Source organism: Trachypithecus francoisi, unplaced genomic scaffold (assembly GCF_009764315.1).
Source record: "Trachypithecus francoisi isolate TF-2019V2 unplaced genomic scaffold, Tfra_2.0 Lachesis_group1, whole genome shotgun sequence".
Lineage (NCBI taxonomy): Eukaryota > Metazoa > Chordata > Mammalia > Primates > Cercopithecidae > Trachypithecus > Trachypithecus francoisi.
In genome coordinates this window covers 179,855,695-179,977,590 of record NW_022681454.1, presented here as the reverse complement: position 1 = coordinate 179,977,590, position 121,896 = coordinate 179,855,695, and the positions used below count along the sequence as shown (strand labels likewise).

The 121,896-nt window shown below is 44.1% G+C and overlaps 2 protein-coding genes and 1 long non-coding RNA gene across 11 annotated transcripts; all 3 read right to left on the bottom strand.

The window, feature by feature from the left end:
• Nucleotides 1-623: 623 nt before the first annotated feature.
• On the bottom strand, nt 624-70,804 carry FAM149A (family with sequence similarity 149 member A). Of its 6 annotated transcripts, none has more exons than XM_033215923.1 (14): nt 33,551-33,767; nt 28,507-28,617; nt 28,094-28,226; nt 25,214-25,356; nt 23,816-23,941; nt 22,948-23,118; nt 21,693-21,883; nt 20,149-20,303; nt 13,068-13,171; nt 12,384-12,593; nt 10,452-10,572; nt 8,823-8,951; nt 8,657-8,738; nt 624-3,642 (listed from the first exon to the last, which is right to left on the bottom strand). In XM_033215923.1, the coding sequence occupies exons 4-14, from the start codon at nt 25,297-25,299 to the stop codon at nt 3,569-3,571; spliced, it is 1,449 nt and encodes a 482-aa protein (XP_033071814.1). In that variant the 5' UTR covers nt 25,300-25,356; nt 28,094-28,226; nt 28,507-28,617; nt 33,551-33,767; the 3' UTR covers nt 624-3,568. The 6 variants fall into 6 exon arrangements, with proteins under 6 accessions (XP_033071814.1, XP_033071810.1, XP_033071811.1 ...); XM_033215919.1 differs by lacking the exon at nt 33,551-33,767 and adding an exon at nt 69,884-70,804 and having other exon boundaries at nt 2,897-3,642; XM_033215920.1 differs by lacking the exon at nt 33,551-33,767 and adding an exon at nt 69,884-70,804 and having other exon boundaries at nt 2,897-3,642; nt 8,657-8,735.
• On the bottom strand, nt 60,851-64,892 carry LOC117086224. The gene is made up of 2 exons (XR_004438249.1): nt 61,938-64,892; nt 60,851-61,618 (listed from the first exon to the last, which is right to left on the bottom strand). It is a non-coding gene; the product is annotated as an uncharacterized LOC117086224 (long non-coding RNA).
• A 20,829-nt stretch (nt 70,805-91,633) lies between the features above and the next one.
• On the bottom strand, nt 91,634-116,332 carry TLR3 (toll like receptor 3). 4 transcript variants are annotated; one of them, XM_033215917.1, is made up of 6 exons: nt 116,018-116,332; nt 108,475-108,696; nt 100,709-101,153; nt 98,391-98,582; nt 92,627-94,479; nt 91,634-92,086 (listed from the first exon to the last, which is right to left on the bottom strand). In XM_033215917.1, exons 3-6 carry the CDS (start codon nt 101,144-101,146, stop codon nt 91,858-91,860), a joined length of 2,712 nt encoding a protein of 903 aa, XP_033071808.1. In that variant the 5' UTR covers nt 101,147-101,153; nt 108,475-108,696; nt 116,018-116,332; the 3' UTR covers nt 91,634-91,857. The 4 variants fall into 4 exon arrangements, with proteins under 4 accessions (XP_033071808.1, XP_033071806.1, XP_033071809.1 ...); XM_033215915.1 differs by lacking the exon at nt 108,475-108,696; XM_033215918.1 differs by lacking the exon at nt 108,475-108,696 and having other exon boundaries at nt 101,018-101,153.
• Nucleotides 116,333-121,896: the final 5,564 nt, after the last annotated feature.

Genomic DNA, 121,896 nt, shown 5'->3' with positions numbered 1-121,896 from the left:
AAAGTGCTTAATAAATGTCTGATGAAATCAAATCCATGATGATTACCACATAGGAGCATAACCTTCTGAACAAACATTACAATGGCGTGTTCATAAATTATGTAAAGCCTTTGCAAATATATATGGACATATACTTCGAATTTACTGGGGAAAGTTTGCTATGTAGGTAGAAATAATAAATACCTCTGTATTAGAAAATGCAGAATAGAGAGGTATTTGCCAAATGATACAAAAATTGGGAATCTAAAAATACTTTTATAAATGTAACACATTTTTGAAAACTCTTTTAACACTTTTATATTTTATTAGAAATTAAGGAATCAAAAATCCTACACAATGATCTGTAGTTATAAGAAAACAATAAAAATATAATACCCAAATGATATATAATATAAAAATGTACTTCTGAATTGGTGTAGAAATTTCATCTAGCTCAGAATAATATCAATATGAATGCTTCCTTTTATATCAAATTCACAAAATCTAGCAGTTTTCTATGGTATTTTACATTTTCTTAGATTAAAATTTCTTCATTCTTCCTTTGGTTTTGGATATACACATTTTAATTGATGTAGTCACTAATCTGAATTTAAAAATCTATCTCAGATGTACTTCAATTTTTCTAATTTTTAACAGATTAATTCTAAGGTAAGACTCATTTATTAAAGTAGATTATAAAAACGCTGCCCTAATTTTTACCTAATTAGCTTAAAAAGCACCATCCTTGATGTAAGCATTATTTACTAACCTCTAAATCTAATGTAATGTATAAATAAAATACTAACTTTAATATAGGGGTAAAAATCAGTGCAATGAGAAGGTCATTTTTAAAATCAATGACAGGGCCAAGTATCTATGTAATCTCTAAAATGGTACTTTATCTTCCAATTTAAATGTTTAGAAGACTCAAGATCACTGGAACTGGTTCTATTTTTAAAAATATTTTGGTTTTTACCTATATACAAATAATAGATTCTTATTTACAAACCTCTGAAGCCAAACAAGATAAAGCTACCATAAAGTATATTCGGTGGTTTTCAAAGAAAAAACATTTTATCCTGGATACCCTACCTTAATGTTAGTCTAGACTGAATATCCAGTGTTTTCCCTATTACGAAGCTTGAGGTCATAGAAAAGAATGAGATTATGTTCTTTGCAGAGGCATGGCTGGAGCTGGAAGTCATCATCCTTAGCAAACTAATGCAGGAACAGAAAAACAAATGCCATCCGTTCTCACTTCTAAGTGGGAGCTAAATGATGAGAACACATGGACACAGAGGGGAACAGCACACACTGGGGCCTGTCAAAGGGTGGAGGGTGGAAGGAGGGAGAGAATCAGGAAAAGCAACTAATGGACACTAGGCTTAATACCTGGGTGATAAAGTAATCTGTACAACTAACTCCCATGACACAAGAAGTTTGCCTGTGTAACAACCTGCACATGTTCCCCTGGACTTAAAAAAAAAAAAAAAAAAAAGGAAGTTTGGACTGAATAGGGAAGGAGTTGGATGGTTCCTGGAAATGGACATAAAATATCCTGAGTGGTTCTGAAAGAACAAGTGGGTCATGCTTTGAGCAGTAATGATGCACCAGAGAGCACCTAACCAGCAGCCCTATAACATGGGCTCCAGGCTACTCACATATCTAACTATTCCTCAAGTGTGAGAGCTGCTGAATTAAAACTGGCATTTGCTCTTAAAAGTTTCTATTGCTAATGTTTAGGAATAATGTAGAAAATTCTCAAAAATGCTTTGGTTTGCTTTGTGCAGAAAACTAAGCATTAGCAATCTTCCCCGGATGCATGGAGCTGTGACCACGGAAAAGAGGCCTGGACCTGGTGCTCACTGTTGCTGCTGCTGCCTAATGTGTCTCATTGCTATAGAAATGGAGTCAGCTGGCCGGGCGCAGTGGCTCACGCCTGTAATCCCAGCACTTTGGGACGCCGAGGCAGGCAGATGACCTGAGATCAGGAGTTCGACACCAGCCTGGCTAACATGGTGAAACCCCGTCTCTACTAAAAATACAAAAAAATTATCTGCGTGTAGTGGCATGCACCTGTAATCCTAGCTATCCAGGAGGCTGAGGCAGGAGAATCGCTTGAGCCCAGGAGGCAGAGGTTGTAGTGTGCTGAGATCGTGCCACTGCACTCTAGCCTGGGTGACAGAGTGAGACTCCGTTTTGAAAAAAAAGAAAGCAAAAAAGAAATGGAGTCAGCAAGGTGAAGGAGAAATATTCAAACAGAGGCAAGGCTCTAGGGTCATTTTTGTTTTGTCACTCTGTGATAAAGGACAACATTAGTGTTAGTCTGAACACATCTTTTAAAATTCCAGACATCTACAAGTAGGCAGTGATCCCTTCCCCTTATAGCCAGAAATCATCTGAAAATAATTTATTATGCATTTATATGATACATATGTGCATATATAGTTTATAAATCTAAGTTTATAAATATGCTCATATATATAACCTTATAAAGTTACAGTTTGGATTAGTAATAATTAGACTGATAAAATGCAATTATCGGACAGAAAAGAAGAAATTAGCTGATTTGAGATCTGAGAATATAAAAATGAGTGTAAGGACCTGAATCATGATCAAGAGATACAGTGAGGAGAGGGACAAGAGAAAGATATGCCTGAGCCTCAGCTCCGCTAATTCCTCTTCCCATTCTCTGCTCCACTTTCTACAGTAATGTTAGATGGGGATACATGCTCTGAAGAAAAGCCAAGCAGAGCAGGAGGACAGAGCAAGAAGAGACGAGGGCTCCGGGAAGGCGTCTCTGCAGAGGTGGCGTCTGAGCAAAGGCCAGCTCCTGATGGCACGCGGAGGGTGCGAGACTCCCCTCCCACGGAGGAGCTTCGACTGTAAACAATAAAGATGACATCATCGGCCATAACTTTTAATTACGTTTATATTTACATTCAACCCTAAGATCAATAAATGTGGGGTACTTCACGTGGACTGTCTGAATTTGAAGATGGAAACTAGAAAAAGAAAATTAGCTTGGGAGATTTCACCACTGACATTTCTCAAAAAGGTTTATGGCTGAAGCACTTTTTAAAAATGTATGAGAAAGTCAGCATGACTAGAACAATCTGAGTCTTATTCAGATTGACATATTGTCTCAAATACTAATATCTACTAATGTCTAGGATTTTGACAGAATTACTAATGAGACTAGAAAATACGTCAGAGTACAAAGTTATAAATGGCATGTTCCTAGATAATATATTCTTATATGTAGTTAGTATGTGAGTACAAACACATGCTAATTATGTTTGTGTATCATTGATAAAATGACGGATTGTAAACATACATCAGGGTCTTCTGAGCAAAGCCTACAGAACCTTGGAGATGCTTTCAGCAAGGCAGCTTGGTGGATTTGACTTTTACTCTCTTTAAAATGTAAAGTGTTCAAAATTAAGTGATTTATTTGTTTGCATTTTTCTCAGTCTAGCATCTCACACTGTCAGACACACAGATAAATAGAATACTTGTTCCTCCAGTTTTCAAGCGATAAGTGGTGTGCTGAGACCATGAGTGCACCAATGGTTCCAGCGAGGTGGTTTCAAGATGTCATTTGGAATCTCTTCTTTAAAGTCAAAGTTGTCCTCTGAAAAGATTTAGGCATATACTGTGAACCTGGAAACAGCAAGCAAGAGTTAATTCTTATTAAAATGTTACAAAGGCAACTACTCAGAACGGCTGTTTTGTATATTCCATGCAAATACTTAAAAATATTTTATGAATACACTTTTGTATAAATTAGGAAATAGTCATATGCAAAAACTGCCAATTAGGGTCCTGAGAAAAATGAAGGGCACTCCCCCAAAACCAAGTCGAGGTGCAGGCCGTGCGTCCTCCCAAGCTGGTGGATTTGCAAGAAGCTTCTATGCAGAGGCGAGTCCTGGCCCAGGAGGCTGAGGGAGCTCTACTTCCTGGCAGCTCTACTGCTTCCCAGGGGCAGGTGCAACGCCAGGTACTTTAAGGGATCCTTCTCACTACCTGGGATACCCCTTTGGCTCCTTTTTTTTTTCTATCACAGAAATAATAAAAGTTGGTAAGTTAGTAGTTCCCAGTGCTTTTTGACCTGGATGCAAAGCTAGCAAGGAGGTTATGTGCCTGTTTGTCAGAGAAAAAGAAAATAAACCCTCAGAAAGACAGGAAGATCCCTCTTATGGACCCTCGATCACTTTTGCAGATATAGAAATGACCTTTGACCATCAATAATAGCTGTCTCAGAGTTTCTGATAAGACCGCCTCCTCTGAAGCAGTGCATCTGGGCCTGACCCTGGGAACCAGGCCATGTTGGATGCCATCATGAAGGCGGATGTGGGTTACATGGGGAAGGGTGTCAGAAAGGCTGGGAGGAAGGCAGGAGTGTGGGTGTGACTGAAGGAGAAGGAAGACAGGAGCATGGGCGTGACTGAAGGAAGGCAGCACCACACGCTGCATGGAACCAACATCCGGCCTGAGATCAGGTGCTACCAAGGCCTGGCTTTTGCGTGGGAATGTCTCCCGCACAGCTGTGCCACCAAGAAGGACCCCAGAAAGATGTCGTTCGTAGAATCACTGATCGAAATGATTCAGAAATTCTCTTATGAGGATCCTGCTTATGATAAGCTCCACGAAGACTTAGACAGAGTTAGAGGAAAATTGAAACAGTTTTGTTCATGACTCAAGATTCAGCCTGACCTCGAAATTAGTGCAGAAGCTTCTGGACTTTGATTTGGAAGACGACCGATGGATGAACAAAGACGCAACATCAAGGAACAAAGGTCCCTCTGTCCCTCCGTCCCTCCATCCCTCCGTCCCTCTGTCCCTCTGTCCAGTGTTTAAAATGTGACTGAAGGCCAGACAGTGCTGGGAGATCCGGTGTTCAGTGGGGAAGGTTCCACTTGGGCAGGTGAAAGGGCCTCCTTCCCCAGGAGGTTTTCTGCCCCTCGGTGCCCCAGGGGTCTCTGCACACAGCCTGCCTGTTAGGGGCCCTGCCCGCTCTGCAGGCTCGGAGGCTGCTCACTGCTGGTCCCGAGGGCATTGGCTTGGCCAGTCCTCTCCAGCAGCACAAGCCTGGCTGGCCCTGGACAGGGTCACCCTACCTGGACTTGGATGCACAGTCTTGTTTTATAAATGAGACAGGGTTGACCTTCAATAGGCTCATGGGCGATCAGGATGAGTCCTTGGATATGTTGAGGCTTGTTATGCACCAGGCACCGTGTTACCTGCTCCGTGTTTTATTTAATCTCTTCAGGAGTCCTTGAGTGAGGTGCTACTCCCATTTTACAGATACGGAAGCTGAGACCCGCAGGGAATGCCTGGTCTCACAGCACCCAGCAGCAGAGCTAGGACTTGCGTGCCAAGGCCTGTGTCTCTCACCACCACCAGGCATGGCCTCCTCCGGAATGCACAGGCCGGCACCTACAGCCCTGGGCATCTCTGCCCTCCCTTCCAGGCTGCACAGGCCGTGCTGAGCCGCATGGAGCTCCAGAGAGTCCCCTGTGGCCAGTTTGCCTGTGCACCTGGTGGAAAGGAAGAAAAGCCAGCCTGATCCTGAGGAGGCCTGCACATACCTTAGCACTCCCCAAATGGGGATGAGCTTTGCAGCCTTAAAAATGGTTAAGGAAGGGAAATATTTTGAACCAAAGAACTAAATGTTAGCTTGTCATTATAGATGCAAAACCTCTTGGAGCTGTGCATTTGGTTGGCTGTGTTCTCCCTTCTAATAGCTCTTTTGTCTTGGGTCAGTAGTTAAGAGGCAGTGAGGTGCAGATGACCGGTGTAGACTGTTCTCTGGGTCCTGCATGAGTTAAGCGGCCATATGTGACTACAGTGTTAATGTACCTCCCGTGGGTGCCCCCAGAGTCCCTCCATACCGGCTCTACCCCCACCTCCTCTTCCAAAAAGCAGTGAGTGATACTCCAAAGGTGCCACCATGAATCCACTCTGGTTTTTAATTCATTCCCAAATGTCCTAGCAGATCGTGGTGTGCTGCCTAAGCTGGTGGCCAGAGAGGTGACTCCCCGTGTGAGCAGCGTGGTGGGCTGACGTTGACAGAGTGCTTAGGAGGACAGAAACAGCTTTTCGTTTTTGAGGGACAAGACTTAGGCCTTTCTGCTCCCAAGCTCTAATCTGTGTGTGAGGCTGCGCACGCCTCACCTGCAGCCTCACCTGGGGCCTGGGGACATCTGCATGGGGCACGCGCCTCATCGTACCGTCATCACAGCTCACACCTTTGAGCCACGTTCTCTCTACGTGGTGAGATCAGGGGCCTTGGCTGTGTTTTCCTTGGTGGATTTCTGTGTTTTGTAAGTTGTCTATTTTGATAATGTATTATTTTTATAATTGTAGAAGAAATGAATAGCATATTTCAAAGCAAAAAGTTACTGATAAGAGAATACACTGACTTGGCATTTGGTCAATGATTAACAGTGAAGATTTAAAACAAATTCCGAACCCAATTCCCACTCCAAACCCCCACTATGTGTGCCCAAACTACCTACTGGACGTCTCCGCTTGGGGTGCTACAGTCAGCATCCCCAAAAGTGAACTCATCAGAACCTCTCCAGTTCCCTCTCTCAGCACCAGCCGCCGCTGGCCATCCACAGAATCGTCCGTCAGTCCTCACTCCCTCTCTCTCTTGCGATGGTCATCTCCTCCAGGAAGCCTCGGCACCCTCCAGCCACCTGACAGGGGAGTCAGGTGCTCCTGTTCACCCCCTCACAGCCTTTTCCAGCTTGCCTGCCAGGCTCAATGCTCCCTGAGGCACAGACAGAAACACCCCTGCTGTTTGAATCCCAGCCTTCGGCACAGACCTTGGCACAGAGTGAGTGCTTGATACCCCATCCATGATTGATAAGCTAACTCGGGCACCTACTTTCCCCCAAGCATCTACAATTGTGTTAAAAGCAACACCTGGGCCAGGCGCAGTAGCTCATGCCTGTAATCCCAGCACTTTGGGAGGCCGAGATGGTGGATCACCTGAGGTCAGGAGTTTGAGACCAGCCTGGCCAATATGGCGAAACCTCATCTTTACTAAAAATACAAAAATTAGCCAGGCATCGTGGCATGTGCCTGTAATCTCAGCTACTCAGGGAGGGCTGTGGCCGAAGAATCGCTTGAACCCACGAGGTGGAGGTTGCGGTGAGCTGAGATTGCACCACTGCACTCCAGCCTGAAGAATCGCTTGAACCCACGAGGTGGAGGTTGCGGTGAGCTGAGACTGCGCCACTGCACTCCAGCCTGGACATCACAGCGAGACTTCGTCTTCAAAAAAAAAAAGCAACACCTAACCATGTAGCGTGGCTGCTTCTTAGAGAAGGAGCTGTTGCCATGAGAATGACGGCTAATGCTGCTAAGGAACATACAATGTCCAGAAAAGCAACAAAAAGCACAGCAGCCCAGAGCTATTAGCACAGGAGCAAAATTTTAAAGAGCTGAGGAATCCCTGACATCACTATACTACAGGGCGACAGAAGGGCTGACGAGAACAGATGGATCTGTGTTACACAGTGCTTACTTTCTACAAAATTTATTTTATTATTATTATTATTATTATTATTTTTTGAGACAGAGTCTCGCTCTGTGGCCCAGGCTGGAGTGCAGTGGCCGGATCTCAGCTCACCACAAGCTCCGCCTCCCGGGTTCCCGCCATTCTCCTGCCTCAGCCTCCCGAGTAGCTGGGACCACAGGCGCCGCCACCTCGCCCGGCTCGTTTTTTGTATTTTTAGTAGAGATGGGGTTTCACTGTGTTAGCTGGGATGGTCTCGATCTCCTGACCTCGTGATCCGCCCATCTCGGCCTCCCAAAGTACGAAATTTATTTTTAGGATTATATGTTTAAAATTCTCTGTAAAACAATAAATTATCCCTGAAATTTCAGATCATTTATAATACAAATGGTTTATACTTCATAATTTTTGAGCAATATATGCCTGGTATCTAGCTAGGTCCTTTTCACAGATTTCCAATAATTATTTTATCTACCCAGCTTCTTATAAAAGAGGAAGACAAGGGCCAGAGAGGTTGGGACATGCCTAGGGTTGCACAGCTGGTGGCAGAGCAAGGGTGGAAATCCAATGTCAGACTCTAGAGCAGCACACCTCATGATGAGGCCATGCTACCACCTTGAACAAGCGTGGGTGACTGTTCTGGAAGTGGAACCATCACCAGCCCGTATTCAAACTAGAATATCCTGCGAACAACACACCAGGCTGAGAATTCGTATTTCTCTGTAAAACCTTATGTTATAAAGTAATTAGCAAATCTGTGTTAATTTTCTCAGGCATTTTTATCATCAGATTTTCAAAGAGAATCTAAGATTAGAGTTCCACTTAGAAACAGAGCATGAAAACTCTATAGCAAACAAGGGACTGACTTCTCCCAAGACAGCATTCTTTCTAGAGTGAGGCCCCCAGTTCATGGAGAGCTTCTGGACATTTCCCCCTTCTTGACCTGACAGCAGGTGAGGGCATGCGTGTCTGTGCAGGTGCGCTCTGCGACCGAGGTTTCCGAGGGCAGGCCACAGGCCACAGACACTTGCTATTCCCTCCTACACGAGCGGAATAGGCTTATCAAGGTAGATACTCTTCCATTTCACTTTCCGAAACCTGAAATCTCACATATTACATCACTTTATTTATAAATGGAGAAAGGCTGACCTGTCAAAATACTTTGACCTGTCCATGTGTGAGCAGCAAATTCCATGTGTGTCAGTGAACTTTTCCGAGGCGTATCTGACTGCTGGAGGAAAAATAAAATCAGGGACAAATTTCATTTTTTTCAAATGTTTTTCAAAATTAAAGTTACAGTAAGCAGAGAACCCACCCAGAACGTATGGGTTGTGCTGGGCCTTGACAGCTGTTCCAGGGTAGCGGTTCTTTCTCGAAGACGTGATCGTTCTATACCGTCAGGCACAGCACTCGACACACGGTTTTGTGGATGCCTTCCTCTGTACTAAATGAAGGATAATATGTTCTCGTTTAAAATAAATGCAATCCTTAAAAACATAAAAGAAGATCTTTACATGCTCAATCATTCACTCATTTATTTGGAAACTTTTAGTTAGACATTACTAAGGATCAGGTCTCCTAAGGATAAATACCTGATGAAATATATTTTAATTATGTAACTGCACTATTAAACCTGATGAAATGATAGTGTCATAATAAGGAAAGAGAGATACAAAACCTTAATAGAAATGTAATTCTGCATTTGTAAAGCAGCAGGCTTTTTAATGTGATGTTTGCCTTTTTTTTTTCCCTGAGACGGAGTCTCGCTCTGTCACCCAGGCTGGAGTGCAATGGCGTGATCTCGGCTCACTACAACCTCCGCTTCCCGGGTTCAAGTGATCCTCCTACCTCAGCCTCCTGAGTAGCTGGGATTACAGGCATGCGCCACCACGTCTGGGTAATTTTTTTGTATTTTTAGTAGAGATGAGGTTTCACTATGTTGGCCAGGCTGGTCTCGAACTCTTGCCCTCGTGATTCACCCACCTTGGCTTCCCAAAGTGCTGGGATTACAGGCGTGAGCCACTGCGTCCAGCCGCCTTTTGTAAAATTATGTTATTCTAAGGTTAAACATGAACACTTTGCAACTCTTGCCTTCTGGGAATGGGTTCCAGTGCTGGGCTCAAGGTGGCACAGGGCATACAGGAGGAAACCTCACCCCAGGGAGGGTTTTTCTCTCACTATGTCTTTATGTTCCTACAGCTGGGGTCCTTCTGTGTTGTATAAAATGAATAGAGACAAGTTACTTGTGTGAGAGTGGAGGGCGGGGTGGCTGTAAACCTGGGGGCTGCCTGGCTCTGCATACGGACAGCAGCACACTCCCCAGACCTGTGCGACTGCGTGGCCGAGGGCAGCTTCACTGCAGAAGGTCTCACCTTCCACTGCAATACACATGGCAGAGGTTAGCTGTAAAAATGAGACCTGATAAAAAGGACCAGGGTCATCATTGACTGAGCTCATAATTTCACATCAGGAATTATTTAACACCTCTGAGTTCATTTGGTCCTTCTAACAATTCTTTAGAGGTAAGAATCATTAATTCCCTTGTATAGAGAACACTAAGGCTCAGGGAGATTAAAGTGACTTGTACCAAGTCATAGAAGAGAGTTTCTGTGGCAGGATCCGCGCGGACCTGCCTGTCTCCTGACCAGATCTCATGCTCTCTTCCTTGCTCCACTATCCTGTCAGAGATTTCCTTGACACCTGGAATTTCTGATTTAGTTCAAGACATGCTTTTATTTCACAAAACAGTGAATTAAGCCTCTCGCTCCCTGTAAATTCTCACAAGCCATTCATTTACTTTCTGGAAACAGATTACGAAGGCATTTGAATACAGCCACTCAGATCTTATGTTACTAGTTTCACTTGGAAGTGCCAAAGTTGTTTTTGTTTGTTTTCCAATACAGAAACTAAATGGTCCACTGAAATACGATGAAACCTGTCTTACAGAAGCAAGGGGGCATCCAGGAACTGCCGTATGCTGCTCCCTGGTCTCCACGCCTATCGGGGGGAACCTGCTCCGTGATGTCTGAACCAGCGGCGAAACCATGTGGTCCACGCCAGTCGGCCTGCAACACAGCATCATGTCACTGAGCACCCAGGTACATGGGTAACTGGCAAGTGACAGGAAATCTGCCAAGAGCTGTGACTTCTGTGTGATGGGCACACCGGAGGTCTTTCATTTCTGCTATTTGTGGTATTATCCTGATGCTCCCCAGGGAACTTATAGCAATCTGAAAACTGGGGGAAAATGTTATCTCGATACAAGTGGAAGACAGAGGATGGAGGGGAGAAGACGCAGAGCTGGTGTGTGTGGGGGCCAGAGGGAAAGTGAGGCTGGCAGGTGAGAATTCTCGCAGGTGAGAATTCGGGCAGGTGAGAATTCTGGCAGGTGAGAATTCAGGCAGGTGAGAATTCTGGCAGGTGAGAAGCCAGAGGACACAGGCGAGGTAGCATCACCAAAGGGGGAGGGCACTGGTCCCTCTGAAGCCACGGCTTCCCTCATATGTGTAGAGCACAGCTATGCACACAGAAAAACAGGCTGTCCGTGGGACTACAATTCCACGTGTAGGGAGAGCAATTGGGAAGAATGGTCTAAAAGGGCTCCTCAGGGTGGCAATAATAAAAAGAAAGCTGAAAAATCACCCGCTCACAGGGAGGGAGGGGTCAGAACACAGAGGGATTTGCACATGGAGGCATCTGAATGTATCTCAGTAGGAAACATAAAGGGTTTCTATTTGATGAAAGTTTCTATTTGATGAAGGAGGAGAAGGTGTGACGGGGGCCCAGGTAGGCTGGGGCATGAGGAGAAAGCCTGCCATGTGCTGCTGACTGGCACTGTGTGCTGCTGACTGGCACCGTCTGCTGCTGACTGGCATGGGGGGAAGCGAGGCGGAGGAGGGAGAGGGATCTTGAAGGAATCAGCACAGCAGACGCAACACAGCTGGAAACATCAGTCCCAAACTGTGAAAGAAACAGTCACCAATTAAAAAGCTGAAAGGGGGTTTCCGACTGCATCTGGAAAAAGTCTGGGTGCCAGGTAAGTGTTGGCAGCCGCCCACTCCCGAGCCCAGCTCCTGATAACCGCTCCCCTGCAGGCCGGGGGTCCAGTGGGTGGTCTCTAAAGCCTGAGAGCACTGGTGGGTGTGTCCGGGTGGGCCTTTTACTGGCGGGGATGACCTCTGGCAAGCTTAGCCTGTTTCCTCGTCTCAGATTTGGGATAGTATGAGTCTCAGCCATAGAAAGGTTTATGGTGGGGAATAAATAAGATCATAAATATAATTCATTTACCTGGTGCTGATAACAAAGAAAGCGATCAATAAACATTAGCTGTTATTATCAATGTAAGTATTGGCCGACACTGGTAAGTTGGCTGGAGGGCAAGAGACAAACACCTTTCTAATGAGGCCATGACGGGATGTGCATCCCTGAGATGGAAAGCTTTACTGAAACTCCCACATAGAGAGAAATGCATCCTTAAAGATAATCCGATAGGGACACAGTCCTTTTATTTTTATAGCATTTTATATACATTATTTTATTTAAACCTCCCCTTAAAAAGTATTAATTATGTAATTGAAAGGCATTAGCTAATTACTCATTTCACAGGTGAGACCACTGAACGCCACCCAAGGTCACCCCACCATCAGAGGCTCATTTCGCCTGTGTGACAGGGACACTGCCTGACCTTGTGTGCTAGTATGCAGCTAAGCAGACCACTGGAGCAAGCAGAACGTTAAATACTCAATGAACTCATTAGAAAAGCATCTGTGTAAAACTGGATGGAGGATGATTTCTCCGGGATGATCCATGAACCCTAACTGACAAGCGTCTAGGTCCTGCATGGCCTTTAGTTTACTACGAGAGAAACGAGACTCACAGTTTTGTTGCCCGAAGAACTTCGTCACTATAGATGTTGGGGGTTTTTAGTCTCTGTGAATCTGAAGCAAGAGAAGGCAGCCTCCAGGGCACCGGTGTTTGCTTTGCAGAAGGTGGTAATCCATGAGTGTCTGAGGCCCGTCCCAGTCTGTGCCGTGCGGAGGAGAGAGCACCTGCCCCTCCACCCGAGGCTTTGTCCTCCTTCTCATTCCTGGGAAGGAAATCCTGTGAGCTACTCAGCTGCAAGTGCTGGGATAACAGGGAACGCACCTGTCTGTGCTTAGCTGAGCACTGACTGTCTAGAACAGTCTGGCACCTAGAACACACTCCTAAACACTGGTTGAATGAATGAAAAGACCCATCATTTCCATTTCTGTTTCAAAGAAGAATCATCCACAGGAAGAGAGCTAAGGTTTTCACTGTTAGTAATCAGTCAAGCCCACAAGATTCAGAATTTCAGGACTACATTCCCCTTCCCCATCTCTCCCAACCAAATACACGGTAGTAACTGTCGTGTGGTTGGTACTTAAGGGTCTGTTTCTGCATTTCCAGACGTGCTCAGGCACATCCGAAGCCTGGGATTCAGTGGGACCTTCGTGATCTCATGCCCCCTGCAATCTTCAGTGCTCCAGTGTTTGCAGCCCAGGGAAGAGGCTGGGTAAGTACTACTGATTCTGATACGTACTGCGTTCTGTCGGCAAAATAGGTAGGTCTCCGCTGAAGCGGTTTTGCTTGAATTGTCATGACGCCATTCATGTCACTACAAAAACTGTTGGAGAAGCGATGAATCTGAGAACAGTAAAAAAAAAAAAAAAAAATTACAAATGCCCAGTGCCGTTCCAATGACTGATGCTTGTCCAAAATCAGCAGGAAACACACAGCACACTCACCAGCTAACTGGAGGAAAAACTAATAAAGGGGAGATATTTTATAAAGATGTGGGCTGAGACATTAACAACGAACTGGTTAATTCCCCGATAGTAGGGACATTCAGTACACCTGGCCAAAAGTGGCCAGCTGTGAGGGAGAGGTTCCTGCACCCGGAGAGGGTAGCTGCACGGGGTAGAAATGCCACCAGCCCAGGGTGACCTCGCAGGGAGGCGGCAGGGAAGCAGAGCCGTGCTTCAGTCTCCCCCCATGCTCTGAGATCCCAGAGGTTGGAGGGCAAGGAGCCCTGGTGTGCTCAACGTGTGTCAGCCTCTGGTAACTCCAGGGTGAGGAAGGCAGAGAGAGAACCGGGAGCAGCACAGGCCGGGCATCACGGCTCCTCGCTAGCCTGCTTGCCCGGACCGCTCCTCTCCTCCCCTCCCCTCCATACTTGCCTGGGTGCTCTTCCCAGAAGCAGTGAGATGGCCTGGGCCCTCGAAAGCTTCCGTCTGAATCCCAGCTCTCACTGCTTCCTGATTTGTAATTCTTGAAAGCTTACTTTGTTCTTAGAGCTTTAATGGCCTCATCTTTACATTGGGGAAAAATCATACGTACTTCACAGAGGTATTGTGAGAATTAAATGAGATGACAGAAAGTGTGAGCTAAGGGCTAAGTAATTCTCAACTCCCTCTTCAGTCCTACAACACGACCAACTAGGATTTAACATCGATTTACCTAGATGACAGGTTGACAGGTGCAGCAAACCACCATGGCACATGTATACCCGTGCAACAAACCTGCACATTCTGTACATGGATCCCAGAACTTAAAGTAAAATTAAAATTTTTTTTTAAAGAATAATATTTAGATTCAGGAGAACAGGATTTCTGGGACTGGAATTCTGTTCTAGTTCATGAACAGATGTGGCAACCACAGTCATATGCAGAGGAATAACTTAAGAGCTTTCATAATTACCACTAGAACATCTTGAGTATTTCAAAACAGGCTCTATTTTTATTGTTAACTTTGCTGTCCATTTATTTTTTTAACACTTATCCAAACAGAGTAATTATAAAAACAAAACAGCTATTTTAAAAATGCCTCAGCTTCTAGAATTTCTGTATTTTCCAGGTCTGTTTATTTTGCCTAATATTAAAAGGTTCATCCACTGCTCTTTTTGTGATATTCATGCTGCCTATTTTTTTAAAAGTGGGAAATACTGTATTGAATTTGTCAGAGCAGTTTAAAGAGACCAAAAAAATACAATAAGCAGGTAGCAATTCCACAAGTTTCTTTAGAACAGAAAAGGCACAGAAGACTTCTTGTAAAGCGCTTGCACTAGAGAGTGAAGCAAGCCTCTGAAGTGCTCTGTTCTCCCCACTGCCCCCCGAAGCACGGATTCTGTTCAGGCCTGTGTCCTTTCAGTCTCACAAAGATCCATGGTTTAGGTGCTCCTGTGCCAGGTGCACAGTTTTGCTTTTGCTTTGAAGAGCCTCCCTTCCTTCCTCATCTTAACAAATCACACCTATCATTTAGGGTTTGGTTCATATCTTACCCTACTCTGTGAAAAGTATATTTTTCCTCTGACCCCCAGAGCACTTAGGATCCAAAACACATCTAATTATAAAATATACATAATTACAAAATATTACATCTAATTTTAAAATTACACAAAAATCTAATTACGAAAGATTATATATACTATTAATATATAATTAGCATCTGATTATAATAAAAGGTAACACTTATTGAACGCCCACTCTACACCACACACTATACAAAATGTTTTCTCTCCTTTAATTCTCACAGCTTCCTACCTCATAAATCAGGAAATTGAGGTTTTGAGAAACAGGGACTGATTTAAAATCATGGAGTATTAAATAAAGACGTCAAGCTCAGAACTAGTAGTCTATATATGCAAGCTTCACTCTATCAGCTAGACTGCCTCCCATGTGGGGAGGTGTGCACGTGTGTGTGTGGTGTGGTGGGGTGTGTGTGTGGTGTGTGGGAGAACGTGTGTTGTGTGTGAAGGTGTGTGTGTATGTGTGGGGTGTGTGGGTGTGTAGGGGGTGTGTGTGGGGGGGTGAACATGTGCGGTGTGTTGTGGGTTGTGTATGCATGTGGTGTATGTGTGTGGTGTGTGTATGGTGTGTATGTGTTATGTGTGCACCTGTGGGGTGTGCATGGTGTGTGTATTTGGTATGTGTTTGTATAGTGTGTGGTGTGTGTGTGGTGTATGGTGTGTGGTGTGTGTGGTGTGTGTGTGGGGTGTGTGGGGTGTGTGTGGTGTGACTGGTGTGTGTGGTGTATGTGTGTAGTGTGTGTGTATGTGGTGTTTGGTGTGTGGTGTGTGTGGTGTATGGTGCGTGGTGTGTTTGTGTGGGGTGTGTGTAGCGTGAGTGGTGTGTGTGGTGTATGTGTGTAGTGTGTGTGTATGTGGTGTTTGGTGTGTGGTGTGTGTGGTGTGTGGTGTGTGGTGGAATGTGTACAGTGTGTATGAGTGGTGTGTGGTGTGCATGGTTGTGTGTAGTGTGTATGTGGTGTGTTTGGTGTGTAGTGTGGTGTGTTTGTGTGGGGTGTGTGGGGGGATGTGTGCAGTGTGTGTGTGGTATCTGGTATGTCTAGTGTGTGTATGTGAGTGGTGTGTGTGGTGTGTATGTAGTATGTGTTTGGTGTGTGTGTGGTGTACGGTGTGTAGTGTGTTTGTGTGGGGTATGTGGGGGGGATGTATGCAGTGTGTATGAGGGGTGTGTGTGGTGTGTCTAGTGTATGTGTGGTGTGTCTAGTGTATATGAGTGGTGTGGTGTGTGTGTGGGTGTGGTGTGTCTATGTGGGTGTGGTGTATGTGTGTGGTGTGTGTGGTGTGTCTTGTGTGTGGTGTGGTGTGTGTGTGTGGTATATGTGGTGTGTCTAGTGTGTGTGTGAGTGGTGTGGTGTGTGTGTGGTGTGTGTGTGGTGTGTCTTGTGTGTGTGTGGTGTGGTGTGTGTGTGTGGTGTGTCTAGTGTGTGTGTGAGTGGTGTGGTGTGTGTGTGTTGTGTGTGTGTGGTGTGTCTAGGGTGTGTGTGTGAGTGGTGGGGGTGTGTGTGTGGTGTGTATGTGGTATGTGTTTGGTGTGTGTGTGGTGTATGGTGTGTGGTGTGTGAGTGGTGTGGTGTGTGTGTGTGGTGTGTCTAGTGTGTGAGTGGTGTGGTGTGTGTGGTGTGTCTAGTGTGTGGGTGTGGTGTGGTGTGTGTGTGGTATGTCTATGTGTGAGTGGTGTGTATGTGGTGTGTGGTGTGTAGTGTGTGAGTGGTGTGGTGTGTGGTGTGTCTAGTGTGTGTGTGTGAGTGGTGTGGTGTGTGTGTGTGGTGTGTGGTGTGTCTAGTGTGTGAGTGGTGTAGTGTGTGTGTGAGTGGCATGGTGTGTGTGGTGTGTCTAGTGTGAGTGTGTGTGAGTGGTGTGGTGTGTGTATGTGGTGTGTGGTGTGTCTAGTGTGTGAGTGGTGTAGGGTATGTGTGTGGGGTGTGTGGTGTGTGAGTGGCGTGGTGTGTGTGGTGTGTCTAGTGTGTGTGTGTGTGTGAGTGGTGTGGTGTGTGTGTGTGTGGTGTGTCTAGTGTGAGTGTGTGTGAGTGGTGTGGTGTGTGTATGTGGTGTGTGGTGTGTCTAGTGTGTGAGTGGTGTAGGTGTGTGTGTGGTGTGTGGTGTGTGAGTGGTGTGTGTGGTGTGTCTAGTGTGTGTGTGAGTGGTGTGGTGTGTGTATGTGGTGTGTCTAGTGTGTGTGTGTGAGTGGTGTGGTGTGTGTATGTGGTGTGTGGTGTGTGTGTGAGTGGCGTGGTCTGTGTAGTGTGTCTAGTGTGTGAGTGGTGTGGTGTGTGTGTGTGTGTGTCTAGTGTGTGGGTGTGGTGCGTGTGTGTGGTGTGTCTATGTGTGAGTGGTGTGTGTATGTGGTGTGTGGTGTGTAGTGTGTGAGTGGTGTGGTGTGTGTGTGGTGTGTCTAGTGTGTGTGTGTGAGTGGTGTGTGTGTGTGGTGTGTGGTGTGTCTAGTGTGTGAGTGGTGTAGTGTGTGTGTGAGTGGCGTGGTGTGTGTAGTGTGTCTAGTGTGTGTGTGTGTGTGAGTGGTGTGGTGTGTGTATGTGGTGTGTGGTGTGTCTAGTGTGTGAGTGGTGTAGGGTGTGTGTGGTGTGTGGTGTGTGAGTGGTGTGGTGTGTGTATGTCGTGTGTCTAGTTGTGTGTGTGTGTGAGTGGTGTGGTGTATGTGGTGTGTGGTGTGTGAGTGAGTGGCGTGGTGTGTGTGGTATGTGGTGTGTGAGTGGTGTGGTGTGTGTATGTGGTGTGTCTAGTGTGTGTGTGTGAGTGTTGTGGTGTATGTGGTGTGTGGTGTGAGTGGCGTGGTGTGTGTGGTGTGTCTAGTGTGTGTGTGTGTGTGGGTGTGGTGTATGTGGTGTGTGGTGTGTCTAGTGTGAGTGGTGTGGTGTGTGTGTGTGGTGTGTCTAGTGTGTGTGTGAGTGGTGTGGTGTGTGTATGTGGTGTGTGTTGTTTGGCATGGTTGGACTCCCTCCAGCTATACTACAGATTCTGTGTAGCTCAGGACTAGGAATCCTGCCGTATCCGTGTTCCCTGCTCCCCCACACAAGGCTGGCAGCAGAAACCACCTCCTTGGCAGCACCACAGGCCTCGCGTGAACAAGCGTGTCCTTTCCAGCCTCACCTGCGATCACATCTTTCAATAAAAATGCAATTCAAGAAAAATGTATTCAGTGCTCAGTATGTGCTGGCCCTTGTGGTAGGAGCTCTCAGGTATTTCTATGATTTTATCCTGGTGATAATCCCTTGGACAAGATAATAATCTCATTGTAAGCTAAGGACACTAAAGTTCAGCAAAGTTAAACAACACGTCCAGAAGACTCCTCACAGGCCTCTCGATTCTTAATCCCCGTTCTTGACACTACGCTGCGGTTCCCAGTTTCTTATCCCCTAAGCTCAGCCCAGTCACAGTCCCCAAACAGGCCCCATCTTTTATTGATCCACACCTTGGCTTGGCTGGAAATGGCCCACCCAGAGTTCTCTCCCACAAGGGCCTTGCTCATTCCTTCATGTTTCTGCTCAAATTTTACCCCCAGTGTAAAAGACCAATCCCCTCCTGTCATCAGAACAAATCACTCTTTGATTATTCTACAAGGTTTGTTTTTGCTTTTGTTTTTTTGTGCGACCCTCACAGAATGTATCGCCCCCGACCCTGTGTCACGGCTTTTACATCACTAGGATTCACCTCTGTCTCCTCAAAACGCCTCCACGACCACCAATGAACGCTGAGTAAGCCCAATGTACACTCGCCGATTCTTTCATCACTTTGGTGGAAAGAAGGGAGAACATTTGTAATTTTCAAACTAGCTGGAAATGTTAGGGGGAAAGCATTTTCTATGACCCAAAATACAGAAAACAGCTTCACATCTCAAAGCAGCGCCATGTGGTAATTCTGTTAAACTTCATGAAATAATCACGTTGCAAACAGACCTGAATATCATTGTTTTAAATAGAAACTGATTATTTTCCATCAGCCTTATTTCCATCTTGCTGGTGGCCTGTGGAAGAACAGCTTGAGACCACTCAGTGGTTGATCCTCCTCGTTCAGGGGCCTGAGCATTGGGAGTTGCGGAACAGGCTTCCCTGGCAGGCTGAGTGCTGCAGTCTGCAGTAGGGACTTGCTGAATAGGCGCAGGGGGCACCTGCACCTTCAGAGCAGTCTGCAGCCTCGCGCTGAGCAGCAGTGCACGCAGGGGCTGGGTGTGCAGCCTCGCGCTGAGCGGCAGTGCACGCAGGGGCTGGGTGTGCAGCCTCGCGCTGAGCGGCAGTGCACGCAGGGGCTGGGTGTGCAGCCTCAGGCTGGGCGGCAGTGCACGCAGGGGCTGGGTGTGCAGCCTCAGGCTGGGCGGCAGTGCACGCAGGGGCTGGGTCTTCAGCCTCAGGCTGGGCGGCAGTGCACGCAGGGGCTGGGTCTTCAGCCTCAGGCTGGGCGGCAGTGCACGCAGGGGCTGGGTCTGCAGGCTCAGGCTGGGTGGCAATGCTCAGCAGGCACTGGGGTAGTCCATTCCCCTGAAACTCCCCCTTGACCACAGCGGCATCAGCACCAGGCTGCTCTTCCCTCTCAATCTCTTCAGGGTCTCTGCAGAAGCAGAGGTCGGGCGTGGACTCCCATGGGTGTTCCTGGGGGATGGTGTCACACATCCCAGAACTCCCTGCGCCAGCAGCCACCCCTTCAGGCCCACTGAGCAAGCTCCCTTGTTGCACGGGATGGAGACTTAAACACAGCGCAGAGGAGAATCTGCGTTCCACAGAGCAATGGAAGGTGGGTTAGCACAAGACGCCTCTCTGAGAGGCCGGTGATCGCCCTGGGATCAGTAGCCAGCAGCAGACGTGTTTCCCGGAAGGCGGCCTGGATCTGGTGAGTGAAGGTTCCAGGAGAGAAACGGCCAGTGGCAGCACAGCCCACCGGCCACTGTTCCTGGAGCACGACAGGGACCTCAGCAGGGTTCAACAGCAACAATGGCATGAGCTGCCAGCAGCAGCTTCTCCCAGGTCCCTTCATATTTCTGACACAGATGCCACCACTATTCCTTTTGTGGATATACTGCTCCATCTGGAAGCCAAGAGTGGCGCCGCCTGCATGGGCTCCTACTGCAAGGAACTTGAGGACAGCCTCGTCCTTCATGGGCAGGACGTCAAGGGCTCCAGGCATCTGACACTGTGAAGGTTTCCCTTTAAGTCACCATGGAAAGCCTGCATGGACCCCTCTGCAGGCAGCATGGCAAGCAGCCCCAAGTATCTCAATACTACAGCTTGCTAGAACGGCACTCCTGACAAACTGAGGTGAGAGACGCACAGATTGAAGACGAGAGGGAGAAGGGTGTGAAAGCACCGACCTGGGGCGGGTTCAGACGAGAAGCCAGGGAGATGCTGGGAGCCTCGGAGTTTCCGGACGGGGGGCCACTGGCTCCATCAGCGTGAGTGTGTGGAATGAGGACATGTGGAAATCTCTTTCCAGCTACTTTCAATTTTTCTCTCTGTTTTTTCCCTTCTGAATCAAAAGAAGAATCAATATTATAAGAAACATCAGATTATCTAATACAAATACTTAAAATTCACTCTTAAAAGAGAATATTTGTTCTTGAGCTACCATGAGTCCAAGCTATGGCCACTACGCACATTACTACGGAGGGCAGTGACCCATATGGAGCAACTGACTGCTGTAACTGTGGTTGCAGTGGCATGAGAAGCGGATTATACAGCAGGCAATAAAGATTCTCAGCACATCACAAAGCCCAACTAATTCCTTAAATACTGGAAAAAGAACAGGATTTAGGTTAACATGATTATTGCCTTATTGTACAAATTGATTAATAAAACTGGTCATTAATGTCCATCACCGACATTTTTATGATTTGTTTTGTTCAATGTTATGTTTAGAGAATATTTTATATGTTGAAGTAAGATAACTAAAGGATTATTCATTTAGCTATATTTACATTTTACATTACAGATAATGTCCTGAAAAATTAAAAACAAGTTTCTCATTATTAGAAATTAGTTAGGTAAATTATTTTTACTATAACAAAAAACATGACTTCTAGCCTTGTTCTTGTGTATTTCTGTATGTTTTCCAGACTGCATATGCACTGTTATTTTTTGGGGGCAGATGGTTTCGCATTTTTGCCCAGGATGGAATGCAGTGGCGCGATCATAGCTTACTTTTAATATTGAGTTCCTGAGCTCAAGGGGTTCTCCCAGCTCAGCCTCCTGAGTAGCTGGGCCTACAGGCACTTGCCACCACGCCTGGCTTTTTATTTGTATTTTTTGAAGAGACAGGGTCTTGCTATGTTGCCCAAGCTGAGCTGGCCTTGAACCTCTGGGTTCAAGTAATTCTCCTGCCTTGGTCTCCCAAAGTTCTGAGTCACCATGTCTGCCCTGCATTCTTTTTTTTTTTTTGAGATGGAGTTTCATTCTCGTTGCCCAGGCTGGAGCGCAATGGCACAATCTCGGCTCACTGCAACCTCCAACTCCTAGGTTCAAGAAATTCTACTGCCTCAGTCTCCCGAGTAGCTGGGATTACAGGCACGTGCCACCATGCCCAGCTAATTTTTGTATTTTTAGTAGAAACAGGGTTTCATCATGTTGGCGAGGCTGGTCTTAAACTCCTGACCTGAGGTGATCTACCTGCCTCGGCCTCCCAAAGTGCTGAGATTACAGGCGTGAGCCACTACATCCAGCCAGCCCTGCATTATTTTTTATAACCCAAAAAACAATAGCGTCCTTTTTGAAGGGACTAAGGAGCACTAGTGAGTAAAGTCAGAACGCCCACTTTTCTTCTCACTGATCATGTTATAGGTATGGCTCCTGGGGAGCAGGAGCGCAGGGCTGAGGAACAGGGACTTTTTCTTTTCATTAAGCCAATTCTGCACGTAAGTACCTGTGAGTGTAGTTTCCCAGTGCTTTCTAATCAGCTCTTCCAAAAGTTCTACCATGTTTGTCCAGACGTGATCAAACACTTCTGCTGTCACGGCATCTTTGACACAGTCATGAGGGGAAACAGGAGGAAGTCCCAGTTTGCGCCTTTTCCTACCAGGCTGAGCTGGTTTTTGTTCAAGGCATTCATCATCACTAAGAATAAAAACCCACTCCAATTACTAAAATATCAAGGCTTAGAGTTAAAATAATTCTATCTACACACATTCATGTATATACATTTATACATATATTAATAAACATTCTTCGTTAAACAGCATTGTTCTTTTTCAACATATATATATCTTGTCAATTACACATGAATAAAACTGGGTGGGGGGAACAAAACAAGAAACCACGTCTTGGTTTCACTGATCTTTCTCTTTTTCTAGTCTCTTCATTTATTTCGGCTCGGAGCTTTGTTATTTCCTTCCTTCTACTAAGTTTGGGCTTACTTTGTTCTTTTTCTCATTCCTTCAAGTATAAAGTTAGGTGGTTTATTTCAGATATTTCTTTTTTCTCAATGTAGGCATTCATTGCCATAGACTTCCCTCTTAGAGCTGCTTCGACTGTATCCCGTAAGTTTGGTTTTAATATGTAGTGTTTCCATTTTAATTTGTCTCATTATGTTTTTGATTTCCCTTTTGATTTCTTCTTTGACCTACTGCCTGGTCGTTGAGGAGCAGGTTGTCTAGTTTACACATATTCGGGAGTTTTCTAGTTTCCTTCCTGTTACTGACTTTCAGTTTCGTACCACTGAGATCAGAGAAGATGCTTGATTTCAGTCTTCTTAAATTTGTTAAGACTGGTTTTATCAGTGTTACTTTTTTAATGTGCCAATTTTCAATCATGGGGCAAATTTTTATCATGTAATAGTTGTAGTTTTTGATTAAGAACAAAATACGAATTTAGTGCAGAGGCGGGGACTCCCCTTAGGCCCTTTTGGGCAGCCAGGGATGGGGAACCTGGAGCCCCCAGCACTAGGACTGCGAGGAGCCGTGTTTGCTTTTACGAGGGCGCTGAACACCCTCTTCACTGCTCCCGCACAGGCGCTGCCTGCTAGGAATCCAAAAGCTCTGGGAGTACATTACTCTCAAAAGAACAGAAATCTTCTGAGTGAGTAAAATATACACAAAACACTTAATGACCATACGATAACAATAATGTCAAATAAATTAATATTATTTTAAGAGGCCAATGTCAAATAAGATTCTATTTACTCCTCTTTTCTGTCAAAAGCGAAATACTCTTCAATCTTTCCATCCACATGGTAAACCTCTTCTTCCAGGGACAAACATGCCGTTAGGTCAGCAACCCCCGTGCCATCAGGGCCTGGCAGGGCAGAGGCTGAGAGTGCTGCTGGGACTATTTGAGAGCCAGAAATGCACAACCTATGGGGAAAAAACAGATTCTACATGGGAGTTTATAGGACACCAAGAACACAATGCTTAAATGATCACGGCGGATCTTTAAATTATCTTTAAAGTACAGAATCCCCCCCAAAACGATTGAATATTACATTGGACAAAACTCGTGTCCTTAAAAACACTTTAATACAGGCATCATTAAAAATTGTAAGGGCTTCTTAAAAGCCTAAATTATTCTATGAGTTTGTACCCTCTTTGGTTGCAGTGAAAGGACCGCATTGTGTCACGGCACACCAGATATGTGTGAATGGCATAGAGTCATCAAAATCCTCTAGTGAACAGAAATGACAGGACAGAGCTTCATTTCTCCTGCTGCCACTGTCTGGAGGCTTATAATCCATCCCAGTGAGGCAGTTTCCATCCTGCACCCAGTCCACCTTTCACAGCGTCTTTGGAACAAACGTGGAAGGTAACTACCACGTGTGTGCATGTGTGTTCCATATATACATATATTACACATCTCTCTATATACACATACATATGCCTACCATCAATTCAGAATCAAAAGCTTCTTATAAAAACTCTTCTCTGTACCTGCCCTTCATCGGAATCTAAATTTCCAAACTGGGTGGAGCCAAGGCTTGTAGATGAGATAAACATTAAAAAGTGTAACTAAAACACAGCTAACAATACTTCTTGAGAGTTACTCATCTGAACATACTCTCTGATGTTGCTGCTGCATCCGCAGGCACTGAGCGGGGGTCTGTGGACCGTGGAGGCAGCAGTGCTGCCCTGGAAATGCTGGACGCCTTCGTCAGTGGGCAGGGTCAGCTGTCTTCCTAATACTCTGCAAGGTCAAAGAGAAGCTACTAACATTTTTGATCAGACAAAGGGAAAACGTTTGGGGATTTTAAAAGTAGGAAACACTGATTTTGAAAGCATGTGTATGATATGATGAAGTGTGTATGGGTACATGGGAAGCATCACGCATCATAGAAGAAGCGTGACTTTGAGAGTTTAGAACAGACTGTTCTTCCACTGACTCAGTCTCAGGCAAGGTTCTCAGGCTAATTTCACCTGTTTGTCTTTCATTTGCAAAACAGGATAATAATGGTTACCTTGCAGGGCTCATGAATGGCTTAGAGATCATATATGACAGACTTAGGTGTCTAAGGCAACACTGGGCACACAGAAGCTCTCCATAGATACTAACTAATGCACAGTTAAACACAAACATAACAAGAATAAAAACATATAAATATGCACACTTGGCCTATGTACCTGGCAATCTTTTCTTTTCCCACCTTCCCTCCATTTCTATCAATAGCAGTGACAAGAGTAAGACTGAGCTCCCGAATTTTTGGTGAGTGACCATCCCCAGAAAAGTGAGTTTCCACAACTAGTATCTAGTGGACATATCATACTCTTTAGGGCAGGTGACTTATCAAGGATTGAAAAGAAAAAAAAAAAAAGACTCTAGTTTGGTCAAGAATTCTGCAAAACTTATCTCGTGAATGTAACCAGAAAATCCAGCCACATTTACATAAGCGTTCTAATTGATTCTCCCCAGACAGAATCTAGAGGAACTCAGGTAACTTTGATAAACTGTCCCCCAGTACGTTGGCTGAGTGACCGAAAGAAAAGCTTGCCTTCATACCCCATCCATATCCTCCATCTTTGATATAAAAAGTAACACACGCTCCTCCCTACATAAGGAATGGGTGAGATGGGAAGACCCATCTATCCAGCCATTCAGTAAATCATCACTGCCCACCCTCGCTGTGTTCTGTGATGGACAGACACGTGCTGCTCACACACAGTGAATGTGAAGGTAAGAGGTGGCCTCCACCGTTCTTGCATTCAGCGTATGTGTAATGCCCTTCTCAGGACCAGCCGAATTTGCTTCTCGCAAATTAAAAGGCGCTTGGGTACTGGAATGTCTCAGTATTTCCTCAGACACCGTAAGAGGACAATGATCTCTCAGTGAAGGACTGTGCTGTGTGTCCATATTCCGACTGGGCAGGTGCTTTCAGACCAAATGTATTGATCATATCGAGGCAGGCCAGGGGTGGGCGCTTCGAAAACCCACCCCAGAGAACTTCCACCAACCAGGTCCCACCTCAGATGGAGGGATCTTCTTGTCCACTCCCCACATTCGGCCAGCAGACTCTGGGTCTGAGGATTCACCTTCTCTTCAAATAACATTTCCTCCACCTCCCAGAGTAACCGCTGCACTGTCTGTGCACTGGCTTCATCAAATTCCTAAACAGAAATGCACATTTAGTTATGACCCTGAAAGTTACAGAAATGTGGGCTTCTGGATCAATGCTACTTATACATTTACTGTAACCCACCATGTAGGAGGGTACATTACATGGTAAAAAGAAGGTGGCTTTGCAGTCAGACACACCCATGCTCCAGCTGTTACCTTTCGGAGAAATGCCATCTCACGCTGAGCCTCAGATTCTTTTACTGTTAAATAGAGAAAACTTCTACCACAGGAGTGATGAGACTCGAGAATTTGCATAGATACAGGTATAGGTGGAGGTGTTCACACTGCCATAGACATCAGCGTCGACACACAGACACGCCCACATCTGTATGTCTGCACACACAGACACGCCCACATCTGTATGTCTGCACACACAGACACGCCCACATCTGTATGTCTGCAGACACACCCACATCCGTATGTCTGCACACACACACACGCCCACATCCGTATGTCTGCACACACAGACACGCCCACATCCGTATGTCTGCACACACACACATGCCCACATCCGTATGTCTGCACACACAGACACGCCCACATCTGTGTCTGCACACACAGACACATGCCCACATCCGTATGTCTGCACACACACACATGCAGCCACGTGTCCCTCACAGAGCTGTGCCTGACACACCTAAGCACACCTGCAAAATACAAGATTTTTTTTTTCTTCTGGTGATACCACAGAAAAGAAAATCACTTTTGTAGAAAAGGTCACTAACCTCCTTAAATGAATGAACTGGAAAAAAAATTTTTTAAATCCTTAGTTATCCTAAGAATATTAGGGTGAGACCCGAGTATTAATTTTTCCTCTGGCCTTAGGAGATTCTTACACTTGGCTGCAGTGAATCAGAGATGAGAAAACCTCTCAGCCTTCCTAGACGGTCTCATTGGGGAGGCAACTCTCCTGGACCTCTCAGAGCCAAGGCAGGATTCCCTGCCACATGGTTTTCTAGGAGCACCAGAATTTCCAGTTTCCAGGGCAAAGTGTGTATTTAGTCACACATACGTGTCCCCAGATGGTCAGTCCAGGTTGATTTTCATGGAATGCTATTTGTTATTTTCTGCATTAGCTCCTCTCTCAAATTGATAATAAACCAGATTCCCAGATTACAGGGGAGTTGAATTATTTCTTTTAAAATACAAAGGAAAGGAAAACTACTAATAATATTTATCTCCCAGGAGGAGACTGGGTGGCTGGGGCATGGGAGAGGGCTCACTTGCATTTCTCTAGCTTTTGCATTCCGTTGCTTTTGCAAATATTTCCCATCAAAAAGTAAATACATTTTTAAAAATTAAAATGAAAAGCAATTATAGGGTCTGGAGTATTTTTAATTCTATAAATGGAAGTTATACGGATTTCCCTGGTAATTCCATTAAATGTTATACTAGAAGAATCCTAGAACTTGGACAGAGTAAAGCAGTGGTGCTCAGCCTTCTACCAAGGAAGGCAGGCTTGGCGGCGGTGAGTGGGCGTAAGGCTGAGGAAGGAGGCAGCTGCCCCTAAGTAAGGGAGTTGCGTGCGTGAAAAGTCCTCCTAGCAGTGCTGAGCTGAGTCCCTTCCAGACTCCCTCCGCTGCCCGCTCCCCTGAGAATCTCGGCTGTACAGCTGCAGACTGAAGCGGATTCACGTGTGCGGTGGGAGTGGGGAACTGCTTTTAAAGAAAGCAAAGAGGCCGGGCGTGGTGGCTCACACCTGTAATCCCAACACCTTGGGAGTCCGAGGTGGGCGGATCACGAGGTCAGGAGTTCGAAACCAGCCTGGCCAACATGGTGAAACACTATCTCTACTAAAAATACAAAAATTAGCTGGGCATGGTGGTGCGCACCATAATCCCAGCTACAGGGGAGGCTGAGACAGGAGAATTGCTTGGACCTCGTCGGCGGAGGTTGCAGTGAGCCGAGATCGTGCCACTGCACTTCAGCTTGGGGGACAGAGCGAGACTCTGTCTTTAAAAAAAAGAGAGAGAAAGAGAAAGAGAGGGGGAGAGAGAGAGAGAAAGAGAGGGGGGGAGAGAGAGAGAGAAAGGTGGGGGAGGGAGAGAGAGAGAAAGAGAAAGAAAAAAAAACCATCAGCATAAATGAGGTAAAACAGAATACCCAAGGTGCTGTAGCCAGGTGGGCCTCACAAAAGGAAGGCTGTGTCCCAGGATCCTCAGAGACCCCTGGAGGGAGGAGGAGGGAGGAGACTGTGGAGCCAGCGAGTTCCTGAGCAAGCTGGAGCAGTGGAAGCAGAGCTCACCCAGCCAGAATCCCAGGCTCACACAGGCAAAAGCAGTTCAGAGGCAACAACAGCTCCCCCAGGGATAGGAGGTGAAGGTGAAATGACTGGGAACACTGGCAGGGAGTTCTCTAATCACAGTGGGCTGTCACCGCTTTTCCTCTTCCAACATTTTTTTCCTCTTCAAGTCCTGAACTTCCGGCCATGGATACCACCAAGAAGTCACCGGGAGCACACACCGGGACAGCCGGCTGCAGGGTGGAAACGAGAACGCTGCGGGCAGCTGAGGCGGGGCCAGGAGGTCATGAGGGAGTTGCACTTTTCTCCACGGTTCGTGATCTATTATTTTCACATGTAACGTGCATGCTTTTACATGTGTGTACATGTATGTATGCAACAGGTCATGCTTTTATAATTGGTTAAAAAAATTTTTTGAATATAAGGAAGCAATTCTTCACTATACACTGTAATTACAAGATTATCCAAAATATTCTGAGACATACGTCATCTCTCCAGGAATAAATGGAGCCCCTCTCCGTGGACGAGCCGGTGGTAGAGCTCTGTGTGGCCGACCCAGACCAAGAGGTGTGGGCTCCTGTGGGTGTGCGGCTTCCGCTGGAGGACAAGGATGATTCGCTGCAGGAATGAACATGGGCAAAAAAATCACATTTGCTGGAAGGGCTTGGATGGCTAAGTGGCTTCACTTCTCTGAGCCTGCTTCCTCTTTCACTAAATAAATGTATTAATTAATTAATTTCACAGTATACTATTACAGTGTGATGTTTACACTAGGTTAAAAACAAAACTGCATCTTACTTTTAGAAATTCATGGCCAGTCACTAATTTCCTTTCCCACATTTGTTACGGGCATTTTGTGATTTTGTAATCTGAAACAATGAACAAGGTGAATTCTTACCAGGTATATTTATCAATGGCTTTCTGCACATTTCTTGTAAAATGTGTAGGTAAAGGATCTTTACTTCTCACAGTAAAACTATGCCTTCTAGGTCCTTCTGACAGTCCTCTTCTGGAAATAAAATAAAAATGAAAAGTCTCCCTAATGTAATAATATAGTTTTATTCATTGAGACTTTTAAAATTTCCTTTTTGTATAAAGTTGCTCCCCCTTCTTCTGCCACATCCCTCCAAACTCACACACACACACACACACACACACACACACACACACATCCCCCACATCCTCAAGAAACTGAGACTTAGGACCTTATCAGTTTTAGTTTTCTTAAAATCAAGGTTGTCATTAATCTACATGCACCTTTATGTGAACTGAAGACAACATCAACTTTTTGTGACTTAGCCAGAGAAGTAAAAGTTGCCCCAAACAGTTCGCACTATTTCAGGGATGTCAGGTCCCAGCTGTCCCTGGACCAGGCCCCTTATACTTACAAAACCCAACCAGCCCTCCAGTAAAAAATCATTAATCTCATATTAAGAAGCACCAAATTCTTTAGACTCACTTAGAAGCCACACAGACATCTAACTCGGTTTCATTTACCACGGCTGTCTGTGGGTATACTGAGTTTTCAAGAGTTAGAAAACATTAAAATTTAATGAAGAACTAAAACAGAAGAAATATCTAGATGTTAAATAAACTATTAAGCCCAACTGGTGTAGCACAGTTCCTGTTAATCATTGAAATGTCCTTTCAGTGAACCACTTAAAACATTTACTTCCTCTATAGTCAAAATATCTTCCTGATGTTTAATAATCAACAACTTCTGTTTTTCAATAGAAATCTTATTTTTCTTTATAAATAAAATACATATTAATATAAGATACGGTAGTGAATTAGGAAAAACTTCAACTTTCAATATTTCTAATAAGGACACCACTCTAGCATGCATTTTTAAAAAGTTTGCTTTTGCTTCCAATTATAAGGCTACCTAATTGACCTTAGCTCACTGCAACCTCCGCCTCCTGGGTTCAAGCAATTCTCCTGTCTCAGCCTCCTACAGGCGCCTGCCATCACACCCAGCTAATTTTTGTACTTTTAGTAGAGACGGGGTTTCAACATGTTAGCCAGACTCGTCTTGAAATCCTAACCTCAAGTGATCTGCCCACCTCAGCCTCCCAAAGTGCTGGGATTACAGGCGTGAGCCACCATACCCAGCCAACAAAGGAAATTTTTAAAACAAATTAATTACCATGTACAGATTAGCAAGAACATCTACCTTCCATAGATATGTCTCATGCAAGAGAGAATAATAGAGTTATATGATTTTTTTTTTTTTTTTTTTTTTTTTGAGATGGAGTCTTGCTCTGTCACCCAGGCTGGAGTACAGTGGCAGGGTCTCAGCTCATTGCAAGCTCCGCCTCCTGGGTTCACGCCATTCTCCTGCCTCAGTCTCCCAAGTAGCTGGGACTACAGGCGCCTGCCACCTCGCCCGGCTAATTTTTTGTATTTTTAGTAGAGACGGGGTTTCAACATGTTAGCCAGACTCGTCTTGAAATCCTAACCTCAAGTGATCTGCCCACCTCAGCCTCCCAAAGTGCTGGGATTACAGGCGTGAGCCACCATACCCAGCCAACAAAGGAAATTTTTAAAACAAATTAATTACCATGTACAGATTAGCAAGAACATCTACCTTCCATAGATATGTCTCATGCAAGAGAGAATAATAGAGTTATATGATTTTTTTTTTTTTTTTTTTTTTTTTTGAGATGGAGTCTTGCTCTGTCACCCAGGCTGGAGTACAGTGGCAGGGTCTCAGCTCATTGCAAGCTCCGCCTCCTGGGTTCACGCCATTCTCCTGCCTCAGTCTCCCAAGTAGCTGGGACTACAGGCGCCTGCCACCTCGCCCGGCTAATTTTTTGTATTTTTAGTAGAGACGGGGTTTCACTGTGTTAGCCAGGATGGTCTCCATCTCCTGCCCTCGTGATCCACCCACCTCAGCCTCCCTAAGTACTGGGATTACAGGCGTGAGCCATTGTGCCCGGCCGAATTATATGATTTTCTTTTTTCTTCTCTTTGTTGCTTATGTATCTTATGGACAACCAGGTAACTCCGAGGATAAAGGTGTTAAAGAAAGGGCCCCAGAGAAAAGAATGAAGGACATGTTCTAGGCTGACAAACTGCTTTACCTTTAGCTCTCTTCAGTTGCTTTCAAGCCATTAATTATTTCTTGACTCAATAACTTTTTAGGTAAATATACAAATACTAATGACAGAAAATAACAACTAAAAATTACATCAAATAGATTTGAACACTAAAAAAAAACATACTGGTATATGAGTTAATATATGACTGAGAAATAATTTTAAAACCCAGCATAATGAATTCACTAAAACATTGCTCTTTTATGACACATATCTACAGAATAATAATAGGGGTTCAAATTTGCTCCGCCACTGAGGCTTCAAGCAAGTTACTTTCCTCTCCTGAATTCCGCGTCCACATCTGTAGATAAAGTATATGAAGTGTCTAATCAGTGCTAGATAAATCAGGTTTACCTGCTCACTGCTATTATTATGTTGTCATAATTATTTGATACAGGGTCTTGCTCTGCTCCACAGGCTGGAGTGCAGTGGCAGGATCACAGCTCACTGTAATCTTGACCTCCAGGCCTCAAGCTATCCTCCCGCCTTCAGCCTCCCTACTAGCTAGGACTCCAGGTGTCTACCATCATGCGTGGCTAACTTTTTAATGTTTTGTAGAGATGGGGGTCTCACTATATTGCCCAGGCTGGTCTTGAACTCTTGGGCTCAAGTGATCCTCTGCCTTGGCCTCCAAAACTGCTGGGACTACAGGCATGAGCCACCGCACCTGTCCTCTCACTGCTATTATCATCATCACGTGCTGTTTTGTAAATAATTTTCTTCTTAATTTGAAAAGACCTTCCACCTTTTCCCCTGAAAGAGTGAATTCTCCTAGAGGAAGAAGTTATTCATGGAGACAAACTCTCATGCGTCCCTTTGTGAATCTGTGAAGACGCATCGGTGAAGACGCGTCGGTGGGGACGCGTCGGTGGGGACGCGTCGGTGAAGACGCATGGATGAAGACGCTGTGTTCTCGTTTCTTTGGACCTCCCACAGCATTCTGTATTATACAGATCTTTTCACATGTTAACCTTTTGTTGTGACCTTGACACCTTATTCATCTTTTAATCTAAGCACCTGAAATAACACTCATCACACAACAAATGCCCTTTGTTGAAAGAATCAACAGGCAAAGATGAAATTAGCAACTCAAATGCAGAACTCATTTCACTATAGAATGACTCTGAACGTTTATGCCTGAAACATAGGATGACACTGGGACCTGACATGAAAATATTCCCCAAATTCAAGACATTACTGCATCACGTTTTACTCGTTAAAAAGTCACAGCTCTTCTTTGAGCAGCTGATGTTCCCCCAAACAGTTTTCACCTCCAAATGGAGCATGTGCTCTGCTCAAGACCGCCTGTCCTGCTTCTAGCTCCTCCTCCGCCTTTTGTGCAACTTCAAAGCCAAATTCAGAAAGGCACGCACAAGAGTTTGTTTCCATGAATAACTTCTTCCTCTAGGAAAAGTCACTCTTTTTCAGGGGAAAAGGTGGAAGATCTTTTCAAATTAAGAAGAAAATTAGTTACAAAACAGAGGAACTCATGTCTCTTCACATCACACCACATCCTTTCCAGGACCAGGCTTCCCACTGTCTTGGATGCAGAGCTGAGGCCAGGAGGTCTTGGGATGCAGGGCAGAAGGAAATGGGAAGCTGGGTAACAGTCACACCAATTAGTATGAATTAGATGCCTTAAAACTCCTCTACTCGACGCCATTTATCCTTTTTTCTTCTCTGCCCTTCCCCTCCGTGTCTCCTTTTGAGCAATTTCTTGAGCTTCAGAGTTCAGTGTAATAACATACAAACTTGACCACACAATTCACAAAAAAACGAGGTGAACAGGAATTTAAGTCCATAACTCAATGATTGCCCAAAAGCACAAAGAAGATAGGGGCGGGGTTTCTCCGAGGACCCAGGCCACTGACCAGCCTGTGTCTCCGGGACCACAAGTTACTAACATCATGAATTAACAGCAGAGACTAAAAAATCCCTTTCTTTTCTTTTTCTTATTTTTTTTTTCTTTCACATCTTGTTTTGGTTCTTTGGTTTCTCTGTTCTCTAACCAAGGATTGTACTGGTCCTTCATGCATAACATTGAACCTCTTTAATCCCCTATAAACTACGGACCATTATATACGCTACACAGTCTAAGAAAGTGTACACAACTTACAGGGTGCATCCTACAGGTGTTTTAAAACTTGAATGTGGTGGCATGCCTATGAAGCGTCTATACACAGACACGCAAGTTCTACACTAGTTCCTGTCCATACTGTTTAAATAGAGCAAGGCTGATGATTTGGGGACAGGTCTTCGTAGGGTGCACTGAAGTGCAGTCACTACACTAGACTGCACTCATGTGCTGGTGCATGGAGCTAAGGGTGAGTTCCAATCTCCATGACTCAGTTCCAGCTGTCAGGGAAATAACCATCTGGAGTTACTTTCGTAGGTTGCTTCCTGACAGCCCACAAACCTCTGCCACACTGCTTTGTAGAAACTCTAATGTCAGTGACAGCGGCTTTCAAAATTGTCTATTCCTAGTTGACAGGACTGTCTGACATAAGCACTGTACTCTGAACAGGTTAAAATGCAGGTGGGTCTTCAGGACGGGGTGGCACACAGGGGCACTCCAGGGTGGCCATGGGAAGCCGCTGCTCAACCTGGAACGCTCACACCGCCCTGACCCAAGACCAGCAAGTCCCTGGAGCGACCGCGGTGACGGAGGAGTCCCTTTGGCGGGGAACACTTCTCCGCGTGAGCCATGCCCGGGGCAGGCCTGACGCTTCCCGAGCGCCGGCAGGGAAGCCCGGGCCAGACGCAGCCGGCCCGAGGGCAGAGAACACCTCGCACATCGCCCGCAGAGCGGCCAGAAGGCGAGCCCCGCTGCCGGATGAGACTCACCCGATCACGATCAGCCCCGGGCCTGTGCTCGCGGCTCCCGCGCCGGGCTCCGCGCTAGGCTCAGGCACGGTCAGGCAGACGCACCGCGCGCGGGCCCCACGCGGACAGCCGGTCACGCGACCCCGCCACCGCCGCAACCCCGGGGCCGGGGCTCCCCGCTGGCCCGCGCCCGCGCCCGCGCCCGCCGGGCCGCTGGCCCAGCTCAGGCGGCCCGGGCGCGCCCGGGGTCCGCGAGGCTCGCGCGCCCCTTCCCTCTCCAGATCCTCCGCCCAGCCCGCGCTGGCGCCGCCTCCCCGCCTCCTCCCTGCGCTGCGCCCTCGCCCGCCCGCTAATCCCGGCCGCGCCTGCCCAGCCCGGCTCTGGGCCCCACGCCGACCTCCACGAAAGCGCGCCTTCCCCGCTCCCTGCCGGGCCGGGTCACTCCTCCGCGCACGGCACGGCCTCCCTACTCCTTCCCGGGTCTCTGCGGCCGGGGGCTGTGCAGACTGGTGCTGGCTGCCCTTCCCTCTTCCAAATCGGATTTTAATTCACCAGAAGAATGCAGAAAACCACTGGCCCATCTCGCCTATCCCTGCCCTATCAAAGGGTGCGGACACTGGACTGGGGTGGGGAGTGGGCAAATGAGGTTTAAGAGCTGAAGCCCCGGATCTAGTCCATGCGAGAACCATTACTCACTCCATCAACAGGAACGCTAGATCTAAGCATGCATAATAAGGTGTGGACCCTGCCACGTCCGTCCTGCCGGCTCACACAACCCGGTGCATTTCCTGCACCCCCAGAGCATGCATGCCGCTTGCGTTAACATGTGCTCGTTTCAGTGTTGGAGGCCCAGGATTACACCAGGAGCAGAGCAGCTGGACTCTCTCCTGCGAGCTGGTGAAACTGCTAAACCGTCATTTTCACATGCTAAGGGAAGTAGGGATGAGGACCGTGGAGGTGAACGACATCTTCCAACCTGAGTGTCAGAAGGTGGCCGCTGCACGACAGAGATTTTAGTAATGACAATTAGTGCACTGGGTGCCGCCGGTATAACACTCATCCTCGTCCTGCCATAGCCAGTCTCTTTTGACAGCTGAGGCCATCTAAGTAAGTTTCAACAGGTACAAACGATTTCTCCTGCCCAGTATCCTGCATTTACAGAGGTAAACCACGTCTTTCCGAGTTTTTAGTAAAAAGCCCAGTTTATTTCTGATGGACCACCGTAGCACGGTGACAAGAAATCACTACCAATAACAAAAACATTAGTCTGGCCAGGGTGGCTCACGCCTGTAATCCCAGTACTTTGGAAGGCTGAGGTGGGTGGATCACTTGAGATCAGGAGTTCAAGACCAACCTGGCCAACATGGTGAAACCGTCTCTACCAAAAATACAAAAATTAGCTGGGTGTGGTGGCGCGCGCCTGTAGTCCCAGCTACTCAGGAGGCTGAGGCACGAGAATCACTTCAACCTGGGAGGCGGAGATCGCCCCACTGCACTCCAGGCTGGGCGACAGAGGGAGCCTCTGTCTCAAAAAAACAAACAAAAACAAAACAGTAATCCATTGTTGAACTAAGGACACTGGGATCCTCCCCACTTTTGTAAAAGTGGTAAGTGGTTATAAATTATAAAATTATGACATTTAAAATCCTGATACATGTATATTTGTATATATGTGATATGTGCATATGTGTATCCATATCTATCAGGAAGACTGACGGTATCTTAAGTCCACACAGACCTGCTGGTATTATTTATATTGCCAGGGGCGGGAGGATGGACATGCCAGGGAAACAAAAGAAAGGAGCCTGGTGTGATGGCTCCCACCTGTAACCACAGCGTTTTGAGAGGCCAAGATGGGAGGATCACTAGAGCCCAGGAGTTCAAGACCAGCCTGGACAAGAGAGCAAGACTCTCTCAAAAAAAAAAAAAAAAAAAGAAAGTAAAAATTGAACACAAAGTCATTTAAGATCCAAACATATGCTAGCTGCTTTTACTTGTATATATTTTACATATATTCTTACATATATTATTTTACATGTATTATTTAACACCCATAGTAGGTAGACACTATTACAATTTTGTTGATAAAAATACTGATGACAGAGACCTTAAGTAACATGTTCGAGGTCACACAGCTAGGATGTGTGTGAATGTGTCCCAGATATCTGTCACCCCGTAACAAACTACCCCCAAACGTAGATTAAATCAACAGTCATGTTGTTATGCTCATAATCCACAGAATTCAGGAATTCCGGCAGGTCGAGTGTTTCTTCTGCTCCATGTGGGGTCGCTCGGTGGCATACAGGTGGAGGGTGGTCTGGTCTGGAGGCTCTAAGAAGGCTTTGCTCACGTGTCTACACCATGCAGTGGGTGGTGGCTGGAAGCCTGGGCTCAGTTGAGCCCTCTCTCATGCAGCCTCAACACTTCTCCGAGTGGTCCCTCCAGTGAGGTCGTCAGAATTTCTACATGGTGGCTCCAAGAAAGCAAGGCAGAAGCTGTCAGCTCTATTCAAGGCTGCAACTGGCAGTGTCGCCTCCACTGTACTCCATAATCAAAGCAGTCTCAGAATGAAAGAGTTGGAAAATAGACCCCTGCTCTCAATGGGAAGAACCTACAGCCCTCTTTAATCTGCCATAACCCTCCTCTGGCCACAGGTCATTTACACATGCATGATACACTCAGCTCTTTCAAGATGCTCGGAAGTTTCGTCATCGAAAGCATGTCCACCTGCAGATGAGGCTTCTTCTTGGGGTATTTGCCTTACATCTGAAGACCTGCAAACTAAAGAGACAAGGCAGCAGCCTTCTCCACACCCAACCGACAATGGTGAGACAGAGCCAGGACAGCGCCAATGGGCACCTGTCCAACAGGAGAGGCGGCAGAGTCAGGCAACGGCCACTGCGGGTTCCAGCAGGCTCCTGCTGCCTTGCCTTGAGAAGGACTTGCTTCTGCTCCTGACCTTCTCCCCAGCCCTTAGCTCTGTCCTGTGGGCTCTTGCTTCTTCCCTCCAAGACTTCCTCAGGGAAAAGAAATGGCCTAGGTTTGCAACTGAGTAGCCTCTCAGCCTGCTTTCTTCCAGGGAAGGCTGGGGAAGGGGGTCCAAAAGTCTGCGCCTCTTTTAGTTCAAGCCAGTGGCACTTCCATCACTCTGCCAATGTAGTTATCTTATGAACCCCGCGGGCTTCTTTGAATTTTATCAGAGTTCACTCCATCCATGAGTCACAAATCACACTGACCTTCCTGAGATGGGCCCTTGATCCCCCTTTGAGACTGCCGGGGGACAATTCTCTTATGCTTTTTTAAAGCACTAGTGTTTATCTTGGGGATCTATGAGATACCCCTAAGTCTGATGTCTTAATAAGCCAAACCTTTGATTTCACCTTTGCCCCTGCCTAGGATTTGACTTTCGCACAGAGGCCATTTTTCAGTTTTGCCCAGAGAGATTGTGATGGTCAAAGTTGCACAAACCCAGCAAGTCTTGACTTAACATTTCCTACGACTTCTGTTCAAAACCTGAACAGTTCCTTAATTCATTTGTCTTCTCTCTCAAATTTCAAAACCTAAAGCTATGTTGCTTAAGATTAAAGTGATAAAATCTTCACGTTGGATTGGTTTAAACCACCACTGCCCAGTAGAAATATAATGTGAATACATACAATTTTAAATTTTCTAGTGTCCACATTTATAAAGTGAAAGAAACAGGTACAATTTTAATGATATATTTTATTTACTCTAATATAAAATATTATCATTTCAGCATGTAATCAGTATAAAACTTAGTAATTAGATATTTTTAGTTTTTTTGTACTGAGTTTTGAAATCCTGTGTGTAGTTTACACTGATAACATATTTCATGCATCCAACAAGGTCTAATATCCAGTATCTATAAGGAACTTAAAAACATATTTGCAAGAAAAAAACAACCCCAAAAACAAGTGGGCAAATGACATGAACAGACACTTTTCAAAAGAAGACATACATGTGGCCAACAATCATATAAAACAAAGTTCAACATCACTTATCATTAGAGGAACGCAAATTAAAGCCACAGTGAGATTAGAATGGCTATTCTTAAAAAGTCAAAAAGAACAGATGCTGGCAAGTTGGATCAGAACTACTTCACTGGTTCTCCTGGATCTCCAACTTGGCCATTCACCGTGAAGGCCTTGTGACTTGTCAGCCTCCATAATCAATGAGCTAAGTCCTTGTAATAAATCTCTTTATACAGATATATATACATATAGATGTAGACATGTATCTCCTATTGCTTCTGTTTCTCTGGAGAACCTAATACGATGTTACCTGTACTTAGTCCATATGATTTTCCATCTTTCATTGATTATTTGAATCCTAATTGAGTACTGAAAAGTATATAACTATTTCTATCTTATTGTTTAAGTGTTTTACATTTTAATGCCAGGGGCCCTGGGATCAGTAATTATAATCATTAAATGGGAAACCTCAATTCCTGAAATAATAGGATCTGCCTTAGCCTACTTTGGCAAATTCATTAGGATAAAATAAAATGGTATAGGCCGGGCACAGTGGCTCAGCACTTTGGGACGCCAAAGTGGGAGGATCTCTTGAGCTCAGGAGTTCAAGACAAGCCTGGGCAACATAATGAGACTTTGTTTCTACAAAAAAAATAAAAATAAAAATAAGCTGGGTATGTTCACACGGATCTGTAGTCCCAGCTACTCGGGAGGCTGAAGTGGGAGGATCGCTTAGAGCCCAGGAGATGGAGGCTGCAGTAAGCTGTGATTAAACCACTGTAGTCCAATCTGGGTGACAAAGCAAGACACTGTCTCAAAAAATAAAAATAAAAAGTGGTATATATGATTATGTGATCACCCTCTGAAAATATTTAATTAGTAATATAAGATATAAAATTATTGCAAAAATTATAAGTAACATTTAACTCCTCTAAAAATTGACCTGATTTCACATGCTAGCTCTGTCTTGCCCTAGCCATGCAATGCTGAGCTGACAACTTAATGCTTTGAGCAGAAATTAGCTAAAACAAGGCTAATATTAGTCTTTCTTATAGAGTTGTGTGAATTAGAGACAAATTTTGGATAGTGCATATAGATACATAATAAATTGTAAATTATTCCATTTTTCAGCATTTAAAGCATTGATTGGAAAGTGCATATAGATACATAACAAATTGCAAATAATTCCTTTTTTCAGCATTTAAAGCATTGAGTTACTTAAAGTGAGTGTTTTTTTTTTTAAGTTAGAGTATGAACCAGTTCATTTTAATATTATGCACTATGACATACAAAAGTTACATATAATCTTTGACATTTATCCAGTACGAGCAGTCCTGGCTTCACATGGGTACCATGTAAACGGAAACTTGTACATATCAGAACTGTGTCTCTGCTTTGCAAATACATACATGTATAGACAACTATGTCATCTCTCTATCCCACAGAGCTGTCTCCAGTAGCAATGAACATCTCCAGTGCCTAGATCTTAGTCCCTAACACTGTCCTAGTCCATTTGGGCTGCTATCACAAAATACCATAGACTGGGTGATTTACCAACAATAGAAATGTATTAGGTTGATGCAAAAGTAACTGTGGTTTTTGCCATGACCTGTTTCCCACAGTCTGAAGGCTGGGAGGTCCCAGAACAAAGTGGCAGCAGAGTCAGTGTCTGGTGCCGGCTCCGTGCTTCCTAGATGGTGCTCTCCAGCTGTGTCTTCACGTGACCGCAAGGTGAAGCAGCCCCCAGGGCCTCTTTTATAAGGGCACAAATCCTGTTCATGAGGGCTTTGCAATCATGACCTAATCGCCTCCTAGAGGCCCCGGCTTTAGTACCAGTTCATTGGAGATAAGATTTCAACCTAGGAATTTTGGGGGATACAAACATTCAGACCACAGCAAATACCGTTCCCCAACAGAGGGACCAGGGCTCCTTGGAGAAGTGGCCGATCTGGGGGCTGAGGCAGGGAAATATGAAATGGACCTGGAGCATCCTGTCCTGCCAGACGGTAGGAAAGTACTCAAAAAACAAAAACAAAAACAACAGAAGAATGAGAGCATGTCACAGGAGCCAACCCGAAAGAGCCCCAAATGGCAAAGCTGGAACAACCTGAGTAACAAAATAAATCATGTGCTATCAGATTATAACTGAAGTACAAAATACATTTCCATGAGCCCATATTGATAGAAATAAACAAATAAATAAATAAATGGGGAGAAGAGGTGAATTTCCTGCAGAACAACTTTCCCCAGTGGTGTGTGTCTCCCCTTCCAGGAGGCTGGTGTCATACCTTCTTCTCCCAACTGGAGTGGGGCTTGACTCCAAGAGTGCAGTATGGAAATGGGGGGTGACTTCCCAGGGGAGCAACCTGACAAGCACTCCCGGAGTCAGGTGGTCAAGGCTGGCACCACCTGTGATACGTCATGTTGACACGCGCCCTTGCGATGAGGCGATGAGAACCGCACTTCCCTTATGTGGCCTTCCTCCCCAAACCCATAACCCCAGTCTCACTCACCATGATAAAAACACAAGGGGAACCCCAGTGGAGCAGCCTTCTACAAAACACACGACCAGTACTCCCCTAAACTGTCGTGGTCATCAAAACAAGAAAGTCTGAGAAACTGTCTCGGACCAGAGGACGCTGAGGAGACGTGACAACTCCGTGTGATGCCAAGTGGACGCTGGAGGAGAGGAACGGCACGGGGAAAACTGGTGGTGACGGTTAATACTAGTTTAGTGGGCCGGGCGTGGTGGCTCAAGCCTGTAATCCCGGCACTTTGGGAGGCCGAGACGGGCGGATCACGAGGTCAGGAGATCGAGACCATCCTGGCTAACACGGTGAAACCCCATCTCTACTAAAAATACAAAAAACTAGCCGGGCGAGGTGGCGGGCGCCTGTAGTCCCAGCTACTGGGGAGGCTGAGGCAGGAGAATGGCGTAAACCCGGGAGGCGGAGCTTGCAGTGAGCTGAGATCCAGCCACTGCACTCCAGCCTGGGCGACAGAGCGAGACTCTGTCTCAAAAAAAAAAAAAAAACAAAAATACTAGTTTAGTGGACTCTGCGTGAAGGAGATGACCCTCCATCATGTGGGTCGACCTCATCCAATCTCTGCAATCCTCTGCTTCACTATCTGCAAATTCACCTATTTGCTAAAATATAATTGTAACCCCCAAAATAACGTCACCTCTGCAGATTTTGGACTTACCAAGTCTCCACAATCATGTAAGACAATTTTTAAAAAATCTCTCTCCCTCTTCACACACGCAAACACACACGCACACACACACACTCACTCACCAACTCATCCTGTCTGATCTGCTTCTCTGAAAAACCCTGAAGAATACTCTGGCGAAATGTGAATAAATGTGGAGTTTAGTTAATGGTAATAGATTGATACTGGTTCATTAGTTGTGGCATGTGTACCAGAATAATAGGGAGCTGCTTTTCTGTCAATCTAAAACGCTCTAAAATAAAAAGTCTGTTTTAAAAATGCTTGCGTTAACCTTCTCTATACATTTAAATATATTTTACAAGTTAGTAACTTCCTTCAGAGAAGACTAATAAAACAATATCATGTTTTATTATTTTAATGGGAAGAGTATGAAAATCTTAGAAAGTGCTAGGTAAACTATGAAGTCCACAGCTTATATAAAATTATAGAAAAATATAGGTTATTTAATGTTTAAAAATTACCTAAGTGGTGATATTTATAAGTACATTGTTTTAAATGAGTCCAGGAAATTGCAATAAATAAATATGATATTAAATGATAACAGAATTTTCCTTTTATGAGAATGTTCTAGGAATAGCCTATGTAAACCAAGATACAGCTCTAGATGGGGACTGAAAGGCTGCATGCAATATTGAAATGTTGGCATGCAATACTGCCAGAAAGCCACCAGAGGTCAACATTTCCCCTCTTTCATCACTATAAAAAAATTAAAAAAAAATCCTTGCCCAGATTTTAATACTTTATGGGTTTTTTTGTTTTTTGTTTGTTTTTGTTTTTGTTTTTGTTTTTCTTTCAAGATTTAGGGTTTGCTGAATTTTCATTCCAGAATAGAGGAGGAATCCTGTTTAAATCAGAAGTCGCCATTTCAGTGAACAGGAGCTGGTGCACGCAGCCAACAGAAAGTGCCATGATGTGAAGGAGCACGAGGCATGGGGGATGCTTTTGCTCTGACAAGCACTTAGGCCAGAGACCAATGCACCTCACTCGCAAACCTCACAACCACCACATGAGCAAAACCTTCAGCCACCTGAAAGGTGGCTACCCTTTTATACAGAAGAAAAAAAAAAAAACCCAAGAGGGTCAGCAACATCCGGTAAACTCCCAAAGGTACACGGCTTTATCCAGATCAGTCCAGTCTGGCTTTAGAAGTTTAGCTTTCAAAGATTCATCTCAAATCCAATTTGCTGATTTCTGTTAAAGTTCCTTTCATTATTGGTCTATTTTAAACCAACAAATACGTTCTACCACAGTATCCAACTAACATTTCTTGAATATGTACCACATGCCCCGCCCTGTTTTAAGCACTTGAGAGACAGAAAGAGAGATTGATCGATCGATCGATCAGTGTATTTGAGGTTCACAATCATTCTTTGAAGGGGGCACTACTGTTAGTGCCATTCTGCCAGTGAGAAAACTTGGGCACAGAGAAGTGAACGGAAAGGCTGAGCCACCTTCTTAGGCTGTGGCAGCCTGGTGTGTTGAGCACTCCACCTCCAGCCCTGCAGGGCACACCCCCACAGCTCTCTACAAATCATACAGAGACGCTAAAGCTCCGATACATGGCAAAGACAACCAGGACTTTTTAAAATTGCTATGCATGTTGTATCTGAAAGAGAAGATGAAAAATACTTAGACTTTTAATATGAAGAGTGTAAAAAGCATAGAAAGTCCTACGCAATCAATGAGGTCCACAAGCTTAGAGAAAATTATAGAAGAATATAGAATAAGTACATTCTTCAAAATGAAATACCTAAGTTCTGAAACCCAACTTTTTAAAATAAGTGCTAAAAATTTATCACGGAGAGTAACTATTAGGCAGAATCATATGAAATTGTCCATATTGTACTATTTTGAACCAGAGAAACAGAAATTTCATTGTTTCAACCTAATATATTGAACAAATGGGTTCAATGACATTAATATCCAATTTTTTTCTTACTTTTACACATTTGTTTACTATACTTAGTATAAAGTTTAAAAAGAATAATCTAAAAACTGTTTTACAAAAATTTTGATAATTAAACAGTCTTTCAAAATAAAAATGACTATCCAAATATATTCTATGAAGAGTTTGATTGGGCAAACTGCAACACCAATAAGGCCAAATTTTCCTAAAATGTGTTTTTTGATGTTTATTCTTTTAAATAGCACAGCAGAAAACAAAGACTTCACAGTAATTGCTAGACCACTATTGTACGTTATATTTCATGTAACTGAAATATTAAGATGCAATTGATCCTTCTTATTCTCTGGTTCACTCTCTGCAAATTCACCTACTTGCTAAAATATATCTGTAAGCCCCAAATCCACACGCGTGGTGCCTCCATGCCCCTCCGCACACGTGCAGAAGGCAGACACATCTGAGTGTCTTCAGCTGCATGCTCCCCACTGCGGTCACAACAAGGCGACCCTGCCTTGTTTCAGCTCTCACACCGTAAACAAGTGTGCACTTTTGTGGGTCTATTCAGTGCTGTCACAGGTTTTCCAAACTGTCGTGCTTTTTGTTGGTGATCTGGCTGTGTAAAGTGGTCCTGCGGAGTGTTGTGTTAAAGCTATCAAGTGTTCCTAAGTGCCAGAAGACCGTGGTGTGCCCTGGGAAGGAAATATGTATGTTGATCAGCTTTCAGGCACGAGGTATAGACAGTACTGTCGGTGAGTTCAATGTTAGCAAGTCACCACTATATATTAAACCAGGTGTCTTTAAACAGGAACACACATTAGACAAGATCAGGTATTGATCAGCTGACAAAAATGTTGAGACTGGAGACTCACAGGAAGCTAACCCTGTATTTCCTCTACAGTATGGTTCAGTATTCACTACATCATGGTTTCTGGTGACTTCACAGACCATGACCACCAGGCATAATAAGAACTGATGATTACCTCTACCACCACTCATATTTATGTGACATGACGATACAACATCTTCAGAAATCTATTACTAAATTTCAAGACATACAGATGGAATTTCAGAACATTAGAATTGGGAGATTGCATGGGTTTTATGTTTAATACACAATCTAAAGTAAAAAATGTGAGTGTAGAGGCAAAGGGGTGGTGCCCGCTGTCTTATGTCTGCACTGCAGTTTGCTTGCCAGATCAGAATCAAATCCAGTGGTTCTCAAAAGGTAACATGCAGCAGAATCTCCAGTGCTCGTAAAAACCCAAGTTGCTGGGCCCCACCCCAGTCTCTGGTGCAGCAAGTCTGCAATGAGAATGTGGATGGATTTCTCAGGATCCCACGTGCTGCTGGTACTGCTGGCCCAGGATGGCACTCCGAGAGCCACTGCCCTGGTTCATCTGTTACACATTCTATCCTCCCAACCCATTCCCACCTAAAAAATTGCTTGAGCCCAGAAACTGTGTCATATTGAATTGTGTCACCCCAGCCTCAGCACACCTTTAATCGATGTTTGAAGGAGTAGAGGAACTAATCAAAGCAGCCTTCCTATTCCAGAGAAGAAACTGTGAGGTCTCAGAAGGGCAGGCCTGCTGCTGCTTGGTGAAGACCAGGGACCAGAACCCAGATCCCTGCACACCTGCAGCACACGAGGTGGCTACGCTTTCCCTCGACAGCCTTAATTCTAAGTAAATCCTATTCCATCTTTGGGTGGGAACACCGGCAGAACACCCTTTCTAAATGCAAAACACCAAAACTGTCAGATTCTAGGGCAGTGCAGGATACCCAGGGAAAACTGAGGTCTGACTAAAGAAGACACTTGGGAGAGCACAGAGGTTCCTCTTTACTTGGTGCTCCAGGGCTCTCAGCTGACCAAAGCCGAAAGGAGAACTCAGGCTGCCAGACACTCTCAGGATGACTGTGTTCTCACCGTCTTTCTCCCGCACCTAAAAAAGCAAGAGGCTCTTCTTCCTCTCCCTGCTGCAGCGCTTAGTACAGAGTCAGGCATGAACACGCTTCACATCCGGCTTTCTTCCTATTTGAGACCCAGGAAGATACCAGTCTAAAATGTTGCAAAAGAAGAAAATAAAGATCATAATTGCTCAGGTTTAATCTCTGAGGCTGGGATGCGTCTATCTTCAACAGCATCTCACAGTGCTATCTGGAAGCCCTTGCCAAAAAATGTAAAAAGATCAGTCCTCCATTTCAAACTCATTAGAGTGGCTGTTTAAAAAGAAAGAAAGAAAATACGTTTCGGTGAAGACATAGAGAAATGGGAATCCTCGTGGATCACCAGTGGAAACGTAAAACAGTGCAGCTACTAGGAAAAAATCATTTGGTGATTCCTCAAAAAGTGAAATGTAAAATTACCCTACAGTCCAGCAGTCCCACTTCTTGGTATATACTGCAAGAATTAAAAGCAGGGACATAGGCTAGGTGCAGCGGCTCATGCCTGTAATCCCAACACTTTGGGAGGCTGAGGTGGGCGGATCACTTGAGCCAGGAGTTTGAGACCACCTTGGGCAATACAAGGAGATCCTGTCTCTACAAAAAATGTAAAAAGTAGCTAGGTGTGGTGACACATGCCTGTACTCCCTGGTACTCTGGGAGGCTGAGGCAGGAGGATCACCTGAGCCCAGGAGGTCAGGGTTGCGGTGAGCTATGATCACGCCACTGTACTCCAGCCTGAGTGACACAGCAGGAACCCATCTCTTAAAAAAACGCTCACAGCAGCAGCACTGTTCACATAGCTGAAGAGGGAAACAGCCCAAATGTCCATCAACAGAAGAATGGATAAACAAAAGGTAGTATATATTAATACATGCGATTAAATACTATCTTAAAAAGGAGTGAAAATCTGATTCATGCTGTAACATGGATGAACCTTAAAATCCTTACACTAAGTGAAATAAGCCAGACACAAAAGCCCAAATATTGTATGATTCCAGTTATATAAGGTCCCTGAAGTAGTCAAATTCATACAGACAGAAAGCAGAACGGTGGTTGCCAGGTGCTGAGGAGAGGAAGGAACAGGGAGTTACTGGTAATGAGTAGTGAGTTTGAGATGATGAAAAACTTGTGGAGATGGATGGTGGTAATGATTGCACAACACTATGAATGTGGTACTTAATGCCACTAAATGGTACACTTAAAATTGTTAAAATGATCTATTCTATATCATGCATATTTATCACAATTTCTAAAAAATCACCTCCCAGCTGCAGAACGTAGTGTGTAGCCTGGAAACAAGTCGAGACAATACATGACTCCTGTGTAACCCTTACCCACCAGTGAATGCCCAGGGAGGAGGAGGCAGTGTTGAGTCAGAAGCCTTTATTCACGTTCCCCAAACAGTGCTGAGTGCAGGCCAGCTCTATAAGCAGAGCTCGTCTATGAGCCCAGCATCAATGTCTCTTTAAAAAATCCATCTCCAAATACCATCACACTGGGGGTTCAAGGCTTAACATATGAATTCAGGGAAAGACTGTGAAAGGAAAACAGAAACTTGGGACCCCAGTTCATGCCAAAAGGAAAAACTTAAGCCGAAAGTCGAGTCCAATGTAAGAAACTATCTTTCCTTTTGTTGACAGGCAGAGAGCTACAGATAAAAGGTTAAATATCTTCACACTCCATGTTCACCTTATCTTGCGTAAAGAGCCTAGATTAGTACCTAACTGACCATTCCCCTCCCTGCTCCTTTTGTCTTGGAACAAGTGGATTCAGTAGTGAGACCCTACCCTCCCTCTATCCCCTCCAGCCTCCTTTTCCCCTTTAAATACCAAAGCCCTCAAAATCATCTTTGGAAAAAGGCACAGACCTGTCTCCCTGGCATGTTCTTAACCTTGGCAAAATTTCTAAATTGATTGAGACCTGTCTTAGGTACTTTTTGGTTTAGAAGACACAGACATTCAGCCCGTAACAATCGTCTTCTCACCAATGTCTGCAACACCAACTTTGCAACAATCCCATAGACAAATAGGTCTGTTTCTGGCTTTTCTACTGGGCTCCCATGGCCCATCTGTTTATCTTTGCATCACTAACACACTGTCTTATTTACTGTGGCTGTTAAATCAATTTCATATCTAGGAGAGTGATTACTGCGTTCTGTGCCTCACCAGTGCTTTAAGGGCACAAAAACTACCAGTGGAAAAGCAAAGACCTCACAAATCCTGAGCAGAAAAAATTAATAGTTGGTCTCTGTTAACAACTTTTAGGAATTTTTTGAGCCTATATTTTCCTTTTTATATCAGCATAAGAGTGACTTATGATTTTTAAAATTCCAATTAAATTTAAACAACCTATTACAATAAGAATTAAAATTCTCAATGAGAAAGTATTGTAACATTTTTCTTTGTAGTAAAATGTAAAATGACAGTGTGCCTTATAATCTATCTTATTTCAAATTCTGTAAAATTCAGTAATTCCCGACTTGGAAAAAAGTTTTTTCAATACTGTTAGATAAACATTCCAGGAGGCCACTGTTTTGGTTTAAGCTCCTGCACTAGGTCCCAAAAGACAAGACTAAAAACCAAAATGTAGTTATGTGCTCAAGTTCCACTTCACCAAACCCAAACTGAGTTGGTTTGCTTTCTGTTTTTGTTTTTTTTTTGAGACAGAGTCTTGCTCTGTCACCCAGGCTGGAGTGCAGTGGCAAGATCTCTGCTCACTGCAACCTCCGCCTCCTGGGTTCAAGCGATTCTCCTGCCTCAGTCTCCTGAGTAGCTGGGACTAAAGGCATGTACCACCATGGCCGGCTAATTTTTGTAATTTTAGTAGAGATGGGGTTTCACCATGTTGGTCAGGTTGGTTTCGAACTCCTGACGTCAAGTGACCTGCCCACCGCAGCCTCCCAAAGTGCTGGGATTACAGGCGTGAACCACCAAGTTGATCCCCAAACTGACCAATTATCCAGCCTTTCCAGAAATCAGGAGAGAAAGACATCCTGATTTCCCAAACAGACCAGTTTCAATCAGCATCATAACACTGAAGTCCTCTGTTTTCATCTCTAACCTGGAGTAACCAATGTTAGCCCATCAGTTTGTTTTCTTTCTTTATTCCTTTCTATTTATTATTATTATCATTATACTTTAAGTTCTAGGGTACATGTTTTGTCTCCCTATCTCTGCCTTACAAGGAAAAATAAAAAAACATTGAAATGACCAACTCACTCTTTGTTCTTTGTTTCTGCTTTCTCCACCGTTTCCTGTCTATAAAGCTCACCTCCTCTGCTTTGCCCCTTGGCACAATTATTCTATTTTCTGGAAGCGTTGCCCAATTCCAGAATCAGAAATAAAACCAATTGAGATTTCTGAATTAAATTTGTTGTAATTATGTCTCCTGATAAGACTGATGGCTTCATTTTCAGAAATAGATAACAGGTCTTTAAAAATTTGCCCTTCTTTAAAAGTGACATACACTGGAAAATATTGTACCAAGGTCATTTGCCAAATGATTAATATCACCAAGTCTCTGTTGTGGAAATGACGTGTTATCTGTGTTGCTTTTATGGAGATAATAAAGAAAGCTAGAATAGAAGCTAAACCCATTCAAAAGCAAATTCAAAATAACTTTTTTCCCAATGATCGATTACAGTTAAAGGGCGAGCTGACCCTCCAAAGCTTGTTTGGGGTCATTTAAAACCTTCCAGTAAATGGTCTGTTTTGATTAACAGAAGGTCTTAATTTTAATATAGTGTAACTTTTACTTTTTGGTTAGCAATTAGCAATTATTTTGTCTGTTAGCAAAGAGATCCTTACCTATCCTCAAGGATAAGATGCATGAAAATCGGCATCGACGTCCTCTCCTAGAAGTCTCATTGTTTTACCTTCATATTCAGATCTACGGTCCGCATGAAATTGTTTTGTATGTGTAGTGTGACTTGAGGTATCAGGCATCTTTTACTTCTGTAAGGATACACAATTGGTTCTGCACTATTTATTGAAAAGACCATTGCCTCAGTCAGCTCAGGCTACTGCGGCAAGACACCACAGCCTGGGCAGCTTAATCAACAGACACTGACTTCTCACAGTTACGGAGCCTGGAAGTCCAAGATCAAGGTGCCGGCTGTTTTGGTTCTTGTGAGGGCATCGTCCTGGCTTGCCAAAAAAGGCTGCCAACTCCCTGTGTGCTCAAATGCCCTCTTCTTTGTGTGAACATGGAGAGTGGGAGAGTAGGAGGCTTTCTTTTTTTGAGTTGGAGTCTTGCTGTCACCCAGGCTGGAGTACAATGGCATGATTTCAGTGCACTGCAACCTCCGCCTCATGGGTTCAAGCGATTCACCTGCCTCAGCCTCCTGAGTAGAGGGATTACAGGCATTTGCCACCACACCTGGCTAATTTTTGTATTTTTAGTAGAGACGGGGTTTTACCATGTCAGTCAGTCTGGTCTCGAACTCCTGACCTCAGGTGATCCACCCACCTCAGCCTCCCAAAGTGCTGGGATTACAGGCGTGAGCCACTGCGCCGGCCCTTCCTCTTCTTATAAGGGCACTAACCCTGTCACAAGGGCCTTTCCTCAAGACCTAATCTAAACCTAGTTACTCCCCAAATACCAGCACACTGGGAGTCAGGGGCTCAACATACGAATTTGGGGAAAGACACAGACATTTGGTTCATAGCAACCATCTTTTACCAATATCTGCAGCACCAACTTTGCAGCAACCAAACATCCATGTGCAAATAGGTGTTTCTGGCTTGTCTACTGTACTCTCCTGGCCTATTTGTCTACCTTTGTATCAGTAACATACTGTCTTATTTACTGTAGTATCAGTAACATACTGTCTTATTTATGTATTCCTCTCATATATATGAGAGGAATTACTGTGTTGTTAGAATCTAAGGTAAATTGGTGGTATTTTTTCTGAAACAAATTGTCTCTAAAAAATTGTATATAATTGGCCAGGCACAGTGGCTAATGCCAGTAGTCCCAGCACTTTGGGAACTCAAGGTAGGTGAATCGCTTGAGTCCAGGAGTTTGAGACCAGCCTGGGCAACATGGTAAAACCCCCTATCTACAGAAATACAAAAAAACTGCCAGGCATGGTGGCTACTGGGGAGGCTGAGGTGGGAGGATCAGCTGACCCCGAGCAGGTAGAGGCTGCAGTGAGCTGAGATCACGCCCCTGCACTCCAGTCTGGATGACAGAGTGAGACCCTGTCTCAAACAAACAATTATACACAATTACTGTTAAAATCTTCCACTACAATTTTGGATTTATTTCTCCTTTTAGTTCTGTCAAGATATATATGGAGATATAGATATATAGATATGATAGATAGATAGATATAGATATAGTGAGAGAGAGAGATTTCATAAAGTCAAATTTTAGGTTCCTTTATTGGAGTAAAATAGGTTTTGCACTGTTTACAAGTTTATGTCTGGGTTGTAGCAGTTACCTGTATTTCCTATGCTCTTCCATTCAATCTTGGCTGCCACAGGCTGATGGATAGGAATGGCAAAAAACACTTTTTCTTGCATCTGGAGCAGAAGCCTTGGCAGCAGACATCAGCTGCTGCAAGTTAGTCAAATGGGCGCATCTTTATGTACTTTTTGAAACGATGTTATTGGTGCCTATAAATTAAGAATTCTTATATCTTCTCATAGAGTGGCCCGTTAAACTTTATGAAATGGCCCTTGTTACTTCCACCAAGGCTTCCTATTTATTTGGAAGTCTACTTGGTCTAATATAATACAAGATACACCAGCTTCCTTTTATTTGGGTTATTTGCAAATTCAAACACTTGATGTGTACATTTATTTTTAACATTTCTTTCTTCTTCTATTTAACTGGTATCTGGTAAACACTATAGAGTTGTTGCTTACAGCTTAAGTTCAAAGAGGATTGTATCTGCTTCTTACAGCAGACTGTGCTGGGGGCTCTCACAGTCCCAGGTCACCTTAATCCAATCCGGAATTGAGAAGATCTAAAACTGGGTTTCAGTCCCTGGCACTGCTCTATGTGCAGGTCACCCTAACTCCTTTGAGGTCTTTAACTTGGTGTTCAGCTTCTCTGGTTGCTTTCAGCTGGTAGCTGGTCTGAAACAATCCAGTCCACCCTTGCTGGATGCGGAATTGCGAGAACTTTTGAAGTGAGATATTGGATGGTGTGTGATAGGAATCACATTTGTCTCTCAAGGGGATATTTAGTGAAATACACAGTTTTTCCTCGTGATGTAACGCAATTACAGTTCATGAATTCCTTATGGGGAAGGGAAGGTGCATCCTTGCTTCAGGCTCAGTGTGGGGCAAAAACAGAGGCTTCCCAACAGGGACAGGAAGGTACACATTAGAAGTGTATTCGGAGCACATATACACAGACACACACACACTCATACACACATGCACACATACACACTCATACACAGACACAGAGGCACATACACACACACTCATACACACAGAGGCACATACACACACACTCATACACACAGAGGCACATACACAACACTCATACACAGACACATACACACACACTCATACACACAGAGGCACATACACACACTCATACACACATGCACACGTACACACACACTCATACACACATGCACACATACACACACACTCATACAGAGGCACACACGCACACACTCATACACACATGCACACATACACACACACTCATACACACATGCACACATACACACACACTCATACAGAGGCACACACGCACACACTCATACACACATGCACACATACACACTCATAGACACACACGCACACACTCATACACACATGCACACATACACACACTCATACACACATGCACACATACACACACACTCATACAGAGACACACACACACACACTCATACACAGACACACAGACACATACACACACACTCATACACACAGAGGCACATACACACACTCATACACAGACACATACACACACACTCATACACACAGAGGCACATACACACACTCATACACACATGCACACATACACACACACTCATACACACATGCACACATACACACACTCATACAGAGGCACACACGCACACACTCATACACACATGCACACATACACACACACTCATACACACATGCACACATATACACACACTCATACAGAGGCACACACGCACACACTCATACACACATGCACACATACACACACACTCATACACAGACACAGAGGCACATACACACACTCATACACACAGAGACACATACACACACACTCATACACACAGAGACACACACACATTCATACACACAGAGACACACACACACTCATACACAGACACACAGACACATACACACACACTCATACACACAGAGGCACATACACACACACTCATACACACAGAGACACACACACACTCATACACACACACACACACTCATACACACACAGACACATACACACACACTCATACACACAGAGGCACATACACACACACTCATACACAGACACATACACACACACTCATACACACAGAGGCACATACACACACTCATACACACATGCACACATACACTCATACACACATGCACACATACACACACACTCATACACACATGCACAGAGGCACATACACACACTCATACACACAGAGACACATACACACACACTCATACACACAGAGACACACACACACTCATACACACAGAGACACACACACACACTCATACACACACACAGACACATACACACACACTCATACACACAGAGGCACATACACACACACTCATACACACAGAGACACACACACACTCATACACACAGAGAGACACACACACACACACACTCATACACACACAGACACATACACACACACTCATACACACAGAGGCACATACACACACACTCATACACAGACACATACACACACACTCATACACACAGAGGCACATACACACACTCATACACACATGCACACATACACACACACTCATACACACATGCACACATACACACACACTCATACACACATGCACAGAGGCACATACACACACTCATACACACAGAGACACATACACACACACTCATACACACAGAGACACACACACACTCATACACACAGAGACACACACACACTCATACATAGACACACAGACACATACACACACACTCATACACACAGAGGCACATACACACACACTCATACACACAGAGACACATACACACAGAGGCACACATCCATACAGACACATACATGGACACAAAGTGACAGATACACACACAGACACACATTCATACACACACTGAGATGCAGGCACACACACAGATACAGGCTCATACATGGACACACACCAATACAGACACATATACACAGACACTCAGACACAGAGATGCACACACACATACACACACGCCCCATACAGACACATACACCATACACACATGCACATACGCAGACACAGAGACATCCATCCATTCACACATACATATATATACACACACAGACACACAATGCTAAGCTCAAAGTGTGAATATTAAAAAGTGTGAATATTAACCAAACCAACAACTGAAGTACATTAAATAATAAAGGTGAACATTCTAATTCTAAATAAACAGAATTTCATATGGACCTTGAATTTCAAAAAACCATGAGCTCTGGAATATACCGGATATATTTCCATTAAGCAGAGCTCAGCCCTTCCCCATGATAAACGAAAATACATACAACACATGTCCTTATGAGGGGGAAAGAAAGCCTCGTGAGCTACAGTGTTCCAGGGACGGTTCCGTTGTTCTTTTTGTTTGGTTTTGTATAGTATTTAGCTGAGTAGCTCCCGAAGACAGACAATTGCAAGGAGACCCCTGCAGAGCACAATTTCCTTTCACCCTCGTATCATCTAAACTCATGGTCCTTCACCTCAGTGTCAGTCGGAAGCTGTGACCGCAAAAATGTAGGACTAATTTTATCAATGATTTGCATTAAAAAACAGAATATTGGCCAGGCACAGTGACTCACTCCTGTAATCTCAGAATTTTCGGAGGCAGAGGTGGCTGGATCACCTGAGGCTGGGATTTCAAGACTAGCCTGGTCAACATGGTGAAGCCCTATCTCTACTAAAATACAAAAATTAGTGGGGCATGGTGGCGTGTGCCTGTTGTCACAACTACTCGGGAGGCTGAGGCAGAAGAATCACTTGAACCTGGGAGGTGGAGGTTGCAGTGAGCCGAGATGGCGCCATTGCACTCTAGCCTGGGCAACAAAAGAGAAACTCCATTTCAAAAAAGAAAAGAAAAAAGAAGAGAAGAGAAGAGAGAACAAAAGAAGGAAAGAGGAAAGGAGGAGGAAAGAAGGAAAGAAAGAAAGAAAGAAAGAGAGAGAGAGAGAGAGAAAGAGAGAAAGAGAGAGAGAAAGAGAAAGAGAAAGAAAGAGGGAAAGAGGAAAAGAGGAAAAGAGGAAAAGAGGAAAGAGGGAGGGAGGGAGGGAGGGAGGGAATGGAATGGATGGAAGGAAGGAAGGAAGGAAGGAAGGAAGGAAGGAAAAAGGCCGGGCATGGTGGCTCATGCCTGTAATTCCAGCACTTTGGGAAGCCGAGGATGGAGGATCAACTGAAGTCAGGAGTTTGAGACCAGCCTGGCCAACATGGTGAAACCCTGTCTCTACTACTGGGCATGGTGTCTCATGCCTGTAATTCCAGCTACTTGAGAGGCTGAGGCAGGAGAATTGCTTGAACTTGGGAGGCAGAGATTGCAGGGAGCAGAGATCATGCCATTACACTCCAGCCTGGGTGATGAGAGCGTAATTTCATCTCAAAAAAAGAAAAAAAACCCAGAATATTTCAGACTACCCCTTTCACGTACATTCCCTTATTCTTGCTTGTCTGAAGAGTAAGGGATATAATTGCAGTGATTATGTTAACAAATGCTCATGAAACTGTTTCTTGCAGGTACATGTCATCCTCTGATGGATGTTGTAAGACAGAAAACAAATGTTGAAAGCCACTAGACAGAACCTGGTACCCACACTTCCACTGTGTGACTTTGGAGAGGCCAGCCTCTTGACATCTCTTCTGAGTGTTCTTATGACAGAAGCAGTAATCTCAAAGCCTTTTGTCAAAAGCATCCCCTTGTTTCAATCTACCTATGGAATCGGGTAGATTGAAAGGTGTTTACTGTGAAGTAAACATACATCTTATACTTCTTAGCAGCAGTGTGCTGGTAGACTAACTCTCCAGAAGAAATCGAAGCTCTGAGTTGAGGTTCTGTGGGCAAGCAGGGTGAAAATAGTTCCTCCTTGGCTGATTTCAAATACCCAATGTGAGGCCTCTCAGGGTGGAGTTGGTGAGAGGCGTACGGCTGCTCCTGTTGGCCCGTGCCGTCAGCTCCAGCACCCTTCTGCCTGGCAGGAAGGCAGGGCTTCTCAGAGAATCACACAGACACTACTTCTGCCTGTGAAATAACTGTCCTGCCCGCAACATTTGTAATTGGCATGCACGACAGCTCTACCATTACAAAATGCCATTCCATTCTTCAAGAAGCCTCTTCAGTGGTTCCAAAGCAGAAAATTAGCTCAAAATTCCCACAGAATTGTGACATACTGCCCCCATTTATAAAGAGCAAGCGTCTCTTCCTTCCCCTGTATTGGGGTTCTCCAGAGAAACAGAACCAATAAGATACAGAGATATATACCAGGAGATATATTAGGGGAACAGGCTCACACAATCACGGAGGCTGAGAAGTCGCATCATCTGCCATCTGCGAGCTGAAGAGCCAGGAAAGCCGGTGGTGTGATCCAGCCCGAGTGTGAAGACCTGAGAACCAGGGGTGTCGATGGGGTGATGATGGCGTGACTCCCCCCAGTCCAAAGTCAAAGACCTGAGAATTCGAGGGTGGAGTCCTGGAGTCCAAAGACCCAAGCACCAGGCCCTCCGATACTGGTCTGAGGGCAGGAGAGTCGGATGTCCGAGATCAAGAAGAGAATTTGCCCTTCCTCTGCCTTTTTGTTCTATTTGGACCCTTAAGGGATTAGATGGTATCCACTCTCATTGGTGAGGGTGGATTCCAATGCGTCTACTGATGAAAATGCTAATCTCTTCCGGAAATACCCTCCCAGACACATCCAAAAATAACGTTTTATCAGCTATCCAGGTGTCCCTTAGCTCAGTCTAGTTGACACATAAAATTGACCATCACACCATCCTACGGTAGAAAAGCTGAGTGAATACATTCTATCCAGCCAGCAAGAAAGGGGAACCTCAGGAAGAGGTGAGTCGGGAAGGGCAAGTCCATCAATGTATCCTTTTTGGTAACAAGGTGCGAGGCTTACTCGAGATACTCCTAGTAATGGGTAGTATGGACTGGGCAAGTGATATGATACCAATGAAAGGAATTCATTTTGTGGAAATTATTTACAAATATTGGAAACAAGCATCCAGATCCCACAGGAGTCTGGGAAACGCCACCCAAACAGGAATATAAGGGAGGAAGGAGATGGCAGGCTTTAGGGGTTAGAATTTGGGGACTGTGAAGGTCATCCGCCTCCGGACAGCTGGAGAACAGGCTGTTACCTCGCGCTCTTGGCAGTGCAAGTCCGCAGGACACAGAGAGGGTGCCATGCTCGTTCATGTGACTCCACACCCTACGTTGCTTCTTCAACGTCTCACCTCTACCTCGTATTTCTTTCTGGCCTCCCTTTCGAACTGTTGGGTATTCATGGCCCCAGCTTGCCTATGGCCTCTCTGTTCTTTGCCTTCTCTCAGAGGACCCTTCAGCTTCAACTGTTCACAACAGTAGTGTTCATTATCCAACAGTTATGAAGGCCCATACTTCAGCCAAGTGCTCTAAGTGCCTTATGAGAATGATCTCACTGAAACCTGACAACAAGGCTGTGTTGCTGACTCTCCCTCTACCTCCTGTGCAAATTCTCGTGAGAAACCCGTTTCACCACACTGACATCCCTGCTTGGATAGAGCTACCCCGGGAGCATGTCACCGATTGCTGGCTGGCTGATGGATGGACTGTCTTCCTCAGGCTTCCCAGCGTGCTCTGATCAGCTCTGGGGGGCAGCGTCATTACTGTGTTTGTGGAGCTGCCTAGGGCTGCTTCCCTCAGCAGTGACTGTGGTCAAGAGACCTCCGCAGGGGATGTGGGTGTAGCAGGGATCCTAGCTCTGTGCTCATCCAGTGAGAGAGATGGTTTGAGAAGCAGGTGGCTGGCACATATCACAAAACAACAAGCTGAGGGCCTGAACTGCATCATTACTCAGAGAAAAAGTACTGAGAGAAAGGAAAAGGTTTGTGAGATGCCACCAGCAAGGATTTCCAACAGTCCAGTCATTGACTTGTATGGCTGTGGACACCATGCTGTGTTCTATAAAAATGGCAAGAAACTGGGCTGGGCGCGGTGGCTCAAGTCTGTAATCCCAGCACTTTGGGAGGCCGAGACGGGCGGATCACAAGGTCAGGAGATCGAGACCATCTGGCTAACATGGTGAAACCCTGTCTCTACTAAAAAATACAAAAAACTAGCCGGGCGAGGTGGCGGCACCTGTAGTCCCAGCTACTCGGGAGGCTGAAGCAGGAGAATGGCATAAACCCGGGAGGCGGAGCTTGCAGTGAGCTGAGATCTGGCCACTGCATCCAGCCTGGGTGACAGAGTGAGACTCTGTCTCAAAAAAAAAAAAAAAAAATGGCAAGAAACTGAAAGCCAACCCACCCTCTGCCTCCACCCTAGAGGAAAATAGTGCCTTTGAATTTCCTACTCACAGAATTATTCTGTAGATGTATCTTGGGATCTTATCCTAAGTCCATCCTTTTCTGACCAAGGATACACCTCCCTGGGGCGTGGATGACTTAGAAACTAAGTGGTCACCCACTACCAAGTTGCTCATTGTCTGCATGAGTGTGTAGCCCCTTCTCTTACACGTTAGAAAATTTTAGCTATCTAGTTAAGATGGCAGATTTTTAGAATGGAATTTTGTTTCGCAATTTCAGCTACTGTCACTGCTTTGCACAAAAAGTGTGTGTGTGTTTTCTTTAAGAAAGTGATTGTCACGTAAATATTTGCTGCTTAACTATTCTGTGCTGGCTGTCAAGGACTGTGAAGGGTCTGGGATTTCATTTTACTCTGCTGAGAAGCTAACACATTAGTTTGTCACAATTTGGTGGATGCTTAGAGGAAACATGAGAATCCTAAATTGGAGATGAAAGACTTTCTTACTTGCTGCAAAAGCAGTTGCCACAGTATCAGAATTCACGTCTGTTCCCTGGACCCCACTTCCCACAGGGCAAGTGTTTGGTCCTGGATCCTGCAGTGGGTCACGTCACAAAAGACACTGAGCTTGCAAACCCCCTGGTCCACAGTGGCCGGTGGCTCATGTGCTCTTTCTCCCTCATCTCTTCAGGCTGCTCACTGCAAATGCAATCCTGGAAAATGGCCCTAATAAAGAGCCATGAAGGGCCTTACATTTCTGCATATCCAGCAAGAACGTACAGAAACAAAAGGCCCAGGGAGAACTGTCTCCCAACATCAGCACATGTCCGTGAGAGGAAAATGCACCCATCTCATAAAGGTACAGACAGGAAAACTTGCAATGACAAGAGAAATCTCTTAACTATACAAACTACATCCACTAACAACCATACTTTGCCAAAAATAAACGATACGAACAGCCATGTTTTGCAAAAATAAGATTTGGACATCCTTTGAAAACTCAGTAATAGTGACATTTCCTTTTCAAGCTGTCCTGGTTCCCTGTATTAACACTGGACTGTATATCAGAATGACCAGCGTTTGAAAGCAGAGGCATGGCCTATGAATAAAAGTATCTCCTCCATCTTCTCTTCCCCATTATTTCTTATTTCCTTGTAACAAAATTAAACATACTCATTTCTTTCCCTCTAGGCTCTATCATAATTTCCATTTTTCCTTCTTCAGAACTTTAGATTCTTCTCTGAAGGCTTGAAATTCTATAAAAGAAAGTCACCATTACCAGATGCTTTCAAGAAAGGTGGAAATATGAAATTTGGAACACTAGAGTTCACAAATGTTAAGAAACTACCTAGTCTCCAAAAAAAGGCAAGAATTTATTTATGATCTTTTGTTTCATCATTTAGATGTTCATCCTCTAAATATGTACATTATTTATGAACAATTCCCATGAAAAGTCAATATTTAACATTTCTGTTGAGGTCAGAATAATTATGATTCTTATATACAATAGTTTTTCCAACGTCTTACTATAACATATTTTTAAAAATATAGAAGAGTTGAAAGATTTATACCAAAAAAAAAAAACTATCACCTGGATTCAACCATGGTTAATATTTTGCCATATTGTTTTAAATCCAGAAATGTATTTTATTCTGGATTATTTGAAAGGAAGTTGCAAATATCGTGACACTCTACTGATCCCTACCTTACCATACATTTCCTAAAAGGATATTCTCCTACATAATCCCCATACTGTTATCATATCTAAGGAAATCAATGAGTTTCCTAAAACTAGTACTCACTCTAATATTCTCTTTAATATTCAAATCTAATTTTCCCAAGTGTCTTCTATAGCTATATTTTTAAACTAATATCCAATCAAATTCCATATTTTAAATTGTTCTTACCTCTCTTTAGTCTATTTTCATATAGAAAGAAAATTATTCTTCTACCTTTCCCCAGACCTCACTGACACGGACAGTTTTAAAGACAGCAGGCCAGTTATCTTTTAGGACAGCCTACCGTCTACATTCATCGTATGGTTGCTTTACCAATAGTTTCTTTTAGACTTCTTCATAACATCTTTATATTTGGTCAGCAATTTTCTCACTTAATACAAAGACATCATTGAGATGAGTGAGAAACTAATGAAAGGAAAACAGGTATTGACTATTCTGATCTCCCTGACAGGCCTAGGATAGCGCCAGCCAGGAAGTCACTGTCTTGATAAGTTCTTGGGCTGGATCTGGGTTAGCTGACACAGTTAACAGAGAATTCAGGAAGATAAATCACAGGAGCGCTTGAGTCTGATTCTCAGGAGCTGTGAGGATTATATCAAGAGCCACAGGTATTCATCAAGTCCGAGGTTAAACTTCACCACAAAAGCAAGACAAAGACAAAAGAACCAGAAGCAGAACTTCAACAGTCAGATGCGAGAACAGACAGACAACCGCTGGGTATAGGATGGCACCACCACGCTCGTTGTTTTTAGTCCCACGCTAGGTGGGGAAATGCGTGCAGCGCCTGTCAGGGCAGTCATGATACGTTTATGTACATCAGAATATCAATTGCCATCAATCTCTCCTTACATCTTCCATAGTGTCCCATGTTTTCTCAATGTAATTTTGACATGCTCTACTAAAGAGATGTCACCATAAGGAAATGAAGTTAATAACTAAGTTTCAAATTGTGACTTTAATAAATCTTTAAAAATACATTTTTAGAATATATTTTAACTATATTTTATAGAACCTCAAAATTATATCATTTATGTCAGAAATCAACAGTCAAAAAAGATCCAAAATGTTAAATGTCATATGAAACAAATATACTCACTAGATAAACATGAACATCAGGGCTGGCAAGGATTACAGTTGTCAATATTTAATTATAAGGCTTCTTCCAAACCCTTAAGTGAAACATCTAATTAAGAAAATGCTGGCGTGCAGGAAGAGCCTTTCCCTGGCAATGCCATCTCTAGTTGCTTCTCCATTTTTTCTAGTAAGACAATGCTTGCTCATTGCTGCCTTTCTAGTATGAATAAAATATATTTGGTATCACCACACAAAATAATTTACAAGAAACATAATCATAAAAATAATCTGGAAGAGAGTTGACAAAATGAATGCTTTAAGAAGTCATGCCTTTATTACAAAACGCATTTATCTGTACTTTGAAATGGACTATCATGGTCTCCTTATCAGTACTAATAGGAATATTATTTTGAGATACTTTTAGATTACTCACATGAGTTTTTTTGTTTTGTTTTGTTTTTTTTGAGATGGAGTCTTGCTGTGTCACCCAGGCTGGAGTGCAGTGGCGCGATCTCGGCTCACTGCAACCTCTGCCTCCCAGGTTCCAGCGATTCTCCTGCCTCAGCCTCCCAAGTAGCTGGGACTACAGGCGCGTAACACAATGTCCAGCTAATTTTTGTGTTTTTTTCGTAGAGACGAGGTTTCACCATATTGGTTAGGCTGGTCTTGAACTCCTGACCTCCTGATCCGCCCACCTCGGCCTCCCAAAGTGCTGGGATTACAGGTGTGAGCCACCACGCTCAGCCTTACTAACATGATTTTTAAATTTTTATTGGAAAGAGTATAATTCTTTGGAGTCATTTTGTTCTAGTGGAAATTCCATGAATTACTTTGGAAGTAGATTTTAATCCTCATTACTATCTTAATTCATTAAAAATATCTGGTTATACCTATGTGTGGAGGACATAGATTGATTTCCAGGAATTCAATCACACTTTCCACATAGCAGCTAGGTGGAATCAGACAATTTCTTATTCTGAGCCTCAATTTCTTCATCTCTAAAATGAAAATCAAATTCCTGCCTTGTAGGTATGTTTTGGGGATTTGTGATAATGTCCATAAAACATGCATGCTATATTTGGTGCCTAGTAGACCCTGAAATACCAGCTGTTACTTCAAATGCTAAGAACACTGGCTTTATGGAATAGTAAGTAGTTGATCAATGATCACATCAATCTGTGAAACATACTTATAAAAATGTTAAAACCAATAAGTAAAACAGAGGTCTGAGGCAGACCTTTCCTTGGGAATATATCACCTGCTTCTTTAAAGTGCACTTCATATATTGAAACTGTAGTTCCCTAGGATTCAATTATTGCATTAATTTAGCAACAAAACTTCTATTTGAGGGGAGGGGTTCATTTTATTTGATAGAGACTCTTAGGTCAACTGGATTATGAAGAGTCCTGCATATACAGGGATGGTTTCCAAGTCTTCACACTGACATTAGGGAACTGAATTAAACGTTGCATTTTACAATACATCCCCACTTTGCCTTTCTACACAACTAGTGACATTCTCTGAAATAGAATTATTAACACTGTTCGGGCACGGTGGCTCAAGCCTATAATCCCAGCACTTTGGGAGGCCGAGACGGGTGGATCATGAGGTCAGGAGATCAAGACCATCCTGGCTAACACGGTGAAACCCCGTCTCTACTAAAAAATACAAAAAACTAGCCAGGTGAGGTGGTGGGCGCCTGTAGTCCCAGCTACTCGGGAGGCTGAGGCAGGAGAATGGTATAAACCCGGGAGGAGGAGCTTGCAGTGAGCTGAGATCTAGCCACTGCACTCCAGCCAGAGCAACAGAGTGAGACTCCATCTCAAAAAAAAAAAAAAAAAAAAAAGAATTATTAACACTAAAAGTCTGATATGAACAGGAGCTTCCAAGGTGAGTTGTATCCTCATCCTCATGACTGACATTATATAGAAGTTCCACAATATTTAAAAATAATTTCAAGTTATGGTTATAAAGAAGGCAATGATTCTAAGATTATATAGGTATACATGCATCTGAGAAGAACATTTAATTCAACTTTGCCTTAATAACCTCTTTATCAAACAACAGCAGGGAAAATCTTAGCGTGGCTGTTTTTCTAGTCACTGCCAAAGACCACCAGCTTCTAAATGATATGTAATCACTGCAAAGTTCCATAATGGTGAATCATGACAAAGCGTTTATTTGATTTCTGTGCTGTACAAAAGATGGCATCTTCATTATTTCTACCTCTCAAAAAGGGGCAACTTTTTTTCCAATACATAATGAATAGTATTTATTCATTTGCTTGATGAGTACTACGTAGTACATGCTGTCTAGTAAATCATGTCCTGTTAAATATGTGTCCGTGTAACACTACTTGTGAGACCATTAAATGTGAAGGTAATTTTTGAAATTTTTGCCTATGAATTGTAAAATTCTGCATATCCAAAAAGGTAGGTGGTTTGACTGTGTAAAATGAAACAAGTATCCGCACCGCACCCATGAGGGAAGAGGTCCTCTGTATGTGCAGGATATGTGGCATGGTATTTGTAAATGTTAACTGGCATTTTTTTCCCTAGCATTTTCACTTTCCTTTGTCCCTCCTCACAGTGAATGATCCAAAGGTTTATTTTGAGAGAAAGCAATAGACTCTACTCCCCATGGTTTTTATGTTACAACAAAACAAAAACTGACAAGCTAGGATTAAAGCAGGAATAAGAGCAGGAAACTCCCTCCTCCCAGACAGTGGGTGCTTGGCTGGAGGCTGCATCTGATGACCGCAGTGCTCAAAGACACTGTGAACCAGGCACATCCTCAACTCCAGATCATCTGAACAATTTAAAGAATCTCATCTGCAATCAGAGGATACTATTAGAATATTGCTTAGCCCAGTATTTTAAGGACAGTAAAAGATAATGTTACATTTGGCTGTTTTTTTCTTGGTGTCCTGAAATGTTTTGCTCAGTGTGGTTTAAAGGTATCTTAATAAAGTCTACCTCAGTGGTCTTCAAACTATCTGTAGTGTCGGATCATTTTTCCAATTTATTGTATGTAAATACTTTTAAAATATAATAAAAATAGAAAAATAAAATGGTGAAAACAATATACAAATGTGAATCCAAATGTTTAATTATTAGAGTCAATAGACATAAAGCTCCTCTGCCAATTGCTATAAAATTTCTAAATGCTTATTCTCCCTTTCTGTACTTACCTCTTCGTGGACAGGGAACAAGTAGGCACCTGGTAACTGCTAGCAGGTAGCTAATGGCACAGACATTGAGAAGCACTGTTCCAGCAGAGAAGGGAGACGCCTCTCATTTTAGAGGGTCTTGAAGCACTTGCAGCAACAGTAAGGAGCGCTCCTACCTTGCTTGGCATGTGATGTCATCTGTTGTATAGTTTGTGATCACTGTGTGTGTTCACCATCACCTGTATATGCAAAGCTGCCTGTTTATACTCCCAGTCCTTAACTTCCTGCCACATTCCACCATGAATGTCCAGCCCCGTGCCTGGTCCCTTCTCTGGATGTTTTCCTAGACCTCAACTCAAGGTGTGTATCCCAGAGGGAACACCTCATCTGCGTGACAAACCCACATCTTCTGTGGCCCCCCCTTTATGAGTGGCGCTCTCCTCCCGGCCACACGACATCATCTTCAGCACTTCCTCTGACTTCCTCAGTCTCACCTACGTGCTGCCAGTCTTGTGAGATTTGTCAGTGCGGTATCTTTTTCACTGTGTTCATTCCTAGGCTCCATACCTCTCAGGTGTTTATTCCTAGAGCCTCCTGCTAGCTCCCTGCATATTAGCTCAACCCTTCTAAAGCACAGCCTGCTCCTGCCACTTCTCTACCTAAACTGTGGCTTTTCCAGTGTTTACTAAACAGAGCCCAGTATCCAAGGCTCTCCCTAGTTTTAACGCTTTTCACAAAAGCTGTGCTCCTAACAAATGGAAAGCCTCGTGCCACGTGACTCCGTGCCTCCATGCATTTGCTCACACTGCTTTGGTCTCCTACAGTGCCCTCCCAAACCCCAGGTGTCCATGTGCCCCACTTTTGGATATTCTTTAGAACTCAGACCCCTGACACCTCCCCTCCCTCAGCATCATCTCCGGGCCTCGTCTTCTCTCTTAGCTGTGTGCTCACAGCAGTGTCTGAAACCACTCTTGAATCATTTATCTTATTTTTCCTGCTTTTTGATAAGATCCATTCCAGTTCTTTCCCTGATTACTCAAAAATCTAGCTCCATGTGGATCTTAGATGGAACAGATATAATACAGGTTGACAATGAATACATTAGCCTTCACTGCAGATCACAGCAATAAACTGTACTTTGTACAAAAGATGCTGACTGTAGGTAATAAATAAAAATATATTTAGAATAATGAGTATCATGTAATAGTAACAGTTATTTATCGAGTGCTTATGTACTAGCCACCACAGAGACAAGTTTGTATATATAATCTCTTTTAATCCTTACAATATCTCTTTGAATAGGCACTATTATTAATTCCCATTTTATGAATGAGAAGGTGAAGCTTAGAGAGGTTAAGTACCTAATGTGAATGCTTAGTTAGCATTCTAAGAAGAATCATAAAATGAGATGTGAATCAAATTCAATCTGACTTCTATCTGTGCTTTAAAAACTATACTAATTTACATGAGCTGTTATGATTACACAACGCTGAACCGTTCAACTCCCATAGGACTGTCATTATGAGCTTGGCACAAGTCAAGGGCCATGCTTGTTGGATAAGAAATTAGAAAACACTCAAAATGTGTTCTTTAAACACACAGCAAAAAAAAACATATAACTGCTAACTCAAATACAGTGTTCAAGATTTAAATATATCCCAGCTACTCAGGAGGCTGAGGCAGGAGAATCAGTTGAACCCAGGAGGTGGAGGTTACAGTGAGCCGAGATCGCGCTGCTGCACTCCAGCCAGCCTGGTGACAGCACGAGACTCTTGTCTCAAAAAAAAAAAAGATTGAAATATAACAACAAAGAAAGAGGATAATTTACAGCAAAAGTCTACTGCATAAGACAGAACAAAATTGTTTTCTCGGGTTTAAGCAAATACTTGATATGGAAAACCAAGTTGAATTCATTATTACTTTTAATGAAAGTAACGGTCACATGACAATTGTACACTGAGCTCCCCGTTCATCCCTGAGATGCTAAGTCCCAGCAGAAAGCATTACTGACTTTGGGAAAATTCCAGACAATGAAACAAAGAGCCCCAAGACAATAATTACTCTGAAAGGAAGACATTGAAACTGCCCCTGGGTTCTTGTAAGATTAGAAACCCAAGACAGTGGGTATATGAGGAAGAAAATATTTTCTTCAACCATTCAATAAATATTAGCTAAGTGCCCTTCATGGGCATGCGTTCCCTTAAGTGTCACCGGACAAAGAGTTTATAGTCTGATAATGGACGTAAGATGTGAATATAAATCACAGGGTTTCCGTGGAGGAAAAGACAAGCGCTACCCAAATGTACGATTTGTGATGCTACTGATTATTCTGCAGATTAAACGTTTGATCCCAGAGTGGTAAATCTGTTTCCTTCTGGGCGTTACACAGCGCTCAGTGGCAATGTTAATTAAACTAACCCTTATCTTCTGTAAGTCACGCAGGGAAGGTAATGATGAAAGATTGGCACGTACGATAATTTGTTCTCCCAAATAACTGAACTAAAAGATGCCATTTATTACAGTCACATGCTAAATATAATGAATCATTTTTCCCTCTCAGTCTAGAATGTTTCTTTCAATAAAACATGGCTCTCAATTTTCATTTCTGTGCCAAGAAGCAGGTAGTAATCATAGATAACACTTTTTTTTTTTTTTAGCATTTCTTCATATGTTACTTAATATATTATTTCAATTAATTTCTGGAGCACTTCTATGCAGAAAGTATTATCGCCTCCATATTATCATGAAAGAAAACGTACAGCTAGGGGAAAATGAAAAACCTGCCCAGAATTACTCAGCTAGCAATTGGTTTGAGGTGGAATCCACCTTGTCTGGTTTCCAGGTCTACAGGCTTCATCACATTCGAGGCTGCCTCAGTGTCAGAGGAATCAGGATGAGCCCCTCCAGTCACTTTACTGCCAGCCATGCTGACAAGCCATTCAAGCAGCCACTGCAATGTATCCACAGTAATGTTATTTTAACAATGGAACTCAATCACTCAAAAAAAAAAAAAAGAGTATATGCTTGCTAATAACTATGACTTATACAAGCTACAAATACTTCCTGACTAGAAGTTTACACTCTACCAACATTCATACACAACAATTATCAATCTATCCACCTTACGTATTGCTAGGAATTCTTAGATTTGCAGAACAAATAAGAGAATAAGACCTCTACAAGGTGTATTGTGTGGTTAAAACCAGAAGTGTGAAAAGAGGTAGTGAAGAGGGGTGAGTGAGACCGGAAAACACTGAGACATAATATATACATGAAATGCACAGGGAAGCCAAGGTGAAGATCAAAGGTGTTGGATCACACATCTAGGGATGCAGGACAGTGAGGTGAAGAAAGAGAGCTCAGTATCCTCTGCCTCTGGCTCAGATGTGCAGCCAGTATGTCCCGTGGAGTGAAAGGGGCAGCCTCCATTCCACGGGACTTTCACTTACGGAATTCTCAAAAACCCCTGCTGCCATTCAGCACCTTTGTTTGGGGAAAAAAGCCTCTAAATTGCAGGAGAGTTTGCATATTTTCCAACTCAAGTTAATTTCACCACTTTGAGTTTTTTTTTAAGCCAAGTACAGAATCAGGCAAATGTAAAATGTATGCGTTATTGTCAAAAAAAAAAAAGTATAAACTGTTAGTAGGGCTTTCCTTTCGAATTCAGTGCCACGGCCTTAAAATTAGATCCACATTTCTTACAGATAGGTTTACGTTTCCTTTATATGTGTTCACATTCTCTCTTATCACTCTTTTTCTTTTTCTCTGACATTATCCATTTCTCCCTTTCCATGTTCCCAGGCTTTTGAAATTTAAATTCCTGATTTTAATACTAACCACGCAGGCTAACAGCAGCAGCTATCTGCCAAGTGACAGATGAGATGGTAGGAGCAAATTTAAATTCATTGTCTTATGTTTGTTTATTCGGCGTTGTAAATCACCACCACAGAAATCCAGGAGGGAAAAAAAATCCTTCAAGGTGCAGTCTGTAGTACTGGAAGAAAAGTGACCTTTATACTTTCTTCCTTCCCCTTCATCTCTTAACGTTTTAGTGATTGAAAAAGGAGTGGGGTATGATGACAGGAAGGGAACGTGAGTAGCCGTGGATCTGAAAGGAAAAATGGTATGTGCTCAGAGGCCAGTCTGCTTCCTGCCTGTGTGTGCCTTTACCTGCGGCTGCAGACAGCAGGAGCGCACAAACTCAGGAGGATTCTGCAAAGCACCTAGCTGTGTATATTACTTCTCATGGCACTTACCTAAAATCCAATTTCATGGCCAGATGCAGTGGCTCATGCCTATAATCCCAGCTGTGCCCAGGTGGGAAGATTGCTTGAGGCCAGGAGCTCAAGACCAGCCTGGGCAACACAGCGAGACCCCGTCTCCACAGAAACATTTTTAAAATTGTCCAGGCCTAGCAGCTCACACCTGTGATCCCAGCGACTCGAGAGTCTGAGACAGAAGAATCAGATCGCTTGAGCCTGGGAGGTTGAGGATGCAGTGAACAGTGATCATACCACTGCACTCCAACCTGGGTGACAGAGGGAGACCTCATCTCAAAAAATAATAATAATTTAAAAATTCAATTTCTTCACTGTCCGTAAAATTGAATGCATTTGTTAATTCAGAATAATCTCTTATGTAAATAATGCCAAATGCAGTGATATTCAAAAAGTGTCTATGGCAAATATTTGCACAATATAAACATGAGCTAATATGTTCAAGAATTGAAACTAATACCAGTTCTTTCACTGGCCATGCTGCATATTTCAGTGGCTATTTGTTAAAAGCACTAAGACTAGCGTTTAAGGTCAGTGTGTAGATCTGTTTGCTCATAAAACATTAATTGCATAAATGTTAAGGACCAGTTGCCAATAACAATGGTCTAATTCCTCAGGTATATGTATTCCAGTGAGTTTTCCAAAAGCAATTAACTGATAATTTTAGGGAAAACTATCAGCCGATAAACATGTCATAATGTAGTATTTTTTAATGAGTGGGAACAACCTTTTGCTTAACTGCTTATTCTTTTTTTTTTTTTTTTTTTTGAGACGGAGTCTCGCTCTGTTGCCCAGGCTGGAGTGCAGTGGCACAATCTCGGCTCACTGCAAGCTCCACCTCCCAGGTTCACGCCATTCTCCTGCCTCAGCCTCCCGAGTAGCTGGGACTACAGGCGCCCGCCACCTCGCCCGGCTAATTTTTGGTATTTTTAGTAGAGACAGGGTTTCACCGTGTTAGCTAGGATGGTCTCGATCTCCTGACCTCGTGATCCGCCCGCCTTGACCTCCCAAAGTGCTGGGATTACAGGCGTGAGCCACCGCGCCCGGCCGCTTATTTTCATATTGACATGAATATCATGCACTTTTGTGAAATTGTAATAATTTAAATTGTGAATGAGTCAGGATCAGTATGAATGCAAAAATTACTCAGGATTTTTTGAAGGGAGTAGGGAATGGCCTCACTAGATGACAACGCAGAAACCCCAGTCTGTGAATTGGCTTATTTGTCTTCGACCATTTCACTATTTCTTTGCAGCATTCAGGATGAAAATTTACCCACTCAAGAATAACAATATGCTCCACTCTTTAAAAATTAAAACTCATCTTAGTTCTAAAACACATTTTAAAACAGCAATGTTTTTATGACGACTCTCGGAAGTGAAAGGGGTGTTGTGTGGGTGGGTGTGTGTTTAGGGAAGTGGCGTCCGATTCCCAGTGAAAATGTTCCCATGAAGTCAACGTTTCTGCAGTAACTCAGGGCACTGTGGCAAGTTCTCAGGAGCTCTAAGGTAATAATTAGACATGTCCTGGCCATTACAATTCCATTTGTGTCAGATGGTGTTATGCATATATAAATTAACTAGATGTCACACAAAGGAGACCCATCCCACTTGGGATAAGACTAGGGGCTGGTCCTTAGAAATCAGGAAACCCTGTAATCCCAGCACTTTGGGAGGCCGAGACGGGCGGATCACGAGGTCAGGAGATCGAGACCATCCTGGCTAACACGGTGAAACCCCGTCTCTACTAAAAAATACAAAAAAACTAGCCGGGCGAGGTGGCCAGCGCCTGTAGTCCCAGCTACTCGGGAGGCTGAGGCAGGAGAATGGGGTGAACCCGGGAGGCGGAGCTTGCAGTGAGCTGAGATCCGGCCACTGCACTCCAGCCCGGGCGACAGAGCCAGACTCCGTCTCAAAAAAAAAAAAAAAGAAATCAGGAAAGCACAAGGTCTCACCATTTCTTAAAATACTTGCTGCAGACGTGTGTATTCTGTTTCTCTGCATACCTACTATATTCTGAGACAAAGAAAGGGACTTCAAAAAGTCCTTAAGAAAACCAAACAAACGCTCTAAGTAGCAATGCTTCAGGTAGAAGAGAAACAAAATTCTGTCTTTTCCTTCAAGCCCCCTTAGGATTCATTCTGAGAAAGTTGGACAAGGCATGTCACAGCTTATGTCTGAAAGCCCGCAAAGCCAAGGAGTAAGGATCCAGGAACCATGCAAGGAGGGTGCCTGCGGGTTATGGAAGTTACTACAGATATTTCATTTCCTAAAGTGCACCTGCGAAGGTGAGTGCGGCAGGCCAAGGGGTCGGGGGTCCCAGCAAAAGGTATACGCGCCCGGACCACGCTGCTACTCACGCTTCGCCATCCCCGGAGTCGCCGTCCGAGGCCCCCTCCTCGCCGATGTCAGGCAGGGTAAGGAACAGGGTTCTGGGGCCAGCCCCGGGGGCCACGTAGGCGCCGCCGGGCTCTCGCTCTCCCGGGCCAAGCTGGCGCGGGTTCCGGGGGAGCGCGGCCCAGGCCCCGCCGGGGCCCGGGGTCGGCCGCGCTGGGACCACCAGGCGTGCAGGGGAGCAGCCCCCGCCGGAGGGAGTGGGGGGCTGGGGCGAGGCTTTAGCCGCTCTGGGGCTACTGGGCCACGAGAGCAGGGTCCCCACTGCTCCAGCGGCGCGGGTGGCGGTGGAGCCCCGGGAGTAGGAGGCAGGGAGCAGCGGGGCGGGCGCCCGCCGCGAGGCCGAAGGGGAGTCGGGAGCCAGGGCGCGGAGGAGGGTCGGGGTCGGGGCGGTGCCCAGCGGGGTGCTCGCCCTGGAGCCCCCCGACTTTGCAGCCGCAGCACCTCCCGAGGGTCTGGAGGAGGGGCCTGCGGGGGGCGCCGTCGAGGTCTCGAAGAGTTTGGCCAAGAGAGATCCAAGGTCCAGCACAGCCGCCTTCATGCCTCGACAGTGGACGCGCCGTCCTCGCCGCCGCCCGAGAGTCCAGACCGCGGGGATCCGGCCGAGGCGGCCCGGGCGGGGGCGAGGAGCCTGGGGTCCCCGCACCCGGAGCCCCGGAGGCCCCTGCCTCCCTCTCCTCCCCAAGGAACCGCCCAGGGCGCTCAGCTCCGCGCCGCTGGGGTCGCCCTTCCCCGGTCCTGGTCCGCCCGCCAAGCGCCCCGGCTGCGGGGAGCAGCCCCGCCTCGTCCCAGCGCCTCGAGACCCCCGAGGGCCGAAGGGCCAGGAGCCCCGGGAGGCGCGGCCGCCGCCCGCCCCAGACGCCCGCCGCCGGCCGCCCGCGGTTGCTACGTTCAACACACCCGGCCGCGCTCCAGGCTAATTGGGCCCCAGGTGCGGCTCGGGCTGTGCCCGCGGGGGACGCCCCACTCCCCGCCTGGTTCCGCCTTAAAGGAACACGCCCCCATTTCCCCTGCGCTTGGAGCCTCGCCGATCCCATTAGCTGAGCTCAGGGCCCAGGGCCGTGAAAGAGAATCCTGGCTCCAAAAGGTTCTGGAACTTACCCAACCTGACAAGCTCGCACGTGCTGGGGTCAGGTCACCTCTCTGATGATAGGGAAGGTAGGTAGAAAGGTGTCCTCGGGCGAATGAGCTTGAAACAGCAGCGCCCACCCCCCTACCCCAGGGTCCTGCTCAAACCCTGTTACTAAGGGTGGGGTGGGAGCGACAGCGAGGTGCGCTACCTATCAACCTGCAAACAAGACTGGCTCTGAGAACTAAAGTAGTAAGACCCACACACACCTGTTTAAACACCTGTCGGAGTGAACCAAGAGACTGTGTAACTCAAATGTTTGAGAACTCAAATTATAATCGGAACGACTACAAATTCAAAGACAGATATGGAAGGCAATGTTTCTTATTAAGTGGAATAAATTGTATTTTGCTTAATCTGAAAATTATATGTGAAAGGTAGAGCGTATGGGTGTGAGCATCTAAAGAGGTGTGGGGTCAGTGTTGAACAGAGTAAAAAATAAGATACTGCAGCCAGGCGAGGTGGCTCATACTGTAATCCCAGCACGGGGATTGGGAGGTGGGAGGATCGCTTGAGCCCAGGAGTTCCAGGCCAGCCTGGGCAACAATATAGGAAGACCCCATCTCTACAAATATTAAAAAAAAAAAAAAAAAAAGCCAGGCGTAGTGGCGCATGCCTCTAGTCCCAGATACTCGGGAGGCTGAGTGATCAATTGGACCTGGAGTGAGCCCTGATCGCACCACTGCATTCCAGCCTGGGCGGTAGAGTGAGACGCTGTGTCAAAAAAAAATAGTAATGAGATACTGACGGAGTTTGTCCGTTAATATTCAGGGGAGAATCTCAGGAGATACATTTCCTGATTTGGGGTAGGGAAAAGAGATGAATTAAGTCTGGCAGTGAATAAACTGACATTCATTCTTACATACTTGAATCTTTCGTAAGCTATCAAACTGGAGTCTGAGCCACGGTAAACTTCCGTAGTAATGCTAAGTTTTGCGTTATTTGGAGGCAGTTAACCAGTCTTCTGCTCATGATGTCCGGTCATGTTCCCTTTTCTGCATCTAACTGCCACCAACAAACATGTACTGGGCACTTGTCTGCTTCAAGATTGCATTAAGCACAGACACGCAAAGAAAGAGCGGTTTTCTTCCCAGAGCATGGAATAATCCGCTTCACGTCATATGCCGAGTATCCGGTGAGTGCCCTAGAAAACAAGCACAGGTGATGGCAGCCATCGTGGTCAACATTCGCTTGGGGACAGCAGAGCATTTGTATGCCTAAGGGAAGTAAGAGACATGGGTGACTAGGGTCAGATTTTAAAGGGCCTTGGATGTTCAAAGAGGGGAGAGTACGCAGTCGTCAGCGTGTGAAGCACCAGCACACAGTGGAGAATCAAAATGAGAGAAAGAGGGAATTAAGAACGGACATCTCTGAGAGCAGCAATGGTAACAAGAGGGAGTGGGCTGGGGGCAAACCAGGGAAGCAGTGCCAGCTCCGTCACAATGCAGAGACACCAGCAACAGGCTGCTGTTGAACCATGAACTTTTCTCATGCTCTCTTGTTCCTCTTATGCAGCAACTCACCAGGTAGCCTCCGAAGCCTGGAGGTTCCATCCGAACACTGGACTGTTTTCATACAGCACTTACTGAGGACTGCAAAGCAGTTTCCCCCAGATTTTTTGTTTATCTTATAAGGATCTTATTCTGATTCATGGAGTAGTTAAATCCTTATTACATCAGGTCACTTTCAATGCAAATAGAAGTCATTTCTAGAGTATGTGCTTTCAGTGAGTAAGCTGCTAGTCACTCCATTGAATCTGAATATATGTAACTTGAAATAACAGCCAGGGAGGGTCACTGTGAAGCAAAGCTTGAGTCAGCTCACCTAGATCCTTGGGGGTAGCACTTGTTTGCTGCCAGAACTCAGGATTCCTGATATTTCAGACTCAGAAATCTGATTGGCCCAGCACCTTCACAGCTGACCATTGTCTCTCAGTGTGGAGCCCCACTAACCTGACTCATAAGGCACTGATGCCATGTTGCATCCTCTGCTCTTTCCCCGTAAGAGGAATCCCTTTAGGACCAAATTAATTCCAATGATTGTTAGGTGAGCGTGGAATCAAAGCAAAGGGAAGGAATCATATGGTTCACATACTGGGGGCATTAACCATTAGAGCCAAGCACCCTTCTCCTTCAGGAGCAACGATTCCTGAACAGTGGTGCATTCATGCTGCCTTCTTGGGCTCTCTGATTCTAGATCTTTCCATGTTTCCCTTAATAACCACTTCTGTGGACATACTTTTTTTTTTTTTTAAGTATACAGACAGATGCTGTTAGTAAGGCTAGAGAGACTGGGTGCAGTGGCTCACGCCTGTAATCCCAGCACTTTGGGAGGCTGAGGCAGGCGGATCACTTGAAGTCAGGAGTTCAAGACCAGCCTGACCAACGTGGAGAAACCCTGTCTCTACTAAAAATACAAAAATTAGCTGGGTGTAGTGCCGGGTGCCTGTTATCCCAGCTACTTAGGAGGCTGAGGCAGGAGAATCGCTTGAACCCAGGAGGCAGACATTGTGGTGAGCCAAGATCGCACCATTGCACTACAGCCTGGGCAACAAGAGCAAAACTTCGTCTCAAACAATAATAATAATAATATAAAAAATAAAGCTAGAGAACAGCTGCATACCCTTCCAGATCCCGGCCTTGAAAGCATTCTGTGTCTAAGGTGTGTTTGCTTGTGTCCCAGCTGTGGGTACATTTGAGTTGTGGGCCCCCAGCAGATGTGTTGAAGTCCCACCCCCAGTTCATGTGAATTTGATGTTATTTGGAAATAGAATCTTTACAGATGTAATCAAGTTAAGCTGAGGTCATTAGGATGGGCCCTTGTCCAGTATGACAGGTATACTCTTAAGAAGAGGGAGATGTGGGCATAGACACACAGGGGGAGCACTGTGACAGAGGCAGAGGCTGGAGTGAAGTGGCTGCAAGCCAAAGGGTGCTACAGGCTGACGGCCACGACCAGACGCTAAGAAGACGCAGGGATGACTCCTCGCCTACAGGTCCCCGCAAACACCTCAGTTAGGACTTCCCATTTCCAGAATTGTGAGAAAAAAATTTTTGTTGTTTTAAGCCACCCAGCTTATGGCACTTTGTTATGGCAGTCTTAGGAAAGATCCATGATTGGGGTATTAATTAATTTGGGGTTACTTCAAGATCATAGTGTCTTGCTTGTACCTCTGTGAGAGTCTTTAGTGGGTAAATTCACTCTAAAAAGCTGGCTACAAATTGAAATTGTAATCGTAATTGTTTTAAATCTATAGGGAGAATGACAAGAATCATAAAAAGGACATGGTGGTGGTGGGGAAGAAGTATTATCCTTGGTTACGGTAGTAGACGTAGCATTCTGACCAGCCAGCCCCATGAAGAAGGCACACTGAAGGAATAGTGGATCCTTTCCTTTGGAGGGCCTTCCTTTGAAAATGACCTATAATTGCAAGACCATCCCGGCTAACACGGTGAAACCCCGTCTCTACTAAAAATACAAAAACTAGCCGGGCGAGGTGGCGGGCGCCTGTAGTCCCAGCTACTCGGGAGGCTGAGGCAGGAGAATGGCGTAAACCCGGGAGGCGGAGCTTGCAGTGAGCTGAGATGCGGCCACTGCACTCCAGTCCGGGCGACAGAGCGAGATTCCGCCTCAAAAAAAAAAAAAAAAAAGAAAAAGAAAATGACCTATAATTGCAAACACAATAAGCCATTCTTAGCAAGCTGTCCACTCTTTTGTACCCATTGTTCATCCATCAACAGCCTTTCATAGACACAGCCAGGCTTCTCTGTTAATTACCAGCAGCATGTCATTCTCAGGACATGAGCCTCAGGTGATGTGGTCTGGCTCAAGCAGGACCAGGCAATGAAAGTAAATACAGTAAATAGTTAATCTTTCTTTCTACTGATTTTATATAGACTATTAGAAATGTCAGGGTAAGGCCCGGCGTGGTGGCTCATGCCTGTAATCCCAGCCCTTTGGGAGGCTGAGGCGGGCAGATCACCTGAGGTTGGGAGCGCAAGACCAGCCTGACCAACATGGAGAAACCCCGTCTGTACTAAAAATACAAAATTAGTAGGGCGTGGTGGCACATGCCGGTAATCCCAGCTACTTGGGAGGCTGAGGCTGGAGAATTACTTCAACCTGGGAGGTGGAGGTTGCAGTGAGCCGAGATCATGCCATTGCACTCCAACCTGGGCAACAAGAGTGAAACTCCATCTCAAAAAAAAAAAAAGAAAAGAAATGTCAGAGTAGTGCTTTATGTGATAAAATTATTCTGCTTATATTGATTAACAATTTCATTAATTGTCTTCCTGATGTGTATAATAACGCTTGGCTACATCATGGAGAAAGTATTAGGAAATTATGACCATGTTGCTATAAAGAAAAGTGTTTTGGAAACCTGAGAGTTAAAACAACCTAAGTAATTTATCTGTTTAAGACGTTAAATCTCCTCACTTAGCATGACACCAGTATTTTACAAAGAAAAATACTGTCGATTTTTATTATAAAAATGTCAGACTTCTGAACAATGAGAAACGTGTTGATTCAACAAACATTTACTAAGCACTACAGGGAGGCATTGCAGACTGGTGGACTGTGGGTCTGAACTGTGTAGGCTCATGGTCTGTTTTTGCCACTAAACAACACCAAGACTTCTCTCTGTTCTTTAGTTTCCTCGGCTATACTTATCTGAACGGTGCCTTGTAAGAGTTATATTAACTAATACATGTGAGGTCACTGGAACAGAGCATAGCACTTGGCAAATTCTCAGTAGATGTTAGTTTTTATTATCTGTGACCCCAGGTTACATTGAATAACTAGAGAAAAAGATCTAGAAGGAAATTATAGCTACATTTGCTTCCGAGTTTATTCCTTTTTGTATAATGTGAACAAAAATTTGTTTGCAACAAATATGTATTATTTGTTTTCAGTGATAAACACAATAAATGAAAGCCTCTGTAAAGCCTTGGGCAAATTTTCTTGCTATTTGATTGAGGGCTCTGGATTCTACTGAGGGAAAACTATTAAAATAACAATAAGAACAATTTGAGGCCTGATGTGGTGGGGGACACCTGTAATCCCAGCTACTCAGAGGCTGAGGCAGGAGAAGCTTGAACCCGGGAGGCGGAGGTTGCAGTGAGCCGAGATCACGCGTTGCACTCCAGCCTGGGGGACAGGAGTGAAACTGTCTCAAAAAATAAAGTAAAATAAAATAACAATAAGAACAATTTGAAACTGATCAAAAGGCAGTGTGACATCACAGTGATTCTTGATAGACCATGACCCCATTCCCCCAGTACCGCAGCAGATACAGTGTAGTGGGAAGGCGGAGGACCAGACCACAGAGGCAGGTAAGGTACATTTAGCTGCAGGGAACAGGGAAATCCCTCACTGGCCTTAGCTTGAGCATTCAAGATGCTTAAGTAGCTCACAATTCACTTCCTCTGGGATTGCTGCGGTAAATTACCAATGTCAGAGAGACTCAAGCTCATTCTCTTTTGTTCACGCAGTCAGGGTATATGGCTTGTTTCCTGGTGTTTCCGAGGTATCACCCTCAGCAGCATACATCTTTCTTTAAATAGCTACATCTGGTCGGGTGCGGTGGCTCACGCCTGTAATCCCAGCACTTTGGGAGGCCAAGGTGGGCAGATCACGAGGTCAGGAGTTCGAGACCAGCGTAGACAACATGGTGAAACCCCATCTCTACTAAAAATACAAAAATTAGCTGGGCGTGGTGGCACATGCCTGTAATCCCAGCTACTCAGGAGGCTGAGGCAGGAGAATTGCTTGAACTTGGGAAGTGGAGGTTGCAGTGAGCCGAGATCTCGCCATTGCACACCTGGGTGACAGAGCATGAGTCTGTCTCAAAAATAAATAAATAGCTACATCCAAGGTAATAAGAAGGTTCAGGTCACCCTCTCTCATTAAAGAATGAACTACTTTCCAGAAGCCTCTCCAACTGAGTCCCATTGGCTATAACCAGCTCAAAAGTCCACAGCTTAACTAATCATCAGAAAGAGACATAGACCGAGCAGGGTGGCTCACGCCTTAATCCCAGCACTTTGGGAGGCAGAGGCTGACAGATGGGTTGAGCCCAGGAGTTCGAGACCAGCTAAAATATTAAAAAATTAGCTGGGCATGGTGTCTTATGCCTGTCTTCTCAGCTATTCCAGAGGCTGAGGTGGGAGGATCACTTGAGTCCAAGAGGTCGAGGCTGCAGTGAGCTAAGATCATGTCACTGCACTCTTCCAGCCTGGGTAACAGAGTGAGACCCTGTCTGAAAAAAAAAGCAAGAAAAGAAAAAGAGGAAGAGAAAGAGAAATAATGCTATTTTTCTAGGGCTAGAAGGGATCCCCTTTCCTTGAATATGTTGCCCCCTGAACAAAATCCGCATCCCTAAACTAAGAAAGAGTGCGAGGTGTGGGTGTCTGTTGGGCAAGTAGCTGGCAGTGTCTGCTGTAGTTGGGAGCTCCAATGAAGAGTCTGACTGTCCATTGTTAGTAGACTAAAAGGGCAGCTACTGATTTACAGCACCTCTATGCTCTGTTAATGTAATGCATGCACAGAGCCCTCCGCCATTTCAAATGCTATCATTCACGAGACAGCAAGATTCCTTCTCAAAGCCAGCCTTTGAATTTCTGGATGACATGCCAACGTCATATCATAGAGTGCTTTGGTAAGAGGCTCATAAAACACAAGAATAACAGCTATGCACACAGACTTTAGACATACCCATTCCCCCAGAGTCTGTGTTTTCCTGCTAAGCATGCCTCTAGACTGGGGCATGATCCAGGGAGAGCAGAAGAAGAGGGAAAGGAGATTGAAGGTAGATAAAAAGAGAGAGAAGAGGAAGAAGAGGAAGATGAAGGAGAGAGCGTGGAACTGGGGAGACTCTCCTTAAAGTTTGGAGTGCGCCTTATGACACCTCCTGCAAGTTATTTGAAAGTCCAATACTCCAAATCCACTGTGCCAAGATTAACAAGAAGGTCAATTTTCTAACCACAGTCCTGAGCCATCCCTTAAATACACCCTTCCACTTTATACACTCTACCATTATGCTCAGAAATCACCAGGGGCTCCCTAAGGAGGGAGGGCGAGGTGAGGGGCAGCCGTTCCCTCCCCTCTCTTCTAAGCTGGGGTCTGATATTAGAGCCACATATTCTAAGGCCAGACCATGACATGTGAGCCGGCAGAGATGGATGACACGGCAGGAAGCTGCAGAATCACTAAGCTGCCAGGAGTGGGGCTGAACTGCGATTGGGGGCGTCTAGAGGGACCTTCTGTTTCTCACCACTAGGTACGTAAAAGGGTTTCTCTGAGGAAGGATGAGCTCACTGGACCCAGTGCTCATCCCAGTGGAAACTGCTTGATACCAAAACAACCTGAAGAACAGCTCTCTAAACCCCCTTGCTCTGAAGAAGGGCGATTTTCAGCAAAGTAGTAGACTGGAAAAAAGGCCCCAACTGAGAACTCCCTTCAAAGTCACATGGTGGCCGAGGCAAAGCTCCGCCTCCCACCTAGGATTTGTGCAGATCCTTGCCCCGGCACGGTGGATCTCCAGGTTGCACGCTTACAGGCACTCACTCTGTTCACAAGGTTACCTCCTTTCTATCCAAGGCCCTTCGCACAGGGTGAAGGCCTGGCGAACAATCATCCCAAGGCGTGTTTAGGAAGGCTTCTAGGAGAAGTGGACACCGAATCTGACCCTGAAACTGCAAGATGTAGCCAAGGAAAGGAGAGAACAGAGCAGTGAAAACAACCCCACAAATGGATAGAAATTTGAAAGGGCGAGGCACACTTGGAGAACTGAGAGGATTTCTCCCTGTTGTCATAGAGAGCTACAGTGTTGTTCAGAGTGTATCCGCTCAATAATCCTTTAATTATTCCATCAGCAAACGTTTTGTGAATTCCTACTGTGTGTGAGGCACTATGTAAGTATAAAGGAATGGTCACACATGAAGCAGGAAAAAAGAGAACAAGATCACACACAAAAAACTTAGAATATAAACTAAGGTTTTAAGTGGGGACCTAGAACCCTGCATCATTCTTCCTGGAGTGCTGGCATGTTCTTGGAATAGGGATCGCAGAGCTGGAGGAGGCCAGAGGGAATGCCGGAGCATCCTGATTCTCTTGTTTGTTTTCATTTCCAGAAAAAGAGCTACTGGAGATGAAATTAGCTGATGGTAAAAGTGTATTTCCACACAATCTCATGTGCCTATTCCCTTTCTATGCCTCCTGCCACAACTTCAATCTAACATTTCCTTTTCCAACAGCTTCTTCTTTGACAAATTACAATGTTCCAGTCACCCTTCTAGATAGTGGGGATACCAAGACGAGTAGGACAGGGCTCTCTGTGTTCAAAGTGCTATCCTATTGCAAGGGCTCAGGACAGAGTCAGATACTATAACGGTGTCTGCCACACCGTATGCCGTTAGACTAAGGGCATGGATCAAGTATGATGGACACCTAAGTAATGAAGCGATTCATCCTGCAAGGCGGAAAGGGGAACGCTATGAAGGACGGATTCTCACAGAGTGGGCTCCGTCCAGCTGGAGAGGAGAGGCTGTTGCTTGCAGAGGGAGGAGCACAGAGACACGACTGTGACAGGCGAGGGGACAGAGTGGTCACAGTCAGAGGTGATGGCACCAAGCATAGGAGACGTGGTAAAACAAAACCAAACAAAATCAAGCAAGGAGATAAACTCGACCCAGTGGCGAAAGGTCTTGAAGGCCACACTAGGTCAATATGTTAACGGTGGAGAGTGTCCAGATTCTTGGCATCTTGAACAAAGAATTGGACAAAACACACAAAGCAAGGAAGGAATGAAGGGTTTTATTGAAAATGAAGGTACAGAGCTGGGCGCGGTGCCTCATGCCTGTAATCCCAGCACTTTGGGAGGCTGAGGTGGGTGGATCGCCTGAGGTCAGGAGTTCGCGACCAGCCTGGTCAACATAGTGAAACCCCGTCTCTACTAAAAATACAAAAAATTAGCTGGGAATGGTGGCATGTGCCTGTAATCCCAGCTACTAAGGAGGCTGAGGCAGGAGAATCGCTTGAACCCGGGAGGCGGAGGTTGCAGTGAGCCGAGATCGCACCACTGCACTCCAGCCTGGAAACAAGAGTGAAGCTCCAGCTCAAAAAAAAAAAAAAAAAGAAAAAAAGAAAGAAAGAAAGTACCCTCCACAGTGCGGGAGCAGGCGCGAGCATAGGGGCTCAAAGGCCCCATTACATGATTTTTGGGAGTTTAAATACCCCCTAGAGGATTCCATTGGTTACTTGGGGTATGCCCTATGTAAATGGAGAATTTGAAGTAAAGTTACAAAGTCATTTACAGCATAGGTTCTGTGGAGAGAATATTTCCTGTCACAACAGAAGTCTGAATTGGGCTTATATTCCCTGCCTCCAGACCCTATTTTCCTGCCTCAATCTGAACTTGCCCTATGTAAATAGGGGCATCTCAAGAACCTCAGTCTGTTCCCAGTCGATCCCAGTATCTCACTCTTCCTAAAACCCAGCTCTTCAATCCATACTGCTTCTACTATAAAAGCATCTTTATGGCTCCTCGTTTCCACTAACTCACTTCCTTGGTCTGGTATTTGAGCTTCCCCACCTCATGCGTTGGCCCATCCAAAATCTGGGGCATCCACATCTAGGGCCTGAAAAGGAGGGGAAGAAAGTGCTGCTGAAATTCTGGCTAAAGCCACTGACTAGCAGGAATGGAATTTAGCTGAAGCTTTAAAGAAATTAGTGCAGGGTGGGTTGAGTGGCTCACACCTGTAATCCCAGCACTTTGGGAGGCTGAGGTGGGAAGATCGCTTGAGGCCAGGAGTTCAAGACCAGCCTGGGCAATATAGTGAGAACTCATCTCTACTAAAAATCAGAAAAATTAGCCAGGTGTGGTGGTGTACACCTGTAGTCCTGGCTACTGGGGAGGCTGAGGTGGGAGGATCACTTGAGCCCAGGAGGTCAAGGTTGCAGTGAGCTGAGATCATGCCATTGCACTCCAGCCTGGGCAACAGAGCAAGATGCTATCTCAAAAAAAAAAAAAAAAGGGTGCAAAAGAGGAGGAGAAGGCAATAAAAAAACAAACTGTGACATCTAAGGTGGGCAAAGTATGAAGAGGAGAATTTCTTAGGAGGTGCAAGAACTAGAATAATTAAGTTTACCTAGAGTTTACCTAGAGTTTAATAATTAAGTTTACCTAGACTTTACCAAAAGTGTGCTGTACAGAACATGCCTTTGGCAGGATGCTGATAACAGTTACCACTAAAAGGGTTCTATAATCAAATTGGTTTGGCAACTGCCTCAATAATGAAGGCTAAACAGCTTTCTTTATAGCAGGCATCTTAGTTTTTTCATATGCTGGTATGCATTGAGTATTTCTGAGAGAAGAAGGTAATATACCGTCTTTCCCACATCTCTTTGGCAGGAACCCCTTTCACAAGATGTTGTCTTACAACACTAGTGAGGAACACCAATTAATGCCTTAGATGTATGAAGACATAGCAGGAGAGAATTTGGAACCCGGATTGGGACAGGCCAATGGAAAGTTTTGGATTCATTTTATTCCATCCTAGCAGCATGGATGAACCTGTGCTGGGAGTGGCTAACCAGGGCCTGTGAGTTGGAGTGCAAGGGAAGAAGCTGGATTTCTGAAGAAATGACAGAAGCATTCATGAAAGAAAGAGGCAGCCCCTCAGTGTTATGCTGCCAAAGGCCCCGTGCCGGATGGTACCTGTGCCCACCAAGTAAAGGCTTCTCTTTTATCTTCTCCTTCCATGTGCTGAACCCCTCAGATCCTGGAGATGCTCAGAGCCCCAGGTAGCAGGTGAAAGAGCAGGGGGAGTGTGCAGCCAAAGGAAGTCAACACTACCCCGCTCCCTGATGCGGGCGTCCAGCAGGCTGCAGCAGGTCTCGGACAGAGAAGAGGAGAACTCCAACTGGGAACGAGTTTGTGCTTTCGTTATTACTACAGGACTGGAGTTTTGCACCATGATGCTGGGACATGCTTTGTGCTATCTAAGTGTGTCTAATAAGCCAGAGGTTTCATTCAAATGGCAGGATGAAAAAAAGAGAGCTTTGAGAGAGGAAGAAAGAACAACGGAGGTTTCTGATTGGACTTTACAAGTCCAGCTTGTCCAGCACACCAGTTCCGCATGGCTCATAGGGTGGACACACCCTGCTTTGCTGCCTGGCTCCCCTCTTGGGGAAATAGCATTGGTTTGTTTTGTGGGGGCCATTCTTCCTGCCATTTTCTCCATGTGGTTCTAGTGGGTGCTGCCAACCCCAGCACCCTACTCCCATGGCCACAAACATGGACATCTCTCCCCAGCTAGACCACGGAAAGGACTGTCCTGAGGTTTTGGAAGCCACACTAGGAAAGAGGGAAATGGCAGCCTCGAAGATCCTGGACACCCCCATTTCCAGCCATGCAAACCAATGCCGCCATCATGCAGAGAGAAGCACACACAGCGTGGTGGTGTCAGAGCCCCGTTCCAGCTCCCCTTCCGAGTTTGCTTGTCCCACAAACCTGCCTCCTTTTTGCCTAAACAATGAGCTTCTGTCCCTCTCGACCAAGTACTCACTCAGATTAAAATGAGATCTCTGAAAGGAGCCAAGAAGATCCCCATGTGAAGGGAGGTAGAAAGGAAAACAAGGGAGCAGGCCTTGATGTGCAGCAGCAGCCAGGCACTCACAGGGCAGGTGCGGGAGTGGCCGGGCACCCACGGGGCAGGTGTGCTCCTCTCCCGTGGGACACAGACACACTCACCGCATACCAGCTTCCACAAGACTGCTCTGTACTAGAAAGCAGCACGAAGCACCACCATGTCATAATTTTGTCTGAGTCCAGACAAAAATAACGTCACTGTGCCACCCTCAAAATACCATAAACACTCCTCTCTCAGCTCAGTGATTGCTATTTCTTTCTCTTTTTTCTTTGTTGAGATGGAGTTTCACCCTCGTAGCCCAGGCTGGAGTGCAATAGCGTGATCTCTGCTCACTGCAACCTCCGCCTCCCAGGTTCAAGCGATTCTCCTGCCTCAGCCTCCCGAGTAGCTGGGATTACAGGTGTGTGCTACCACGCCCGGCTAATTTTTTATTTTTAGTAGAGACAGGGTTTTGCTATGTTGGCCAGGCTGGTCTCCAACTCCTGACCTCAGGTGATCCTCCCACCTCAGCCTCCCAAAGTGCTGGGATTATAGCTGTGAACCACCACATCCAGCTAGTGATTGCTATTTCTTTTACAACTTTATCCCTGTTCTAGTCTTACAAATCCCAAGTCCAAATCCTACATAATAGGATTTTTCAAGCCCCTTCTTACTGATACTCCATGACGTGTTTCCTTCCTCACTGCAATGAAGCAAACCCCAACTTCTTTAACTGCAGGTGAGTTCGTTGTCTTTGACTACAGGACATTAACACTGTGAAAACATCCTTATCTGTTAACAAACAAACAAAATTATTGGCTTTTTATGAAGTCATTTGTTTCTCAGAATTTTTGAAAGAGACCTTATTAAAAAAAAGTTTGGAAGCTTGCATTAGTGCCCAAGCCAACTGAGCTCTGTGTATTTTAATTCTTGTTTTAATTTTAGAGGCAGGGTCTTGAAACCACCTTTGTAAAAATTATAGCAGAGAGAGAGTTACGACAGTGAAAGAGATCTGACCTAACTGACTCCATCTTGCTTCTGACCTCCAGGCTGCCCTTGTTCATTCCTAAGCATAGGCTGAACTAACTTTAAACAAGGATGGTAGCCCTTTCCTAAAATAAACCCCCTTCTTGCCTGGGAACTGGACTGCCTTTGTAAAACTAACAAGTTAGCCACAAGGTTAGAAATTATGACTCTGGAGTCATGCAGCCAGAGGCCACAAGATCACTAGCCTCCTCAATTGCTCCTATGAATAACATAGCATTATAAAACTTAAGATTGATGTTTGAGGTATTTTTCAGACCCTGCGCTTGATGGATCAGCTGGCGCCACTCAGATCCATAAACGGGCTTACCTGGTCTTGTGGCTGCCGCTCGAGAGCCTACTCAGTGTGAAAGGACAGCTTCAATGCCACGTGATTTCTGTCTCTGATCCAACCAATCAGCATTCCCCATTCCCTGCCCCCCCCGCCCCCACAGCACCCATCAAATTGTCCTTTAAAATTTCCAGTCAGCTCTATCTGGGCAGCAGGCAAGATAAACCCATTGGGTGGTTATAGGGTCCCATTCTGTTACCCAGGCTGGAGTGCAGTGGCACGATCGTAGCTCACTGTAGCCTCAAACTCCTGGCCTCGGACCATTCTCCCAGCTTAGCTTCCCAAGTTGCTGCAACTACAGGCTAACACCACCTCGTCAAACTAATTTTTAAATTTTTTGTAGAGACAGTCTTGCTGTGTTGCCCAGACTGGTCTCAAACTTCTGACCTCAAGCAATCCTCTCACCTTGGCCTCCCAAAATGCTAGAATTACAATGAGCCATTGCACCTGCCCTTTTAATTCTTAAGTACCTCAAAAGGCGCAGAGGATGTTGTAGTGAAACAGGTGTGACCACCAAGTATTTTACCTGCTGCCCACACAGAGCTAATTTATCAAGACAGGGGAATTGCAATAGAGAAAAGTTTAATTCATACAGACCCAGCTGAACAGGAGACTGGCGTTTTATTACTCACCTCAGTCTCCCTGAAAATTGGTAGATTAGGGTTTGTTTTTGTTTTTTGAGACGCAGTCTTGCTCTGTTGCCCAGGCTGGAGTGCAGTGGCACAATCTCGGCTCACTACAGCCTCCACCTCTCGGGTTCGAGTGATTCTCCTACCTCAGCCTCCTGAGTAGCTGGGATTACAGGAGCCCACCCCCAAACCAAGCTAATTTTTTTGTATTTTTAGGAGAGACGAGGTTTCAGCATGTTGGCCAGGTTGGTCTCGAACTCCTGACCTCAAGTGATCCACCTGCCTCAGCCTCCCAAAGTGCTGGGATTACAGGCATGAGCCACCGCACCTGGCCTTGAGATTAGGGTTTTTTAAGGATAGTTTGGTGGGTAGGGGCTGGGGAATGGGAAGTGCTGATTGGTTGGGTCAGAGATGAAATCATAGGGAGCCAAAGCTGTCTTCTTACACTGAGGTGGTTCCTAGGTGGAGCTACAGGACTTGGTGGGTCTGGGTTGAGCCATCATTTGTCGGAAATGCAAAAACTTGAAAAGACATCTCAAAAGGCCAATCTTACATTCTGAAATAGTGATGTTGTCTGCAGGAGTAATTGAGGAAGTTACAAACATTGTGGCTAATTTGTTAGTCCTATAAAGGCAGTCTGGTTCCCTGGCAAGAGGGAGGTTTGTTTTGGGAAAGGGAAGTTATCATCTTTGTTTCGAAGTTAAACTATAAACTAAGTACCTCCCAAAGTTAGTTTGCTGCACCCAGAAATAAACAAGGCTGGAAGCAAGATGGAGTTGGTTAGGTCAGATCCCTTCAATGTCATAAGTTTCTCACTGTTACAGTTTTTGAAAAGGCCATTCTATAGGGAGTTCTGCTCTCAGGATCCAGGCACTTACTCCTCCAGCTGCACAGTGAGTTCGCTTCTGACGGTTCATAACTGAGGCCTTCCCCTTGAATTTCTTTCTTCCTTTTTTTTTTGAGACAGAGTTTTGCTCTTGTTGACCAGGCTGGAGTGCAATGGCGCAATCTTGGCTCACTGCATCCTCTGCCTTCCTGGTTCAAGCAATTCTCCTGCCTCAGCCTCCCAAGTAGCTGGGATTACAGGCATGTGCCACCACGCCCGGCTAATTTTGTATTTTTAGTAGAACTGGGTTTCTCCATGTTGGTCAGGCTGGTCGCTAACTCCCGACCTCAGGTGATCCGCCTGCCTCCATCTCCCAAAGTGCTGGGATTACAGGCATGAGCCACTGCACCCGGCCCCCTCCTTGAATTTCTTTTGGCAAAACATATTACTTAAGGTCACACTTCCTCCCTGGGGCTGCCTGTGTCTGTGACTGGTTGATTTGAGGGCATGGAGAGGGGTCCAACCCTTTGCCTAGATTTCTCCTAATTCTCTAGGGTCATTCCAGCTCTAGAGCTCCCCATGGGGTTGACTAAGAACTCAGCTGCAATTGTGAATTGCATCAGTTAATCATTCTCTCTCTTCCCAATCCAGCTTATTTCACTCACTTATAAATCAGAGCACCCCTGAAACTTCCTTCATGTAAATCTCCATCCCAAAACCTGTTTCCTGGGGAACTGACCTAAGAGAAAAGGAAGCTAAATAAGCCAACTCTGTCTGCCCAGAAGTCCTCAAACAAAACTGGAAGAGTTCCACCATCGGAAAGTCTGGTGATTCTTGCCCAATGCACACAAAGAATAAAGAATGGTTTGTGAAAATAGCCACATGGCATAACTCTTTTCTCCCGTAAACAGGACAATGGAGCAAGGCTAGAGAGTTACAAGAGCCAAGAGTAGCTAATATGTCACCTAGTGTAATTAGTAACTAATGACTGATTGTCCTTTGTTATTTTAACACAGATGTATATGTTTATAGAAAAAAAAAGTGCTTAAAGCCCCTTTTGTTATGTGATAGTCAGCCTTGCTTTGGACTGTGAAGTTAGAGTCTATGTTCCTCTGTTTAACTGGCTGACACCTAAATCTAAGGCATAGATCCCAGGAAGGAATTTCATCTTGATGTCTGGGTTTGCCAGTTGAAACCATAAAGTCACAATTTCAAAACATTGCATCTAAATGAAAGGCGACAACATGCTAGCAGCCCTCACTCTGGGCACCTCCTCTGCCTTGGCATCCACTCTGGTGGCGCCTGAGGAGCCCTTCAGCCCACCACTGCACTGTGGGAGCCCCTCTCTGGGCTAGCCAAGGCCGGATCTGGTTCCCTCTGCTGGTGGGGAGGTGTGGAGGGAAAGGCGCCAGTGGCAGCCGGGGCCAGGGAGAGTTCCGGGGGGCACGTGCATGGGATCCGCGGACCTCGCACTCTGAGCAGCCAGCCAGGCCCGCCGCCAGCCCAGGGCAATGAGAGGCTTAGTACCCGGGCCAGCAGCTGCGGAGGTTGGACTGGGTCCCCCAGCACTGCTGGCCCACACGTACTGCACTCCAATTCTCACTGGGCCTCAGCCACCTCCCCCTGGGGCAGGGCTGGGGACCTGCAGCCTGCTGTGTCCAACCCCCCTCTCCCCCACAGAGGGCTCCCGCACAGCCCCAGCCACCCTGGCAGTGCCGGGCCCCATCCACCACCCAAGGGCTGAGGAGTGTGGGCATGGCTTGTGACTGGCAGGCAGCTCCGCCTGCAGCCCCGGTGCAGGATCCACCAGGTGAAGCCACAGGGTAGTCCTGAATGTCGCCGGGATGGGAGAACTTTTATGTCTAGCTCAGGGAGTGTAAATGCACCACTCAGCACCCTGTCAAAATGGTCCAATCAGCTCTCTGTAAAATGGACCAATCAGCTCTCTGTAAAATAGACCAATCAGCTCTCTGTAAAATAGACCAATCAGCTCTCTGTGAAATGGACCAATCAGGAGGATGTGGGTGGAGTCCGATAAGGGAATAAAAGCCAGCTGCCTGAGCTAACCAGCGGCCGGTTAGTTGGGTTCTTTTCTTCACGCTGTGCAATCCTCGTTCTTTGGTTCTTAGTAAATCTTGTTGCTGCTCACTCTTTGGGTTGACCACCACCTTTAAGAGCTGTCACACGGTGAAGGTGTGGGGCTCCACACTTGCAGTCAGCGACACCGCAAACCTATTAAAAGGAAGACCTTGGTAACACATCTGAACATCTGAAGGAACAAATTCCAGACACACCATCTTTAAGAACCATAACACTCATCGTGAGGGTCCGCGGCTTCATTCTTAAAGTCAGCGAGACTGGCCGGGCGCGGTGGCTCAAGCCTGTAATCCCAGCACTTTGGGAGGCCGAGACGGGTGGATCACGAGGTCAGGAGATCGAGACCATTCTGGCTAACACCATGAAACCCCGTCTTTACTAAAAAATACAAAAAACTAGCCGGGCGAGGTGGCGGGCGCCTGTAGTCCCAGCTACTCGGGAGCCTGAGGCAGGAGAATGGCGTAAACCCGGGAGGCGGAGCTTGCAGTGAGCTGAGATCCGGCCACAGCACTCCAGCCTGGGCGACAGAGCGAGACTCCGTCTCAAAAAAAAAAAAAAAAAAAAGTCCGCGAGAGCATCTCCACTCCCTGAAATCTCACCCACCATGGAAGGGGTTGTGTCCCCTCTGGGGAGTCACCTCTGCCCAGGTCCATCTTTGAAATCCTTTTTCACCCAGGTTCTATTGTTCACCCAGATTCTAAACCCCGTTTTGCTGTTCACTGTAGTAATTAGTACAGGGCTGGCCACATGTAGCTGCTCAAAATAGACTATTTTTAATGGCTTTGTGAAAATATAATTTACATAATCGTAAAATTCACCTGTTTTAAGTATCCAACTCGATGACTTTCAGTAAATTTACATGGTTGTACAATTATTACCATAACCCGATTTTAGAGCATTTTCTTTACCAGGAAAAGGTGTCTTCCCCCTATTTGTAGCCACTCCCCTTTCCTGTTCCTAGGTCCAGACAACTGCTAATCTGCTTTATGTCTCAATAGATTGCAACAAATGCCTTATAAGTTCTTGATTTGAAGCCCTTTTACATGTTTGAATGGTCACTGTAACTTACCATTGAGTCTCTTTTACAACCTAAGATGTATATTTGAACAATTAGACATTGTTAACTAAGTGGCATTGAAAACTCCTCCCCTCCTCACTAACAAATTGATAGCATCTACTTCTGATTACAATCTAAAAGTTATCATTTTTAGGTACAACTAAATACCAAAATTTACTTTGAACTCAGTGTTAATTCAGTTAGGCGTTGTTTTGCAACGTGAAAGACAGGAAGAAGTTGGAGTGAACAGATAACATGATGGCACCCTGAGAGGATTCAAACAAGTCAAGTCACTTGGGCAAATCAAAGAAGAGGTCAAACATCCTTTTTCTCAATCCGCTTCTCTCAAACCCTGGGGACAAGGGTTCCTCCTGGGAACAGTTACACAGGACAGCCTGCAGAAGTTCTGGATGTTACTTCCCACCCAGGTCAGAGAGGAGTCAGAGTTTACACCTTTTCCTAGTTTTACTGGTATTCATTTAGAGGTCATTACCTATGCATCTTAACCTCTTAAATATTAAGCAACTTAATGCTGTATTGTATATGTCATTGATGTATTTGAGGCGGGAGAATAGGGTCTGGAGGCAGGGAACCTAAAGGCTTCCTAGAAGTAAATCAAGGGGGAAAACCCCAACTTTCTACCACCAAGTAAATAACTTGGTAACGCTAGCTCAGCCATGGCAGGAGATATCCTCTTCGTTTGCATAGGGTGCACACCAAGTAAATAACTTTGTAACTTCACTTTAGCCTCTTCGTTTACATAGGGCATACACCAAGTAACCAGTAGAAGCCTCGAGAGAGTATTCTGTAACCCGGTTTTTGAGCTGCTTGCTCGGGCTGCTCCCACCCTGCGTGGTGTGCTTTTGTTTTCAGTAAATCTCTGCTTTTGTTGCCTCCTTCTTTGTGCATTTTGTCCAATTCTTTGTTCAAAGCAGCAAGAACTTGGACACCCTCTACCAGTAACATATCAATATATTAAATATAGATATTATATATCAAATAGCATTGATATGTGATATTAAGCAACTTGATATATTAACTAATTCACAATAATGATTTATTTAAAATATGAATAGTTGAGAATATTGATAACACACAAAGCATATAAGAAAAGCAGAAGCTGTGATTTTTATTTTATAATGCCAAAATAAAACAGGATTATCGCACAGTTAAAAAGCAAATCTTAACTAAAATGCTGAAAAGCAGTGTCTCAGCTGTCAGGTTGGCAAATAACATGAAAGTGACAATTAGTCCTCCACACATTCACAGTATTGGCCGACTGGAGACTCTTCAGAACCCGCGGCACAGTGGATGTGTCCCATTCAAGGGTCATGGAAATCAGCCTTGAGAATAATGACTTATTGGGGGCCAGGTGCGGTGGCTCAAGCCTGTAATCCCAACACTTTGGGAGGCCGAGACAGGTGGATCACGAGGTCAGGCGATCGAGACATCCTGGCTAACACGGTGAAACCCCGTCTCTACTAAAAAATGCAAAAAAAAAAAAAATAGCCGAGCGAGGTGGCGGGCGCCTGTAGTCCCAGCCACTCGGGAGGCTGAGGCAGGAGAAGGGCGTGAACCCGGGAGGTGGAACTTGCAGTGGGCTGAGATCCGGCCACTGCACTCCAGCCTGGGCGACAGAGCGAGACTCCGTCTCAAAAAAAAAAAAAAAAAGAGAATAATGACTTATTTTAATCAAAGTTCCAAAATGTGACATCTCAAATGCTCCCTGAATTCAGCGGACAAATGAACATTTCAGGTATAGAAATTAACTCAGCCTTATAATTTCAGGTTTCTCTTTAAATACTGGAACTATAAATGTTTCAAAAAGCTATTCCAGTCTATTTCCAATAATCAGACTCTCTTTTATTGTAAAACTAAAAACTTTTTTGCTGTATTGTAAAACAAACATAAAAAGGCTGGGCATGGTGGCTCATGCCTGTAATCCTAGCACTCTGGGAGGCCAAGGCGGGTGGATCACCTGAGGTCAGGTGTTCGAGACCAGCCTGGCCAACATGGCGAAACCCCATCTCTACTTAAAATACAAAAATTAGCCAGGCATGGTGGCATGTGCCTGTAATCCCAGCTACTCGGGGCTGAGGCAGGAGAATAGCTTGAACCCTGGAGGTGGAGGTTGGGGTGGGCCAAGATTGGGCCACTGCACTCCAGCCCAGGCGACAGAGCCAGACTCTATCTCAAAAACAAACCAACAAATAAAAAACAAACAAAAAAATAAAAATAAAAATAGTCTTTCTGGATAAGGACTACCTTATACATGGCATATTATTTTATGGTAAAATAATACATTCCTGTGAATATATTATACAGTGATCATCATCACTAATTATATAGGAATATCTAAGATGCTATTTATTATCATAATTTTCAAGATCAGGAGTCAAAGAATCCCAGTGAGCCCAAGTGATTTCACCAATGCCCTCTCCTGAGTCTGTAACCATGGGAGGAAGGTTCTGTTTCCACAAAGCCAGTTACTGATTAGCCTTCAGAAAGCAAGCCTGCCCACAATACTTTTAGTAAGAGAATTGTTTCTACCCTCCCACAGCAGAAACTCATATCCCAGGAAAATACAAGTTAATATTCATTCAAATAATCATCTCATTAATAAAAATGAATTGCAAATGTTTTCTGCCCTTGGGTATGCATATTAAAAAATATTTAACATTTAACAAAATCAACACTGAGACAAGTACTTACTAAAATACAAAGTTTTTCCATTGAAAAAATACTGTAATTAAACTTGTTAAAAACATGGGTATATATTTTACTCTTTTACAAAGGAAATAGCATTATACCCATTGAAACAATTATCTTTCTTCTAAGTGTATCTAAAAAACAAAAAGATCATCACAAACCCTCATATAACTCTAACTTTTCTTAAAATGAGGAATGTTTTAAAACTCCTTAAGTTGTCACAGGCTCAGTGGCCAATTGTATATTTATCAGTAGAGAATGTTCTTATGTGCTTCTATGTTTATTTTGGGTAAAATTTAGTCAATCGTCAAAAATAGGCCTGAAATAAGGAGATACATTTTCCTAGAAGAGATATAATTGTGATAGAATATAATCACTTACAAATATGAATAAAGAAATTATAACACCTTTATGGAAAACTTAAATTTGCCATGGAACTTTTTAAATAGAGAAAGTTTCTCCTTTGCTAACTGAATATTTAAATAAATTTAATGCACTGAGTTTTTGGATCCAAGTGCTACTTGCAGTTTATGATGAAAGGCACCTATCCGTTCTTTCTGAACCGGCCAGTTCAAGATGCAGCGAGATTTAAACATTCCTCTTCGCAAACAGAGTGCATGGTTCAGTTTATAATCTGGAATCTCCTCAAGGAAAATCAATATAATGGAATCCAGATTTTGTTCAATAGCTTGTTGAACGGCATGATGTACCTTAAATCTAAGTAAAGAAATGTATCGAAGAATTAATACACAGTTTTTAGCAGCCAGAAGCACTACTATTTAAAATAGTCTGTAACAGAGTTTAAGCGGTTACAGAAACTCAGGGGTTTTTTTTCTTAATTTTATTTTTAAAATTCTTTGAGTTGTGAGTAATATTGGTAATATTTAAAAGTTTAATTGAAGCTGGGTGTGGTGGCTCACGTCTGGAATCCCAGAACTTTGGGAGGCAGGTGGGCAGATCATCTGAGGCCAGGAATTCAAGACCAGCCTGGCCAACATGGTGAAACCTCATCTCTATTAAAACTACAAAAATTTGCCAGGTGTAGGGGCACGCGCTTGTAATCCCAGCTACACAAGAAGCTAAGGCAGGAGAATTACTTGAACCCGGGAGGTGGAGGCTGCAGTGACCTGAGATCACACCACTGCACTCCAGCCTGGGCAACAGAGTGGGACTCCATCTAAAAAAATTTTTTTTAATTTTAAAAAACGTTTAATTGAACAGCAAGTACACACTTAAAATTTCACAATGTTTACCTACCTTTTGCATAATGGGTCTTTTAACAGATGGTGTGTTATAACAAAAATAATTTTTCTGCTTCTTTTGATGCTATTAACAATTGCTTCCAGTTCAAAAACACCTGCCTCAAAGTCCCTTTCTTCCAGACAAAATTTGAGAGATTGGTCTTCCTTTTCCATTGAAGAGAAATGTTCCCAGACCCAATCCTTATCTTTATGGGCGTGAATTATATATGCTGCATATTCAAACTGTTCTGTCTGTCTGTCTATTTCTTTGAAACCAAGAACTCGATGTACTGTAACATTCCAGTAAAAAGATATCCTCCAGCCCTCAAAGTGGATGAGAAGTACAACAAAGATAAAAATCAAGAGGATACTGGTATTGATCATGAAAAAGAGTTCAAAGGGGGCACTGTCTTTGCAGGATGATGTATCAAAAAGTCTTACTGGGAACCCATGATAGTGAGGTGGAGTGTTGCAAAGGTAGTGGCTTGACAGCTCAGGGATGTTGGCATGGGTCTTGTTAATCCAATTAACAAACCAGGCAATACTTTCACATGTGCAATCAAAGGGATTAAAGCGCATATCTAAGTTACTCAGGTTCCTGAGAGCTGGCCCAAAAACCTTCTTCTCAACTGATGTTATGAGATTCTTCTGAAGGTTCAATGACCTTAGAGACACCTGATTATCAAAGACAGATGCTGGAAGTGTGTTTAAATTATTCAATCCTAAATCGATGATCTTTAGTTCATATAAATCCTTGAAGACCTCAACTGGGATCTCGTCAAAGCCATTAGACTCCAAGTTAAGGATGTGGAGGTGAGACAGACCCTTCAGGAAATAAACAGGACCACCAGGGTTTGCATGTTTCCAGAGCCGTGCTAAGTTGTTATGCTGCAAATCCAGAATTTCTAGTTTCTCAAGACCTTCCAACATGTCATCATTTATGTTGGCTATGTTGTTGTTGCTTAGATCCAGAATGGTCAAGTTACGAAGACGCTGGAATGGTGAAGGAGAGCTATCCACATTTTTAAGGGCCACCCTTCGGAGCATCAGTCGTTGAAGGCTTGGGACCAAGGCAAAGGAGTTCTTAGTCAGTTGCAGGTACTTGTTGTAGGAAAGATAGATTTCGAAAATCTTTTCAAGCCCTCTCCATTCCTGGCCTGTGAGTTCTTGCCCAATTTCATTAAGGCCCAGGTCAAGTACTTCTAAGTGGCCCAACCAAGAGAAGGCACCGCTCTCTATTTTTGAGATTTTATTCTTGGTAAGGTTGAGTATGTGTAAGGGAGAATGAGCAAGTGAGACAAATGTTTCATTTGTCAAAGTTTGCAAACTTGTAAAGGAGTTGGATAGACTTAAGTATTTCAAGTTTATCAATCCTGTGAACATATTGCTTTTTATGCCTGAAATATCATTATCTTCCATGTTAAGGTGCTCCAAACGTGTTAGCCACTGAAAAGAAAAATCATCAATCTTGGGAAGCGAAGCAAGGGAAATACTTTGTTTAGTAAAAGACCGTTTCAAATTCAGGTACCGCACATTGAAAAGCCCATGCAAAGAGTGAGAGAACAAACGCTGTATATTATTATACTCCAGGAAGAAATATTCTAGATGTGGAAGCCAAACAAAGGAATCGTTACCAACCACATTTAAGTTGTTGTGGGAAAGATCGAGCATAGTGAGATTCGTCCACTTTAGTCCCAAGAAAGTTGTATTGCTGGTGGTGGACAGCTGGCTGTTACTCAGAGACAGATTCCGGATGCTTGTGTGTGCTAATTCCAAACATAGCTTCTCTGTGAGGCTGGGACCCAGCTGGACATTGTTCAGAAAGAGGCCCAATAATCTTCCAATTGCGTGGAAACACCCTGGAGAAAACTAAAGGTAGAAAAAAAGAGGTTAACAATCAAAAGCACAGACCCTGTAAGGCTGTTGAAAAGCTTAGATGCAGTTCTGTTGTTTTGTTTTTGTTTTTGTTTTTCCTGAGATGGAGTCTCACTCTGTCGCCCAGGCTCGAGTGCAGTGGTGCAATCTTAGCTCACTGCAGCCTCCGCCTCCCGAGTTCAAGCAATTCTCCTTCCTCAGCCTCCTGAGTTGCTGGCATTACAGGTGCCTGCCACCACGCCCAGCTAATTTTGTATTTTTAGTAGAGACGGGGTTTCACCATGATGGCCAGGCTGGTCTCGAACTCCTGACCTCATGATCCACCCGCCTCGGCCTCCCAAAGTGCTGGGATTATAGGCATGAGCCACTGTGCCCGGCTCGATGCAGTTCTTTACTCCATCTCCACTCACCCTTCACCACATCCTGTGGGCAGAGCATTTCTCCCCCTTCCTCTAATGCAGGAGTCCTTCCTTACTCGCAGCGCCCACCTCTTGCTCCAGCCTCTGACTCCCCTGGCCACTGGCTAGCTTCTGCTCAGCATTCACAGCCTCAGCTTAGATGCCGCCTTTCCAGGGAGCCTCCTCTGACCTTCCAGTCCAGGATCAATCTCCTGGTACTTTTTCTATATCACCATGAGAACAATTGCAATGAATAAACTGCTCATGAAGTCACTCCTGGGGCAGTTCCTGGTTCTCTCTTGGGGCCACTGTTCTCAGTGAGCCTCATGCAGGGAAGGAGTGGATGGCTTTATGATGAGGCGGTGGCGGCACCCTTTCCTTTCTGGAACTCCGAGCTCCAGCTCTCCCTCTCATCTTTCCAGCCAGATTTTCTCCTGACTTTATTTTACTGTTGTGTTTTTCCAACTCCCTTGTGCTCTGTCCCACACCCTTACCCGTGCCTTGGCTGTTCTGGGACTCACATCGGTGACAAGAGAACAGCAGGTGGGAGAGAAGGAATCCAGGGAGGATGGGGGCCAGTCCTGATAGTCAAAGTGCCAAGGGAGTAAAGGGCTCTGATTTCTTTTTCTTTTCTTTTCTTTTCTTTTTTTTTTTTTTTCTGAGACAAAGTTTCTCTCTGTCCCCCAGGCTGCAGTGCAGTGGTGCGATCTCAGCTCCCTGCAACCCCCGCCTCCTGGGTTCAAGCGATTCTCCTGCCTCAGCCTCCTAAGTAGCTAAGATTAGAGGCGACTGCCACCACGCCTGGCTAATTTTTTTGTATTCTTAATAAAGACAGGATTTCACCATATTGGCCAGGCTGGTCTCGAACTCCTGACCTCATGATCCACCCCCATTTCGACCTCCCAAAGTGCTGGGATTACAAGCGTGAGCCACCACACCCAGCCTGGAGGGGGCTCTGATTTGTAATGTGTCACTTGGGGGACAGTAGGGCTAATGGGAAAAAAGAGAAGTGTAGAAGAAAGGGTGCTTTATCATAAACAAATGAGTTAAAATGCAAAGCTGAAAATTATGAAATTAAGTCTGATAAATCTACATGATAGCACTATTTTACAGGCAGTAAAATTTAGCTTTGAAATGATTCTTAATTGTATGGGAGATGTTCATGATATCATATTAAATCTAAAGAGCAGGAGACATCATGATCTTCGGAGGGCGATATAGCATAACTGTTAGGAGCAGGGCCTCCGGTCCCAGCGAGCCAGAAACCCAGCTCTGTCCCAGGTGGATCCTGTGGGGCCTGAGATATGTCACGTTAACTTTCTTCATCTCAGTTTCTTTTGTGAAAATGACAATTAAGAATAAGTTGATTAGGCCAGATGCGGTGGCTCACGCCTGTAATTCCAGTAGTTTGGGAGGCCGAGGCAGGTGGATCGCCTGAGGTCAGGAGTTCGAGACAGCCTGGCCAACATAGTGAAGCCCTGTCTCTACTAAAAATACAAAAATCAGCCGGGCGTGGTGGCGGGCACCTGTAATCCCAGCTACTTGGGAGGCTGAGACAGGAGAATAGCTTGAACCTGGGAGCTGGAGGTTGCAGTGAGTCCAGATCGTGCCACTGCATTCCAGCCTGGGCAGCAAAGAGTAAAACTCAGTCTCAGAAAAGAAAAGAAGAGTAAGTTGATTAAAAATACTATATACATAAAATATTTTTACAAATTTATCACAGTACTTGACACACAGTTAAGTGCCTTAAGGATTTAAAAAAACAGTATGAATTTCAGTACAGTAAGAATTTAAGCTGTTGTTTTTCCTTATAATTATCTGGAGAAAAGCCAGGGATAAATGTTCCCAAATGCTAACAGTGGTTGTTTCTGACTACCGACATTTAAGTGATTTTTTTTTTTAAATCACCCCTCATTATTATTGTTTCTCATTTATTGATATATTTAATGCCATTACTATAATAAATGCCTTAATCATAGAAAATGCTGTTTAAAAAAATAAAATGAATAGCTTGCACAAAACATCTTAATGTCTCAGGATAAATTTGTATGCCATTTATTTTTATGTCTGAAAATGAATAGAGTTGTAAGTAAGGATTTCTAGTAGTCTTGTAGCCTGGAACAAAATGAGTGTAAAATACAGACAACCTGTATATGAACATGCAGAATCCTATTTAGGGAAAAGGAGTCAGTCGACAGGACCGAGAGAAAGCAAAAGAGCAGGTAAGTTATTTCTTTCTTCATGATCCAGGACACATAGCTCTCCTGTGCAAATAACTGGCAATCTTCCTGTGCCCAGCTATCCCCAGGCCCCTGCGAGTTAACCCACTGCAACCTGGGTGCTGTCAGTGCTGCACAAAGCCCTCTTTAGCATAAACATAATCCTGTAAAATCCCAGCAAGCCTTTGTTTCTTTGCAGTTAGCTTCTCTTGCTGAAATGCCCATTGCCTTCTCGCAATGTAGTTTCCTACTTCCACTGATAAACGCGCCTTTCTCCACCTACAACTGTCTTGGTAAATTTTTTTATCCCTGTGCCACCGGTCCAGATAGTTGTTGCTCCTCCGTGACAGAAAATGGTAAGCCTGAAGATCGTGATTCCAAAAAGAGACAGTCCTGTCAGTTATTTAAGCTGACTTCATTGTAGGAAGGTTTTTATAACAACATAGTGCTGCTTATCATTTCCTGAGCCCTGCCTATGCCAGACACGGTCCTAAATTCTTTACCACACAGTCCTGTGAGGTAGAGTCATTATCACGCCGGAGGTAGAGCTAGGAGGCTGGAGAGGGAGAACTTGAATAACTTGCCTGATAACAGGATGGTTAAAAGACAAAGCCCAGAGACCAGGCCAGCTAACCCAACTGTGAACCTGGGGCTCTTGACCATCGTACTCTTTTATTAATAATTCTTTTCCCAGCACTTTGGGAGGCCGAGACGGGTGGATCACGAGGTCAGGAGATCGAGACCATCCAGGCTAACACGGTGAAACCCCGTCTCTACTAAAAATACAAAAACTAGCTGGGCGAGGTGGCGGGCGCCTGTAGTCCCAGCTACTCGGGAGGCTGAGGCAGGAGAATGGCGTAAACCCGGGAGGCGGAGCTTGCAGTGAGCTGAGATCCGGCCACTGCACTCCAGCCCGGGAGACAGAGCGAGACTCCGCCTCAAAAAAAAAAAAATAATAATAATAATTCTTTCACAGAGTTTGTGTGACAGAGAGCACTATTTCCACTGCAAGTGAGGACGCAGACTCAGAGAGGTTAAGGATGTTCCCAAGGTCATGGCACGGGGGTTCCACCCAGTACTGCAGGACTGCAGAGTCCCGTCTCCCAACCTCTCCTGGGGCTGCCTGAGCTCTCATGAGGGTGGTACCAATGCCCCCAAGCAGTAGGTGTGAAGGAATGCTGGAAGACAGACAAAGGCTAGAGAACATCAGATTCCTGTGTCTGTGATACAGATAGGGACTATCCACCTTAAAGGCAGAATGCAAAAATAATTTTACCTTACTTCTTACCTCTTTAATTTGATTCGATGACAACTCTAATTTTTTTAAGGATGAATTGGCAAGGATATCAAGTTCTTCACTTTTTAGCACTTGGATTTTATTGTTTGATAATAAAAGCTCTTGGAGATTCTCCAGCTGAACCTGAGTTCCTAATTTTGTAGATGACAAGCCATTATGAGACAGATCTAATGTGATTAAATTCTGAAGGGAAAAAATAATAAGCATATGTTAGAGTCTTGATGTCAAAAACAGTTCTTTTAAATGTAAGTACATCTTAAAAATATTTCAACAACAAAATCAACACCTCTATTATTCTGTAGAATACTAACAGTAAGCATAATAAAAAATCTTTGTTCTGATTAATCTTTGTTATGTTATAATCTTTGTGATGGTTACCCTTGAAACCATTGTAGGAAGGATTTTATTTCTTACTTCAAGAATCATTTTATTTCTCTTACCAAAATAAGAAGGATTTAAGCTTATTTATGATATAAGGAACATTGCTAATTTATAAACTTATTTTTCTTTTCTTTTTTTTTTTTTTTTTTTTGAGATGGAGTCTCGCTCTGTGGCCCAGGCTGGAGTGCAGTGGCCGGATCTCAGCTCACTGCAAGCTCCGCCTCCCGGGTTCCCGCCATTCTCCTGCCTCAGCCTCCCAAGTAGCTGGGACTACAGGCGCCGCCACCACGCCCGGCTAGTTTTCTTTGTATTTTTTTAGTAGAGACGGGGTTTCACCGTGTTAGCCAGGATGGTCTCGATCTCCTGACCTCGTGATCCACCCGTCTCGGCCTCCCAAAGTGCTGGGATTACAGGCTTGAGCCACCGCGCCCGGCCTATAAACTTATTTTTCATAACCATTTACTTATGATGCAACGATTTTCACGTGGCTTATCAAACACAGCGTCAGGCATTAACCTTGAAAATAAGTATCAGAAAAAAGAACCGAATGTTTTCTTAAAAAACATGAGTAGAATTTTGTCATCTATGGAATTTTAAACAGATTTTTATACTGAGAAAGATTCATAGTTATATAAATTTTGGATCATGACTAGTACAGAATATTAACTTTTGTTTGCTTTGTCGGTACTGTGGGATGTTTTATCACCCTTTGCTACTTTTGAATATGTACGCTTCAAATTCAGGCAAAAGGTAAGGAAAAGCTGATGATACCAGTTAAGGCAAAATCTAATGTAATCTCTATTAACGAGAAGCAGGTTTTTTAATTTAAGTCTTTACAGAAATAACATTTTACAATGACTTCTCTAGCAAGATTTTGAGGCCTTTGTATTCGAAGATATTTCATCCACATTAGACTCTAAGAAGACCCAAGAGAAGATTTAAAATAGCCAGGGAGCAAATCACTTTATGTTTCACAGCATATTTACATTTGTAGACTATTCTTGCCATCTGAGGAAGAGCAATGCTCAATTTTTTACAAGACCATAAAATGAAGTAACTTGAAAATCACTTTGGTTAAAGAAAAGCACTTAATAATTGCCTCAGATTTAGAAACAATAGCATGCGTTTTTTTTGTTTTTTGTTTTTTCTGGTGCTCTAAAGCATTGTAGGGTGAATATGGTTAACTGTGATTTATTGTATATTTTTTAAGAGCTAGAAGAGGGCATTTTGAATGTTCATAACACAAATGAGAAATATTTGAGATGATGGATATGATAATCACCCTGATTTAATCATTACACATTTTATACACATATTGAAAGATCTGCATTCTGTATCTCATAAATATGTACAATTACTAAACATCAACTAAAAAGAAAAGAAAAAAAAAAACTAAAATTCAAGCAAAGTGTTGAAAAGAAAAAGGTAGCCGTCATTGAAAAAGTGATACCACTATTGAACAAGTCATTGAAATAGCCATTGAGGAGACTTCTTAAACCAGGAGTAGGTAATTTTTAGTTGAACAATTCACTTGATCATTGTATCAATTTGTTAATTTTATTTAAGTCAGATTTGGACTCTAGACTTTTTTCATGACTTCACATACTAAACCAGCAGCATTGAAAGCTTAGTGTCCGTGTTCTTATGGGATATTCTGATTCTTCTCTGTTCATTACTTGTACCTCTTGCATCTAAGTTCTGTTTCTAATGGGAAAAAGCGAGAGAGGCAAACATTGAAAATTAAGGATGAAATTGATTTAAGAGTATATTTTCTCTTTTGGAAGCATTTTCTATTATAATGGCAATATTTGTGGCAAATTGAATTAGATCAAATTTCTTCCTTTTTCTTACTTTGATGTTTAGATAGTAAGTCTAAGGATGGATAAGTGACTTAAAAACATTAGTAACAATAGACATTTTCATCTTACCTTCTGCTTTACAAAGGGATTATTTTTAATTTTCTGGATTGAGTTGGACATGAGATGGAGTTCCGTCAAATTCGTGCAGAAGGCAAAGGTTTTATCAGAAAGTTGAGATAGCTCATTGTGCTGGAGGTTCAAAACTTTTAACATGGGAAGTTTTTGGCACAATTCTGGCTCCAGTTTTGAGATGCTGTTAAATCCTACATCCAAGATAGTTAGTTGGCTATATCTTGTAAAATTGGCAGCTGGTAATCTTCTGAGTTGATTATGGGTAAGATTCAACACTGTTATGTTTGTGGGGAGGTCATCGGGTACCTGAGTCAACTTCAGGTGGCTGCAGTCAGCAACTTCATGGCTAACAGTGCATTTGTTGGAGGATGCACACAGCATCCCAAAGGGCAAAAGTCCTCCCCAAAAGTAGATGTAAGGCAAAGTCTGTCTCATGATTCTGCTGTATAGAAGAAACATTAAAAAGTATGAGCAACATTAATAGCAGATGGCTTTCAAATGCATTGGTATATTCCTTGTAAAATATATCACCAAAATATGACTATGTATATTATTACTCATACTCTTATGCCCTACAGGTGCATATTATACAAGTAATACATCAAATAGAAACGTTTCAAACAGTACAGAAAGGTAAAAAACAAAACATCCAAACTTTCTTCCCATCCTTCACCTTGATCCCAGTTGGAGTGGCAATGTCTCTCTTTTGATAGGTTCTCTCTGTAATTCTCATGATTACCTCCATAAACTTAATATTCTTGCCCTTCTATTTCTTCATTTACTGATTTCACTATAAAGATAGGAATTTAATTATATTTTTCCTTCATTCTCTTCACTTCTCTTTAGTTAGTTTTGTTTGTTTGTTTTTGTTTTTGTTTTGTTTTGTTTTTGAGATGGAGTCTCGCTCTGTCACCAGGCTGGAGTGCAATGGCGCAATCTCAGCTCACTGCAACCTCTGCCTCCCGGGTTCAAGTGATTCTCCTGCCTCAGCCTCCCGAGTAGCTGGGATTACAGGCGCCCGCCACCACTCCCGGCTAATTTTTGTATTTTTGGTAGAGACGAGGTTTTACCATGTTGGCCAGGATGCTCTCCATCTCTTGACTTCATCATCTGCCCACTTCAGCCTCCCAAAGTGCTGGGATTACAGGTGTGAGCCACTGTGCCCAGCCAGTTAATTTTTATTGTATTTAAAATAAGTAAGTACATTTTTCTCCACATTTCTTCCATTCTTACATTTCCTAAAACTGTCAGCTATAACATTGCTTGACATTGTCAAGATGTGAAATGTTAGCATGTTATCCTGAAACTGTGATTACATATGGGGTCCTTGGCCTACATCAATCCAGAAAATCTAAAATCAGTAAATATCATTTACAATTTTAAAAATTAATTGTGTTTATTTATTTATTTTTAGAGACAGGGTCTCACTCTGTTGCCCAGGCTAGAGTACAGTGGTGCTATCACGGTTCACTGCAGCCTCCAACTCCTGGGCTCAAGGGCTCCTCCCACCGCAGCTTCCCAAATAGCTGGGACTACAGGCATGTACCACCACACCCAGCTAATTTTTTATTATTTTTTAAAATTTTATAGAGAGATAGGGTCTCACTATGTTACCCAGGCTGGTCTCAAACTTTTGACATCAAGTGATCCTCTAGCATTGGCCTCCTAAAATGCTGGGATTACAGGCATGAACCAATGTGCCCAGCCTCAATCACAATTTTACAATCATAGAAATAAATATTCACTGCAGATCATAATGTAACTGAAAAATTCTTATCACCTACTAATGTAGCCGTGGTAGTATCATAGTGCAATGCATTCCTCACATGTGTATGTATAGTGATGCTGGTGTAAACAAACCTACTATACTACTAGTTATGTAAAATATAGCACACACAACTATGTACAGTACATAATAGTTGATAATGGTAATAAATGAATATGTTACTGATTTATGTATTTACTATACTTTTTATCATAATTTTAGAATGTACTCCTGCTTATTTTCTTTTTTAAGTTAACTGTAAAACAGCCTCAGGCAGGTCCTTCAGGAGGGACTCCAGAAGAAGGCGCTCTTCCCATGGGAGAGGACAGGTCCCTGCATGCTGTGGCCCCTGAAGACCTTCCAGTGGGACACGACGTGGTGGAAGGCAGTGACATTGAAGATCCTGACTCTGAGCAGGCCTAGGCTAATGTGTGCGTTTCTGTCTTTGTTTTTAACAAAAATGTTTTAAAAGTTAAAAAAAAAAAAGAAGAAAATTAAAAACAGAAAAAAGCTTATAAAATAAGAATATAAAGAAAGAAAATACTTCTGTATGGGTGTACAATGTGTTTGTTTTAAAACAAGCATTATTACAAGAGTCAAAAAATTTTGAAAAATTAAAACATTTATAAAGTAAAACAGTTATAGTAAGTTAATTATTATTGAAGAAAGTATAGTTTTTAAATAGGTTTAGTATAACCTCAGTGTACAGTGTTCATGAAGTCTGCAGTGCTGCACAGCCATGTCCTAGGCCTTCACATTCACTCACCACCCACTCACAGACTCATCCAGAGCCGCTGCCAGTCCTGCAAGCTCCATTTGTGCTAAGTGCCCTATGGCAGTGCCATTTGTAATCTTTCCTACCACATTTTCACTTACCTTTTCTATGTTTAGATATACAAGTACTTCCCACTGTTTTACAACTGCCTCCAGTATTCAGTGCAGTCACAGGCTGGCTGGCTGATTTTGCAGCCTGGGCGCCACAGGCCGTCCTATCTAGTTTTGTGTAAGCACTCCCTATTATGTTCCCACAGGGATGAAGTCCCCTAACAATGCATTTCTCAGAATGTATCTCCATAATTAAGCAACACATGACTCTGTTCTATTTTTTTGGGGTAAATTACTAGGATTGGAATGGCTGGGCCATTTGGTGAGGCCATTTGATTTTATGAGAAACTGCCAGATCTTTTGGGAAAGTATCGCACCACCAACTTCCCTGACAACATTTGGTGCCTATTTTTATTTAGTCTTTTTAGTCATTCTGGTGAGTATGTAGTGATAGCTAATTATGCTTGTAATTTGCATTTCCCTGCGGACTAATGATATTTAACAATTTTCATGTACTTATTGTTCATTTATCTTCCCTTATATATTCAAATATTTTGTTCATTTATTCGATTGTTTCCTTTTTATTATTCTGTTGTAGGAATTTTTTACATATCTCAGTATCAGTCCTTTGTCAGATTCCTATTTTGTAAATATTTATTCCCAGTGTGTGGGTTGCCTATTTATTTTCTTACTAATGTCTTCTTAATTATGATGAAGTCTAGCTTATCATTTTCTCCTTTATTTTTATTGTTTCTGTGTCTTCTCTAGAAATTTTTCCTACGCCCATTACTTAGATAATCTCCTCTAGAAAGCTTTATGGTGTTAGCTTTTATGTTAAGGTCTGTGATCTTTCCTAAATTAATTATTGTGTATGCATGAAGTAGGAGTCATGGTATTTTGTGTGTATACCCAGTCAGTCAGACCTTTATTTTTTTGAGATGGAGTCTCACTCTGTCACCCAGGCTGGAGTGCAGTGGCACGATCTGGACTCACTGCAACCTCCAACTCCCAGGTTCAAGCTATTCTCCTGTCTCAGCCTCCCGAGTAGCTGGAACTACAGGCACCCGCCACCATGCCCGGCTAATTTTTGTATTTTTAGTAGAGACGGGGTTTCACCATGTTGGCCAGGCTGGTCTTGAACTCCTGACCTCAGGTGATCCACCTGCCTTGGCCTCCCAAAGTGCTGGAATTATAGGCGTGAGCCACCGTGCCTGGCCCAGTCAGGCCATTTTTTAAAGAGACTTTCTTTCCCCCACTGGATTGTTCTGTGCCTTCCTTAGAAACTGAGTAAATGTTTTAAGTGAGGGTCTATTTCTGGGCTGTCTACTCTCTTCCACTGAAACATTTGTCAGTTCTTAGGCCAATACCACATTGTTCAGATTACTTTAGCTTTATAACAAGTCTTAAAGTTCAAAGTGCAAAGCCTCCCATCTTGCTCTTCTAGATTGCTTTTTCCATGCTATGGTTGATGGAAATTATCCAATGTTGTGTAGTCTTTATTATTAATTATTGCTTCTCACTAGAATGTGAAGCTATAATAGTAGAGGACATAGTTCTTTTTCCATATGGTGTTGTCTGTGCCTAGAACAACGCCTGCCACTTTGTTGGCTCTGAAAAGTAAATATATGTTGAATACATAGCTGATGTGGTTTGGCTCTGTGTCTCCACCCAAATCGCATGTAGAATTACAATCCCCAGTGTTGGAGGTGGGGGCTGGTGGGAGGTGACTGGCTTACGGGGCAGAGTTCTCACAGATGGTTTAGCACCACCCTCTCAGTACTGTTCTCCTGATAATGAGTGAGTGAATTCTTATGAGATTCGGTCCTTTAAAAGTGTGTGGTGGCCGGGCGCAGTGCTCACACCTGTAACCCCAGCACTTTGGGAGGCCAAGGCAGGCAGATCACCTGAGATCAGGAGTTTGAGTCCAGCCTGGCCAACATGGTGTAACCCTGTCTCTACTAAAATACAGAAATTAGCTGGACGTGGTGGCGGGCACCTGTAATCCCAGCTACTGGGAAGGCTAAGTCAGGAGAATCGCTTGAACTACCGAGGCAGAGGTTGCAGTGAGCCGAGATCCCACCACATGGCACTCCAGCCTGGGCAAGGGAGCGAGACTCTGCCCCTGCTCCCCCCAAAATAATAAATAAATAAATAAATGTGTGTGACGCCTTCTCCTTCTCTCTTCTTCCTGCTCTGGCCATGTGAAGGCTCCAGCTCCAGCTTTGCCTTCTGTGATGGGTAAAAGCTCCCTGAGGCTTCCCCAGAAGCAGAGGCTGCCATGCTGCCTGTACAGCTTACAGAACCATCAGCCAATTAAACCTCTTTCTTTATAAATGACGGGTCTCAGGTATTTCTGTAGAGCAATGTGAGAATGCACTCATACGGTAGTTTTCCATGGACATTTAATCAGCTCAGGAAAGCCACTCTTATCTCCATGCATTGTCACACTTTATTTTGGTGGGATGTGTACCCAATGTGATACTCTCTGGTGTGATCAAAACCTAATTTCAGATATTTTAAAAAATCAAATACACCCACAAACTATGGAGATGAAGCAATGGTAATGATATCTAAATAGATATTCCACAAGATCTAAAAGTCATGACACAAAAATTATTACAGATAAGTTTCAGATAATAAAATTATCTTAGGTGACTAATCCTAGGAAAACAGAACTAATGAGAGTATTTAGAATTATTCTAATATACTTAAAAATAGTGATTTTACTAATATTCTAATTTAGTTCTCAGAAACAGAAAAAAAAAAAAAAAAGCTGGCTTCCATAAACTAATATTCCCATCTCATGGCCTTTACAACTCTGGCACTAATCATTGTAGAGCTGTGCACATTCTTTATATCCACAGGCCATGAGGAATGCCACAGCCAGGCCAGCAAGGATGCACGTTGCTGACTTGCCCAGGTGCATGAAGAATGCAGGGCTGGCAATGATGCCTCTTGAATGCCAGGGACCAGTTCCCCACCCCCACCCCCCTGATAGTCTCCCAAACCTCTCTTCCAGTTCCTCCAGAACTTCCTACCTCTACTTACCAACTCACAGGTAAAGTCCCTATGATACATTCTCCTTGCTTAGGAGAGAGGTACCCCTCTGGTAGGGCTCCGGCTAGAGGTCAGAATTGCTGAGGACTAATCCATTACAAAGCATATCCCTGAATGACTGAAGGACTTTCCCCATCTGAAGACATTTCATCAGTGGGCAAAGCTCACCTAATGCTAGGCAGGAGGAGTGAAAGAGGAGCAAACTTGGAGAGAATCTTATGAAATTTCAGAATTGCAACCATGCACACAAAAATCCTAAAGCCTTCGTTTCCAAAGAAAAAATATCTTGATTAATAAAAAACTTTTTATCGGTAACATGAACTGTTGCGGGAAGTCAGGGACCCCGAACGGAGGGACCAGCTGAAGCCGCGGCAGAAGAATATAAATTGTGAAGATTTCATGGACATTTATTAGTTCCCCAAATTAATACTTTTATAATTTCTTACACCTGTCTTTACTGTAATCTCTGAACATAAATTGCGAAGATTTCATGGACACTTATTACTTCCCCAATCAATATCCTTGTGTTTTCCTATGCCTGTCTTTACTTTAATCTCTTAATCCCGTCATCTTCTTCATAAACTGAGGAGGATGAATGTCACCTCAGGACTCTGTGATTGTATCAGCCGCACAAATTGTTTGTAGAGCACGTGTGTTTGAACAATATGAAATCTGAGCATCTTAAAAATAAAAGAACAGGATAACAGCGATGTTCAGGGAACAAGAGAGGTAACTTTGAACTGGCCGCTGGTGAGCCGGACGGAACAGAGCTATATTTCTCCTCTTTCATAAGTAAACAGGAGAAATATCACCGAATTCTTTTTCTCAGCAAGGAACATCCCTGAGAAAGAGAATGCACCCTGAAGGGTAGGCCTATAGACGGCCCTTTTGGAAGCGTGTGCCGTCTTTTATGGTCGAAGTGGAAGGGATGAAATAAGCCCAGGTTTCCTGTAGAGCTCCCAGGCTGATTAGGATGAGGCAAATTCCCACCTAATACATTTTGGTCAGACAGGTTATCTGCTCTCAAACCCTGTTTCCTGATAAGATGTTATCAAGACAATACGTGCCCGAAACTTCATTAGCAATTTTAATTTCGCCTCATCCTGTGGTCCTGTGATCTCGCCCTGCCTCCATTTGCTTTGTGATATTTTATTACCTTGTGAAGTATGTGATCTCTGTGACCCACACCCTATTCGTGCGCTCCCTCCCTTTTGAAAATCGCTAATAAAAACTTGCTGGTTTTACCGCTCGGGGAATATCACGGATCCTGGTGACATGTGATGTCTGCCCCGGACACCCAGCTTTAAATTTCTCTCTCTTGTGCTCTTTCTCTTTATTTCTCAACCCAGCCGAGACACTTAGGAAACAGAAAAGCCCACGTTAAATATTGGAAGCAGGTTCTCCCGATATCTGGCGCCAATGTGGTCTTCTTTTATCCTAAGTGCATGTGGGAACCTGACTCCCTTTGGCAGGTGCAGTGAAACGACATCGGCTTGGTTCACAGATACGTGTGTTCGACTCCCTGACGACTGGTGAGTAGTCTGTGTATGGTCCGGGTTAACTATGGGACACACGGAGTATAAAAATTATACCTATCTCTTCTATATTAAACTCTGGTTAAAACAAGGAATGATTTGGGTGCCCATGGAAAATATGGTCTCTCTATTCTGGGCGGTGGAAAAATACTGTCCTTGGTTTCCTAAAAAAGGAACCATATATGTAAAAGTATTGATCTTTTTACAGCATTCCAGGACTTTGTCTCAACAGGGAATTGTGCTCCTGTCACTGCTTGGGATAATTGGGCCTTGGTGCGTGCCATCCCAATACCTCCTCAACTTTTCTCTCACACGGCCTTCGGTATCTGATCAGCCTCTCCGTTCAACTACTCCTCTTCCACCTAACGATGCTGAAAATTCAGCGTCTAACTGGTGACTTTGGCTTAACGTTACCCCCTGATGATCTTACTTCTTTTCACGAAGAGCCAGTACTTGCAGCGCCCTTGGCCTTGACTCACACAGCCCAGGGCCATAGATATGCTAATTCGTCCCTCTTCAAACCTTTGCAGCATTTGCCTCTAGGTGTCACCTCATGGCTCCGGGACCAAACTACAATTTACCTGTAATTCTGCAGGCCTTGCCCATCCACTTCAGCCCCTCATCCTCCCGTCGTTTCAGTTCCTCAACTGGTCACGTTGCCATCCCCTCAGCCTGCTTCTCTGTACCCTTCTTCACACGTGGACGCCAGGAATCACCAGTATACTTCTGCTTCTTCTACTCCTTCAATTCCCCTTTCTCACACTCTCATTCTGGTCTGTGTTGATATGCGCCGCTCAATCTTACTTTTTAAAAAAAAAATTTAAGGATGCTTGTACTCAGTACGGTCCTACTTCTCCTTATGTTAAAATGGTTTTACAAACTTTTTGTACAGAGGTCACTTTGCTTCCTTTAGACTGGGACACTTTGACAAGCTGTTCTGACCCCATCTCAGCATTTACAATTTCGTACTTGGTGGTCAGAGGAGGCCTGTCTGCAGGCTCAGCTATATTGGACTAATGGCATTCTAGTTACTCAGGCTCAGCTCACAGGTTCCGATAGTTTCTCTGATACTTATGCCCAATTAGGCTTTGAAAAACTGTAGACTTCAACTCAATCAGTTTCTGAACAGTTACAGCTTAAAAATGTGGAACCCTCTCTTTCCCCCTGGAACTCTCTTGTGTTTCCAGTAAAAAAGAAATCAGGCAAGTGGCGGATGGTAACCGACTTAAGGGCCATGAACGCTGTAATGAAAGTTATGGGGGCCGTCCAACCTGGCTTCCCTGTCCCTGCTTCAATACCTAAACATTGGCCTCTCATAGTTGCTGATCTTAAAGATTGGTTTTTTCATATTGCTTTACATGAATCGGATTGTGAAAAATTTGCTTTTACTGTATCATCTATCAACAGTCAGGAGCCTGCCGCTCGTTATCAATGGAAAGTACTTCCTCAGGGAATGCTGAATAGCCCAACAATCTGCCAGCTTTATGTTGGACGGGTGCTTTCACCCGTTCGAGCCCAATTTCCCCAGGCCTATATTCTTCATTATATTGATGACATTTTAATTGCTGCCCCCACTGATAAAGAATAAATGGACCGTTATCAAATTTTGAGCCGCCGTGTTACAGAGGCTGGATTACACACCGCCCAGGATAAAATTCAACAGACCACTCCTGTTCAATATTTAGAAATGATGGTCGAATAAACAACGCATCCAACCTCAAAAAGTTCAAATTAGGAGAAATTCCTTAAAAACTTTAAATGACTTCCAAAAAATTTGGGGAACATTAATTATTTAAGACCTACTTTAGGCATTCCGACCTATGCACTGTTGAACTTGTTTTCTACTCTGCGGGGAGAGTCCCATCTCTGCAGTCCCCGGACTTTGACCCCTGAGGTTTCACTAGAACTGGAATCCATAGAGGAAAACCACCCAGTTATCTAGAGGACAGCCATCTCAGCCTTTTCAGCTTCTGGTTTTCGCTTCATTACACTCCCCTACTGGGCTAACAGTTCAACATAATGATTTAGTAGAGTGGTGTTTTCTTCCTCATTCTGTGTCAAAAACTTTGTCTGTCTATCTGGACCAAACTGCCATAATAATTGGCCAGGCTCAGTGTACAATATTTCAAATTTCTGTATTTGATCCGAATTTAATTGTAGTTCCTTTAAATCGGCTCAAAGTTCAGGCTGCCTTTCAACATTCAGCACTGTGGCAAATTCACTTGGCTGATTTTATTGGTGTTATTAACAATCATTATCCAAAAAACGAATTGTTTGATTTTATAAAAATGGCGTCTTGGGTGGTCCTTCGACTAACCAAAGATCAGCCCATTCCTGAGGCTGTTGCAGTGTTCACTGATGGCTCCAGCAACGGTGATGTCCTACAGACAAGCTTCTTTCTACTTCTTATACTTCTGCTCAAAAGGCAGAGTTAATTGCTGTGATTACTGCCTTACAGGATTTCCCCAAATCTTTAAATATTGTCTCTAATTCTACTGAACATGGGAAAGAGGATGTGCTTGTGTTTCACCAGGAGACCGTCAAACAAAACCCACAGAGAAAAGACGTCTGTGCCAGAGACTGCCCTCAGACGTGGTGAGATCTGTGACGTCTGTGCCAGAGGCTGTCCTCAGACGTGGTGAGATCTGTCAGAGGCTGTCCTCAGACGCAGTGACATCTGCCAGAGACTGTCCTCAGACGTGGTGAGATCTGTGCCAGAGACTGCCCTCAGACATGGTGAGATCTGTGTCAGAGACTGCCCTCAGACGTGGTGAGATCTGTCAGAGACTGCCCTCAGACGTGGTGAGATCTGTGTCAGAGACTGCCCTCAGACGCAGTGACATCTGCCAGAGACTGCCCTCAGATGTGGTGAGATCTGTGTCAGAGACTGCCCTCAGACGTGGTGAGATCTGTCAGAGACTGCCCTCAGATGTGGTGAGATCTGTGTCAGAGACTGCCCTCAGACGTGGTGAGATCTGTGTCAGAGACTGTCCTCAGACGTGGTGAGATCTGTCAGAGACTGCCCTCAGACGTGGTGAGATCTGTGCCAGAGGCTGCCCTCAGATGTGGTGAGATCTGTCAGAGACTGCCCTCAGACCTGGTGAGATCTGTGTCAGAGACTGTCCTCAGACGTGGTGAGATCTGTCAGAGACTGCCCTCAGACGTGGTGAGATCTGTGTCAGAGACTGCCCTCAGACGTGGTGAGACCTGTGCCAACTGCTTAGAAGCTGGCACACAATCACAATGGGTCTAATTCTATCCTCCTGATGGCAATGGAGACTTATCTAACTAATCCCACTTCTAATTACCTTTCTTTTTCTCCTTACAAACCTAAAAATCTTACCATGTCTATTAGTCTAAAAATAATATCCTTCTGTTTTTCTCTTCCTCCTTCAGCACTCAATCTCACTTATAATGGGTTTTATTTAATGATTCTCCTCTTTATACTTTCTGTCTCACCAGTTTCCTCTCACACTGATTTACCTGCTACACATAATCATTCTCATTGGGCTTATGTGCCTTTTCCTCCACTTATTTGACCTCTCACCTGGATGGATGCTCCTGCGGAAATCTACACTAATGATAGCGTGTGGATGCCTGGAGCTACAGATGACCATTGGCCTGCTCAACCAGGAGAAGAAGGCACTGCTTCTAACGTTACCATGGGTTACAAATACCCCCCTCTGTGCCTCGGACATGTACCTGGTTGTATTCATCTAGAAACTCAAGTCTGGGCCGCTTATCTTCCGGAGAGATCAGCTACAGAGGAACCAGGACATTTGGTCTCTGGCCTTTAAAACAAATGAAAGTGGGGGTAATGGGAGATGCCCCATACTTTCAATACAAACCTGCAGGAAAACCATGTTCTAAAAATTTTGAAGGCCCGTCTAAAACTTTAATTTGGGAAGATTGTGTTAACTCACATGCAGTAGTATTAAAAAATGACTCATATGGTTTAGTAATAGACTGGGCACCAAAGGGCTATTTAAAAAACCATTGCTCCTCTGGCAGAAAGGAACGCCTGGAGGCTACTTATTTTATTTCTTATCGGCGGAATGAGAATCATCGTTCCACTTTGCATAGGAGGTTCAGCTCATTCTTTCCCTTAAAATGGGAAGATAAAGGCATTATCCCACTGAGGCCTCATATGATACTCCCCATTCTGAGCCCAGAATACCCAGAACTTTGGAAATTGGCTATTGCCATGGCTGGACTGCGAGAATGGGAAGGGGAAACTCTTCTGTCTGTTGTCCCCACTACTGCTCCAGTCTCTCAGTATCAGCGTAGATCCAGACATTCTGCTTTACTTACCTCCAACCTGTCTGTTCCCATACAGAGTTGTGTTAAGCCTCCTCACATGCTGTTAGTGGGAAATATAAAAATTTGGACAAACAATCAAACTGTCCAATGCATTAATTGTCATTTGTACACTTGTATTAACTCCCATTGTGACTCCAGGAAAAGTGTAATGTTAGTTTCGAGAAGGAATCTGGATTCCAGTAACTTTGCCCAGACCTTGGGAATCCTCTCCCTCGATACATTTAATTAATGAAGTGTTACAGCGAATTCTAAAAAGATCTAAGAGATTTGTTTTCACTTTAATCGCTGTGATCATTATAGTCACTGCACTGGCCACCACTGCCGGAATGGCATTACATCAATCTATTTAAATGGCTCATTTTGTTAATGATTGACAAGCCAATTCCACCCAAATGTGGAATTCTCAACAAGGCATTGATCAAAAATTGGCTAATCAAATTAATGATTTAAGACAGTCTGTTATTTGGCTTGGAGATCAGGTAGTGAGTCTCGAACATCGCATGCAAATGCAGTGCAACTGGAATACTTCTGATTTCTGTATCACCCCGTATTCCTTTAACGAGACTGATCATTCACGGGAAATGGTCAAGGACACCTTCTGGGAAGGGAAGATAATTTATCATTGGACATAACTAAATTAAAGAAACAAATTTTTGAAGCCTCTCAAGCTCACTTAGCCATTGTGCAGGGAGCCGAGGCCTTAGATCAGGTGGCGGAAAATCTTTATGGATTGAACCCCACGACTTGGATCAAGTCTACTGGGGGCTCTATTGTGGTGAAGTCTGGAATTACGTTTCTCTGTTTAAGTGGCTTGTTTTTAGTGTGCCGGGCCAGTCAAAGAATCCGCGTCAAAATCGAGAGAACGAACAAGCCTTCATCACCAAGGCACATTTATATAAAAAGAAAGGGAGAGATGTTGCGGGAAGTCAGGGACCCCGAACGGAGGACCGGCTGAAGTCACGGCAGAAGAGTATAAATTGTGAAGATTTCATGGACATTTTTAGTTCCCCAAATTAATACTTTTATAATTTCTTACACCTGTCTTTACTGTAATCTCTGAACATAAATTGCGAAGATTTCATGGACACTTATCACTTCCCCAGTCAATACCCCTGTGTTCTCCTATGCCTGTCTTTGCTTTAATCTCTTAATCCCGTCATCTTCTTCATAAACTGAGGAGGATGAATGTCACCTCAGGACCCTGTGATTGTATCACCCGCACAAATTGTTTGTAGAGCACGTGTGTTTGAACAATATGAAATCTGGGCATCTTAAAAAAAATAGAACAGGATAACAGCGAACAAGAGAAGGTAACAACAACTGGCCGCTGGTGAGCCGGACGGAACAGAGCTATATTTCTCCTCTTTCATAAGCAAACAGGAGAAATATCACTGAATTCTTTTTCTCAGCAAGGAACATCCCTGAGAAAGAGAATGCGCCCTGAGAGTGGGCCTATAGAGGGCTCCTTTGGACGTGTGTGCCGTCTTTTATGGTCGAAGTGGAAGGGATGAAATAAGCCCAGGTTTCCTGTAGAGCTCCCAGGCTGATTAGAATGAGGAAAATTCCCACCTAATACATTTTGGTCAGACAGGTTATCTGCTCTCAAACCCTGTTTCCTAATAAGATGTTATCAACCACGATGCGTGTCCGAAACTTCATTAGCAATTTTAATTTCGTCCCGTCCTGTGGTCCTGTGATCTCGCCCTGCCTCCATTTGCTTTGTGATATTTTATTACCTTGTGAAGTATGTGATCTCTGTGACCCACACCCTATTCATGCACTCCCTCCCCTTTTGAAAATCGCTAATAAAAGCTTGCTGGTTTTACGGCTCAGGGAGCATCACAGATCCTGCTGACATTTGATGTCTCCCCCGGACACCCAGCTTTAAATTTCTCTCTTGTGCTCTTTCCCTTTATTTCTCAACCCAGCCGAGACACTTGGGAAATAGAAAAGAACCCAGATTAAACATCAGGAGAAGGTTCTCCCAATAATGAACCACTGGAAAACAATAGAGAGAAGCTTTCCAGACATTTAGAGAAAATTATTTTGAATTTAAAATTTCATATCCAGGCAAGGGGTATAGTGGCTCATCCCTGTAATCCCAGCACTTCAGAAGGTGTAGGCAGAAGGATACTTGAGACCAGGAGTTCAAGACCAGCCTGGGCAACATAGTGAGACCCCATATCTACCAAAAAAAAATTAGAAATTAGCCAAGTGTGGTGGCACAAGCCTGTAGTTTCAGCTACTTTGGACGCTGAGGCAGGAGGATTGCTTGAGCCCAGGAGGTTAAGGCTGCAATGAATCATGATCACACCACTGCACTCCAGTCTGGGCAACAGAGCAAGACCCTCTCTCTAAAAAACAAGAAAATTACCTTTGGCCAGGCCAGGAAAATTACCTGTGGCTCATGCCTGTAATCCCATCACTTTAGGAAGCTGAGCTGGAGGATCCCTTGAGCCCAGGAGTTTGGGACCAGCCTGGGCAACTTAGGGAAACCTCATCTCTACCAAAAATTTTTTAAAAATTAGCTGGGCATAGTGATCCACACCTGTGGTCCCAGCTACTCGGGACACTGAGGTGTGAGAATTGCTTGAGCCAGGGAGGTCAAGGCTGCAGTAAGCCACGATCATGCCACTGTACTTTAGCCTGGGCAACACAGCAAGACCTTGTCTCTAAGTCAATAAACGAAATGAAATAAAATAAAATTTCACATCCACCTGAATAACTAAAGAAAAAGGTACGAGTATTTTGAGATATGCAAAAATGCAGTAAGTTTATAGCCATATGATCTGTATGAAAATGTTATTCTAGGACATGCTTCAGTAAAACAAGCAAAAATGCAGTTAAAGGATGAAATGAGAGTGAAGAAAAAGTTGCTGTTGAATTAGATCTAACAGAAATAAAGAAAATTAAGAAGCAATTAAAAAGAGACTCACTTGGCCTTAGACTTTTGGAAATATTTTGTAAGACCACATGGAATTCACATTCTTTGTCCAAGTGAGAGACAATGTTGCCTAATGGTTAGGACATGGGGTCTGGAGCCAGACTACCTGGAGTTAACCACTATTCATAGTTTGATTTGTAAACTTTGCAACCTTTGTATTAGGTTAATACATAGGCACGCCCCTGTGCAGACACATACCAGCACATAATCATCTGTAAACCTGGGAGTCAACTTGCTGAAGCCAACTCCATTTTCACCCGAGTACCCACAATTGCCAATGCCAGTTTCTGATCTTCCTGTACACCTGAACATCTTTCCACTTCCCAACTTCTTCCATTATCCTTCGTTAGGTGAAAGAAAGCCATTTACTTACTCCTAGGCACACCTGAATGTTCTCTCCTATCCAAGACATTGTCATACAATGCCAGCTCTTGTCTCCCCTCCTGCCAATAAAACTAACAAAAGGGGACACGCTCTTTTAACCTCTTGGAGTTTTGTTTCTTTAAGGTAAAGATGTGATTTGTTAAAAAGGTGTTGCAAAATGATTTCCATAGCTTCCCTAATGTGTTTTTTCTAGGTACAGAATGCTACAGAGGAAGAAAATTAAATACTGCATAAATATATGATCAAATTAACCAGATATTGGTGCTTTTACTTGTATTCAGAGTTATACCCTTCTCCCAAGCCCATGTCACCTCCTGATTCTTCCACTTTCCTTCCTGAATGATTCTGACTGGATTTCAAGCACCAGATCAAAGAAGGACCAAAGAAGGTTAAAACTACACACATTCTACTAACGAACTCTACTCAGCAAGAGAGACCCTGCCCAGTAAGAACGTGAAATGAACACCTTCACTTACCTGGATGACTGCTGGCCATTCCTTTTTCCTTTAGTCCAAATCCAGACATTTCATCAGGGAAGTGTGTGGCAAATAGGCGGCCTCTCGAAAGTGAAAGTAAAGCTTGAAAAAAATGCTTTTATGTTTGGTGCGTTCCAAGAAGGGCAAAGGGAGAAAACAAAAACAATCTCCAACACCTCAGAGACATGTTTCAAACCGCTTCTGAGAAACATCTTGTTTTTATTTTTTTTTAACTTTTTTAAAGCTGAGATCCTTGGATTTCATTAAAAGGGTCACAGATTTAGCAACAGCTGAAGTCGAAAGTGGGGACCTCACCATTTGATGTGGACGGGTCTGGACCTCTACAAGTTAACGAATAACAGTGAATCCCTCGATTTTCTGCTAGACTCATGCAAAGCTGTCAGAATTGGGTAGTGTATGGTCACAGGGACAGAAAAAGAAAATTCCCTAATCAAAGCTAAAGTACTTTCACTTCCTCTGTCTGGCTTTTATCTCTTTGCAACGCTATAAAATAACACTGGCAGAAATTAACCTCTTGATCCAGGAAGAAACTGAGTTTCACAGCAAAGAAAGAGCCGATCGTGGCAAAGCCGAGAGGCAGTCTCACTCCTGCTGATCCACTTTTCAGTGGTCAGATGCGTTAGGGAACAAATCAGTATGCCCAGTAAAGTTCAGATTAACTAAGCATTTCGTTCTTAATTCGCTTTAATGACTCCAACTAGTTAAGTGAATGTGCTTGTTAAGAAATGAACTCACTTTTCTTCGTTACAGATGTACTATGATATATTATAACTATATTGTCATACAGTGAAATATCACAAGTGGAGGGAACTGTAGCCCACCTAGTCTCACTCCCTTGTCTGAGAAATCAGGAAAACGAAACCTAGAGAGGTGAGTGACTTGCCTAAGGACACGCCACAAACCACCATACGTTTCTATCACACAAGTCATAAAACAACTGGACGTCTGGGACATGACATTAGCTTGAACTGATTGCAGAACTGATGGCAAGAAACAAGCGTGCATCACGGGGAAGAGTACCCTCTCATGGGCTCCACCTTTTTTTTTGAGATGGAGTCTCGCTCTGTCGCCCAGGCTGGAGTGAGTGGCGGGATCTCAGCTCACCGCAAGCTCTGCCTCCCGGGTTCCCGCCATTCTCCTGCCTCAGCCTCACGAGTAGCTGGGACCTCAGGCGCCCGCCACCTCACCTGGCTAGTTCTTTTGTATTTTTTAGTAGAGAAGGAGTTTCACCATGATAGCCAGGATGGTCTCGATCTCCCGACCTCGTGACCTCGTGATCCACCCGTCTCCGCCTCCCAAAGTGCTGGGATTACAGGCTTGAGCCACCGCGCCCAGCCGGGCTCCAGCTTTAGCTAGACCGCATTATAGTTACTGGGCTCATGGCTACATGTCTCTGATTTTCATTTGTGACATCTGAAACATAGTACCACAAGCAAACAGATGTCCTGAATAAGTGACTGTCCCTCACATCTATCCATGGGGATGTCCAGGAAACTTCACTAATATTCAAAAGATTTCTTCTCTGTGAGCGCCTTGAGGACAGGCTGAGGTTTATTCTGTGTATTATAGCTCCCCAGCTACCCTCTGATGTAGACTGTTCCTTTGGCCTTCAATGGAAGAGACTCCTCCTTAGAATTCAAACCCTTGTGTGGTCTTCTCCCATGCTGACTCTGGGCTTGGCCATTTGACTAGCTTTGGCCAATGGGACATTAGCGAGCATGCAGCAAGGTCTCATTGCCAAACACGATTGCCAAGGCTTGAGAAGCAAGCAAATAAATGACGGTTGTTGTTTTAAGTTTTAAAAAATTGGAATGGTGTCGTATGCATTATTAGCGAAATAAAACACATCGTCTCAACAATCCTTCATACCTATCCCTTATGCCTTATGACTCCTTATACAGATTAAATTTCCCACGATACTGGTTGACTAACGAATGGCTCTCAATAAGTAAATCGTACTTATGGTCTCCTAATGCAGTAGTTTTGGCTTAATATCTGTTCATATTCAGATATTATTAGTCCTTAATTCTTGCTAGTTTCTAAATACCACACAGATTGTTTTCTCTGCACTGTACATTTCTTAACTACATGCATTAACTTATTTAGCTATGATAGTGGTTGGAGCTGTAGTGAAAAACCTCATTTTCCTCTTTTTTAAAAGAATTAAGGCTGCGGGCAGTGGATCGTGTCTGTAATCCCAGCACTTTGGGAGATCGCTTGAGCCTCAGAGTTCAAGACCAGCCTGGGCAACATGGCAAAACTTCATCTCTACAAAAATTACAAAAATTAGCTGGGTGTAGTGGTACATGCCTGTAGTCTCAGCTACTTGGGAGACTGAGGTGGGAGGATCACTTCAGCCCAGGTGAATTCAAGGTTTGCATTGAGTCATGAGCGTCCCACCGCACTCCAGCCTGGGTAACAGAGCGAGACCCTGTCTCAAAAAGAGAGAGAGAGAATTAAATAAAAATAACATATGCCCATAAATGTAAAATAACAAATTTAGTAAACACTGATATTTCATAGCATTACAGGTCAGCCAATCTCAGAATAAAGGGAAGCTGTATATTCCCAGCAGAATTGAGATCTATGGAATTCTAGAAGCCAACGTCCCTTAAATTTATTCACATTCCAAAAACTCTAAGTTCCCTCCTTCCATTTCAGGGGCCATTTTAATGAGAATTTAGTAAGATAATATACACAAAATTTCTGGGAGAATGACTTGACAAAACACAGCAAGTTACAGAGACTGGAGTGACAAGCCAGATATAATTAGCAACTTACCACTCACACGCTGAACTACACAGCCACTGCTCTTCTCCGCCCGCTCCTAATAACATTTCTCAATAAAAGCAACCATTTTTATTTATTTATTTTTTCCTGAGACAGAGTCTCGCTCTGTCACCCTGGCTGGTGTGCAATGGTGTGATCTCGGCTCACTGCAACCTTCGCCTCCTGGTTTCAAGTAATTATCCTGCCTCAGCCTCCTGAGTAGCTGGGATTACAGGCACGTGCCATGATGCCTGGCTAATTTTTTGTATTTTTAGTAGAGATGGGGTTTCACTGTGTTAGCCAGGTTGGTCTCGATCTCCTGACATGATCCACCCACCTCGGCCTCCCAAAGTTCTGGGATTACAGGAGTGACCCACCATGCCCGGCCAATTACAACCATTTTAACTATAGGCAAAGATAGTGTATAGTCTGTAGGCAGTCTAGTCAATTCATTATGAGATTTATAAGGGAAAGTTTATCATTTTAATTATCATCATTATCAGCACCTACAATACTGAGGCTTTATGGGATCATCTTTACAATCTCCTGAATGGATGAATTTAGACATAGGAGTTGCATCAACACAGCTTCTAACCACAAATATAGAGAATTGAAATTGTGGAGCCAACAGAAGACTCTCCTCTCAATGCATCTATGTGAAAAGGCGAATTAGTACCGAACAACACAATAATTACACTTTGCCAGGCTCTGTGAGGGCCAAATATAGAGCGAACTAATTGCTCAGTAATACTTAACATTTGTGCCAGCAATGAATATCCAACTGTCAGTGAGCTGTTGGGTATCTGAGGCAATATCACGCATAGGTTTAATTTAAACTGGCTCTTCGAGTCTCAGAAGTAAACCTTTATTCACAGTGTTAAAGTACATTAAAATGGAGAGCAGGCCAGAGGAATCCATGAACATACCAAACCAGCAAGGACTCATGAGCAACCTCAGTCTGGCTTGATCTGCAAATGTAAGTGACAGATGCAAACATGATAACTTGAGCACTCTATCTTGTAAATGCCTATATTAAAGAAAAACATAAGCACAACCAATCAGAAGCAGCCAACAAACGTAATTATATAACTAAGGACTTTCCAGTGAGATAGACCAAAGAAGGTAGCTGTATAACTGCAAACATTCAAGTGCTGTCTTTGCTCTACTTCTGTTTCTGTCCTGAAAAAGCCTTCTCTCGTGTTCCATTGGTGGAGTTCTTCAACCACTTCTGGTTCATGAATCATGGCTGATTCAGAACCACTGTAAAATTGCATTGTACCTCAGTTTACTTTTTTATTTGTATAGATTTATGGGAGTACAAGGGCCATTTTGTTCCATGCATAGATTGCATAGTGATGGAGTCAGGGTCTTTAGGGTATTCATCAACCAAATAACATACATTATAACATTAGTATCAGTTTACTTTTTAACAATAGGAACAAGGAGATTGGACCAACCAATATTCTCTGGGTTGGCAGGAAGCCAAAGCGAGGCTAGACATTTTCATCATTCAAACTTCTCATGGGTATGTAATGTGATTAATATATTATGAACCTAAAACAATGGTTAAATTCCCTGAGAGCACCAGACAGACAGTCATTGTGAACTGCGCTCAACTGGTCCCTTCACAGTCACCATTCGGAAAGGACATGGTTCTGAGCTGTATTGGCTGAAATTCTAGGGAGCATGTCTTTTCTTTTTGAACCCTTTCTCTAAAGTGAAGATACAGTTCCTTTTCCCAGTGTCACTTCCATTTCTGCTCACTGAGCTTTGGCTGGTTTGAACTAGGCTCAAAGACCCCAGCAACAACTTTAACAAGAGAGAAAATAACAAATGTCCCTCTTCCTACTCTCACTCATATCTGCTGAGTGGTATTGAACTTGAACTTCCCCTCTGAAAAAGAAACCAATGTTTGCCACACAGAGCTTCTGGTTTAACCTAAACTTTTTTTTTTTTTTTAAGGTGGAGTCTTGCTCCATCATCCAGGCTGGAGTGCAGTGGCGCGATCTCAGCTCACTGCAACCTCTGCCTCCCAGGTTCAAGCAATTCTCATGCCTCAGCCTTCTGAGTAGCTGGGACTACAGGTGCCCACCACCATGCCTGGCTAATTTTTGTATTTTTAGTAGAGATGGGGTCTCACCATGTTAGCCAGGATGGTCTCAATCTCCTGACCTCGTGATCCACTCGCCTCGGCCTCCCAAAGTGCTGGGATTACAGGTGTGAGCTACTGCACTAGGCCTAACCTAAACTTTTACTTATTTATTTTATTGCATTGTTTGTAATTTAACAAGGTAGTTGAAAAGTGATACCTTTTTTAATTTCATGAGATATGCACTGTTTTATTCCTTCATTTTAAACCACTCTATCAACGTATGGTTAATATACAAAAAGCTGTACATATTTAATATATACAACTTGAGAAGCTTGGAGACAAGTATACTTCTGTGAAACCATCACCACAATCCTTACCATAAGCCTGTCCATCACCTCCAGAAATTTCCCTTTAATCTCTTTATTATTATTTTTGTGGTCTGACCAGAATTTGCCAGGCTGGAATTTCCTAATCCTAGCAAGCCTGGGGGCTTGGGGCACTGCAGGAGACTAGGGCATGTTTCATCCCTATTTTCATCTATTTACATCTGCATAAGGCAGACACCCCTAGAGCGGCCTTTTCAGAGGCCTCCTCTGGGAACGTGTTCTTTTCCCAGGGCTGTTAATTATTAATATTCCTTACTGGGGAAAGAATTCAGCGATATTTATCTTACCCATTTTCAGAAATAAGAGAAATATGGCTCTGTTCCGCCCGGCCCACAGACAGTCAGACTTTTAAGGTTATCTCCCTTGTTCCCTGAAAATCACTGTTACCCTGCTCTTAAGGTGCCAGATTTTATATTGTTCAAATACACACGCTCTACAAACAATTTGTGCAGTTAACACAATCATCACAGGATCCTGAGGCGACATTCATCCTCAGCTTACGAAGATGATGGGATTAAGAGATTAAAGTAAAGAAAGCCATAGGAAATCACAAGAGTATTGATTGGGGAAGGGATAAATGTCCATGAAATCTTCATAATTTATGTTCTTCT

What these genes read in the sequence shown, in the direction of transcription:
- TLR3 (XM_033215917.1), bottom strand. Translation starts at nt 101,146, where the DNA reads ATGAGACAGACTTTGCCTTACATCTACTTTTGGGGAGGACTTTTGCCC. An exon ending in CATCGAATCAAATTAAAGAG is followed by an intron (nt 94,480 to 98,390) that starts GTAAGAAGTAAG and finishes TTCTACCTTTAG; the next exon opens with TTTTCTCCAGGGTGTTTCCA. An exon ending in AAAGACCCATTATGCAAAAG is followed by an intron (nt 92,087 to 92,626) that starts GTAGGTAAACAT and finishes TTCTTTACTTAG; the next exon opens with ATTTAAGGTACATCATGCCG.
- FAM149A (XM_033215919.1), bottom strand. Translation starts at nt 70,458, where the DNA reads ATGAAGGCGGCTGTGCTGGACCTTGGATCTCTCTTGGCCAAACTCTTC. An exon ending in CTGGGAAACTACACTCACAG is followed by an intron (nt 20,304 to 21,692) that starts GTACTTACGTGC and finishes CTTTTGATTCAG; the next exon opens with AAGGGAAAAAACAGAGAGAA. An exon ending in AGGTCAAAGTATTTTGACAG is followed by an intron (nt 3,643 to 8,656) that starts GTCAGCCTTTCT and finishes TGCTGTTTCCAG; the next exon opens with GTTCACAGTATATGCCTAAA.